The 133,123-nt window shown below is 53.0% G+C and overlaps 45 protein-coding genes and 1 non-coding gene across 46 annotated transcripts; 21 read left to right on the forward strand and 25 right to left on the reverse strand.

Moving 5' to 3' along the window:
- Nucleotides 1-3,800: 3,800 nt before the first annotated feature.
- Z517_10502 (uncharacterized protein) lies at nt 3,801-5,057 on the reverse strand (the record flags this gene model as incomplete). Its single annotated transcript, XM_013424113.1, has 3 exons — nt 3,801-4,025; nt 4,090-4,653; nt 4,761-5,057. 3 exons carry the CDS (start codon nt 5,055-5,057, stop codon nt 3,801-3,803), a joined length of 1,086 nt encoding a protein of 361 aa, XP_013279567.1.
- Nucleotides 5,058-7,484: 2,427 nt separating this feature from the next.
- Z517_10503 (uncharacterized protein) lies at nt 7,485-8,190 on the forward strand (the record flags this gene model as incomplete). The annotated part of the gene is made up of 3 exons (XM_013424114.1): nt 7,485-7,671; nt 7,725-7,825; nt 7,942-8,190. 3 exons carry the CDS (start codon nt 7,485-7,487, stop codon nt 8,188-8,190), a joined length of 537 nt encoding a protein of 178 aa, XP_013279568.1.
- An 842-nt stretch (nt 8,191-9,032) lies between these two features.
- On the forward strand, nt 9,033-10,532 carry Z517_10504 (uncharacterized protein; the record flags this gene model as incomplete). Its single annotated transcript, XM_013424115.1, has 3 exons — nt 9,033-9,378; nt 9,529-9,801; nt 9,937-10,532. 3 exons carry the CDS (start codon nt 9,033-9,035, stop codon nt 10,530-10,532), a joined length of 1,215 nt encoding a protein of 404 aa, XP_013279569.1.
- Nucleotides 10,533-10,876: 344 nt separating this feature from the next.
- On the reverse strand, nt 10,877-11,473 carry Z517_10505 (uncharacterized protein; the record flags this gene model as incomplete). Its single annotated transcript, XM_013424116.1, has 2 exons — nt 10,877-10,927; nt 11,036-11,473. 2 exons carry the CDS (start codon nt 11,471-11,473, stop codon nt 10,877-10,879), a joined length of 489 nt encoding a protein of 162 aa, XP_013279570.1.
- A 975-nt stretch (nt 11,474-12,448) lies between these two features.
- On the forward strand, nt 12,449-13,677 carry Z517_10506 (uncharacterized protein; the record flags this gene model as incomplete). Its single annotated transcript, XM_013424117.1, has 4 exons — nt 12,449-12,839; nt 12,893-13,258; nt 13,311-13,444; nt 13,495-13,677. 4 exons carry the CDS (start codon nt 12,449-12,451, stop codon nt 13,675-13,677), a joined length of 1,074 nt encoding a protein of 357 aa, XP_013279571.1.
- An 823-nt stretch (nt 13,678-14,500) lies between these two features.
- On the forward strand, nt 14,501-16,432 carry Z517_10507 (uncharacterized protein; the record flags this gene model as incomplete). Its single annotated transcript, XM_013424118.1, has 3 exons — nt 14,501-14,539; nt 14,659-15,595; nt 15,792-16,432. The coding sequence occupies 3 exons, from the start codon at nt 14,501-14,503 to the stop codon at nt 16,430-16,432; spliced, it is 1,617 nt and encodes a 538-aa protein (XP_013279572.1).
- Nucleotides 16,433-16,789: 357 nt separating this feature from the next.
- On the reverse strand, nt 16,790-18,349 carry Z517_10508 (precorrin 3B synthase CobZ; the record flags this gene model as incomplete). The annotated part of the gene is made up of 1 exon (XM_013424119.1): nt 16,790-18,349. The coding sequence occupies one exon, from the start codon at nt 18,347-18,349 to the stop codon at nt 16,790-16,792; it is 1,560 nt and encodes a 519-aa protein (XP_013279573.1).
- Nucleotides 18,350-19,100: 751 nt separating this feature from the next.
- Z517_10509 (uncharacterized protein) lies at nt 19,101-19,934 on the forward strand (the record flags this gene model as incomplete). Its single annotated transcript, XM_013424120.1, has 2 exons — nt 19,101-19,601; nt 19,665-19,934. The coding sequence occupies 2 exons, from the start codon at nt 19,101-19,103 to the stop codon at nt 19,932-19,934; spliced, it is 771 nt and encodes a 256-aa protein (XP_013279574.1).
- A 2,101-nt stretch (nt 19,935-22,035) lies between these two features.
- Z517_10510 (uncharacterized protein) lies at nt 22,036-23,324 on the forward strand (the record flags this gene model as incomplete). The annotated part of the gene is made up of 2 exons (XM_013424121.1): nt 22,036-22,083; nt 22,146-23,324. The coding sequence occupies 2 exons, from the start codon at nt 22,036-22,038 to the stop codon at nt 23,322-23,324; spliced, it is 1,227 nt and encodes a 408-aa protein (XP_013279575.1).
- Nucleotides 23,325-23,638: 314 nt separating this feature from the next.
- On the reverse strand, nt 23,639-24,770 carry Z517_10511 (uncharacterized protein; the record flags this gene model as incomplete). The annotated part of the gene is made up of 3 exons (XM_013424122.1): nt 23,639-23,739; nt 23,816-24,482; nt 24,555-24,770. 3 exons carry the CDS (start codon nt 24,768-24,770, stop codon nt 23,639-23,641), a joined length of 984 nt encoding a protein of 327 aa, XP_013279576.1.
- Nucleotides 24,771-25,630: 860 nt separating this feature from the next.
- Nucleotides 25,631-28,343, forward strand: Z517_10512 (uncharacterized protein; the record flags this gene model as incomplete). Its single annotated transcript, XM_013424123.1, has 5 exons — nt 25,631-25,702; nt 25,782-26,530; nt 26,625-26,735; nt 26,781-27,278; nt 27,332-28,343. The coding sequence occupies 5 exons, from the start codon at nt 25,631-25,633 to the stop codon at nt 28,341-28,343; spliced, it is 2,442 nt and encodes an 813-aa protein (XP_013279577.1).
- A 1,530-nt stretch (nt 28,344-29,873) lies between these two features.
- Z517_10513 (uncharacterized protein) lies at nt 29,874-31,163 on the forward strand (the record flags this gene model as incomplete). Its single annotated transcript, XM_013424124.1, has 2 exons — nt 29,874-30,080; nt 30,141-31,163. 2 exons carry the CDS (start codon nt 29,874-29,876, stop codon nt 31,161-31,163), a joined length of 1,230 nt encoding a protein of 409 aa, XP_013279578.1.
- A 347-nt stretch (nt 31,164-31,510) lies between these two features.
- On the forward strand, nt 31,511-32,897 carry Z517_10514 (uncharacterized protein; the record flags this gene model as incomplete). The annotated part of the gene is made up of 2 exons (XM_013424125.1): nt 31,511-31,847; nt 31,900-32,897. 2 exons carry the CDS (start codon nt 31,511-31,513, stop codon nt 32,895-32,897), a joined length of 1,335 nt encoding a protein of 444 aa, XP_013279579.1.
- Nucleotides 32,898-33,412: 515 nt separating this feature from the next.
- Z517_10515 (uncharacterized protein) lies at nt 33,413-34,189 on the reverse strand (the record flags this gene model as incomplete). Its single annotated transcript, XM_013424126.1, has 1 exon — nt 33,413-34,189. One exon carries the CDS (start codon nt 34,187-34,189, stop codon nt 33,413-33,415), a length of 777 nt encoding a protein of 258 aa, XP_013279580.1.
- Nucleotides 34,190-36,154: 1,965 nt separating this feature from the next.
- Nucleotides 36,155-38,878, forward strand: Z517_10516 (uncharacterized protein; the record flags this gene model as incomplete). Its single annotated transcript, XM_013424127.1, has 3 exons — nt 36,155-36,323; nt 36,379-37,848; nt 37,914-38,878. 3 exons carry the CDS (start codon nt 36,155-36,157, stop codon nt 38,876-38,878), a joined length of 2,604 nt encoding a protein of 867 aa, XP_013279581.1.
- A 277-nt stretch (nt 38,879-39,155) lies between these two features.
- On the reverse strand, nt 39,156-44,744 carry Z517_10517 (uncharacterized protein; the record flags this gene model as incomplete). The annotated part of the gene is made up of 9 exons (XM_013424128.1): nt 39,156-40,096; nt 40,171-40,270; nt 40,328-40,480; nt 40,540-40,670; nt 40,782-41,010; nt 41,082-41,308; nt 41,375-41,690; nt 41,868-42,023; nt 42,162-44,744. 9 exons carry the CDS (start codon nt 44,742-44,744, stop codon nt 39,156-39,158), a joined length of 4,836 nt encoding a protein of 1,611 aa, XP_013279582.1.
- Nucleotides 44,745-46,378: 1,634 nt separating this feature from the next.
- Z517_10518 (uncharacterized protein) lies at nt 46,379-47,002 on the reverse strand (the record flags this gene model as incomplete). The annotated part of the gene is made up of 1 exon (XM_013424129.1): nt 46,379-47,002. One exon carries the CDS (start codon nt 47,000-47,002, stop codon nt 46,379-46,381), a length of 624 nt encoding a protein of 207 aa, XP_013279583.1.
- A 402-nt stretch (nt 47,003-47,404) lies between these two features.
- Nucleotides 47,405-47,851, reverse strand: Z517_10519 (uncharacterized protein; the record flags this gene model as incomplete). Its single annotated transcript, XM_013424130.1, has 2 exons — nt 47,405-47,580; nt 47,635-47,851. The coding sequence occupies 2 exons, from the start codon at nt 47,849-47,851 to the stop codon at nt 47,405-47,407; spliced, it is 393 nt and encodes a 130-aa protein (XP_013279584.1).
- A 553-nt stretch (nt 47,852-48,404) lies between these two features.
- Z517_10520 (uncharacterized protein) lies at nt 48,405-50,355 on the forward strand (the record flags this gene model as incomplete). Its single annotated transcript, XM_013424131.1, has 6 exons — nt 48,405-48,561; nt 48,640-48,849; nt 48,902-48,973; nt 49,029-49,351; nt 49,446-49,551; nt 49,601-50,355. 6 exons carry the CDS (start codon nt 48,405-48,407, stop codon nt 50,353-50,355), a joined length of 1,623 nt encoding a protein of 540 aa, XP_013279585.1.
- Nucleotides 50,356-50,975: 620 nt separating this feature from the next.
- Nucleotides 50,976-52,310, reverse strand: Z517_10521 (uncharacterized protein; the record flags this gene model as incomplete). The annotated part of the gene is made up of 2 exons (XM_013424132.1): nt 50,976-51,760; nt 51,890-52,310. 2 exons carry the CDS (start codon nt 52,308-52,310, stop codon nt 50,976-50,978), a joined length of 1,206 nt encoding a protein of 401 aa, XP_013279586.1.
- Nucleotides 52,311-52,683: 373 nt separating this feature from the next.
- Nucleotides 52,684-53,778, forward strand: Z517_10522 (uncharacterized protein; the record flags this gene model as incomplete). Its single annotated transcript, XM_013424133.1, has 2 exons — nt 52,684-52,745; nt 52,860-53,778. 2 exons carry the CDS (start codon nt 52,684-52,686, stop codon nt 53,776-53,778), a joined length of 981 nt encoding a protein of 326 aa, XP_013279587.1.
- Nucleotides 53,779-54,098: 320 nt separating this feature from the next.
- On the reverse strand, nt 54,099-56,072 carry Z517_10523 (uncharacterized protein; the record flags this gene model as incomplete). The annotated part of the gene is made up of 1 exon (XM_013424134.1): nt 54,099-56,072. One exon carries the CDS (start codon nt 56,070-56,072, stop codon nt 54,099-54,101), a length of 1,974 nt encoding a protein of 657 aa, XP_013279588.1.
- Nucleotides 56,073-56,614: 542 nt separating this feature from the next.
- Nucleotides 56,615-57,659, reverse strand: Z517_10524 (uncharacterized protein; the record flags this gene model as incomplete). Its single annotated transcript, XM_013424135.1, has 2 exons — nt 56,615-56,830; nt 56,928-57,659. 2 exons carry the CDS (start codon nt 57,657-57,659, stop codon nt 56,615-56,617), a joined length of 948 nt encoding a protein of 315 aa, XP_013279589.1.
- A 1,710-nt stretch (nt 57,660-59,369) lies between these two features.
- Nucleotides 59,370-61,905, forward strand: Z517_10525 (uncharacterized protein; the record flags this gene model as incomplete). The annotated part of the gene is made up of 4 exons (XM_013424136.1): nt 59,370-59,532; nt 59,595-59,618; nt 59,675-60,786; nt 60,853-61,905. The coding sequence occupies 4 exons, from the start codon at nt 59,370-59,372 to the stop codon at nt 61,903-61,905; spliced, it is 2,352 nt and encodes a 783-aa protein (XP_013279590.1).
- A 1,498-nt stretch (nt 61,906-63,403) lies between these two features.
- Z517_10526 (uncharacterized protein) lies at nt 63,404-64,000 on the forward strand (the record flags this gene model as incomplete). The annotated part of the gene is made up of 1 exon (XM_013424137.1): nt 63,404-64,000. The coding sequence occupies one exon, from the start codon at nt 63,404-63,406 to the stop codon at nt 63,998-64,000; it is 597 nt and encodes a 198-aa protein (XP_013279591.1).
- A 1,285-nt stretch (nt 64,001-65,285) lies between these two features.
- Z517_10527 (uncharacterized protein) lies at nt 65,286-66,878 on the forward strand (the record flags this gene model as incomplete). The annotated part of the gene is made up of 1 exon (XM_013424138.1): nt 65,286-66,878. One exon carries the CDS (start codon nt 65,286-65,288, stop codon nt 66,876-66,878), a length of 1,593 nt encoding a protein of 530 aa, XP_013279592.1.
- Nucleotides 66,879-68,742: 1,864 nt separating this feature from the next.
- Nucleotides 68,743-71,018, reverse strand: Z517_10528 (uncharacterized protein; the record flags this gene model as incomplete). The annotated part of the gene is made up of 2 exons (XM_013424139.1): nt 68,743-70,463; nt 70,520-71,018. 2 exons carry the CDS (start codon nt 71,016-71,018, stop codon nt 68,743-68,745), a joined length of 2,220 nt encoding a protein of 739 aa, XP_013279593.1.
- A 6,690-nt stretch (nt 71,019-77,708) lies between these two features.
- On the reverse strand, nt 77,709-79,281 carry Z517_10529 (uncharacterized protein; the record flags this gene model as incomplete). The annotated part of the gene is made up of 3 exons (XM_013424140.1): nt 77,709-78,029; nt 78,141-78,983; nt 79,039-79,281. 3 exons carry the CDS (start codon nt 79,279-79,281, stop codon nt 77,709-77,711), a joined length of 1,407 nt encoding a protein of 468 aa, XP_013279594.1.
- A 466-nt stretch (nt 79,282-79,747) lies between these two features.
- Nucleotides 79,748-80,802, forward strand: Z517_10530 (uncharacterized protein; the record flags this gene model as incomplete). The annotated part of the gene is made up of 2 exons (XM_013424141.1): nt 79,748-79,799; nt 79,871-80,802. The coding sequence occupies 2 exons, from the start codon at nt 79,748-79,750 to the stop codon at nt 80,800-80,802; spliced, it is 984 nt and encodes a 327-aa protein (XP_013279595.1).
- A 510-nt stretch (nt 80,803-81,312) lies between these two features.
- Z517_10531 (uncharacterized protein) lies at nt 81,313-82,970 on the forward strand (the record flags this gene model as incomplete). The annotated part of the gene is made up of 2 exons (XM_013424142.1): nt 81,313-81,365; nt 81,416-82,970. The coding sequence occupies 2 exons, from the start codon at nt 81,313-81,315 to the stop codon at nt 82,968-82,970; spliced, it is 1,608 nt and encodes a 535-aa protein (XP_013279596.1).
- Nucleotides 82,971-84,621: 1,651 nt separating this feature from the next.
- On the reverse strand, nt 84,622-85,510 carry Z517_10532 (uncharacterized protein; the record flags this gene model as incomplete). The annotated part of the gene is made up of 2 exons (XM_013424143.1): nt 84,622-85,290; nt 85,346-85,510. 2 exons carry the CDS (start codon nt 85,508-85,510, stop codon nt 84,622-84,624), a joined length of 834 nt encoding a protein of 277 aa, XP_013279597.1.
- Nucleotides 85,511-86,047: 537 nt separating this feature from the next.
- Z517_10533 (uncharacterized protein) lies at nt 86,048-88,451 on the reverse strand (the record flags this gene model as incomplete). Its single annotated transcript, XM_013424144.1, has 2 exons — nt 86,048-87,218; nt 87,289-88,451. The coding sequence occupies 2 exons, from the start codon at nt 88,449-88,451 to the stop codon at nt 86,048-86,050; spliced, it is 2,334 nt and encodes a 777-aa protein (XP_013279598.1).
- A 652-nt stretch (nt 88,452-89,103) lies between these two features.
- Nucleotides 89,104-90,844, forward strand: Z517_10534 (uncharacterized protein; the record flags this gene model as incomplete). Its single annotated transcript, XM_013424145.1, has 5 exons — nt 89,104-89,187; nt 89,400-89,443; nt 89,513-90,443; nt 90,504-90,581; nt 90,638-90,844. The coding sequence occupies 5 exons, from the start codon at nt 89,104-89,106 to the stop codon at nt 90,842-90,844; spliced, it is 1,344 nt and encodes a 447-aa protein (XP_013279599.1).
- Nucleotides 90,845-90,865: 21 nt separating this feature from the next.
- Nucleotides 90,866-93,472, reverse strand: Z517_10535 (uncharacterized protein; the record flags this gene model as incomplete). Its single annotated transcript, XM_013424146.1, has 1 exon — nt 90,866-93,472. One exon carries the CDS (start codon nt 93,470-93,472, stop codon nt 90,866-90,868), a length of 2,607 nt encoding a protein of 868 aa, XP_013279600.1.
- Nucleotides 93,473-93,938: 466 nt separating this feature from the next.
- Nucleotides 93,939-94,009, reverse strand: Z517_10536. The gene has a single exon. It is a non-coding gene; the product is annotated as a tRNA-Gly (tRNA).
- Nucleotides 94,010-94,393: 384 nt separating this feature from the next.
- Nucleotides 94,394-95,850, reverse strand: Z517_10537 (saccharopine dehydrogenase [NADP(+), L-glutamate-forming]; the record flags this gene model as incomplete). Its single annotated transcript, XM_013424147.1, has 2 exons — nt 94,394-95,658; nt 95,718-95,850. 2 exons carry the CDS (start codon nt 95,848-95,850, stop codon nt 94,394-94,396), a joined length of 1,398 nt encoding a protein of 465 aa, XP_013279601.1.
- Nucleotides 95,851-96,531: 681 nt separating this feature from the next.
- Nucleotides 96,532-97,320, forward strand: Z517_10538 (uncharacterized protein; the record flags this gene model as incomplete). The annotated part of the gene is made up of 1 exon (XM_013424148.1): nt 96,532-97,320. One exon carries the CDS (start codon nt 96,532-96,534, stop codon nt 97,318-97,320), a length of 789 nt encoding a protein of 262 aa, XP_013279602.1.
- A 532-nt stretch (nt 97,321-97,852) lies between these two features.
- Z517_10539 (uncharacterized protein) lies at nt 97,853-98,914 on the reverse strand (the record flags this gene model as incomplete). The annotated part of the gene is made up of 2 exons (XM_013424149.1): nt 97,853-98,768; nt 98,853-98,914. The coding sequence occupies 2 exons, from the start codon at nt 98,912-98,914 to the stop codon at nt 97,853-97,855; spliced, it is 978 nt and encodes a 325-aa protein (XP_013279603.1).
- Nucleotides 98,915-99,815: 901 nt separating this feature from the next.
- Nucleotides 99,816-101,659, reverse strand: Z517_10540 (uncharacterized protein; the record flags this gene model as incomplete). Its single annotated transcript, XM_013424150.1, has 4 exons — nt 99,816-100,156; nt 100,349-101,353; nt 101,404-101,522; nt 101,586-101,659. 4 exons carry the CDS (start codon nt 101,657-101,659, stop codon nt 99,816-99,818), a joined length of 1,539 nt encoding a protein of 512 aa, XP_013279604.1.
- Nucleotides 101,660-102,913: 1,254 nt separating this feature from the next.
- Nucleotides 102,914-104,067, forward strand: Z517_10541 (uncharacterized protein; the record flags this gene model as incomplete). The annotated part of the gene is made up of 3 exons (XM_013424151.1): nt 102,914-103,057; nt 103,161-103,370; nt 103,423-104,067. The coding sequence occupies 3 exons, from the start codon at nt 102,914-102,916 to the stop codon at nt 104,065-104,067; spliced, it is 999 nt and encodes a 332-aa protein (XP_013279605.1).
- An 802-nt stretch (nt 104,068-104,869) lies between these two features.
- Nucleotides 104,870-105,712, forward strand: Z517_10542 (uncharacterized protein; the record flags this gene model as incomplete). The annotated part of the gene is made up of 1 exon (XM_013424152.1): nt 104,870-105,712. The coding sequence occupies one exon, from the start codon at nt 104,870-104,872 to the stop codon at nt 105,710-105,712; it is 843 nt and encodes a 280-aa protein (XP_013279606.1).
- Nucleotides 105,713-106,517: 805 nt separating this feature from the next.
- Z517_10543 (uncharacterized protein) lies at nt 106,518-107,495 on the reverse strand (the record flags this gene model as incomplete). The annotated part of the gene is made up of 1 exon (XM_013424153.1): nt 106,518-107,495. One exon carries the CDS (start codon nt 107,493-107,495, stop codon nt 106,518-106,520), a length of 978 nt encoding a protein of 325 aa, XP_013279607.1.
- A 2,102-nt stretch (nt 107,496-109,597) lies between these two features.
- On the reverse strand, nt 109,598-111,054 carry Z517_10544 (uncharacterized protein; the record flags this gene model as incomplete). The annotated part of the gene is made up of 4 exons (XM_013424154.1): nt 109,598-109,737; nt 109,793-110,482; nt 110,530-110,871; nt 110,925-111,054. 4 exons carry the CDS (start codon nt 111,052-111,054, stop codon nt 109,598-109,600), a joined length of 1,302 nt encoding a protein of 433 aa, XP_013279608.1.
- A 9,214-nt stretch (nt 111,055-120,268) lies between these two features.
- Z517_10545 (uncharacterized protein) lies at nt 120,269-123,766 on the reverse strand (the record flags this gene model as incomplete). Its single annotated transcript, XM_013424155.1, has 3 exons — nt 120,269-123,153; nt 123,209-123,449; nt 123,548-123,766. 3 exons carry the CDS (start codon nt 123,764-123,766, stop codon nt 120,269-120,271), a joined length of 3,345 nt encoding a protein of 1,114 aa, XP_013279609.1.
- An 864-nt stretch (nt 123,767-124,630) lies between these two features.
- Z517_10546 (uncharacterized protein) lies at nt 124,631-126,460 on the reverse strand (the record flags this gene model as incomplete). The annotated part of the gene is made up of 1 exon (XM_013424156.1): nt 124,631-126,460. One exon carries the CDS (start codon nt 126,458-126,460, stop codon nt 124,631-124,633), a length of 1,830 nt encoding a protein of 609 aa, XP_013279610.1.
- A 2,393-nt stretch (nt 126,461-128,853) lies between these two features.
- On the reverse strand, nt 128,854-131,717 carry Z517_10547 (uncharacterized protein; the record flags this gene model as incomplete). The annotated part of the gene is made up of 2 exons (XM_013424157.1): nt 128,854-131,351; nt 131,411-131,717. The coding sequence occupies 2 exons, from the start codon at nt 131,715-131,717 to the stop codon at nt 128,854-128,856; spliced, it is 2,805 nt and encodes a 934-aa protein (XP_013279611.1).
- Between the last annotated feature and the right edge of the window lie 1,406 nt (nt 131,718-133,123).

Here is a 133,123-nt window from a genome sequence, read left to right on the forward strand (position 1 = left end):
GCATTTTCCTTGTCAACTCGCATTAACTCGCATGCGCCATCTGCTGGATACCAGTCTCCACACAAAGGGGGCAGCTCGCTGGACCCATTGCGAAGTAATTTCATGCTTACATATGCAGGAAAACTTTTCGAGGGATTGCTGAGCTAACAGACCCCACCTAGACCTCAGACAGGGATCCTTCGAAGGACAAGACGACTGCTGGCCGGTAGATCGTTTCCAGCCCTCGCGGGCACCGTCTTTCCACAGACCAACCCGTGGCGTTAGATACCAATCTAGCGCTGAGAGGAGTGCCCAAGCGTAAAATCCGAGTCCATGTTTCATTGTCTTCTTTGCTGGATCAAGTCGCTCTCCCGTCGAGGCTGTGCAGAATCCTCCCGAAAGGTCTTGATGCTATCGTCTCGACCGAAGTTGCCAATCTCCCATGCTCTTCCCCGAGAGCAGGTGTATGACAAGGCGCACATTGAGGTGAGCAACAGTAAGGTATAGTGCCTGGATTTGTTGGTTTGAATCATCACTTGGGGGGATTTTTTTTGCGACCTGATTGCAGATCAGCGCCTTTGCCCCAGTCCTTTTGACGGTCGAAAAATCGCCACTAGTTTTCTCCTTGAGCAACTGGGAACGAAAGTCTCCCGGTTGCAAGACCGAACCCGCACTTACTACGGCGTTGAGTCCCTCCAGACATTTACCCTTGCCCTTGCCGACCCCTGGCCCCACGAACTTCCGTGGCTTGATTACAGTGCGGCTGCCGGAGACCTATCACGGTTGTCTTTACGGCTTGAAAATACTCCTGGAGCCGTCTATCCGCATCATCCCACAGACTGATTCATGTGTGGGTCACCAAACAGGCGTTTTAGCTTGACTTTGATCCAGCTCTTTGAGTCACCACCGCACAGACCCTCCCTGGAGATCTGCCCCTGGCATTGAGCAAGACTTTATGACCACTAACAAGAATGCTGACTTTGCTTGTTGCTGCCAAACGCAACCCACAGAGGATGCTCCCGAGGAACATGAAGGGCCTTGGTCCGACCCGTGAAGGGATCGAAACTCTCTCTCTCGCGAGCTGAACGCTTCTAGGCTAGACTATTTGCAACTTCCCGATAGCATCAATAGGTTAAAGCCTTTATCATCGAAGAGGTCAATTCCCAGCTAGTCGATGTGTCAAGATCGGTACCGTCAACAAAGTCATCTCACCAAGCGACCTATGATCTTCTTGACACCCCTGCAACTTCCTGCGAGGTGGCTGACCCATCTTTCATGTCGAGCAGCTGACATCAATCGCAGTCACAACATCTGCGTCATGTTCAGTTCATGTCGACTGGACCGGTGAACGGCGTTTGCAAGAAACCCGGAGCGCATTATGGCCTCGATTCTTCGGTCTCGATGAGTGTTGACAGTATTCCTGAGTCAGCAGCACTCCCCACTGGCGGTGTCTCATGTCCGGTCTGGATCCCTGTCACATTCAAAACTGGGTTCTTTGAATGTTGGAAATGCTTGGGTGTTCCCATGGCAATATCTGATCGTCGTTGGCCACCGATAACCAATGCAAACCGACGGCTATTTTTCGAGGGCTAAGACGCAACAGCATTGTCCTCGAGTAGTGGCATAGTGCATTTCCTGGCTAAAGATCGGCAACACACGACGCTCGCCAGACAACCTAGGAGATCGTCAACCTCGTGGGACCTTGGCTATTGTGTGTTGTTGGGCTTCCCTTGCTACCCATGCGTCGAAAGCGGAGTCAGCCGGGTCGATTGTCCCACTATCTTCCCTTTGGTGTCCGCGAGTCGGAGCGTCTCCTGCCGTGTTTGGTGCGCTTCCGGAGATAGTCATGCCAGTGCCAGCCTTGATGTCTCTTGTTAGCCGGCAGAGATCCGGGACGTTCCTCTGCCGCAATTGGCTCTCTGTGCTCAGATCAGATGCTTGGTCGTCATTTTTTGGGTGGTTGATTGACAAGTTTGTTGTTGCTTTTGACGAACGTCGGACTTTCATACTTCCATGATGGATCGCCAGTGTTCGCCACGTTGGTGATCCTTGACCTCATCGTTCACCGAAGACTCGGGGAAGATCAGTCACACAGAGGGTAGGTGTGAATCCCCTTTTAGGGAGAAGGCGACTGTTCTGTGGGGGGTTCGGTGTCGTCACTGTTCTGGCATTTGATTGGACTTTCAGCACAGCCTTATGACTGGAGTCGGGGATCCCTCGAAGGAATGTCTACTTCTTTGGCTGTCTTGCTGTCTGACAACACCTTGCGTGTTCAGTGGAGCAAAGGGTCAAACAGGGGGGTGAACAGGTGAGTTGATCCTCTTAATTTGTCAACTTTCCATGGAAAAAGCCAGGTGCCGGTCAGCGGGAGTCCATGCAGCAGGAAACCCATTATGGATATGAAAATGCACACCTAATGAAACATACCACAGCGACTCGGGCGTGTCTTGTTCCAACGGCGATCCCAGTTACTTTGTGGCAACTTGGATCTTTCAGCACCGACACCAGGACCAGTACCAGGACCGGCACCAGCGGCAGAGGCAGAGTATCGGACGTGGCGTGTCTGCGGTATTGTCATGGAGGATAGTCTACAGATACTCTACGACAACGAGATATGGGAGTAGTACTGTGGGAAGTGTTGAAATGGAGTCGACTGACGTTTAACGCTTGTGAGGGCTGGTTGCCGTTCTGCATTTTTAGATTGTGTGTTTCCTGCTCTTCTCTCTCTCTCTCTCTCTCCGTTTTGCGGGAGCAGGAACAGATATCAAAGGATGTGTATACTAGATCTATAGATATAGACATGAAGATGGATATGAAGATGGACATACAGATATAGATGCCGGTAGTATAGACACAGACATCATCTTCATGTACACTATACTATACTATGCTCATCAGCCGTGTAGCTACATACATGGATGTAGGTACACAAAGAAGAAGTAAGTACGCCATGGGAGTTGAATAGAGCCCGGTTGTCCGTCCGTCTAGACTCCATCTTTCCCTGCACTTTGCGTTTCTGCTTCCATCTCTACCCTTCCAAAGTGTCAGATGGCAGACAGTCGTCGTATACAAGTTACAAGCCCTGCCTACCTCTCTCTTCCTTGGCACCTTCTTTCCTTTGTTCTTCTCTTCCACCACCACGACCACCACCAGCAGGACCAGATATCAATGTCACAATCTTGGTGAACGGGGATCGGGTATTCGAGAATGGAAGAGGACCTGGCAGCAGCAGAAGGACATCGAGTGCGCGCTCTCTCCACACACACACGTCCACTCTCATTCGGCCTTGCAGCGTGCGACGTGCGGCGTGCGAACATTTGTAGATTTAGATGCAAGGCGTACTAGGTAGGTAGATTGATACATCATACCGTCGAGACCAAGGTCGTGCTGCCATGTCGTTGGTTCACTTGTTGCCCGTGCGAACAGCTCGTCTGTGGGTAAATGATGTCAAGGAAGATGTCGTGTCGGTTGGCGATTAACCCACTCAGCCAAGGAGATAAAGGAGTATCAAAGAGCCTGAGAAAGGGGGAAGAGGGCCGTGATTCCACTAGGGTCATCGGGTCACACCGGCCACACGCCTTCACAGCCTTGGCCGTGGTAGTGATACTGCTGCCGCCAGTCTGGACTCGGGTTGATGAGACAGAGGGAGGAAGTCGACCCGGCTCTATAGTATATCGTGGATCGTAGTTTATCAGTTAGGGGGACCAGTCTCTCGGATTCAGCGACGCGGCTTAGACAAGCTCTTCTGTCTAGTCATTTCGGAGTGCACCAAAACTGCGTGATTTTTTTCGAGGTTTGGTCGTCATTGCACATTGTCCTCTCTATGCTCTCGGACCGGCCAGTCTGCTGGCCACCGTCTTGACAGCGGCCTCTTCACGGCTGAGAATCCACATGAACAGCATCTGGATCACAAACGCATACAGCGCCAAGAAGTATGTGCGACGGTTCTTCTGTGCGCGGGCCACGGTGTATGAGCTTCCACCTCGCATGGCCGTCGGATCTCCAGAGGAGGCATCCGGTAAGAGGACGTATTTTAGTGACCGTAGCTATATGAGATAGAGAGATCAGATTTCTGGTTTGGTGGGGATGTGGTTACATATTATCACTTACCAGAAAGAAGGCATTCGCGTACCAAGTGTACAGAAACAATGTCCAGCCCACCCAGTTGTTTGTGCCGCTCCCACCAGTCAGAAGCTCGCTGAGAAACAGTGTCACAATCACCCCCACAAATTTGTATCCTGAATAAGCCACCAAATCCAGGAGTTGCGAGTCGTTGCTGATGCTCAGCATGTACATGGCGATCTTCAGGACGATGATCTCGAAGATGATGACGAAAATGGCCGTGCTGGTTATGCTGCCCAGCAGTTCAGGGTGGAATGAACCCCTCACACCGGCGAGCACAGTCGACAGGAGGATATATGTGATCAAGGCCATGATTGGGATGTACATGTCTGGCGAATTGAGGTCGTCGCGAGGCGGCAGGTAGTTGAATGAATAGGACTGTTGGGTCATTGTGCCGTCGGCAGCGGTCGAGGAGGTGGTCATTCGAGCTTGCTGTCGCGTCCACGGCTTATGCCGCCAGGGAAACAGAACAAGCAGTAGCTTCCGCACCACGTACGAGTTGGAGACATTGAAATAGTGTTTCAGCGCAGAGACGGAAATGTAGCGGTTCAACTGGCAGGAAAGAGACGTGTCAGCATTTGTCATTTTCCACCTGGATACTCCACGAGCGCCAGACTCTCGTCCACGGTGTGTGGCCTGAAATCGGATCGTACACATACATTCTGCTCCATATATTCTTGTCCAGCCTTCATGGCATGCTGCCCTACTTGAAATCCCATCTGGGCTGTTGGGTCGGTCATGAAGCCGAAGTTGGGGCCAAAGCCTCCCCCTCCACCACCTCCCCCGGCCGGCGGCGACTGATATGGATTCCCATAGCTATTAACTGGGGGCTGTGACGAGTTCTGCGAGGCTGGAGGTGGAGGGGAGCGCATCATAGGGACTTGTGAGATGTGCTGAGGACGAGGATGGAATAACTCGGGGGATTTTTGAGGCGGAGAGAAAGGCTGGCGCTGCATTCTGGCCGAGGACGGTCGTGAAGTGTCTTGTGATGTGTGCCTAGTGCTGTTGCGAGTCTCGGTGTCGTCTCAACAGTTTGGTGAATGGAGTGACAGGCTGTCCTGAATAAATCATGGATGTTGTTGTTGCGGTGCGCCGCACAACTACTGGGAAATCTGTCCCCGATGCAGCCCCACGCCGCTTTAACACTGTTTCTCCGCACTCAAGATTGTTTGGTGGGCTATATATCCCGCCGCTATTGTGCTATGTTCTATGACGCTCCAGCGAGCTCGTGCATTCTGTGCACCTCGTATACCTCGATCTGATTCTATTCAACTGTCGCTCGATTGGCCTCTCGTCATTCCGACAGACTACACGCGACTAGAACAGGGTATATCAACGACCAGACCAAACCAAACCAAAGATATGAGTAAGTCGTCTTGCATGTGCCTCTCAAGGGAGAACTGGATCCAAGATGTTCCCAGCTGTCATGGCTACGGACCGAAAACATTCAGGACTATGTCTTGGGCCGATGCGTTATAGACTTCTCCGTGATCTATCTTCAAGAGCGATTGTTCCTCTCGTTTGTTCCTCCGACTTCATCTCGAACCAGTTGGATTCGAGTGCGTGGTAGGCATCGGAACGATAAAGCCAGCCTAGCCCAAGGAATTTCTACCACCTACTCCGTTGTTGTGGGCAGTCCTTCCTGCGACCATCTATATACCCGCTAGGTAAACGGAACCTGTAATGCCCGACATCTCTAGCCTTCACAGAGAGACACTCTCACCAAGAATGTCGGTGTGCAGTGTGACATGATTCTTCTCCCAAGAATGTGGGATAATGCATTTGCACGCCAACAGATTACAGATCCATGGTTGTGGATGACCAGGGAATTCTGTACCTATCAAGATTCCGATGGCACCTCTTATCCAAGCACCCGGACCAGTTCTGTGTGGAACAGTCATTGAGTTGACTTTTACAAATGTCCCACAGGACCAAACGGGCGAACCTTATGCCAGGTCCAAAATACTCCGACTCCAAGACGGTTGAAAAGTAAAAGGTTTTGCATGGATCCGTTTTCATCCAGCTTTCTGGGCATTAGAGAGGAGACGCGTTGAGGGCGTTGCCCCTCTGTGACCGACCCGCCGCACAGCGCTTGAAACGAATCTGCAGAGCTTTGTAGACAGCAAAAGTTGAGCAGAGAAGACCGAGTGAGGTCTCGAAAAGAGCAGCGAGACACACACACGAGCACTATCAAAGCGTCCCCCATTCTAGGTAGAGGGTAACTCTGTGCATCTTCTCCAAAACACTCGACCTGGACCTCATTGCGGCTGAAATCAGTCGAAGTGGACTGTCCCAAAGTTCCAAAGGTCCAAGACCCAAGGCCGTGATTGACCACATGCTGCAAATTGCCTTGCGGAGAATAGGCGAGGACCCTCCCAAACCTTTCGCTTCTCCAGGTTTAGCGAGACACTAACGGGAGATCTGCAGGGCTTAGAACGACACGGCCAGTGGGTAGTCAGGTACCAAGATACGAGGTCGGAACCTTGCAGCCCCTGAAAAAGGGGGTCAACTGCAAGAATGCTGCGAAGGAGACAACAGGCGACGAGATCCGTTCGGGTGGTTTGGGGGGAGTTGTCCTGGGTTCCATGCAGGGGTTTGTTCGGTCAATGTCCTGGACTCAACTCGGTCAGAGTGGCTTGAACATCATCATCCTCCGGAACTCGTATTCGGATTGAACAAACTACCACCGACTGCAAAGCTTGTTGAATGGCAGATTCAGAGTCCCCTAAAACTTTCCGGAGCGGTCCCGCGCCACCGTTGTTTCGACCTCGCTCTCTCTCCGGCTTTCCAGTAGTCAACCTTGGCCGTGACAAAACCTTTTTTCTCGTGTTTCAACGCCTCCAATTTCAAGAGCGCGTTGAACAAGATGAGTCAATGTGGACAAGCTCAGGGACCACTTGGACCGATGCATGGGGTCAAAAAGCCATCTTCGCCCCACGACCTCTCGGCATCCTTGCTTCCACGCTCTTCTTCTCGCCTAAATAGTCTTCGGGTCGTGCATGTCACAAGGCTGGGCAACGGATATGAAGAGATTTGCAGACGGCTTGTACCCCTCGCGGCGCCGGCTTGTAGCCAACGAAGGAGCCCGTCGCGACACACGTTTCCAGCCTCACCGAGCGACCAGAACGTTTCCGGCTTGACTTGTGATTAAGGAGGGCCTTACGATCGAGTCAAAATGGTTTAGACTCATCAACGACGGCCCTAGCAAGCATGGAGAAAGGGCTCAAGGGTGGTGAAGTCCCGATGCTTAAAGGGTCATATACTGCAGGGCATGATCACGGAGCCGTGTTTTCTTCCTCCAGCATTCTGTCTTCGTCTATTCTTTTGCTTGTTACTGACCCAAGTCATTCCTTCCGGAAACAACCCACACACTCGTTTATAAAATGGCCTCAAATGGAGCAGCACCTGCTGGAGCCCAGGGCGGCGTGGTCGACCAGAAGGATGTGCAAGACTGGATGAACCGCTTCAACGAGGCCCTGGCCGACTCGACGACGATCACTGCACCAGCTGCACCAGATGCCCGTCCCTGGCACTCATCCTTCTTCGGCTGCTTTGCCCCCATTGACACGTGTATGTTGAGGCTTGACACCCCGAAGATACAAAGACTGACATTATTTCTGCAGGCTTCATCACTTGTTGCGTGCCGTGTGTCACCTTTGGCAAAACCCATCACCGCAGCCGCAAGCATGGCAACATGGAGGGATACAACTTTGTCAACGCTTCTGTGAGTTTTACTGTTTCCCTCGTCGCTCTTCTTAGGACTTTGCTACAACGTGACACTTTCCGCTCTCGGGCTAGCGATGAAGCATCTGAGAAAATCTTTTACTGATTGTCAAACAGTGCCTCATGTTCACCGGCTTCTCCTGCTTCGGCCTGCACTTTATCCCCATGATGTTCCAGCGCGCGGACATCCGCAAGAAATACAACCTGCAGGGCGACTGCATTGGCGACCTGTTCACCTCGTGCTGCTGCGCCTGCTGTTCGCTCATCCAGCAGGACAAGGAGGCCGAGCTGCGAGAGAAAGAGCTGGCCGACAAGGTCAATGGCACCGGGTACATGAAGCCCCAAGACATGGCGTATCCTGCCTAAGCGAGGGCGAGGCAATGCGAAGGCGAAGGCAAAGGCGTATTGTGATGTGCTATCATATGTTTGGTTGCTCAATGATCTGATCTGTCTGAAGCTTTCCCCCATGTGAATAATCCTCTGTATTTTCGATACTCGATACTCCCACCCGGCTGGCTGTCTGCTTATAAATGGTCATTCTTTGGAAGACGGTCTTGAGATTTCTTGATTTCTTGTACCAAGTCCTCGGTAGAGTCTCTCCATCCCTGTCTTGATTCTGACCCACACACCCACCCTAGAGTCCGTAAGGCTGAAGCCCCTTTTTCCGGGCCATCTCCAGCGCCTTCTTCCACCCCCTGTTCATCTTCCCTACTCGTGTGTCTCGATAATCTCCTCCATAAAGTGTAAATTTACCTTGGTGTTTTGTCGTATTTATCATATCATATCAGACATCAGATATCAGAACCCGCCTTTCTCATGAGGGGGACAGTGATCCTCCCACGGCTTGAGTCTGAGTCTGAGCCTAATCTGGAATGTGGGAATGCGGGGTGTGGGAGAAATCCATCCAAGTAACCTCGTACATAGGTCATTTACACGAGTTGACGGGATGCATCAATCATAACCACGAATTGTCCTGTTCTCCAACAACAACAATCCTCCGCCATCCGGCAAGCGACCGTACCGCTAAAGAAGAGATAAAGTGTTTTATGTGACAACAACAACAACATATACATCTATACCTGGTCTTTGGTATCCATCATTACCATCACCACCACAAGGCCATAAAATCTACCAGCTCTACCTCTACCACATAAATCTCATTCCTTCCCCTTGCTCTGCTACGCTCTAGTTAGAGGACTCATTGAGAAATGGCCACCCCGAGCATAACCTTCCCCCCCTCCAACACGGCCGTGCGCGTCCGCCTCGTCGACACCACCGCCGTCATGACCGTGCGGGCCGAGTCGTTCGTCAAGCCCGCGCAGCCGGGCCACGAACTGCTGAATTTGACGTGCGCGGCGTTTCTGATCGAGCACCCTTCGTCCTCTCCCGGTTCCGGGCCAGACAGGATCATGTTCGACCTCGGCGTGCGCACCGACTACTGGAACTACGCGGCCGTGTTGCAGGCGCGTATCGGGTCGGTTATTCCCAGTCTGCGCGTCGACAAGGGCGTGCCGGAGATTCTGGTCGACAGGGGCGTCGGGCTTGATTCTATCTGTGAGTTGTCAATACAGTGACTGGCGGGTGAGATAAGGGAAGGGGTGGTTTTATCGCGTCATTCATACCTCCTCATCTTCTTCCCCATTCTCCTCCGGATATTTTGACTCCCAACTTCTAACCATCCCTTTTTGTATGGGCCAAACACAGCTTCGGTCATCTGGTCCCACTTCCACTGGGACCACATCGGCGACATGTCCCTCTTCCCGCCCTCCACCGAGGTGGTCGTCGGCCCGGGCTTCAAGTCCTCGCCCCTCCTGTTGCCCGGATACCCGGACCACCCGGGCTCGCCGGTGCTGGCGTCCGACTTTGCCGGCCGCGAGCTCAGGGAGATCGACTTTGCGAGCGCGAGTGGCTCGACCCTCCAGATCGGAAACTACAGAGCGTTTGATTTCTTTGGCGACGGCTCGTTTTATTTGCTCGGTGCGTTTTAAAACCCCCCAGCTTTTCGACGAGCACGTATATGTAGTAGATATGTGGATATCGGTCAGGTTTTTTTACTGTGCGGTGCTGCGTCAATTACAGCTGACGATCCATGTCCGACGCTGCGGCAAACAGACACCCCCGGCCACTGTCTAGGACACATGTGCGGACTGGCCCGCACGACGGCGGGCGACGACGACAGTACATTCCTATTGCTGGGCGGCGACATCTGCCACTTTGTCGGGGACCTCCGACCGAATCCGACGCATCCCATCCCCGACCCCGTGCCGGGCGACGTCCTCGACAACGACCCCAGCTACTTCCCCACGCCGTGCCCGTGCAGCCTCTTCACCGAGCACCACCCGGCCATCTCACAAGGTGACCATGGTGACCCGACCCAAACGCCGTTCTACAAAGTCTCGACACACCCCATGTCCGCATACGTCGACCCGCCGACCGCCCAGGCCTCGGTCGACAAGCTCCTCCACTTCGAGCAGTCTCCCGCCGTCATGGTGTGCCTGGCCCACGACGCCGCGCTACTCAGGTATCTCCCCACATTCAACAAAGAGCCCGAGGCGGACCTCAACGGGTGGAAGGCCAAAGGGTGGAAGGAACGGTGTCGCTGGGACTGGCTCAATGAGATGCCGCGCCACGGTAGGCCGGGCAGGAAGCCGATCGTCCAGGGGTTCTGGCGGGATGGTAAGCCGTGGGATAGAAAGGTAGATTCATAGAGATATATCGGGGAGGAATCAGTAGTAGGATCAACAGGGATCCAATATGCTGGAGCGAGAGGATGGAGGCGGAATGGAGATAAAAAGAAATAAAACAAACAGAAGAAAGGAAAAGTCTCACGCCTTTGAGGACAAGAGGTAGGTAGTAGATAGACGCCGTCATCACCACGGGCATTTTTTGTGAAACATCTTTAGATTCTTGAGGAAGTGCTCGCTTCTGCTGTCTTTTCCCCCACAACGCGCGAGACCAAGTTGAGGTTCATTTGTACCTGCGTGAAACTAAGAAAAAGGAAATATCTGTTCCGTTCTCCCTTCCCTCCAAGATCGGAAAAGAAATGTCTTCTTCAAGACCCGATCTTGCGCCACTTGAATTCTCCTCGAGCCTGTTGTCCATCCTGCACACGCTCAATATCAGCACGAGAAATTTTTCCTTGTGAAAATAAATGTTCTCGCCCCCTTTTTCTGAGGATGGAAGAGAGGTAGGGCGGCAGGATAGAACATACCTTCAGAGTGTACCACTTGACAGGGTTGAGGGTCATGTACTCAGCTCCGCCGTCACTAGAGAACCGAGCCACCCTCGTCTGCGGCTTGCCGATCCAGTTCGGGTTGCTGGCCACCTCGACCTGGGTGTGCCACAGCAGCGAGCCGTCATCTTGCTCCGACAGTGTCATGAAGCCACCGTACGAGGACAGGCTGCGGCCGATGCGCACCAACTCGGCGTCCGTGGGCTCGGCCGACTCCAGGGGCTCCAGACCCGGCGGTTGGACCAGCGTCGCGAGCAGGAAGCCCGATGCCGAGATGACCACTCTGCCCAGCGGGTTGTCGCCAAATGGTCTGCCTAGGAGTTTCCTGTCGGGCCCTTCCGAGTCGTACATGTCAGCTGAGAGCAGCGTCCACACCCCGGACAGTTTGTCCTTGTGCTTGTCAAAGACGTTTGTCATTTTTTGTGTCGTCACCAGTTCGAGACGCTGGGCGGTGGGTGGTATGTATGTGGGAGTGAGGGTTGCAGATCCTGGGAAGGGGATATGAGGTGGGCACGCACTAATAGCAAACTTGCTAAGCTTCGTCAATCTCTGCTGGAAATGATCTTGTCAAGTTATACACTGGCAGAGGCTAGAGGTCGGCATATCACGGTCCTCTTTTCAAGCCAGGTTGGGTCAAGGGGGTTTTATGTATCCGAGGTTCTCTGACTTGTCCCAATCACAGATGGTCTAGGAATTGGAGAAGCATTCGAGCACATGCAGACATGGTCGTGATCACCGCGGCCTATTTGGGGTGTCGTGACACGCTGACACTTGTGGTATACTTGATATGTTTCTTTTCCAGACGACAGTTGTGCACAAGGATTGGATCCGCTCCACATCCGCTCCAGATGCTTTGTTCGCTTGAAACGCAGAGAGTCGATGGGTACAGAGGACGTTCGGCACAGGTTACATGCTGGTATTTCAGTGCCTGAACATAAAGCATCAGGGCCATCGCAACAACAATAAGACCTTGTTCAGGAGGAGGGCAAGAGGACGATGGACTCAGGGGTATCTCGGGGTCAGGTAATGCTGCCTCTGGTCTGGTGGCGTGGTGGTCGTAATGTACCATCTTCTTTCGTCCAGACAATGAACAGCGTACTGGAACCATACTGAGGATCAAAGAAAAGGTCACAGCAACTAGAGCAGGGTTCAACAGACAATTACAACAGGTTGGCCGAGCTAATGTCTCTCTAATGGTCCACGGTGTCTCCACGTTCAACTGCGACTTGGCGCGACCGTGTGAGGTGGTTGTCTTGTTGCTGTCTGCGTTTTTCATCATCTGCTTCACCCACCCCGAACTGAGCCTGAGCCCTTTTCATCTCACTTGTCACATTTTCCATCCGCTTCCGCTCCGCCTATTGCCCTCCAGTGCAGTGTCCGCGCTACCTCAATATGCCTTGTGAAGATTTCATCGACGTCAGTGTGCACGTCGACGGCGCGCCGTTGGCAGAATATGCTGACCCCGAAGCCGCCGACTCCAAGAACGCCACCAAGTTCGCAACGACGCGCTATGTGGAAGTCAAAGCAGGTCAAAAGTTTGCGGTTCATGTCAAGTTGCTTGCTGGGTTCAAATTCCACTCTGCCACGCACCTTCGCGCGGCCCTTTACATCGACCAGGAGTCGCGAGCCACGACCAAGACAATCAAACTCCCGCCAAACTGTCCTGTTCATGCAAATGTCCTGCGGATGTCGAGAGAGTGTCAGATTGAGAGCCGCCTGATGCTGGACGAGAAAACTGGAACTTGGTCTACCTACGACCTGCAGTTTGGAGATCTGGCTGTCAGTAAGTCAAGACTTCCCTCCTAAAGTTCGACGACACCACTAACAGTAGATAAGAAGATGATTGGTTCTTGTCGGATGATGAAATAGAGTCGGGCGACGTCTCATCTCTGGGAAGCCTTCATGTCAAAGTTTTCAGAGCCACCAAGGTCTTGCGACACCAGCCTTTCACATACACGGCCAAGTTGAAGAAGCCTTTGGACGAGGTCTCGGAGACAGCCTTAAAGGGAAGAGATGTCAGCAACAACGTCAAGTACCTCACCCCTGATTGCAAAAAGCAAACTAAACAAGTCGCTCACTGCCGTCTTAGATACGTCGTCAAGACAACCGCTCCACCTCCACGACCGGGTCTCTGGAATTATTATCCCCTCGACGACTGGCGCGGTTCCCCGTACGAGTTCGTCTTTCACTACCGAAACAGACGTGAGTAGCAAAGTGATACGCCCTCAGATCCGTGCACTGACTTGCTCCTCAGGCGTTCTGCAGACCCTCGGATGTATCGCCAGGACCCCGTCGCCCCCTCCGAACCTTGCTGTTAAGCTCGAACGCACGGAAGAGAAGCCGAAGGTGAAGAAAGAGAATTCCCAGAAGCAAATCTCCGAGTCGCAGGTATGTCGGTTGATATCATGCAGGTCATACATGACTGCTAATGATGGCAGGTGAGGTTCGCTTCGGGTGAATGTGGCAATTGTGGAAATGGGAATGTTGGCACAAATGTCGTTCCGGCAAAGCGCACCTGGGACGAGACCAAACTTGAGGATGACAATGACCAGGAAGAGAACGGAAAGCTGGCCCTTGTCCCGATCCATAAACAGGTTGTTATCGACCTTACCAATGATTGATGATTGACGTAGCGCCCGGCTTGAACAACAAATATCAACAACCAACACCACATGTTCAAGGTACGCGTGTGAAGCTTGTCAGCAGGATGTGCTGGCATCATGGCCTAGCAAAGCTCATTCAGATCATTGGAAGAACAGAACAGATGTGTGGTTGGTCCAAGACAGTACAACAGAATGGAAGATGGGAGTGAAGAGCTAGTGAAAGATATTTGTCGGACAAGGCTGGATTTTCGGGGAGCACATCGCACGTTGGCATGCACATTGAGATTCAGCCAAGCTTGTTTGGCTTGCTCAGGACCCCTGCCCTTGGTGCTCCATCCATCATGTATGTATCGAGCCGAAATCGGACGGCACTTGGGTGTCTCTCTCCGCAGCGAGTTGGAGTAACTGAGGCAAAATAGTCAGTTTAGAGAAAATGAAACCCAACCTTAGCATGGCGTGCATGCGGAGGTTCAATCATTGCTTTCCATTTCCATCCCTTACCCAAGGTATGAGGGATTATTACAGCCCATGGGCATTTTCTCCTCGCGGCGATTGTGCGGGCATGGAGCATGTCTCTCTCCCCATGGCTGATCAGGATCCATCGAGAAATCAATCAATGCTTCCCCGCTCTGGGGATGGTGCATGTCAATATCATTCATACGCAGATGGGGTTTGGTGCTTTCGTTCTGTGTAGTCTCGACATTGACAACTAGACACCATTGATAGAGTACTTTGTCATCTAGTCGCGCAGTGCATTCAGTGAACATCATTTCGTCTGAGCTAACAAGACTATCCGCCCTTGTCCTCCTCCATCAGCATCGTCACCACCACCACCACCATCATGGCCGATAAAATACTCTGTAAGAAGATCCCTTACACGGTATGTCGCTTCGCTTTGTCTCGCCGCTTGGCCCCTCTCCCCTCCCCGTTTTGTTTTGTAAGGACAAGATCTTAACATTGATGGGGGGCGAACATGCTCCCCGCGGGGAAGGGATATAGTTCCAAGATCCGACACTGTTGGACACGAGGTCCTTTATAGGGGGAAAATGGGTCGATGCAGTCAACGGTGACAAGTTTGCTGTTCTCGGTAAGGATACCATTCCCTCCTGCGAGATACAGGCCGTCCGATCATCCACCTGGGACATTGAGAGGAGGATGACTACGAGGGAAGGAGAGATTGGCTCACTCTCGACAGACCCGACCGACAACGAAAAGATCTGCGACGTGGCGGACGCGGGTCGCGAGGAGACGCGCCAGGCCCTCGAAGCCGCGCAGGCGGCGTTCAAGACGTACAAGAAGACGACGGCGCGGGAGCGACGGTGGCTGATGCGGCGGTGGGCGGACCAGATCCGGCTGGCCAAGGACGACCTGGCGGCCATCTGCACGCTCGAGCTGGGCAAGCCGTACACCGAGTCGCACGTCACGGTCAAGTACGGGACCGACTTCCTCGACTGGTTCGAGGGCGCCATCGAGCGGCAGTACGGCGAGACGGTGCCGGCCGCGAGGGGTGAGAACCGCATCATGACCATCCGCCAGCCCCAGGGGGTCGTCGCGGCCATCACGCCCTGGAACTCGCCCATCGCCATGGTGACGAGGAAGGTCGGCGCCGCCATCGCCGCGGGCAACACCGTCGTCTGCAAGCCCGCCCCCGAGACGCCCCTGTGCGCCATCGCCGTGGCCAAGCTCTTCGAGAGGGCCGGCGGTCCCCCGGGCGTCTTCAACGTCGTCACCTCCAGCGCGGCAAAGTCGGCCCAGGTCGGCGAGGAGTTCACCCAGAACCCCATCGTGCGCCACCTGAGCTTCACGGGGTCCACGGCCGTCGGGCGCCACCTGCACGCCGAGTGTGCAAAGACGTTTAAGAAGACCAGTCTGGAGTTGGGAGGGAATGCGCCCTTTATCATCTTTGAGGATGCGAAGCTGGACAAGGCTGCCGAGGGTGAGTCAAGACACGTGCATGGCACTGTTACCCCTTTCTTGTTACTCCCTGCCCTAGGTGCAACTATTCTCTCTCTCTCTCTCTCTCTCTCTCTCTCTCTCTCTCTCTCTCGTGTACTGAGTATTTGACATCTATTTCATCTTGTATCTAACCCAAGACCCACCCTCCCTTTCTTGGGAGGAGGGGGGATATACAGGTCTCATCACATCCAAATTCCGCTCGTCAGGCCAGACGTGCGTGTGCGCGAACCGGATCCTCGTGCACCGGTCCATCATCGACCAATTCGCCACCGTGCTGGCCGACAAGCTCCGCAAAACCTTCCGCTACGGCTCCGTCTGGGACAAGCAGGTCAACTTCGGCCCGCTGTACGCGCCCAAGGCGTTTGAGAAGATCGACGCGCAGATCCGGGACGCGGTGAGCAAGGGGGCCAAGGTTTTTGCGAGGGGCGACGACGAAGAACGAGCGAAAGAGGTGTACGGACCAAACTTCTACCCACCCACCATCGTCACGCACGCGACCAAGGACATGCTCTTCATGGCGCAAGAGACGTTCGGCCCGCTCGCGTTCCTCGTCCCCTTCGACACGGAAGACGAGGCCGTCGCGCTGGCCAACGACACGAGCGCGGGGCTCGCCTCGTATTTCTACACCGAGGACATTTCGCGGCTGTGGCGCGTCGCGGAGGCCCTCGAGTCCGGCATGGTCGGCGTGCGCGTCGGGCTGATCAGTGCGTGCGAGCAGCCGTTCGGGGGTATCAAGGACAGCGGTGTCGGGAGGGAGGGCGGCCGCGATGCCCTCGACGAGTACACGGAGGTCAAGAGCATTACTGTTGGTCTCTGACTGTAGCAGTTTTACCAGGTTACTGATTGCTTGATTGAGGGAGTGAGAGACACACACATATGGGGATAGATGGTCAGATGGTTGGCCGAGTATGGCTAGAAAGTAGAACGACCACGTATCGATCAATGGTCTGATGGCTTTTGGGTTCAGGTTGGATTTGCTCAGAGTGCTCAATCCTCTCTGCGTATACATCTGTTTTCTAGAAAACAAAATACCATGGGCATTATCTGATACTGGCCCTCTCCCTCTCCCTGTGCCTCCTTTTCTCTGGTCAAGCCAATCGTCACTCTCAGCACCTGATTTCGCTCATGATTTGTTCGATCCATGGCATCTCTTTCTTCCCTCGCAAGCATCTCCTCAGCTCCCACCCACGGCCTTCGCTGCCGCCGTGCCGGCTCTCCGCCCAAAGACCGCCCCAGACGTCAAGCCGCTGCCGCCAGGGTAATTCTCGTAGAACAAGCCGCCCATCATCTCGCCGACGGCGTACAGCCCGGGGACACCCTTGCCTGTGGTGGAACTGACCACCTGCGCCGTGTCGGGGATGACCTTCAAGCCGCCAAACGTAAAGGTGATGCCGCACGTCACGGCCACGGCCAAGAACGGCGCCTTGTCGACGGGGAGGGCCCAGTTGGTTTTGCCCAGCGGGAGCCGCTTCGCGCTAGACTGGGTCGACATGCCGTCGCGCACGGCCGGATCCCACTTCTTGTCCGGGTGTTCTTGTTGGAAAGCGTAGACGGCCTCGTTGTACTCGTGCAGGTTCCGCACAAAGACCTCGCGGTTCTCCAGACCCAGTGGCGCTAGCTTGTCGGCCAGCTCCTCAATCGTGTCCGCGGTGATGCGCTCGACCCTCTCCGGCCGATACTCCTCGGATCGCAGCCACGGGGTGGTCCGCGAGTCCCAGATCTGGAAGGCGATGTGGCTCGGCTGGGCGAGGATGGCCCGGCCGAATTTAGCGTACGTGTAGTTACGCAGGTCGACGCCCTCGTCGACGAACCGCTCACCCAGGACATTGAACATCAGACCCAGCGGGTAGCCGGACTTTGTGAACTCGTTGGACGCTTCACGGTCGCCCGTGTCGCTAGGAGCATTGGCATCCCAAGCCACCGAGTGACACCCAGACCAGTTTCCAGCCTGGCCCGCCGAGACGTCGCGGATGGCCGTCTCGAGGCAATCTCCCATGTTGTGAGGGGTGCCTCTGACCTTGGCCAGATCCCAGCCAGGACCCAGATATTGAGACCGCAGACGCGGATTGCTCTCGAAACCTCCAGCGGCCAGAATGACGGCGCCTGTTTGAATCAGGGCATCCTCGCCGTTGGTCTGCACGGCCACTGAGGTGACAGCACCCGTCTTGGGGTCGGTTATCAGCCGTTTCAGCGCGGTCGAGTAGAGGACCTCGACACCATGCTTGCGAGCCGCGGCCTTGTGATCCTCAATCAAGCCCTTGCCGCCGTCCTGCGTTTTGAGGGATAACCCGCCCCAGAACTTCAGGCGTCCGTCGACTTCGTACGCTTGCCTGTTGAACGACAGCTGGAACCGGATGCCATTGCTCTTCAGCCATTTGACCGTGGCATTGGAGTCCCCGATGAGGATCTGGGCGAGCTGTGGATCCGACCGGCCACTGCATATCCTTTTCATGTCGTTGGCGAAGCTGTCCACCGTGTACGGCTCCAGATCGATCCTCTTGGCCGTCTCCTCGTCCACGTTATTCACCAAGGGCAGCAGGTCCTCCGTGCCATGGTGAACAGTCCGATACGCACCCGCCGTGAAATATGAATTCCCGCCTGCCCATTCCTCGGGGCACTTGTCGATGAGAAGAACATGCTTTGCCCCAGCCTGCTTGGCCGCCACGGCAGCCGAAAAGCCAGCATTACCGCTCCCTGCGACGAGGACATCGCAGCGGGTCGGAAGGGGAGCCATTTTCTAATTTCGACGGCACTGAAGACGAAGAGCAAGAAGGGCTAACTCACATTGGAAAGTCAACCAGCAAACAAGAGACGCAACGTTGATGATGGAGTTTATTCTCCAGACTGGTGTGTTCTGGTTTTCTCCTCGGTGTTTCGTTTCCAGGTCACAACACCATGGTACAACCCTTGTTCTGACCTGCAATAAGGAAAAATCAGTCTTTCGGCTTTTGGATTTGGATCGGCAATTCGATGACTATTGCAGATGTCAGGAGATGCGTGGCCCCTGCAGAGGCCGCTATCGGCGTAATATGGGGGGTGATGGCCAGTTGCGTAGCAGTGTCTCTACCGAGTTTACCCCCTCTCGCCCCTTAACCCCGTGCCCCCCAATTTTTACGGGGGTCCTGAGTTGGAGAAGGACGCCCTGGGCTCGACACCCGCACCTGGCCCTGGGCATGACAGGGGCCGCCGATGCCTGTAACTAACCCAAAGTGCCCAACTGGACAGACATCTTATAGGCGACGGCACCCACGCCGGGCATTTGACTGGTGCCCCCCCTGTGTGCCCTCGGCAATCATCGGGGGCATCTCCGCACAGAGCGGCTTGCTGTCCCCTTGCCCCCCTCATCCTCTCCCGCTCTATCCAGGCTCACAGCCTTGTCAGCACCCCAAAATATCAGCGCTCAACAAACACCAAGGTAAGTACGAGGTAGTGAAATCAATCTTCTTGCAGCCCCAAGAAACGAACACTCTTCCAAGAACTCGGCCATGGGACGTCTAGACGGCAAAGTGGCTCTCGTCACTGGAGCCGGCAGCGGGTTCGGCGAGGCCATTGCACACGCATATGCAGCAGAAGGGGCCAAAGTGCTGATTGCAGACATTGCCGTCGCCAACGGAGAGAAGGTGGCCTCTGAGATTACCGCCAAAAGTTACACAGGGGAAGCCATCTTCGTCGAACTCAACGTCACCAAGCGTGAGGATTGGGAAAAAGGCCTCACTCTGGCCAAGGACAAATTTGGGAAGCTGGACATCGTGGTCAACAATGCCGGCACCACCTACAAGAAGCAACCAAGTATGGGCGTCTCCGAGGCAGACTTCGACAGGGTCGTAGCCGTCAATATCAAGAGCATTTATTTGTGTGTGTCAGTCCTGATGCCGTACTTTGTCGAGAGGAAAAGCGGCGTCTTCTTGAGCACTTCGTCCATTTCAGGCATGCGGACTCGACCAGGGCAGGTCTTTTATGGAGGTACCAAGGGATTCGTCAACACGGTAACTTGGAATACTCCCCCCCAAGCTTATTGCTTAGCCTTTGCTGATTTTGGATGTATTTAGATCACCCAAGGGCTGGCTGCCGAGTATGGCCCAGATGGAATCCGCGTGAACTCGATCTGTCCGCTGCGGGGTGCCACAGGCTTGTTGGAACTATTTAGTGGTGTCCCAGATACTCCTGAAGAAAGGGAGAGATTTGCCCAGACGGTCCCGTTACGCCGCATGTCGGAACCAAACGACATCGCCATGGCGGCAGTTTACCTTGCCAGTGACGAGGCGGCATTCGTCACAGGTGTCAATCTGCCGGTGGATGGAGGGCGACTGGCTCTGTGACCACTGTTGAGGAGTGTCTTTAGGATGCTTCCTTCCTGTCGAGGAAAGAGTGGTATAGCTGCATTCGTCCAAGTTCTCTTTTGAGATCGACAAAGCCAGCTATGCAGTTCGAAATCCACTTGATGGTGGAGGCGTGGGTTGTCTAGTTTAGACCAAAGGCACATTAGGGAGACCTACCTGCCGAATCTGAAGCATTTGTTGCTTGTACCGATCACAGGTCGGCTTGAAATCAGCAGACTCGTTGTAGTTCAACTCCCTGCATTTGTGGAGAGCATCTAGTCACGTAGAACTGGTGGGAGGCAAGAGAAAAGCAAAACCGACCACGCGTCCCCGAAACGAGACGAATCGACTGGACGAGAGCTGACCATCAAAGGCAAAGAAATGACCAGAAAATCCTTCGTGCCCCAATATCAAGTTTGAGGGAAGCATTGACAACCTCTTTAGACAGTAGGAGGGTGTCAGTTGTCAGGACTTCGCCCACGGCCTTGTCCCGGCAGGGCGACCTGGCTCGATTTCTGACTGACCATCTCTTTTCAGACCCAATGGCCAGATCCGACTACTCGAATCTAAAAATACTTCGGCTGTTTGTGGGGAACGAGTAGCAGCAAGACGGGAATTTATCGGTGGGTTTGGCATCGTCGTCGTTATCGATGGGGCACAGCCTCCTTCGTCCCTCATACAAAACCCCTTCGTAAGCTTTAACACTTTGGGCGATGTTCTTCTCAGACTTCTCGGATTCCAGTCCTTCCGCGTGAATATTTCCCAGCCTCTTCGGGTGGCTTTGTTGGGCAAGTTGCGTAATCACAAAGATCCCCCCCGCGTTCAGTGTCACTCGTGGCAAGTCAGCTCGGATGATTTTGCTAAGGCCGTTGGGATGATCTGAGCTCGGCAAAGGATGGGATGGTAGAGGAGGCTGCATGTATGACCTGCCTGCAGGTTTGCTATTCGCCTGCGCGTGTGGCTGGGGTTCGTTCGCCGAAGTTGGGATCTAAGCTGCCAAGGAGCTGCTGATGATGAGGGTGTCTGTTGGGGGTTGGTGTTTCTCTCTTTCACATGTTCAGAGAGGATAGACGTACCGAGCGAGTATCTTATCATCATCCTCGCCCATCATCCTTGTACCCAATCTTCATCCAATGGACAACGTCATCAAGGTGGAAACAGGAGTGGTAGAGAGGGAACTCGAGATGGGTCAAGGGGTGGCGCAAACAGAAGGTGTTTCATCACCATCTCTTTTTCGTTCCTTTTCTCTCGCATATGCAGTTTCCAGCATCTCCTGGTTCGCCGATTGTCAGAGAATCACGTCGAGACTCTGACATCATTGGTTCAACCCTCTCGATTCCCAAACGTCCTATTTTTGAAACACGAGCACAGGAGAGTCCAAATGCTTCAAACTGGTCATTCTCATTCCTCATTATTCCACTTTCCACTTCCCCTTCCGCCTCTCCCTTTCCCTTTCCCATTTCCATCCCATCCCCATCTCCACTTTTCCTCTGACCGTCCTGCAACGCAAAATTCCTCCCCAGCGTCGCCACACGTATTATCGCGCGTAAACTACACCCGCTTTGGAACACGCCTCGCGTTGGTGCAAGTCAACTACTACAGCGGCAAAGCAGCGGGGCCACGTAACGGCCGCCTCGAGACGAGAGAGAGCGCTTTTGCTGCTCCCCCCTGATACCGACCGAGCTTGATTAGAGGTCAAGGGGGGAAAAACCATGCACAAGATCAAGAGATCCGTGAAACGTGTAGGCTATAGTCATAGTAATAATGGAACCGATTCAGGCAGCGATGGCAGTCCTGAGGCCGATGCAGACGATGATACCAACGGTTCAAAGTATGTAAGCTTCATGCTCCCCCGTCCTCTTGTTCCTCTTGGTCCTCTTCTCCTTCCAACCAAATAACTTCACCCAACCATTATTATTCCTTGCATACTCGGTACAAGGGTCTGCTTCCTTTTCCATTGCTTTCCTATTTGTGATACCCCATACAGTTTTCTTCTTATTATTCTACCCCTCAGCCCTCATCCTCATCGACATCCTCGTCCTAAGCATTTTATACACCCTCCCAAAGCACCACATACCATTGACCACTCTAACAAACAACAATGGTCGCCAGGCTGGGTCACCTCAGTGCCCTAAAGGATTTCATATCTGTAAGTGATAATCCACCTCCCTTCTTCTGGAGCTGCCTTGCTCACACCATGTCAAAAAACAGTTCCTTGCCACGGTCAGTGGTGACATCTCACACATTACCGCTCCGCCCTTCATCCTAGCACCATCTTCTCTCACAGAGTTCCCTGCATACTGGGCAGAACGACCGACATTATTCACCGCTCCCGCCCATGAAGCTTTGGCAGAGAGACGCATGCTCTTGGTCTTGAAACTGTACCTCGCTTCTCTCCAAAGGCAGTACTATGTCGGCCGCACCGTCAAGGAAGGACTAAAGAAGCCTCTCAACCCCTTTCTTGGCGAGCTGTTCTTTTGCGAGTTCAGCGACCATGACTTGACCCAAGAGAAAGCCTCGCCATCGACAGTCAGAGTCGTCAGCGAACAGGTATCCCATCATCCACCCACGACAGCCGCCTATATTTCAGCCGATGACCACGGCGTCCACGCCGAAGCGTATTCAACCCAGCACACCACGCTATCTGGCACTTCAGTCATGATTCGTCAATCTGGTCACGCTCTCTTAAAGGTTGACAAGTATAACGAGACTTATCTTCTACCCTTGCCTGATGTCTGTGCTCGAAGCGTGCTCACTGGCGTTCCCTGGCCTGAACTCAACGACACCTATCGCATCATCAGTTCCAGTGGGTACACGGCCGAGATGCGGTTCGTGGGAAAGAAGATGTGGGGTGGGCAGCGCAACTGTTTCGAAGCTTCCATATACCGGACTGTTGACTCTCAGAAGAAACCCATCTTCACCGTATCGGGCAGCTGGAGTTCCAAATTCTCGATCTACAACTCGGAAGGAAAGGAGATCGACGTCTTTGACCTTGCAGACCCGCAAAATCAACCTGCCCCCATGGTAATGAAGCCGCTGGAGGAGCAGTCACCTTGGGAATCGAGACGCGCATGGGGTCCAACGTTTGAAGCCATTAGACGGACGGATCATCATGCTGTCGTGACGGAGAAGTCGAAGCTGGAGAATGCCCAACGCCACCTGAGGAAGCTCGAGCAGAAACAGGGCAAGAGATGGGAGACCATGTTTTTCAACCGTTGTGATGGTGCATCTGATGATGATGACGTGGTGGAAGACCTCTTCAGTCAACTCGACGACGTCGAGGCGGATCGTTTGCGAGGAACAAACGGCTGTTGGAGATTTGACAAGGAGAAGGAGCAGAGGTGGCGCCAGGGACAGGGTAGTTGGAGACCAGAGACGCCGTTTGGTTGAAATATGCAGGGGTCGGAAGATAAATCCCAAGCATTATTATCCAAATGTCGGAAGCGTTCTTGGTTGCCATGGAAGCCGTGTAGTGGCTCGCTCGACGGAGTACGTGGTTTGGACATTTACCGATGGCCGTGGATAACTGCCGGAAAGGAACATACGACTGAGGGGTGCCTGTCTTGTTCGCAGCGGCCTCTGTGCCTCTGTGCCAGGGCTCCTATAACTCCGTCTCTGGCTTTCGGTCTCTGGGGCTCGGCTGGCTTTGGCCATTTGTTTGGCTTTGAACTTGCATACCCTGAACAGCAGTCATGGGCCAAGTTCTAGCTTCGCTGGTTCCTTTCAGTCACATAGACTATGTCTCCAGTCCGCAGAATGGCACCCGAGGGACCTGCAAAGGCATATTGACCGAAGACGGGCTTATCTGTGCCTGAGAGTCAGAATAACCACCCTATAGAGATGGATTATGATTAAGAACAGAAATGCGCACATGTACTTACGAGGAAACTTGTCGTTGACCCTCCTGTCGCTGGCCAATAGACCATAGAGCTGCCGGTCCCGGTGAATCATTTCCCCGGTTTCAGGGTCTGCGTTCAGGCTGAGGCAGCGGACTGTCCTGAAGATGCACTTGATGGTGACTTCCTGGGCCTCGTCCGACTGCGATCGAACCAAGAGCGAAGACCAGTTGTCCTCGTCATAGGGTGGCAGTTGATCCTTGACATCGATATGGATATTAGGTCGGAAACGGAGTATCACATCCTCGTATTGATACTCGGGAGGGAGGCGGGAGCGCGCGTCTTGCTCCGAAGCTGTAGAGGTAATGAGTAACGGGGCAGCATCGGCAAATCGGATGCGCTGTGGTTGTAAGCCCTCCTGGAGAGCTAGAGACAGCGCACTCCGTTGGCTGGGGATATATGCTGCCCCAGGAATTTCGCGACGCCCAGTACCTCCTATGGAAAGCAGACGGACGTCCTGATCGAGGTGTTTGGAGAAGAAGGCCGCCGGCTCGTCCCCTAGATCAATGCCTATCGCGGTTGTGCCAAAGATGCTGACTTCAAACGTCTTGTTCGCCAGTAGAGATAGAGGCGATGGTGTCAGCGGAACGGTGATTGAAGATGGTGGAGTGGCGCGGGTGTGATGGATTGTCAGTTTGGTCCAGCTGTCATCCTGCGAAGAGCAGGGGGTTGCAGTCAGCTCATGTGCGTCCTGCACAGCAGGCGACTGGAACGCAACACGTACTATTGTAGGCTTGAAGAGTGCAAGTTTGAAATGCTTCTTGATCGTGAGGAACTTTGCCAGCTTCGAGCCGTCCTTTGGAGGAGTCACCAGGACGAAACACCGGTCAAAGCGCAGCCCCTCGTTGGTGAGCTCCACAGAAGACACTTGAACAGGCGGAAGCGACTTGACAGGATAGATGAACAGCTGCTGGATCGTCAACGGGGTATTCAAGGGCATGGTTAGACGGATCTCGCCAGTGAGGCGGCGAAGGGAGCTTGATTACCGACCCTTTGCACCGTGAGAGACGACATTGGCGACATTGCGAAGCGCCCAAGGTTAGAGGGGACGATACGGGCCCGTGATTTAGCCTGATTGGGGATACATGGGCGACGCCGCAGAGGAAGGAACAGAAGGAGGAAAAAACCAGAAGAGGGAGGTGAGGGCGAGTTCGAGGGCGAGTCAGGCCACTTTTATCACTTTGGTGCCCCTCTTTACCCAAGACACAATAGCTACCGGCAACGGAAGACGGAGCGACGCTTATTATCAGCCTGAGAAGGAGCCGCACTACGCGCTGATGAGCTGCCAACTGACAGCGGTACCAGCGTCAACGGCAGAAACTTTAGGATGACGGTCACGTGAGGTTGACTGGGGGTTCCGGCGCTTAGCCTGGTGAGAGATAAGCTAGTCTGGTAAAAGTAATAGACAGCGAGAACTCGCACGTCAACAGCCAATCAGACATTACCCAGACGCCATTAGTCAGGGCTTGGCCATCGTCGCTGAATATTTCCCTTCTCAGCCTCCCCGGTCTTCTCCCGCCGAGCAATCCATCTCGCCCTCTCTTTCTCTTCTACAACACCCCAAACTCCTCCGGCTGAGCCTTGATCCTCAATTTTATCGACCCTACCAACCTCAATTCGAGGGGTCTCGCGCGACCTGTCTCTGGATGTCGTAGGGTTGTGGTCTGGCGTCGCTATCGAGGTGGATCGTCCCAACCCACGCCCGCCGACGCCACCTAATTCCAACTTCATCCCGACCAAAAAAATCAATCTCAGGCAATCTGACAGCGAAGTGCGCTCCAAGAAGGGCCGTTTCTCTGCATGGATACCGCCACGCCAGGTGTCGAGTATGCCGACCGTGCCTGCAACTCGTGCAGACAGCGTCGGGTCAAGGTACGCAGCTCCTTGGTTGAATCCGCGTTTCTCCATTCGTTCCGCTTTCCGCCGCTTGGCTTGCTCACAAGAGATATAGTGTGACAAGAGACTTCCTGCCTGCTTGCGCTGTGAGAAATTAGGAAGACCATGCACTGGCTACGATCTGGAACGAAAATTCCTGGACGAGGGCATTAAGGTCCGAAGGAAATATGATGGAAACTTTCAATCTCTAGATTTCTCGCGGGTTGTGGTCTCGAATTCCCCCAGAGCCCCGGCGGCGACGGCGGCGGCAGTGCCTGATCGTCGAATCAATCTTCCACCGATACACAATATCCCAAGCATCTCTCAAGTAAAATCACCCCCCATCTCTTCCGCCCCCAACCTGCCAAGCATACAAGGAGTGTCGGATCGAGCCTCGATTCCCAATATACAGTTTCCAGCCTTTGGACTCCTCAATCAGCAGAGTCCCGATTTCAATATTTTCCCCAATACTCCTCCCCAGCCTGCCATCAGCGCCCCTCCTCCGTCGTCTACTTCGTCAACTTTTCAATATACAGCGACACCCCCTCAATTTCCTGACTATGGGCAGTACTCTCACCAGGAACATCCCACCGCCAAATTACTCCATGGCAAGCCGCAGTATGCACCCTCAGATTTGGACTCTTCAGTGAGCGAGGACTATTTCGACCTTGACATAGAAACATACTACGCGAAGGGGAACAATGCCTGTGGTTTTATTCCCGGTCTACCAGTGATCTTGACTGATAACAACGTCCCTGAATCGGACGATGATTTCTTGACGAGTGATTTTGCTTCGATTAGTGGCCGGTCATCAGTTTATGATGGGTATGTTATTCTCAAGTCCGGTAACGCAGAGTTCATTCCGGCTATCTCTTGCGTCTCTTTGCCTTTGTTGGAGCTGACAATTACATGACTATAGCTCGGAAGGAACTCGCAGCAGCCGCCCAGAGTACAGTCAAAAATACCTGCATGAAAGGACAACCGAGTTGGCTTGTCTGACGCGACACTTTGTGCAATCAGTTTCACCATCGTAAGTCAGAGTGGCGGTCTCTAATCCAGCTCTAACAACTAGCAGGATGGATCTCTTCGACCTCGACACCTATTTTAGCAGAATAGTGCCTCTAAAAGCGGTCCAGAACGTAATGCTCAGGTCTGCAATGGCTGCAGTTGCAGCCAACCAGATCGGGCAGATGATGGCAAATCACTCGCCATTGGAAGATTTGCAGCATTTATTACCATTCATCGGGGAAGACGGCGCTTTGCAGCACACGGACTGGTTCTACAAGGCCGCCAACTACTATGATCGGGGAATTTCATACCTGCGGATTTTTCTGCAGCGTTGGCTGAGCGACACGAACAAGGAAGGGCTCACGGGACATGCCTCGAGGTACAACGACCCACGGACTCTATCAGAGCCGAGCAATAACACTGCACTCGGCGTTTCTCCCAACAAACGACGACGCATCAGCAGAACACAATCATCGGATGGAGCAGACATGGAGGCTTTGGTGGCTGCAATATCTGTCTTCTCGCTTTATGAATCGCTCGACAATTTTACCGACGACTGGTCACAGTAAGTCCTTTTGAGAACTGGTTTGAAAAGAACCCCTGTTCTAACGTCCCCAGGCACCTTGATGGCTTTAAAGCGCTCCTGGAAAGCAAAATACTCCCGCATGCCGCTCTTTCTGTCCCTCGCCCACGCGCGAGTCCCTTTATATCGATGAAAGCCGGCCGGGCGGCTTTCTGGAACTTCGCTCGAGCAGATTATCTCGCCGCGTACGTGAACCACTCCAAGACGCGGCTGGATCCGGACAACTTGACCATGTGGAAAGCAGCGGGCTTGCCCGTAATGGACGACGGAACGCTCAACTACAATGATCCATCGACTCCGATCAACGCGGTCGTGACATATCAGCCTGGCGATCGAGAAGACTTGGTGTCTTGCACTTTGATCTGGATAGTGTTGAGGACCATGAATTTTATTGCACCGCAAGAAGACGCTGCACCGAGTTTGAGTGGCACTCCCCGAGTGTTTGACAGTCCTGGAACGAATTCTAAAGCTGCTTCTGAACCGGGTACACCAGGGGGTACGCAGCCACGGATTGCGCGGTGGAAGCAACTGCGGCGACAACTCGAAGACTGGTACGACAACCTGCCATTCACCTTTCAACCATATGCGATTGCGGCTGCAGGTGCCCAGCAACCTTCGGACCTCTTGCCCGATGGCAGACCACGCTTCGCCAGACTCTTTTTCAGTGTGCCCATGTGTGCTGCTGCTCTTCAACTATATCACTTTGCACAAATCCTTCTCCTGTTGAACCAACCCGTCGACGACCAAGACGCGAGACACCCGGCAAACAGGCTCCGAATGTTTCGCCAGGTAGCCGAAGAATCGGAGCATCATAGCCGACAGATCTGCGGGATTGCGCTGGGGAAGCCTCCGCCGGCAGTCAGCAGGCAAATGGTGCACTCGCTCTACCTGGCCGGATCATGCTTTGAGGAGAAAGAGGACCGGACTGTTGTCTTGGAATTACTGGACAATATTGCCAAGGAGACTGGTTGTCCGACGGCTCACCGGATTAAAGAGTTGAAAGAGCAATGGGGATGGCAGGACGACACTGTAAGGGAAATTGCATAATGGCGGATGACAATAACAGGGAGACACGCGTGCTCCTTAATGAGGCTTCTGTCAGGCGGTTCCGGGAAAATGTATTTGCGACACAAAATGACCCTGTGCACCACGTGTGACGGCGTTGATGGCCGATTATCTGGAGGGTTTGAAAAAGTTTAAGCGCATTAATGGTTGAATCTACTCTTCCGCGTCTGAAGCGTCGTTATCATTACTTGGAATTGGCTACGAGGGTATGATTTCTGGGATCTCTAGAAGCCATACTGAAACTTTCCTCATTTCTCACGCATGTACAAGTATTACAAAAAAAGGGACATCTAGACTCAACAGACCCGGGGACCTCGGCGGTCGGACATCTCTCATCTGCTATGGAGGTTTTATTTCATACTTGTATTTCATATTTCTATTAGCCTAGTCCATAACTAGTACTGACAGTGCTGGTGTGCTGACTTGTGCTGCTAATTGCAAGTTCTGTTCGGCGTCATTGGGCCAAATCAGCGCCGAGAAAGCCGCATCCCACCTCCCGATACTTGGAGACATGTTCTTCGTTGGATTTTGTACCTGTATCCCCGTCGCTGTCGCTGTCGCTGCTCTTCGGGCGTGCGTGGTCGACCGCGATTCTTCCGTTGCAGCGGGTTTTGCGCCTCTGCTGACTTACTGATCTCGGCCTTCAATGTTTGCGTTGAGGGAACGCGGGAGATGCATCGGCTATGTGCCAAGAGATCTTAGTCACGTGACCCTCATCATTGAGCACTTCCTACCTGTGCCGGTGTTGACATGGAAGATTAGCACAATGAAGAAAGAAAGGACCAAGGACGAATCAGATTCAATAGATGCGCGGGCTCTCAGCGCTGTGAAAAAACAGCAAGTCGGGATCCAAATCTGAATGCTCATGCATGATTTGATGTGATTGCCGTCTGCTTAATTCGGACGTAGGGAGCGAGTGCGCAGGATCTTACCGCTTTTGGCAGTTTAAATCCAGAATGCCTCTGTGTCCAAGCCCGCTTGCCGCTCTAAACACCCAGCTTCGGCGTCTCGCCATCGCTTACTCTACAAGGTAATTTCCCGCCGAATAGCCTCATTCCTCGTTTCTCGCCGAACGGCAACAAACCCTTGAACTCCACGCCAGAAACATCAGCCGCCCACCCAGTCAGAAACCCCTAGCGTGCCCGCCCCGTCGATTTGACATTGTCCCCGAAAGAATTCCAGTTATTATTATTCTTCTCACGTAGCAAAAGAACAATGGGGACATGAGGCGTCATTTTCACCAGGGATCGGCCATGTTGCCTTGGGGCGCCAGTCAGTTCGGGCGAGTCAATATAAAGTGAGGCAATCAAGCACGGTAAGTTTGGGGCTTTGGGCATCAACAGACGCCTTTTCCAAAACCCCCTTTCCATCTGAAACAAACCCTTTGGACCCTGTTTCTGTGAAACCCCCCTTGTGCGTGCCCGATCCGTCACAGATACATAAACAGTGCCAGCCTTCTTCCTATACATTTTTCAGCATTTTAACAATAAATCCATTGATTTCTTGACAAAAATGTCGACGCCGACGATAAGAGTTTTGGGGGTGTCTGCCGCAGAGGGGCCAGGGATGATGGTTGACGATAAAGCCAATGCTCCGTCTCGACTGAGGCTCCATGGCCGTATCAACATCTTCAACCAGGATGGCTCATTTGATACTGTTCGTATCCGATTGCAAGGTGCCATCTACACCAAAATTGGTTCACAGGCAGCCGTTGAAAAGGTTGGTTCCGGCATCCATCCCGGGAAGAAAGAATACACAGGCTGACTTTGACCTATCAAGATCCCTTCAACGTCCGTTGTCAAATCCAACCTGGACTTCAAACCGGCCTATTCCGCATCTAGAGAACGAAGCGAAGAACAGTATCTCGACTTCGTCTGCCCGATTCCATCCTCCAAACGCGGTCTCTCCGCCGACTTCGTACCGTCGATGACACTGTCTGGCACCACATATCTCACGAAAGTGACTGCTCTGACCAACAGGGAACTGTTGGAAGGTTCTTGTCAAGTGGTCTACACGCTCGAAGCAGAGTTCTTGCGGTCGCAGACGAATCAGGTGGTGCGGAGGATCAGTTGCCCTGTCGATGTGTCTTCGGGTCTGACACCTCTGGACGTGGAGGTGATCTCAGAGGGCCACTCAGATCACGTTGAGCAGATTGCAAAGCCCCAGCTACGACTGAATAGATTGCTCGGATCCCAGTCGCAGCCCGAGGTCGCTGTGCACATGCCAAAGTTGGTCGGCTGTGCGGTCAGCGACTTCTCCACAGCTTCCACTGGTTGTCGGCGACTCACAGTACCAGTCTCAGTCAATGTCGCCCTACCCTCACACGCCCGTCGACAAGCACAAGCATTACTAGAGAAAGACTCACTTAGTTGTTCGGTTACGGCTCGCTGGTTTACCAAGAGGACATTCACCACCGGTTCTTCGGCCGTGGAATCAACGATTCACAGCGATCGAGCATCGACTCAGAAGTTTGCCATGACATTACCACCTCTCTACAAATCAAGTACCGAAACATCAAAATACACCACGTCAATGGAGCTGGAGCTTCTGCTCCCGGAATCGATCTCGACCCCTTCAATCTCTACCGATCTGTTGAAAATCAGTTACACACTGGATGTCTCCATGAGGTTTGAAGTGATCGGAAATGACTCTCTGAAAGGCCCGCACACAGCGAATTTCAACCTTCCAGTGGCTCTGCGCACTGCTCAACCACAATCCTTGATCAGCCATCGCACTTTTGATCCACTTCTAGGACTCGTTGAGGAGCAATCAATCTATGCTCCTCCTCCATATGTGTGCTAGAATAAGCCGGCAACCCACTTTTGTACGAAATAGACCTAGCGATCATGATTTGACGAGTGGCGGGAGGCGGAGTACTTGATATGACTAGACTAGCAGGGATTTAAATAGACGATTGTAATAATATATGCGCCTTGGATAGACTGAGTACGAGTCCCTGGCCTTTTGCACCTCGGAGAAATTATACCCCGGAATGCCGTGACCCCCAATTGTGCAGCCACGCAGCTTTGGGACATCTGACAACTTCGCCAGTCCCGAGGTCTGTATCCAACGAAACACTCTTTTCATGTCAGCCAAGTGACTTCCACGTCTCTGTACTGGCCGCTGTGGCCGTGGAGAGGTTGTTCAAGATGTTGAGCGGAATCCTCCTCTTCAATCAAAAAGGCGAGAACCTCATCTTCAGAGCGTTCCGTCCCGACTGCCGCCCTCGCCTCGCAGACATCTTCCGCATTCAAGTCATTTCTAATGCCCAAGTGCGGTCGCCCATTCTCACCCTGGGATCAACCACTTTCAGCCACGTCAAGCATGAAAACATATACCTTGTGGCAGTCACAAAGAGCAATGCCAATGCCGCCGTTGTTTTCGAGTTTGTCTACAAATTTATCGCGCTGGGGAAGCAATACTTTGGCAAATTCGATGAAGAAGCGGTCAAGAACAATTTTGTCCTCATATACGAGCTTCTTGATGGTGAGAAGAAGGCCTAGCACCTCGAGAAGTTGTGGCTGACGTCTGTCGTTAGAAATCCTAGACTTTGGTTACCCTCAAAACACTGATATAGATGTCCTCAAAATGTACATTACGCCAGACAACATCTCTTCTGCCATTCGATCGGTCTCGGCACCTCCGAGCGACACGTCCAAGATCACGATGCAGGCCACCGGCGCTCAGTCATGGAGGAGAGGAGACATTAAATACCGCAAGAATGAAGCCTTTGTGGATGTCATCGAGGACGTGAACCTGCTGATGAGTGCCACGGGAACCGTCCTTCGGGCGGATGTCTCTGGACAAATTATTATGAGAGCATACCTCAGTGGGACACCGGAGTGCAAATTCGGGCTGAACGATCAGTTGATGGTGGGTCAGGTTGCGCATGGAATAGACGGTCCCATCGGGAACCAAGAAGGAAGACGAAAGGCTACACGGGCCGCTGCTGGCTCTGTCACGTTGGAAGACTGCCAATTCCACCAATGTGTCCAACTCGGCAAGTTCGAGACGGACCGGACCATATCCTTTGTACCGCCAGATGGAGAGTTCGAGCTGATGCGCTACCGAGCTGTCGAGAACGTCAATCTGCCGTTCAAGGTCCACGCAATTGTCCGCGAGGTTGGCACCACAAAGGTTGAATACAGCATTGCTGTCAAGGCCAACTATGGCAGCAAACTGTTCGCCACCAATGTGATAGTCAGGATACCTACTCCACTCAACACTGCCAACATCACAGAACGGACCACGCAAGGAAAAGCCAAGTACGAACCAGAAAACAACTGCATTGTGTGGAAGATTGCCCGATTTGTCGGCGGCAGCGAATTCGTGCTCAGTGCCGAAGCCCACCTCACCAGCATGACGAACCAAAAGGCATGGTCGCGCCCTCCCCTGAGCATGACCTTTTCCTTACTCATGTTTACGAGCTCGGGATTGCTGGTGCGTTACCTGAAGGTCTTTGAGAAGAACAACTACAGCAGCGTGAAATGGGTTCGCTACATGACGAAAGCCGGCAGCTATGAAATTCGATTTTGATAAGTGTGGAGTTTGTTTCCAGGCATCCCTATCGAAAGCGACTACCACAATTCCCAGGATTGCTCCGAACGAGAACAAGCATGCCGTCAGCAAAGTTTAGACAACCAAAGCAATTGTTCTGCACGACCGGCAGCAACTTGTCCGGCGCAATTGAAGGGAATGGCGGGGAGATGGAAAACACCACCATCAGTCTATATCCATTGAACAGTCTGCCCGGACAGGATGTCGACCGACGCCTTCGAACCCTCCCCCCCCCCCCCCCCCCGGGGGGGGGATGTCACACTTTGCAAGTTCGCGAGATCTCTAGTAAGCTGCACTGTGGGACTTTTGGAGAGGCATTGAAAGTGCCGGATACGAAAAGTAAGAGAAATGCTTAAGGGAGTCTATGACCTGAGGCAATGTATCTCAGTTGGAGACCTATCTAATGCCAGTTCGCTGGAGCTGGAAAAGGGATATTTATACAAAGCAAGAAGCGTTTGGCCACAGCAAATGCCAATCAATGCAAGCAGGAGCCGTCACCAACTCGAAATGTCCAAATTTGTCCTCGAGACTCTACCACCTCTCCTCAAGCCGACATTGCCCTCCCCCACTAGCAAGCTCCACCTTCTCCCAAGGCTGTCTCTGTCCTTGCCCAGTTTCCTTGCGCAGTCATTCCAATCGCGTTTTGACAGTTTGAGCTTTTCGAGCACTGTCTCTACCAGCATTCGGTCGTCGTCTTCGGTCCAGTCTGCGTCGTCCACTGATGGAGATGACCCGTAGGCCGAATCTTGGTCTGAGGGTACGTGGTTGTGAGGGCTGATTGTGGGCATGTCGAGCTCTACCTCGTCCTCGGGTGTCTCCAGCGCCCTAAAGTCATCCGCTGAAAGACCCATGGGCATGGACAGGGGGACCTTTCGTCGCCTTTTAGGAGTTCGAATTGGTTGCGGTGTCCGTTGACAATCTTGCATGATCACATCTGTAGATGGAGCGGGGATCATGTCCTCTTCAAAATCACTGCGCCGTCGCTTATTCGCGCGTCTGGGAGGCGGTATTTGTGCTTCTTTGGGCGCGGTCTCTTCAATGGGCGCGAAGGGATTCCCCAACTCCAGCGGCTGAGTCGGTCGTGCGTGCTGGATTGCGCTAGGCGCTCCGAGAATGGCCTGGAGGGCGCGACAACTCGAAGACAGTGGGCTCGGGCGCGCATTTGTAGAACTCTGGGGTTCATATGCGCCGAAGGATGGTAGCTTCGGTCTTTGAAGTCTTGACTGAGACTGCATGCCGCCATCGCACGAGAATGCGGATGGGAGCAGCATGGTCAATGCGCAGTGTGCGCAGCGAGGTAAAGTGGAATGCGCAAAGAGAGGTCGAGGAAATGCGCCAGGACTTCCAGCGACGTGCAGGCAAGCGATCAAGACGGAAAAAGTGGGCGCATGTACTCGCAGATATGGTCTGAAGCTTGAGAGGAGGAGGTTGTACTGAGAATGGACAGGGCAGGGATGTATAGAGGGATTGTTGCTGATGTGCGTGTGAGACGGAGACCGGAGGTCTGTGCGAACAGCAGGTAGAGGATGCAGGATGCAGGTCTGGGAGGGGATTGGAAGAGGGAGGACGAGGATCTGCGAGAGGCGCCGGGAAGAAAAGGCCCGTCGCAGGCCGCAGGATGCATGGGCAGCAAGCCACCAGAACCCTTGAAGCCATGCACCAGTCGAAGCTGTGGACACCCAAGACACACAATTTTTTTTTAATTAAGCACCTGGACTCTCCCTAGACGCCTAGCTCAGTGACTAGCTTAGTGCCTAGCTCGGTGTCTACCTGAAGAACCAGCGAGAACCAAGACACGCCGCCGCCGTTGAAAACGAGTAGAGCAGCAGAGCAGCTCCGACAGAGACAACCAACTCAAAGTCAAAGAATTGGCACACCCCTTCCCTACTCGTACAAGTAGAGTCCCAGCATCAGGCTATTTCCCTCTTTTGGTAGTGGTAGTGTTATTAGTGGTAGTGGTCCTGCTAGCCAAAACGCGTCATCTCGCCTACGAGTACAAGGGCCAGAGTGATGGGGATGTGATGGATGTGAATGCGAGCAACTCGAATGTCTACTGTACCTCGTCCTTTTACGTACTCGGTACTCGTAGTTCTGCCCATCGCATCTATTACCTGCAATCTCACAGCTGAATCACGGTGAGTGAGTGAGTGACTACCTAGGTACTTCTCCCCCGATCATCACCGACTTTTTGGCCCATATCCTGCATGCATCGTACGACGAGGTAGGTTCTCAACGGTCCTGCAGCAGTAGTTCCCGGCGAACATGCACTGACCTACCAGCCTACCTACTTGGTAAGCTACTGATAAAATTATCGATTGGCGTCGGAGAATTTGTTATCGAGAAAGCTGGTCAAAAGCGTGGCAGTGTGTGGCCAGTAAAGTGATAGAAGCCCCTCATAAATGCCTCAAGCTTTGCCCGTTACAAGCACGAGCGTCTACATTAATTCGAGCCTAGAAGGGTCCTCAATTTCAGGGATGAGCTTCCAGGGAAATTGGCTGATCCGGGCTGATGTGAACGGGCGATCTAGAGCAGCCACAGCAGTCACAAGCAGTCCGACGCGTGGTGACTACGCGTCGATAACGCGCTAGATGTAAAAGGGGAAAGCGTAGCCTTATTTTTCTCACGTGACTGTCTGTGCTCTACCATGGCCATGAGGCTGTACATTCCTCGACTTCATCTAGACTCACCATCCCCTTCTGAAATTATTCTTCCATCATCTCTTTCCCTTCTGTTTTCGTCAAGCACGAACCAACACATCTTCTCAATAAATCTAGCATGCTTCTCCACAAGCTTACGCACACCAGTGCCAACCAACTCTCTTTGCAAGTCATTTCCTTGACAATGCCGGTCACACGGTCCAGATCTCGTGCAGCAAACAAAGCCTTTCTCGGACCTCATTGTCCATCGTGCAGTTTTACTACCACGTGCGTACCGCTGCATGCAAATTCTCTCCCTCGCGTCTTTGTTTTTGTCCCTCGGATCACTGCATGTGATCCATCCGTGATCCCCCCATAGGCTATCTCCATGATTCCCTCATTTTCATCAAACCAATTGGTGTGCTTGAAGCTTGCCCATTGCGGCAGGAGGTACAGCTCAAAGCAGTCAGAAAGCTTCTTTGCGTCCTTTGCCCATGAATCGTAGGGACAAAACGATGCTCTTCGCCCCCGTCGTTTCCTCCGACCCTTTCAGACTGGCCCCTCTCCTTGCTGCGTAAGGTTCTCTCGTATGCGATCAAGATGAGGAACATTCAAGGCGCCCTTTTTGCCATCGTGCTCAGCTTGACCTTTGGCCATGTCTCTGCCTTTTGGCGAATGGTCTGCGGCACGGTTCAGGTAGGCAGAGTCGACCCCATCGTCAACCCCGGCGGGATTTCCGGGCACTGTCATACCATTGCTGGACCAAACAGTGAGTATTGGCTTGTGAAGGCCCGTGGGAATGCACCTCAACTGACTGCGAGTAGATATCAATACGACGTCGACATTTGACAGTCTTCAAGCCGCTTACTGCACGTCTTGCAGCGTTCAGAAAGACAAGAGCGCCTATTGGACACCGAATCTGTACTTCAGACACCGCAACGGTTCATTCGAGGAAGTCCCACATGACGGGACAGTCGTGTACTATTTGGACCGTGGCGTGGATGTAGCCAACATGGTTCCCTTCCCACCTGGCTTCCGCATGCTTTCTGGCGATGCTGCAGCTCGATCGTTCGACCCCGTCACCCTGACCTATGGAAACAGGACCTACGGCGGGACTCCGGTTTCCAACCGTATCAGCTATGCTTGTCTGGATAGCAGTGGACCGCAGCCAGAGACTCCAGGCTTCAAATCCACTCGATGTTCCTCAGGTCTTCGCGCCCAGGTGCACTTCCAAAGCTGCTGGGATGGCGTCAATCTGTACAAGACTGATCAAAGCCATGTGGCATATCTCTCTGGAATGGACAACGGCATCTGCCCGCCTACTCACCCAAAGCTACTCCCTCACTTGTTCTTCGAGGTCATCTATTCCGTGAACAGCGTCGACCAATCTAAAGGTGGGATGTTTGTCTTCTCCCAGGGTGACACGACGGGCTATGGCTTCCACGCCGATTTTTTGAACGGCTGGGACGTCGACGTTTTGGACTCGGCCATCGACCAGTGCATGGGTCCCAACGCCGTCAATAACGGCCAGATCGGTCTGTGTCCACCACTGCAAGCGTCCGTCGACCCCTATTTCAGTCAGAATTGTCCTGAACAGGCTCCCTTTGTCAATGAGACAGTTCACGGCCTCTTGAAGGTCCTTCCAGGTTGCAACCCCCCCACAGGCGGTCCATTACGTGCCACTCAAAATATCTGCCCTGTCCAACCGGCGCTGAATTACATCCCCAACCAAGACTGGAGGACTCGATCCGTCGCCATTCCGGGTCAAAAGGTGGGAAGCTGGCAGTACATGGGGTGTGCTCTCGACACAAGTGCACCTCGGCCGCTCGCCGGTTTGAGCTACAGCAGTCAAACCAATATGTCCATCGAGAGCTGCACGACTTTCTGCAAGCAAAACGGCTACTTTATGGCCGGAATGGAGTACTCGTCTCAGTGCTATTGCGCTAGCTCGTTGACGCAGCCTCTACAGAGCCCACTCAACTGTTCACAGCAGAATTACATGGTTTGCACTGGCAATCAGTTCGAGTATTGCGGTGGACAGAGTTTGATGCAGATATGGAACGACACCACGTACTCGGGACCTGCAATCAAGCCTGTCCCTGTTCCCGGGTCGACCGTGATGTCTGTCCCTGGCGGTGGAAATGCGACGTACCAAGGCTGTTACATGGAGGGGGTCGGAGGTCGAGCCTTGACGGGGTCGTCTTTCTCGAATAGCACCGGTATGACCCTGGAGCTTTGTGCCGCGTTCTGCTCAAAGACCAACTCTGCTTTTTTTGGCACCGAGTACAGTCAAGGTAAGCTCAACATTCTCCTTTCATCCCGGCTTACAGTCCCATTTGGCTGACTTGAGCTTGTGTAGAATGCTACTGCGGCGGCAGCATCAGCACCGCTATAGCCCCACAGACGGCCTGCTCCTCCTTCTGCTCAGGCGACAAGACTGAGTTTTGTGGTGGAAGCTCTCGCCTCTCTGTTTGGGCGTTAGGAAACTATCAACCGCCTGCTGCAAGCGGAAGCGGCACAGCTACCGGCACGGGCGGAAATACCACACCCTCATCGACTGCGAGCCCCGTCCCCGCCGCCACAGGCATTACTTCGATGGGCTGCTACAGCGAGACGACTCCAACACGGGCCTTGACGGCGCTCTTCACGGCGGGCGCCTCGATGACGATCGATCTCTGCGCCCAGAAAGCCCAACAGCTCAACCTGCAGTACTTTGGCGTGGAATTCGCGTCGCAGTGTCTGGCGGGCAGCGCGCTGAACCCTGCTTCCACGCCCCTGGTGTCGACAAAATGCAGCATGAAGTGCGCCGGCAACAGCACCCAGGTGTGTGGCGGGTCCAACGCCATCTCGCTGTACCAGAACACGCTGTACGTCAAGCCGACCAACCCGAACCCGGTCAACGTGCCGAACCAGCCCGGTTCCCAGTACGGGTACGTGGGGTGCTACAACGAAGGCAACGGCGCCCGCGCGCTGGGCAGCACCGACCGAACGGGCTCCGCGGCCACGACGTCCGCGACGCTGACGGTCGAGGCCTGCGCGGCCTTTTGCTTCGCAAAGGGCTACGCCTGGATGGGCGTCGAGAACGGCAACCAGTGCTTCTGCAACGCCGCCGGCGTCATCAACGGCGCCGTCCTCTCTCCCGGGGGTGACGCCGACTGCACCGTCACCTGCACCGGCAACGCCACCGAGAACTGCGGCGGTAGCGCCAAGTTGAACGTCTACCAGCTGAGCAGCGGGAGTGCGAGTGCGCGGTTCGCCACGACGGGGAAGTCGGGCAAGAGGGACATCAGGGGCGTGAAAGGTATGAGGTTCCGGACTTGGTGAAACGTTTTAGCAAACGTTTGGTTTCTTGGGGGTTTTTTTTTTCTTTCTCTCTCATCTGAGTGTATGTCGGTTCGTATGTCGGTTCGTATGTCGGCATGGCCCTCGTATGTATGTATGTACATACGTCTGTATGCATCATGTGTTCAATCGTGCAAATGGCGCTCAATCGTGGTCAATGAGAGAATAATCTACCATCTATCTGGCTGCCGGTTGGTTGGTGGTCGGTTGGTTCGTTCGTTCGTTGAATATACCCACTACCTAGCACGCAGCGCTCGCTTTAAACGGTGACATGTACCTCATCCTCGTGTGTCGCTCCCTGACCGGCAGATCCCAGCTGACCACGTGCCACTGCCCGAGTCGGCGAACTCCCACGGCCAGAATACATCAGACGTCGAACCACGCGCTGGATGGGACTGTCGTCAAACAGGAGCGTGACGACGACGTAGACGACGGTAAAGACCGACGCTACAAGCACCAACGCCACAGTCCACAGGGGGACGAGACACAGACGAAGAAAGCTGACGACGGCTCTAGCGAGGGTCTGGGGCCCTCTCCGCATCCGCCAACTACTCTTCTTGTTCTTCGTCTGCCCCTTGTCCGAACCCTCGTCCTCATCCGAATTCTGGGATGACTCTTCTTCTACTCCGACAGAGGCGCTCTTGACCCCTACACCTACCGCCGCGGCCGCCGCCGCCGCTGCAGACCATCCTCCTTTTCCGACCTGCCCCTCTTGACCACCAGGACCCTGCCCGACACAGCCTAGCAGCCGCAGCGCAAAATGCACCTCCCCCAAAGGGAGCACAAAGATGACATACCACAGCACGTCCATCAGCGTGTGAGGCGACCTGTCGGCCGCCATAGGGGAAGTGAGGCCATCGTCGACAGACCCGTCTCTGGTGCCGCCGCCTGGTTTGGAGTCAGTGACGACGCTCTGTTCGGAGCGCTTCTCGAGCTTGGGATGCGGTAGCTTTCCCTTGACGAAACTATTGCTGTTGACGTTGACTGCTACCCCTGCAGCTGAATCTGGAGCTATTTGGACTGGCGCTTTGTTTGGAGCAAGAGGGTGAGGAGAAGCCCAGCGACTGTGCTGCAGCGTGGATACAAGGTAGTTGCTATGACGGCGCGCCAATTTGCCAAAGGAACCAAAGGCAGCGGCGACTTCGTTGACGTTGAAGGCGATGAGGATGAGGGGAATGATGATGGCGGCGGAGATGGAGACTGGGCACCAGGTTGTCATCAGCGGCGCGAGAGAGGTGAAAGGTCAAGAGCTCAAAATGGGTGGGCTCACTCACACATATACTTGGAGACATAGCCGAGATGGAGGCCGTCGGGGTCTTTGGGGAACTCGACGATGTTGATGGCGAAGAATGCCGCGATAAAGGATAGGGGGAGCTGGGATATTGCGTCAGTTATTGTGGTCTCAAGCATATGATTGCTAATGGTACGCACGAAAACTATAGTGACAATGGTGAAGACCATAATCGTATTACCCTGCCTGGCTGTTTCTTCGGCCTGTCTCCGTGTCTGCACGGCTTCATCGCGGGCCCAGCGCGCCTCGAGGAGGCTTGCATGCTTCTGTTTGAGGTCGACCAGATGGTTGAGCTGTAAAGAGACAGTTAGGGACTTGCACAAGCGGACGGGAAATGAGAGTAGAGGTGTACCGCGTCTAGTGTTCTTGCAGCCTGATCGTCCATTCTCTTGATATCAGCAATGTTCCAGTCCACGATCTGGCATGGTATGGCGAATCTGGGGGTGCCAGAGTCTGCTTGCGTCTCTCGGTCATCTGTGTTGACTTCAGGCTGACTGTCGTTGCCGTTGCCATTATGCGCCTCGACACCACCAGTCGCTTGCGGAGGTCTAGGCTTGTTGCCTTTTCGAGAAGCATCATTTGGAATTTTGACACCCTTGGCGAGTCTCTTCAGATCCTGGAGGACCTTTTGCTGATCTTGGAAGATTATCAAAAGGGTGTGGAGTTCGTCGCGGATATCCTTGACCTCTTTCAACAGTTCAACCTCTTTGCGGATATCAAGAAAGTCTCGACTATTCTTGTCCAGGTCATGGCCCGTGTCCTGGTTCTTCGAGTTCTCTACCATGGAGGAGAATTTCTCGAATTGTTGAGCTTCTTTGTTGGTCTATCAAATCAGGGTGAGTCAGTATTTTGCAGTCTGATATGGCGGGATGCTGCTTGGACGGTAAAACCAACCACTGCCCCTATCGACATCTCATAGTGCTCAAAGAAGTGGACTGTCTTATCGCCACCCTTACTCGGGTCGAGGCATGTTCTCAGGCACTCGCCAATAATGAGTTCGGCAAATTCATATGTTGACCGGATTGGAGAAGAATTCGTCTCGATGTTGCGGGCAATATCAGTGCGCTCGTGAGGTTCACCTTGGTAGCTCCATCTCTGAGGGAAGCTGGTGAATACCATATCTATACTTTGTCAGTATTCTCACGCCCAAGAGTATAAAAGAATATGTCTCTGTGAGCAAAGCCTACCTCCAACAACCCACAGCCACAACTGGTCGACCATCATAAGGACCTTGTCGCCAACGAGATCACCACGATCGAACAGGCGACCTGTCACTTGATCACCATCTCTGTCGCTGGTGTCGTCCAGGGAGAAGTAGTAATACTGGTCGAGCGTACGGCGAAGGTGAATAGGGTTGCTACCGTCTTTGGGATTCAAATATGCCCAAATGAGCTTCTTGTGCTTGTCCGCTTCATGCATCTCGCCACGATCCTGCATGATGCTCTTTACATAGTCTCTCATGTCGACAAACGTCTCCCACTTCTCCCAGTGGATGTACGGCATCTGATTATCAGTTAGTTACAGACCGAACCTTTACTCCAAGGGAGGAGCTTACAGTGAATACAAAGTCTCCGTGGCTGTCACGCTTGTCTACATGTGTACCATGGGAATATCTCATTAGCATGGGAGCACAAACAAAAGCGGGAGACCAGCCAAGGGGGATGGAGAACAGAATCAAACGAGACTGAGCATACTTATAGACTCGCAGAAGGGAGTCAAGAAGCAAGCATGGGGTCTGTGAGGCGAGGCTTTGTGTAGTCGTTCAATCCAAAGATCAGGACGCAGGACAACAGCCCGCGAGACTTTTCCTACACTCTCGTATTGCTGCATCATGAGCTGGGACTGAAGTATTAGAGATATGGATTGAAGTTGTGGTCTCGACAGTGGTCATACCTCGATCCATCTCATCTATGACACGGTTAGCCACCAGTGATATCGTGAGCTTTAAAGCAGAGGATGGGATGCGGAACTCACGTTATTTGCTGGAAGATGTAGCCATCTAAGGCGCTGCACTTCAGCCGGTAAGTTTCTGTAAATGTCGGCCTTCCCGTTGACAATATCTCTGAGCTTGGGCTTGTCTGCCTCTTTGAGAGGACGTGCGACACCATCGGAGAACTTGATGTCAACAACATTCGCGCTGAACAGGCTGTCCACATCGTCGGTCCGTCCGATAGGTTCGTTAGAAAGTTTTGGAGCATCCCCTTTTGCCTCGAGGACTTGGAACACCAGATTGTGTGTGGTTCGTTGGCTGCGTGTGACATTTTCAACCTTTTCTGTGGCGATGATCCTTCTTTGTAGGTCTATCGAAGTCAAGGGTTGGGACACTGTGGACTCAACATTAGGCGCCCCATCACCGACAGTCGCCGACTCATCGACCGTGGGGGGAGCATGCAAGTCGACTTGGTCGCTAGATGCGGTTTCCCCAAGAGGTTTCTGGTGATCCTCCTCTAGAAAATACTCAACGGCAAAATCTCTAGCTGTTCTGCCAGCATGGTCCTTTAGGTCTGGATCCGCCCCGTAGGCAAGGAGCAGGCGCACTATGGCCTCCTGGTCGTTTGAAGCAGCATAATGCAGAGCTGTACGTCCCGTGTCGTCCCGGTCGTCGATTGAGCTTTCCCAGTCTAGTAGGATGCTGAGGACTTCCTCGTGGCCTTGCATGGCGGCAAGATGTAGGGGAGTGCAGCCATTTGCATCCGGTATCGAGAGGTTGAAACGGTGTTCTACCATAAGTCTGAGTATATTTTCCTTGCCCCTGAAAGCGGCGTGGTGTATCGCCGTCCTGCCTTGGCCATCGCCAAAGTAAGGATTGCCTCCCCACTCCAAAAGGAGGTTGAGAGTCGCCCCATGGCCATTGTGTGCGGCGCATATCAAGGCAGTCCATCCGTGATCGCCGGGAATGTCGATACTAGCGCGTTCAAGGACATCGAGCTCGTGGGCAACGACTTGCTCGAGACCTAGGAACGACGCAACCATCATGTTGGAGAATTCTCGAGGACAGGGAAAGGGGACTTCGTCGATTGTACTCCAGAAAACCCGAAACCAGGTTCTGAACCGGCCTGAATTGGTGTCACAGAGGGCGATTGCCATTGGCAAGAGCAGTTCACCTCCATTGGTGATGAGGCTAAGGTGGGATGCCCAGGATTCAGCCGCGTACTCCAGAAACGGATGCTGCTTGAGATACTCCTTGATCCAACCATCGGACTCGGGGGTTCCATCTTGTATGGATTCTGGCAGGGGATCAGTGGCGAACTCGTCGAGCAAAAGGTCGGCGATGCAGCTGGTTGCAAGCAGAAGCTGGGGGTTGCCAGGATTCACCATGCCATCACCACCAGGCCCTTGGAGTAGGAATTGGCGAAGCGACCAATGCAGAGAGTGTACCTTCTCCTCTGTGATATGGAGGAGATCCACGCTCGCTGTCACGATACGCTGGCTGTAGGATGATTCGTCCGACGATTGAAGGTACTTGACCCCCTTGTCTCCGAGCTTGATCGTGAGGGCCAAATGCAGTTCCGCCCAGGTCAGCGGTCGCGTCGCGGCACAGGCTATGGAGAGAATTTTCATGGCATAATCTCGGTCTTCGCTCCGCTCAATCATTGTATGATAAACCTGTGAGATAACTGTAGGCAATTTCGTGGATAGAAGTGCTTCCAGCGATCTTTGCGTGTAGATGTTGGAATTCTCCAGCATACGAATCGTTCCATTGGCCCAGAGATACGTGCTTCCCGCCCTTTCAAGCATTGTCTCCTCGACACGACGCAATGCAGATGCTCGGAGGCCTCTGCGGGTGGCCAGTTCGTGAACGGCATACTGAATATATCGCTTGATATCGTCGTCAACTTCCCTCTTCAGGCTCCAGTTGTCCAAGTTCAACCATCGCCATTCAGTTCTACCTTGGGCCAGACGACACCAATGGTCATATATCTTAGGGCGCGGACGAGATGTGAGTATGAGCTTCAATTGGTATCGCCGCTTGCTCGTACACAGATCCCGAATGACTTGAAGCAATTCCGCCTGCTCACTGCACTCGTTCAACGCATCAAGTATGCAGACCAAGTTCCCGCATTCAGGATCGTTGATGACGTCGAACAGAATCGACCGTAAACCGGCTGGGGTTTGAGCGCGACCCCCGAAGTTTTCATTATATAAGGGACGAGCATGACGGATGAGAGCTGGTTTCCGGGTAAATAGCTGATGCAGCATAGCACGGAGAGCCGATGTCAATTTTTGAAACTCCTGACCACGATCATTAAAAAAGAAGTAGCAAATCGTGGCGTCAGGACCCCATCTGTCACGATCGATGAGGTGCTTAGCCAGCACTGTCTTCCCACAGGCCATCCGACCCATGAGCATGAGAACGGTTACCTCGAGGTCCTGGAGCCAGTCTCGAAAGTCGGCAACACAGTCTATCCACTCACATGTTCCAGGGGCTGCTTTCTGCACTCTGTCCTTGAAATCTTTGTAGGGAGTTGTGGCAAGACCCTTCACAAAATTTTTGTCCTTTTGGTCGTCGAAGTTCCTTTCGTGTATATCGCCACGGATACCACCAACGAATTCCATGGTGTCAATATGTCGACAGAGAACAGGGTCGAGTCCGCGTCTCACAGCCTTAGTGACCGGCACCACCAAATTGATCGCTGATGGGGTTTGGAAACAATGTCGGAACTGAATCCAGTGAGCAGCATACGCCAGAACAGCTGATCTGGTGGATCGTAACGCGAGAAGCTCCGAGAAAATTGACAGAACATTCACTGGAGCGTACTAGGGATACGGCCTCGCAATCTTCACATTCACATAAAAGGCAACTGGCGAGGCCTTGTCGGCTGAACCTCAACCAGGCTGATGAGCCAAAGCTGTTTTTGATGTGCAGCAACCACGTCAATAATACATGCATGGGTAGCTGCTGGTTAAGCGAGGCCGAACTGGTAGGTAGTTGGTGATGCCGTATCCCTGCCCAATAAGTGAGTACAGCCCCCACACATTGAGAGATGCTGGCGAATGAAAAATGGTTGAGGTGTCATGGGTGGCAGTTCAGCCAGTGACGGCTTCGCGGCGCAAGCGATAAGCAGCCGTAGATGGCAAGCTCTTGATGCGTACAATACGAACTGCCCGTGAAATCTTGTAATGATTGGATGAGCTAATCAGCAAAAATACCGACCAGGACAGCGGTCAGCTGCAAATCCCCCAATCCTTTCTCAGCCTGCCGCATATACGAGTATTTGGCCATCAACGGGCCGCTCCAGAAGTGGCCACTTGCCACTTTGGTTGGACTCGTTTAATATCAACCGGCCCTGGAGCGGATGAGCGGCTCAATCACGCAAATTGTCCTATTACGGCTGCCAATACAAAGTTGCTCTACCAGCGCCATCTCGTTGCCTCTAACCCGGATGTAGGGGACCACAAGAGGGATTCAGCTGCGGGGTTGCCCGCTTGCAAGGCAGATAGCGCTGGCACTCACCGCGAGGGTAATGTGGCCACGCAAGCACGTGCTACTGTCGACATGGTCGGGCGGTGCGTGTGTCGAGCCTTGGTAGCTAATGGGGTCCCAACTAGGGAATGACACTGTTGACTTTGCAGATAGATGTTTCATACTTGTCAAGCGCGTCACGGCTCTCCTCTGCTTCTGTATAGCGAAAAGCAATCGTCCCACACTGGTGTGTTGCAGGATCGTGGAGAGAATCTGGAGAGAATTATGGTTGTCGAGCCAGAACTACATATGCAGAGCAGGCAGAGGAGGTTGAAATATGCACCGGGAAAGAAACCCCAAAAGAAGTCTCTTGGGACGCTAAAAGGCTTGGCCCGCTACCACCAAAGAAGGTCCCACGCTGTTGAGCCACGGCAGTCACAACCCAAACTTACCTACCCATGTACCTAGGCAAGCATGCAAACTAGGTAGGTACCACCTATTATACTGCCCGACCTGCCCAGTATACGCCCCTTACTTATGTATCTCGATGCACACCTACTAGTCTCATAGCCGAGGGTGGTATAAACAACATCACAAAAACTGGTGATAGAGCTAGCCAACACTTTGTGTTGCTTGCGTTTAGGTAGCTCATAAAATGCCGGCAGTGAATCCTTCAAAGACTAGAGATCATCGTCTCAAATGCACATGAGACACTATAGTAACGCGGGAAAATACCCCCAAAACATGGAGGAGTGCCTCCGACCGTGACAACCGCCACCCAGCCCGTTTAAAAGTTGGCCGATCTGATCCTGGCTCGCTGTCCTCTCCTGCCCGTCTCTGACAATCTCTGCTCGCGCATCCGTCTCAGCGTTGATCTGTCCGTTTCCCAACTTTCGGTGGGATGGGCAAAACCCCAGTGCAGAAGGTCGAACGGTTTCCAACTTTTGCTAAGCGTGGGCCATAGCTCGCAGCTGGAAGGATATACAACATCAGCCCATGCGAGAACGTATTGAATGTTGTGTTTGAAAAAAGAGTCCAGGCAAGGATCTAGTGTGGGCGTCCATCGCATAGCAATCTTCAGATTTCCATAGAGCACACTGCTCCCTTCTCTCCATATTTTCTTGCATACACGGAGAAACTGCGTCGAAAGACCTGAGCTGGTGACGAAATATCGCTCGTCGAACAGATGGGTCCAGTCCAACACGCCGATGTGCAAGCCTGGAGGCCAATCAACAGCGTGTTTCAGAACAATCGCCTGAAAGGCGGGATCTGTGGAGCAGAGGAAGCAGAGAATCTGGCGTTTATCAACCAAGACCATGCGATAGATCTGGTTCAGTATTTCCGCGGGATAGTTCAAGTAGCCCATTGAATCAATTGGAGTGCGACGGGGAAGAATGGGGAGGTCGTCCATTTCGGGGCTGTATAGTCTTTGTTCAAAGAGCGTGCGCTGGGAAAAAAGCCAAATCCACAAGGCCAAGCAACGAGATGGCGGCGGGCAAATGGGCGCTTCCTAGTCTTCCGATGCTGAAAGATAGACCGTAAGATTCTGTTTCCTAACGATGAGTCTCAAGCCGAACGATGGGTGGCTGATGTCGATGTGTATCCTGAACCGATCTGACCGATTTGCGGAGAGTCTGAGGTAGTTGACCGCAGGTAGAACAACTGGACTGCTTACTGAATGGCAGGCGCGGCGGTCCAGCCAGGAGTCGGAGGGGAAAGCACAGAGCAGCTCTATGCCGGTACAGCACCGAGGGTTTGGCCAGCCATCGCTTCTCCGCGGTGGGGAAACCGCAATCCGACTCTCTTCTCGTCTTCATCGTTTGGTCTTCTTCCTGGCCATCTTGTTCTTCCTCGCGATTTCCGAGGCGAAAACGACAGAGTTTTTGGATTTCCTCTTGGAGACTTTGTGGGTCTTGCGATTGGCTTGACTCCGAGACGGAGACGACTTTGCCGGCTTGGTGACAGCTCCTGGTCCATCGACGTCCATTACTGCGGGATCCGGTCAGTGGTGGTTTGTGTTTGTGGAAGATTGAATGAACATACCCTCAGACTGGGCGTTGCGAGACTCATCTCCCGTAGTCTGTTCGGCGTTGTCATCCACGTCCATGGCCTTTTCAGACTCTGGTTTGGGTTTTGCTGCCAACTCTTGGAGTTTTGCAGACAATCTAGCAGTACGAGCATCTGACGCAGGACCATACACCTTTGCGCGAAGATTGCGGTGATTCTTCTTGACCACGGAGGCCCGGGCGGATTTGGCCATAGCGTGCGTTGGAAGGGAAAATATAGCAAGTCGAGAAGACAGACACACGGTGGAAACGAGTGTTGATTGTGTGCGGGCACGGTGGGTAAGAGGCTGAGAGGCAAGCAGGACAAAGAGAAATTCAGTGGGACATTTTTCCGCAGGTCCAAAATCTGCCGGGGTTGCGCCGATTCGCGATCCATTCATCGGAAATCCAACCAGTGACTGCGGCGTCTTAACGACTCGGCGACGGCAGCAACCTCACACCTTTGTAGACTTCTTTGTTGGAGGGGGGAAATGTAGCCCAACCTTCACCATCTGTCCTTGTTGATCACTCTATTCTCGCTTCCCTTCCGCTGGGCCACTCGCTGGCAGCCTTAGACCCCTGTCCACGAAAGAGGTTGCGACTGCGCGCGCAAGTTCGCCCTCGCCCTCGGTTCCGACCATGTTGTTTCGACGTCGTTGCCACCGATAGCCTCACCCGATTTCCATCCTTGCTGTCTGTTCGATCATCTTGTAAAGGAGAAGAACAAAAAAAAGAAGAGAAGGACGCCGCCAAACCATGGCAGGCACCATGGCGGGTTACATGCCTGCCCAAGCACAGGATAATGTGCAAGCGTTGATTGCCCAAGTAAAAACCCTTACTGTTGAGAAGTTGAAGAATGTACTGCGCAGCGAAGGCCTGCCCTTGTCTGGAGTCAAAAGTGAACTCCAAATCAGAACAATAGCCTGTATGCCAACTTGCCCTCTCCCCCACCGCGCTCCCACTGCTCTTCCTCTACTGTATCCTGACCTCCATATCTACACAGATATCGAGAAAATGCGCAATGCAGCTGACATGGTCGCGCTGAATCGAATACGCAACACGATCAGGGGCGTTCCTCATTCGTATCAAAACGGCAACTCATACAATCCGCATTACTCGAACGACTCTCCCGCCTCTTCAGCCTCCCCTCAGTTTTCCTCACCGAGTGCTCACAACAACTACTACATGCCTTCTACCGCAACGTTAGGTCAAGGTACAGGAGGCGACTCTATCCGAGAAAAAGGACGCGCGCTGACGGAAATCAGCCCAATTCATCTGGAGAAGTTCACCTTTCTACAAGGTTCACAGACAGATCACCCGACTGTGGGAGTGCAAAGGTAGCTCATGACACTCTCTCCGCTCGGTGCGCCGCACCCGCTGACGAGAACTTAGCCCGAGAGTCGACCAGAGATACAGCCAAGCTCATAGTGATGGTGTCCCAAGATACTCTCGATACGCTGCATAAGGATCCATCATATCGCATCATGGTCTTTTGCACTTCTGAGAATACCGGGCCTGTTCAGAGAGCAACTTGTGATATTGAGTTTCCTCACAACGTGGAGCTCAAATGTAACGGTACTGATATCAAGGCCAATCTGAAAGGATTGAAAAACCGACCTGGAACGACCAGACCTGTGGATATTACGAGCTTCATCAAGAAAAAGCCCGCCAATTATCCCAATTCGGTCGACATGATCTACGCTTTGACCATAAAGGTGCGCCCACTGATTCGTAATCCCCTCTGCTTCATTTGTGTCCGATCTCACATCAAGAACTATCCATACTAAACAGGACAAATCACCCCCACAGAAATTCTACCTCGTGGTCAATCTGGTCGTGCAAAAGTCGATTGACACAATGGTCGCCGATATCAGGCGAGGCCGCGTGATCACCAAAGATCAAGTGATTCGGGAGAGTGAGTTCACTTTGGCATCACATTGGTTTGGGAGCTTACGGGAATCTAGTGCGCCGGAAAGCCGAAGACCCCGATGAAATCGTGGCTACGTCGATGGTTCTTTCGTTGAAAGACCCTGTCGGTTACACACGCATCACGACGCCATGTCGTGGCATCGGCTGTAATCATGTCCAATGCTTCGATGCAGCCCTGTATCTCCAACTCCAGGAACAAGCACCCACGTGGACATGCCCTATCTGCAACAAGGCTGTGCCATGGGAACAACTGGCTCTGGATCAGTATGTAAACGACATTCTGAACCTAACGCCTAGGAGTGTAGAGGCCGTCAACGTCGATCCGGACGGGAGATGGCATATCCAGAACGAAAACGAAACTTCTTCTCGCAGATCTAACCCCACCCCATCGGAGGATGATGATGGTGACGATGACAACAACGATGGCGACGACGACGGCGATTTAGTGGAGCTCAGAGTCGGACCCAGCTTTCGACCCTCGAACATTGAAACACTGACACCGCATAGCGTCAAGACCCCGCCATTATCGTCTCGCGAAGTATCAACGGCTCCTTCAGGGTCTAAACCGTCAGCACAGACGAAGAAAAGACCCCGCGAAGTCATTGATCTGACTTTGAGCGATGATGACGAGGACGAGCCCCCTCCCAAGGTCTCGAGGGCATCCAATTCTTCATCCGTGGATCTTTCTCAGAAGGGCCCCCGGCAACGCGAAGATCGGATGTTCTATGCCCCGGGGCAAATTGTCATTGATTGGGCTCGGCGCCCTTCATTTCGTGGCCCTTCGCAATAAGCTTGTCTTACAGATATGGTATTTCGATTCACGTGGCGCTTGGGGGAAAATCAGGAATCTGTGATGACAAAATGAATTTTGGGTGGGCGAAATTCAGGGGCGGAGGTACTCAGCAGCAGCAGCTTTCCAATAACTGTCTAAGAGGGATATGCGGGCTCCGAGGGCAAGTCGGCCGTACAGGGGATTTTCCGCAGATCAAAGGTGTCGTGACCACCAACTTCTGATTCGAGAAGGGTTGTGCGATATGGCACGGGGGCATAGACGACGGATCATGATTTTCTTTCCTCTGCAAACAACAGGCATGAGCTACTGCAGCACGCAAAGATATGTTGCTAGGGAGAATGGGTCATCAACACGGCACAGAGGAGGTGCAGATGACTGCGGGACTGGCACTTGCAATGCATGAAATAATTAGCGGGTGTAGATGTATGGCGAAGACAAACAGAAGCTTCCTCCTCGTTACGATTTCCGTGGAACTGCAAGGGTTTCTGGACGCATCAAGCGCCCGAGTCCCACCATCTGGCCCGTGAGCTTGTACAAAACCTGGTCTGTCCAGGAAGAGCACCAAACCTGTTCTTTGACCCAAGGCTTCTATGGCCAGCCGTACGAGTGTCATGCTCTCATCTTCTCACCAGCACGGCCACGACACACCACCGCTTGGCCTGATCTTTATTCTCGCCTGGCCTGAGAGGTTCCCAGGGTCTGCGGAGGCCGTTGACGTCGATCTCGAAGATTTCTGCGGCGCGGAGACGGCCCTGAACCTCTTTGGCCACCTCGGCTTCTCCGTCGCCGTCTTGGTCGTTCTTGTCCTTGTCCTCGCCGCGGGTGTCATTCTCTCTCGCGTCCTCCTCTTCCTCTGGGAGTCGATAGTCCCCGGTGGCCACCTCGAAGAAATGCCGCACAATCTCGCGACCGGTGTGGAAGCCGGCGACAACCAAGGCGCAACTCTCGATGGGGGGGCCCTGGGGCGCTGGACCCGACGCCTGCTGCTCTTGCCGGTGCAGATAGCGCAGGATCGTCTTGACGAGGTTGACGTGCTGGGACGGCATCCACAGGCAGTCGGCGATGATGATGCGGTCGAAATCTCCGGGTTGTGGATCGGCAGGCTTGCCGTATTGCGTCGGCGTGTACATCGTCGCCGTGCCCCACGTGTAACCGAAGATGTCGATTGCTGTGGAACTCGGGGTTTGTGTAACTGTTGCCGTGGACGGGTGCGATGGCGACGGTGAAGGGGAGGGTTCGGCGTCCGCATCCGCCGTTTCTGGCGGGTTGACTCGTTCGACAAGGTTCCTACGGACGTTTTGCTCGATGGCGCCGGTGGTCAGAGCGGGCGACGACGGGTGGTCGGTGATGGTCGCTGAGCGTGCGCCAGAGAGCGCAGCAACGATGGATGGCAACGCCGTCCCTGACTTTCGCATGTGAGCCGGCGTCCTATATACTTTTTTTTGCTTGCTTCCCCAGCATCTTCTAATGATTGACGTACGTCAAGTCAAAAATGATTTGTGTTCTCTTTCTGTGTCTCTCTCTCACGTACCAGCGCCCAACTCGAGAACCTTGGTCCCCCTCACATCCCAATATCTCTTCTGCCATTCCTCCGACTTTTGCTCTTCGTCACTTCCGTCCTGCTGCTGCTGGTGGTGCGGCGGCGGTGGTGGTGCCTGATCTGTTTCACCCTTTGTGCCGGAAGAACTGGCCCTCTCCAGCCCCTCGGCCATGATCACGCCCGCATTCCACAGGTAGTGCGCGAAGAGCGTGCGGCCTTCCTCGGCGGCCGGGTGCTGGGGTATCCGCAGGTCGATCTTCCCGAACCTGGGCGAGTGGTAGCTCACATGGCCGCCGGGGACGCCGTGGCTGGTCTGCGTGTCGTCGGTGAAGAGGGTCGCGAGGGCCGACGAGAAGATGTCTTCGTACTGTGGATTGGCGGGGATGGGCGTGGTGATGCGGGATGTGAACATGGTGTTGGTAAGGAGGTAGAGAATGCTATCTTTGACCACAGCATAGACACGAGCACCCAAAACAAAATAAAAGTCGCTGGGTTACACAAACTATTCGGAACCGACTTGATTGTCAAAAAAGTTGACATGCAAGGCTGAGACGCGGGGCATTTTTAGATCCGCCCCATTGGGCGAGTGGGTTAGGGCGGATTTGGGGAAAAAAAAAAGGCAGTGGCAGACTGGACTGTGTAAATCTTTCTTTGGTTCCATATACAAGTTTCACGAGGTACAGATTCTCAAGTTATTGCCCGTCGTACAACACAATTTTCTGGATCCCACTTTTGTGTCTTTGGAACAACCCCTCATATCCTAGGCACACCCTGTGCTCCAAACAATGTCTGCAGAAAAATCCCATCCCGCTCACCTGGAACCAAGCGAACTAGGCACAAAGGAGTAGTGAGTGCGTCTCTCTCGCCCTGCCAAACAACCCTTCACCCAGAACCAGGGAGGAGAGATCCCGTTCTGTTGCACAGTACCGTGGACTAACACGGGGCATGTCGCCGATAACAGCTGGGACGAATACTACCGGAACGATCTGGAAAACGGTGCTCGATCTGAAGACGACGAAGAGGAGGATGGCGATGGCAGTGATTCTGATGACGGGGCCGAGCAACCCCCCGATCCGGTCGAGCTGGAGTCATGGTTCGACGACGTCGACGCTCCGGCCAAGACACTGGCGTTTCTAACCTCGACAACGTTCCCGCTGTCGCCGAACTATACGGGATCATTGGTCGATCAAGATTCAAGCGATCGGGGTAGTGGCAGTATTAGGGATGGTCCGTCGGTGCTGGACCTGGGCACAGGCAACGGCAGCGCCCTGTTCGCGCTGCGCCTCCACGGACACTACACGGGCCGCATGGTCGGCGTCGACTACTCGAGCCAGAGCGTCGAGCTGGCGCGGAAGCTGCGCGCACAGTACGCTTCGACAACGATGACGACAATTCCCTCCGACATGGCCGATCTGGACTTCCACGTCTTCGACATCATCCACGACTCGGCTACCACGCAGCCCTGGTGGCCCGCGCGCGACGCGGGCTTCGACCTCGTCCTCGATAAGGGCACCTTTGACGCCATCTCGCTCTCCTCGGCCACCGTCTCGGACCCGGACCCGGACCCGAACGCGCGCCAAAGACGCATCTGCGAACTCTACCCCTCCAGGGTCCTGGCCCTGGTCAGACCAGGAGGCTACCTGCTCGTCACGAGCTGCAATTGGACCGAGGCGGAGGTTGTGGCGTGGTTCACGGGCTCGTCCTCAGGAGGAAGAGCAGGAAACACCGACTCCACCGCTGCAGATACAGAGAGCAGCGAGAGGGCCGTGTTCGAGGTGTACGACACGATAAAGTACCCCGTGTTCGAGTTTGGAGGGCAAAAGGGCCAGGGCGTCGCCAGTGTGTGTTTCCGAAAACGACAGAAAAGCAAGACGGACTAGAGATGAAGAAATGTCTTTTTTTCCGCAGATTTTTCTGTTTTGATCTGACTTGATCTGCGGGATTTTTAGGAGAGGCACCATATCTCCTATCCCGGGGCTCTCTATCCATGACCACCTCCGCAATATCCCCTGAGAAAGGCTGATGAGGCCAGGGATTCTTACCTCGAATCCAAACCCAGAGGCCCTCTCACATAGCCATCCGATATTGCAACACCGCCAGACTCGTGCCTCGTATTTTCAGAAACTTGCACTGCGATATTCCGGGCCGCGGGCCGGACAATGGCCGCTTTGATCATCACTCATCTCGCTCTTTGTCAAATCTAGTTCATCAGCATATTCACCGCCCATGGGACTGACAACTGGCGCAAATCCCCGTAATGCTGACCCACGCCAATAAACTGAACTGGCACCGAAGTCGCATGCACAAGGCTGATCATTGTCCCGATCCCAGATCCAACCGTGTCAACCTTGGAGACGATGAACCCATCGAGCTTGCGGTTCTTACCTAGCGCCCGGGTGAAATTCTGCGCCTGGCCTACCGAGTCATTGCCGACCAATGCCTCCGCAACTTGGAGGATCAAGTCAGGTTTCGCAAAGTCCACCAGTTTCTCCAGCGCCGCCATGAGTTGTGTGTTGGTATGGGCTCGCCCGGCGGTGTCGATAAGCACGACTTGGTAGTCGTTTTCTTTGGCGAAAGTTACCGCATCTCTGGCCACATTTGCCGCATCTTTGCCATAGCCTCGTTCATAGATGCTGACTGCGCCGAGTCCTTCGCGGGCGGTGAGCTCCCTCAAATTGCGCACATGGACGTTCAGCTGTTCCACGGCACCGGACCTAAATGTGTCACCTGCGGCAATCAAGACGCGATAGTTGTTTTGCAGGAGAAAGTAGCAGAGTTTGGACAGATTGGTGGATTTCCCAACGCCATTCACCCCCAGGATGGTGATGACGAATGGACGGGGTTGAGCCTTTACCCCCGTGGGATTCGCGACCGACTCGATCTGTTGGAGCAGGTCCAATGACGATCGTGGCGTGAGGATCTTCCTGAGTGAGTTTTCCAACGCGGGTCGTAACGCAGCATCGATTGACTCGAATGCTCCCGTCTTCTTCCCTACCATTTCAGCCTCCACCCCTTGACACAATCGAATAGCTGCGTCGCGAGCGACGTTCTTGTTGATCAGGTGTTCTTCCATCGACCTCAGAGGTTTCTCAAGATCTTCTTTAGTCAATGTCTTCCCGCCCACGATATTCCTGAAATATCCCGAAATTGCTCCAAAGGTCGATTTTCCAGACCCGTTGATCTCGCTCTTGTTGGCGTCTGCCAATTTGAGGATATTGTTCACTTCATCCCCCAGATCTTTAAGCACAAATTGGCCTTGTTTATTCTTCGTGCCCCAACTCTCTTGTGAAATGGTTTCAGGTAGCGGAGACCTCATCCCTGCGTTGCCATTGGTGCCAGCATCAGCAGCCGAGTAGTCGAGCTTCACATCATCTTCCACATCGGCAATCCCGTCAGGACCCCAAACTCGACCCTTCTTCGCGCTGGTTTTGGTGGGTTTGGATTTTCGAGCTTCGTCTCCACTCGAAACATTTGCAGAAGCAGTAACGTGCGCGGCCTTCCTTGCTCTACGAGAGCCTCGACTCTGCGGTCTGCCGTTTTCCGTCAAGAGGTGTGGCGCAATGCCGGGAAGAGGAGTGGTTGGACGGGATGTATCGGGAGAGTGGACGGGAGTGTTCTGGAGAGAGTCTGCGTTGGTCACTGGCACAGCTTTGCGCTGTGCCTGGGCAGACGACGGTGTTTCTGGCGGTGGTGGTCCTCCAGTGTCCCCCCCTTCAGCACTTGTTTTCTTTCCTTCCAGCGGCAATTCAACGTGGCTTGGCTCCCTGGTGATAGCCCCGCCCATGCTTTCATCCAACCGACGCATCTCTTCGTCAAAATACGGATCGAAGGGATATTTCAGAGCAGCATAATCGAGCTCCTCTAGCTGGCCCCTATAGACTTCGACAAAGATGGTCTGAATGTCGTCGAGTAATTTGTCCACCCAGGTAAGATGAAGGAGGGACTGGTAGACGGCCACAAAGATCAAACCCAGGTCCTTGACCAGTGTGTATTTTAAGGTGTACTTGTCGTGTCTGTACGTGGGATTGTTGGAGCTGGTGGCGGTCGGGCGGACTTTCTCTTCGATGAAGACATCGTTGATCAAACTGTTGACCGCGGCTGCGCCAATTTTCGAGGAGGATCTCGACCATAAGACAACACCAGAGGTCGTCAGGATCTCAAAGGCGTCCAACATATTGCGAGACAAGGCTGGCTTCCACCGGGGACGGAGGCTACAGGCGAGCAAGGAGGGGGGACAAGAGGCGCACGCGAGAGCGACAGAAAAAAGCTACAGAACTGCGACGGGGAGTTGAAATGTGCCAAAATGACGTTGAATTTCCCGCCACGTGTTGATACGGAAAAGTGAATCACGTGGAGATAGCAACGGACAAGCATTTTGTACATTTAGCGCAGTCGTGGCACGTAATCACGTGAATCAATTCTTCATCCTCCCTGGTCCTCGCTGTCTCGCACCTGTCTACAATAGTTGCTACTCACTCAATCCATCCCGTCGGTGGATGCCTGGCTCTTCTTAATTCCCTGTTATCACCCAACTACCAATTGCGTTCGACTTAGGAAAGAGGCATCAGCTGAGGTGGGTGGTGCAACTAACAAGCAACCCTGTGCAGGGGAAGTTAAACCATGCGGCTGTATGCTACGGACTCCGCCTTTGTTTCAGCATACTGTCCTATTGATGGCTGCAGAGACTGGCAGTCACCAGTCTAACGCCGGTCGGAATCAACCACTCTGTGTCCGCGAAGATACCCAGTCCCCAAATTCGTCCTGGTTCCGGGTCTGGATGTAAATCCTACCAGGCCCTGTAAATCGACAAACAAGACCCTCGCCGGTCGTCACGCTGTGAATACCTCCTTTGCCGGCCTTTTCAATGGCATATCGACAGTTCCATGCGACAAGATGACCGTTATCAACAATGTGTTGTTCGTTGGCTTGAAGCTGTTGCATTCGTTAGACGAGTGTTGTAAAAGAGGATCACCGAAGGACACAGGCCCAGATGGGACGAATATCAAGAGTATGGATCGGATCCACTTACATCTCGGGTGACAATAGCACCAAAGGACGTGACCCAGAGTGTCCCCTGGCCAGAGATGCGGTAGATGAACAAGTCTTCCCCACTGAAGAAAGCCTTTCCGAGACCCTGGCTCTTGGTGTCCTTCACAACTCCACTCGTGCAGGCCAGAAAAGCATCCTTGCCGAGATTCCAGCCCTCATCTCCGCGAACAGGAATGGCCGTGATATCACCAAACAAGGTAGGTGCCAGAGATACCTCTCCAGGGCCAGTGAAGGTGGATTCATTCATTTCCCCGCCCGTGAACATCTTCTTCATGCTGAACTTGACTTTTCCCTGGAGCACGACGGTAGGAGACATTTGGATCATGGCCCCGGGCTTGGACTTGATGACGGCACCTTGGGGTAGGCGCACGTTCAACATGGCATTCGTGTCACGGTTAGTGATGGAATATGAGATCCCATCCGCTGTGGGATGCCAGCTTTGATCAAAAGACCCTGCTGCTGTTGTTGGCGCTCCCTGGGGGCCATGATGTGGTGGTTGTTGCTGTTGTTGCTGGTGGTGCTGAGGTGGATATTGCTGTGCCTGCTGGTATTGATTCTGGTATTGATTTTGGTATTGGCCCTGGTCTTGATACGGAGCTTTCACGATCAGCTGTGTTGAAGGGGAAGAAGTCAGACTCATTTTCTCCTTACTATTTGCGCCATATTGTTGTTGGGGGTAGTATTGCCCCCCTGGATTCTGGTTGTACGCCATCCTTCCCTGGGTGCGTGGATATGCGGAAAGTGTTTCGGAGACGGAAACGAATCAAACGAGCAATTTACCGACTGCACAACTCGAGGTCACTGGAATGAGAAGCACCCGACGATGAGATGACGGTACCTGAAGCCACCTGATTGTTGGAGGATTTATGCTTATATTATACTGAGAGCTTCTCACAGTGAAGGAAGAGAGGCCTGTGTGGCCTGAAGGATAAGACGTCTCTTGCATCAGTCGACTGGATTCTGGCCCCCAAACCATTGTTTTCGCCTTCAGCTGGGACGGTTTTTGTCTCGGCCCCCAACCGTTGCTGGACTTTTTATTCGACGGAGGGGCGCATGACCTGACGAAAGAGCAAATCCTTCTGTGATCCTGAACCAAGACTATCACTTACCAGTTTGTTGGTACATTACATGCTCGGTATCACAGTGTGGCTACCGAGTATTGGGACTTGGTTCATTGGCCTCCAGAGCGTTGACGCCCACCAGAGCAATATTAATGGCCTCCCCTCTGAAATTTCCTGTGGACGATCGAAACCACAACTAGTCCCAGACAGGTTATCACATTGCCCCGATCCGTCAGCAAAGGTCTGTTTCTACTCGGCACCCACTCGGTACTAGGAAGAAGGATTCCACCTAGAACAGGGGTCCGCAGCGCGGGACCTTTGGTTGGTGACTCAGCAGATCTAATCCACAAGCTTGAACGGGACACAGATTTCGCAAGGAATATTCGTACACGTTATTGTTGTTGGATCTAGCGAACGGAGCGTTTGCGCTCAGCGCTTGGTGTGACAGACCTCGTATGATAGTCGACAAACAGACAAGAGGACACGAGACTATCCACGTTGGCGTGCTACAGGTACGCATCTCTGGAGCCTGCATGCGATGGAAACCAACCACATCTTCAACCATGAGACTCTCATAACGCCATTCGCATCAGTGCTTATGCCTCGTCATAACATATGCAGAGTCCCGCTTGACCAAACTCCATAAGAGTACTTACATTTGCCACGTTGTATAGCGACCCCATCGGAGGATCTGAGAGGCGGTGGTCCTCTCAGGGCGTGTCTTTGGAAATTGCCCGCCCAAGGTGGATCCCCTAGGTGGTGAATGGTCAAGAAGTTGTGTTCGGTATAGCCATATGTCCGGCCTGTGGCTGGTGAGGAGGCTCAGCGCCTCATCCTCGTCCTCGTCCGTCCATCCTGCGCGAAACGACCGTGTCTCCTCTGTGGCTAAGAGGGCCAATTTAGGTATTTGCGGCTTTCCGGACTGGACCGTGGGTATAGTCGGGGGTCAGAACATATCCCTTGTCAGTCAAGGTGCCGCAACGGAGTCAAACGGCCCTCGTTTCAATTCGTCGACCAAATCTTGCGGCTGAACCAGCGTTTGCCGTCGTTATGGCTCTAACTCTGTTCACATACTAGGCAAAGGACCAAAGGATCGAGGCTGTGGATCTGGTCAGCATCGACAGACCGTTCAGCCTTTGACATGGCGTACACTAGATGGTGAAGCGGAAGAGATCGCTGGCGCGTCAACGACAGGAGGCGTGATTGATTGCGTGGTATCAGGACCCTTTTGTGGTTCTCGATTCGCGGCGGAGACTGTAGGTGAGATGTGCCCCCAGCATATCGACCAGCATATAAAGAAGGGGCTACGACATGGGATACCGTCTTGAGCATCCTGACTGCACTCGCTCCCAGGTCTTACCATGCTTTCGACGTCTGCTCTCCACGCCTTGTGCGTGCTTGCACTCACGGTGGCAGTGGAGTCTCAGTCCGGCACACCATCATCTACCGCCACGGCAACCCTTGACGAGCCATGTGCTCAAGTGAGCGCACTTTCAAGCCAGTATATGGCGGCGCATCCCACAGGTAAAGCCCTCCATCTTCAGAACGCGACACATGGCTTTGGCAATTACTGACAGCATTGAAAGCGGTTTCTTTCCCCATGCCTCCAGGTTTGTTGAGACGTCCCACCTGGCTATTCCTACTCGTGTCTGATGGCTGGGAATAGATGTGGCCTACGCGTGTTCACAATCCGTTCCGTTGGTGAAAGAGGATACACTTGCTGTCCTCACGGGCCTGAAGGCTTTGGTACAGTGGCAAAGTACGCTGGGCTGGCTCAAGGATCCACCAGCAGACTGGCCCTTCCCTCCTGTCGACCTGGTGGCAGGACTGGAGGATCTCACCAACAAGGTGCAAGATGGAACCATCACGCGAGAAATCGATTTCGAAACCCAACTAGTCGATTTGATCACTTCGGTGCGCGATGGGCACTTGACCTACGTGCCAGATGCCTACTCGGTCTTCCAGTATGGCGTCCAGGACCTACCCCTCTATTCCATGTCGACCGATGGCAAACAGCTGCCAGAAATCTACGCGGCCGCGGACGTGATAGCCCAATCCCTGGGCGGAGCAGGAGGATGGACGCCTTCTCCCATTGTCAAGATCAACGGGACTGAGGTGGTTTCCTGGCTAAGTGAACAGGCTTTCAACGGCACCTTGACGCATCAGGACTTGGACGCTTTGTACAACCGTCTCTTCGTCACCATCTTCGCCCCAGGAACCTCGAATGGTGAGTTCAGTGCCCCATCGCTCAGTCGATATTCAGGCTCGTCGATTGCGGTCGAGTTCAAGAATGGGACCCAAGCAACCTTCGCCATCGTCGCAGCTAGTAACCAGGACTTTACCAACGTGGTCGACGGCAAGAGTTTCTACCAGGCTTTCTGTGATCCCACCGTCAAGGCCAAGGCATCAGCGAGCTCGTCTTCGGCCTCTCCCGCCGAGCCTACCGAGACGACGGTTCCCGATCCTTCTTCCCTGTACCCGTTGTACCCTTCAGCCGTGGCCATCAATGACGACGGCACGCTCTCCGGCTACTTTTTGGATCATGAACCAGGCGTGGCTGTTTTGGCCATCCACGAAATATCCGAGGCCGCCCAGGTGTCGACGCAGCAGACTCTGGCCAATTTCTTACAACAATGCCGGGATGCCAACAAGACCCATCTCATCATTGATGTCAGCCAGAACCCTGGAGGCACTATTCTCGTGGCCTATGACATCTTCAAGCAACTCTTCCCAACTATTCAGCCTTATTTGGGCGCTCAAATGCGGGCGCACGATCAGGTATGCCATGAAATATTCCACCGTGGTGAAGTGGCCGTGTCTTCTAACTTTCCGCGTAACTTGCAGGCCAACGTCCTCGGAGAATACTATACTCCTCTAGTTGAACAGGCCGAAGAGCAGGATGCCATTGCCAACATCACCGACCCGGTAGTCCTTGCAGGTATATTCTCTCCGTTCGATGCCACGTCGGTGCTCAACGATAGTGGTCAAGCCTTTGCGTCCTGGGACGAATATTTCGGACCGGTCCAGGTGCACGGTGACAAGTTCACGCAGCAGTCCCAGATGAACATTTCCAATGCCGACTTCGATGAAAGCAGTGCCGGCATTGTCGTATCTGGCTACGCCAACAACTCGCATGTTGCGCCTCAGCCTTTCCTCTCGGAGAACATGGTCGTCTTCACGGACGGGTTTTGCGCCTCGTCGTGCACGATCCTGCTGCACCTGCTGAAGTATCAAGCCAAGGTCAAGTCAATTGTGGCCGGGGGTCGCCCACAGACCGGGCCGATGCAGGCGATCGGCGGCGTCAAGGGGTGCCAAGTTCTACCGCTGGACGACCTCGTCCCAGCAATCCAGTCGTTTTACGAGAGTGCCTCGCCGGACGAGATCAAAGCGGCCAACCAGACGGCGCTCAAAGACCTGGCCGACCAGGCCGCCACGCTGTCGCTCCGGCAGTTTCCCGGGGGCGCGGTCCAGTTCAACCTCCTCAACGCCATCGCGCAGTACGACGAGTCGCAGACGCCGCTGCAGTTTGTCTACGAAGCCGCTGACTGCCGACTGTTTTACCAGGCCGCGCACGTGACCAACGTCACGGCCATGTGGAACACGGTGGCCGAGCAGGCCTTTGGCCTGAACGGGCAGGAAAAGTACTCGCTGTGCGTGGCGGGCAGCACGAATCACCCGACCAGCCTGAGCGGCAACCAGACCTTGTACCAGGGCGGCGAGATTGCCAATGTCACGGGGTACAACCCGAGCGAGGACGCCGCGCAGGGCAGCGGCAGCGGCGACGGCTCGTCGGATAATGGTTCCGGGTCGCTGAGGTTTGCCTCGACGGGCATGACCAGCTTGATCTTGGGGGTTGGGTTGGCCGTGCTGGCCTCGTCGACCGATTTGATCTTTTAGCCAGGAGGTGACGTTAGTTGCGGACGAGTCTGAAGCCGAGGGTTCATCGTTTGTCATTTTGTGTTTTGCATTGAGCATCGAGAGTTGAAAGGGGGGATATGTTTTTTTTTTTTCAGTTGTCGCAAATGTCTTAACACATATGATGTGCATATTCAAGTATCTATAACTATACATATATCTACTTTGTGTCTATAGACTAGGTTTTGACGAGACGAGACGAGACGAGACAAGATGATTTTACCACGGCAGTACTGGGTAGCCTTTTATGAGATTGAGATTCTACAGATTCAAGTTCACGTCGTATGTACCTGCCTACTGTTACTGCTACATACCTACATACATACCTACCTTCCTGCCTACATGGCTGGGTACCCAGGTGCCAATGGATATCATCACTTGTAATGGCGTACAAGGCACAAACAAGGTACAAGGACAGGACACCTGGGCAGCAGGCCCGTTAGGTATGCGAGGGCAGGACAAGACAGGATACGCCGGTCCTATACGTGGTGTCCATGTACATATGATGTACGTGTAATATAGGCTTTGTCATCGCCCATCAGACCACCTACACATACTGACAAAGTATGTACCTACATCCACATAATATACCTGTGGGTGCCTGGCAGATGTACGCTTACATAATACCTCGTGCATTACATAGATTCTCACCAAGGTTGGTTGGGATAGCCTCGCGCGAGACAACCGAGACAACCCGAACCAAAGGCTTGCCTTTCGCGCGAGAGGCAAGCTTACACACCACTCCATCTTCCGACTCAACTTCTATAGTATAGTATAATTGATAATTATACTTGAGCATGGCTTTCAGCCTCTCACATTACCTCCACACCTCCATACAAACCAAGTACACATGGGCTCGATCTCGACGGTAACTTGTCTCAAAATCCATTCACCAAAGCTTGGCTTTGCCTTGCCTTGCCTTGCATCGAAAAACACTCCCGTCATATAGATAAAGCAAGGGATACAAACCCCCAATGGCATCGTCGCCGACCACAACAGACACCAGCAGACGCTCCAGCTTGGCTTGTCATCAATGCCGCCTCAAAAGACAAAAGGTGGACATGTCTCCCCCCCCCCCCTTTCCGCCTTTCCCTGTGGATTCCTCCCCATGTCGTTGTCGGTGTTTTGGAATGTCTGTTTGACTGACTCTTGTCTTCTACCAGTGTGACGGCAACAGGTAAGGACACCCACAATCCAAGAATAGATCACAAGACACCTATTCGGAGGGGTCTCTTGATGGTGCCCCTTTTGAGCCTGTCCCAGAAATCACTAACAAGCAAACCTGAAAAGGTCGGGATGTTCGCAATGTGCTGCCCTCCGAATCTTTTGCACCTTTCCCTACGCAAAGAAAAGGTATGTCAGTTCATGAGGCACGTCTCTTTCAATCACGGATTCCTTCACGGGTCATCAGCCGAGCAGGTGTCGTTTTTCCTCGGTCTGGAGAGTATTGATAGAATGCCAGTGCCACCAAAGTCTTCACATGCTGACAACCTTCTTCTGCAGAGGTCCGGTAAAGGGATACATCGACGTCCTAGAAGGCCGCCTGTACGAGCTCGAGTCGGCCCTGCTCCAGGCTCTGCCCTTGGTATCCGACGACCAGCTCAACCAAGTCACGGCCTCGATCCCGCCCATTCCCAATCGCCAGCATTTCAGAAATCGGTTTAGCCAACAGAGTAGCAGCGACTTCACCACGCCGCCTCCTTTCGAGGTTGTGTTCCACCAACCTCAACAAGAAAGCCACCCTCGACATCACCAGCAGCCTTCATCGCGGATCATCTTGCCCGCAGGCAGTGACCTGTCTTCGAGTCCCGTCTGGAGTAACTCGGAATACCTGAGACAGGTCATGTGCGATTCGCCACATCACCGGCAGCAACACCATCAGCACCACCCACCTCCTCTGGAATTGGCACCTTTCCATCAAGATCCGTGGCTATCACTGCCGGCGCTGAATCTCGCTGGAGACCCGATCGCGCACCACCAGGACCAGTCTCCCGTCATCTCCGCACAGAGTCAAGGGTTTGACGGTGAAGGAGGGCGAGGAGGAAACGCGCAGTTCGACCTTTTGCCCGACTTCTGACCTGAAATAGCAGCGCGAAAGAGGGACAGTCAAACCCTCCATCCCATAAGGGGTCTCATGATCAGAAAGTAAAGAGAATGATGATGGGTACAGAGGGCTGGAACCACCGATCCTTCTCTCTGTTGTTCTTTCTTTCGGTTAGGCAATGAACCGGAAACACTAGCCTCACCGACTCAGGCCACGCTACTCGGCCCGAAAGTGCAGACACAAAAATCCCCCCTGTCTTGTATGTTGCAGAGCAATGACAATATGGCCATGATTGTTCCGAACTCGGAGCCAACTTGATCCTTGTCCATGCATCAAAGCCAACTAGCGAGAAATTCGAGAGCGAGTCTATATGGTGGGCTGGATTGTTTGAAGAATGAGTTTGCTCACATGGACCTCGCGAGGCTCAAACATATCGCAAAACAGGGGCTTAACTAGGTACAAAAGAGGAACAGGACTGGCAACAAGCAAGGGGGGTCCATAGGAAAACTTGACTCACTCCACCTATTCTTGCACTCACTTCGGTCTGCTCAATTAGCAGTGTACAAGAAGATAGACGCCGTTCAAGGGCAAGTGGCCGACCTCCAGGATCCCGATCCCTGAATGGGTGGATGAACGTCGTGCTGGCTGGCTGGTTTGATAATGCACGCGGGTCCCCACGCGGCTGTGTCAGGACAACGTCTCCTGGATTCCCTCGGTCCTTTGGCCCATTGGATGAATCATGGCTTGGGCTTCTTCATATTTCACACAAGTCAATGCCACACTTCACGAAGCTTTCTTTCGATAGTGTTTGGTCTTAGCGAGCTTGTCCGTGTTCACACCTTTCGTCTGCTCTCTTTATGCTGTTCTTCTTTAGGATATCAGCATGAACTCATCCATTTCCCGCACAAGGGACGAGCGCTAGTCCAAGGGAGCAACCCAATCGCAACTTGGGAATAGTTTCCGTAAAGATGGTGAGCAGTTGGGACCGCCTGAAATATCCCAACTCGGTTATGGGCTTCCTCCTTTATATTATTGGGAAGGTCAAATCGATGCCCTCGCAAGCGCGCCCACGGATTTCTTGGTCCGGGGTCACCATGCGAGGGTCCCAGCACCAGCCCGAACCAATGGTGCAATAGACCTCAATAGCTCTTACTCTGACTCAGCAATCGGCGGATCAAATGATGCCACAGTGCGTGTAGCGGGCCAATCCGCTTTTCGCCAGATCCCGAACATCGTCTGGAGCGGAGAAGGCGAACTTCACCCTGGACTTCCTCCATTCCTCAATCTTGTGCAATAGGATATTCATCGGACTTGAAGAATGGACATGACATCTCCTGGGAGTGAGTCGACAGACGAGAACAAAACCCTCGGGTCGGATTTCCTGTGGGTTGGTTCAGGCAGTGGCACCAGCGACCCAGCCAGCCATATTTACGAGAGAACGGTACGGAGCCATGTCCAACGTTGGCCGAAGATGCGCACTGGTCCAACAACGCTGCGTAGCGGTCCTCCAATCAACAGAAAACGAAAAGTCGCTCCAAGGGTTCAGACGATCCAGTCTCTATCGCTGAAGCCGAGGGCCAAAACCCACGGTTCGCCACCAAGTGCACGTTGCTTCTCTCAATTTACCGCGGCGCCCATAACGCCAACGTCTAGTCTGGAAAGTCCATTCGAGTCAAAGGATCTAGAATTTGCGGAGATGAAGAACGCGAGCGCGACCGAAGTTGATTCCCCGGCTGCGGGAGAGTCCGGGGATCACTGTCCACTCGAATGCGATGCACCTGTCCCGGAAAAGGGAGATTCGGACGAAGTTGAAAGTGCCATTGTCCCAATCTCATGGAGGGACACCCAACGAGGGGGCCAGACCTTTCAATCTCGCATTCAGCAGACTATGCGGCTTTGGCAGTCAATATCACCTGCTTTGTCCGCCACCCTCGACTCGGATAGACTGGAGAAAATGGTTCGAAGTCACCACATGACCTTCTCCGCCGTCTGCTCAGTCAAGAAAGCTCTCACCACCCGAGAGTCTCAGGAGGAAGCACTGATGTTCGAGCGACTGATGAGGAAAGGTTGCAGAGCTTTGGAGGCGAAGAGAGTGAAGGAAGCTTTCTTGCTGTTTGACAAGGCCTTGTCATATCTCAAGCCGGTTCTGATCATGCAGAATCTTCGAGGAGAGCCGATGTTGCTGCGTCTCATTGCTCAATTCTCTGGACCGCTCTTTGTGCCCCTTTGGCTTCGGGTCTACCAATACATTATCGGGCTCGCAGAAGTGTTGATCAGTCCAGACAACCCCTTCGGACAGAGTGCGCGTTCGTTTATCCGGTCTCCGGTGCCGATGATCGAGGCGTCAGAAATCGTTCTCCGCTGCATCCTCGACGTAGTGCAGACGCAGCTTGGACCAATGCATCCAGACGCCCTGGATTGCCTTGAATACCTTGCCTGGTCTCTGTTCGACAGAGGCCTCGGACAAGAAGCTCTGGCCCGCTTCACCGAGCTGCTGCAAAACCAGGAAGCCGCTAGAGGAGCCACGTCTCCAGAGGTATGCCATGCCGTCCGCGGGCTTGCCGAGACGCATTTGCTACTTGGTGACCTCGATGTGGCCGAGCGTCTGTTTGACGAGGTCCTGGGTTGGCGATGCATGGGGCCAGAGAGGGAGAGCCTGCAGATGACCGCCATCAGGGCCAGGTGCTTGCTTTCTCTGTCTCTCCTAGCGCAGCGACGGCAGAGGCCATTTCGCGCACGGTGGCTGTTGCAGCAGGCGGCGGATACAGCGTCTTGGGCACACGGTGAAGGTGGCCAGAACACTGCAAATGTTTGCTTCGACGAGAACCTCCCGGACCTCGATCCACTGGAAGAAGTCAAAGAAGAGATCCAGAGGGTGCTGGACGCAGTGGAGTCGTGCTCGATTGATTGATCGAGTGATTGACTTCTTTCTGTATGGGTCGAGGTCAACTCCTAGATGAACGGACAAGCTGAATGTCTCGGGCCCGCCAACATGGAACATGGGGCCTCGCATAAGAGAGAGCCATCTGTCGCCTTTCCCAGCGTCTTTCATTTGTCCCAGTCCATGCAGAACCTTTTCTTCGGAGTCATTTGCCGGACCCGACTTGCGGGACGTCAACTGGCCAAGGGCGAGGGGGAGGATCGAGAGACAGGCTGTAGTGGCGTGAATCTAAAAGTTGACAGCTCCACGCATCACCAGAGAACAGGGGTACCCAGTATGTCGGAGCAGGACATTGTGAAAAGGATGCATCAGAATAACAGTCTGTGCTGATGTATCTTTGCCATATGGTTGGCTTTGTCGTGCGGTGCCAGAGTGCGCACCTCGCAACACCACAAAGTCTCCGACGCAGGTTGGCCAGGTACCGAAGATGCAGGCCAGGGTGCGGAAAGCAGGGTGAGAAGTTAAAGTTGCAGGCTGCATTATTGGGCAGATGGGGGGTCTGTCTGTTGGCGAGACAGCCACGAGTCCACAGGCACGAGTCCACCACGGGTTGACCGCTCAACGCTCAACGGCTTAACGGGAGGGGAGACAACGGGGACTTCCAGGGGCAACACAGGCATTTGACACGCCCCAGGCACCGCCTGACAAGGCATGTTAAGGTCCAACCGGACTCAACCTTGAGAGGACGCGGTGCGTCATAACAGCAACTCTCTCGACTCTCTCTCGACTTTGTCCTTCATCTGGACCAGCAAGACTCCACGCCATCACTAAGACATACTCTATCACCCTCTCCTTTGTACAGAGTCCATCTCCGTCACCCCCTCGCTGCCGCTCATCACTGCCTACCCTAGACGCCACCGCAATCAACATAGTTTCCTCGTTCGCCTATCTTTTCCCAGCACAACTAGTCCCAGACTGTAGGGCGATGGCCTGGGACCACATGGATAACGGCTCCCCTCCCCTTTTCTTTCACTGTGACTGATCCCCGAGATCCACAACGAAATGCTCGCGAGCTTTGACCCTCGTATGGCCCCGTGTCGCATGTCCCCCACGCTGAAGAACTCAGTTGATGTGATCAGCACAAAGAAGAAAATGCAGGATACCCTGTGGAAAGCGCCTTGAACCACTCATCAGAAGTTTAAGGACCACATGTCTGGTGCCAGCTCCTTTTACGTACGTCAAGCTGACGGTCTGAAAAAAGAGTCCGTACATCAGAAAGAAAACCTGAGAACAAGATATCAAGCTAGACTAGCTTCTTTACAAGGGATATCTGAGGTACAGAGTAATCTAGTAAGCTGTTCCCATATCTTCCTGCAGTTTGCACAAGTGCTCATTGCAGGGATAGGGAGATCCTTCTGCACATGCCGTAGAGTCCTGCATGGTATCGAGGACACGTTCACCGACAAAAGCACAACACTCATGGCCCCTCCAACCATATCGTCTGCCTCTTGGCTATCCCGTCTCAAAAGACTGGAAGAAAATCTTGTACAAATTGAATTTTGTTTAACCCCCCAGAAAAGTTTTGGTGTCCAATGTCTTGCGACCCACCGCCTGTCTCATTGTTCTCTCGCGCCGAAATTTCTTCTTTTTTGTATCCTGATGCCCCATTCCCAACCATGTCCGGCCTTGGAATTGACCGACCTCAAAAGTAAATTCGTCCTTCAGAAATATTCGTCTCGAATCATAATCGTTCATGGTGTTGTGTGAAGCCACCCAATCATTAAATCGTAATATAAAGTCTGGCAGAAATGAAAACAACAAAAGTTCAAAATAGTCTTAGCTGAGCCAGACATACACCAAGTATACATGATGGCTGGCTGTTGACAAGCAGCCATCAGGTGGTGGCATTGGTGGGGAATAGAGAATAGGAAACGCGAGTGTTGCGTCGGGGTCGAGAGGTTGCTGTGGTGGCACGTTTGCGGCCAACTTGGGCCTTTGACAGTTCGACTCCTGGCATCGACGACGTTCTCTCAGGGACGGGGATCTGAGACGCAGAGACGCCCCGGTCATGCTTGATTGTTGGAGATGTAGTGAACGGTCCAACACATTCAAGGATTTGGGAATCCGCCGTCCTACTGCCCTGCGATCCCTCTCGTATCGTGTCCTGGCTCCCTTCTCTGAAGTGCTTCTCGAAGGAGGCGCCGAATTCTCCGAGATCAAGATTGAGGCTTTCAACCGAGTTTGCGAAACTAGCTAGATGGGCAATATCGGACAGAGTTGTGCTAGAATTTGATGACCGGTGCGTGCCAAAAATCGAGGCAATAATGCTTTCCTGAGAGCTCGACTTGCTCATCGTCGAGACGGGACTTCGCATGGGCCGGGTGCGAAAAGCGTCAGTCGAGGCAAAAGTATCCTGTGGTCGATGAAGATTGCTGGCAGCTGCTTCATCCAAGGAGACGATGGGCACTGGCTTCGGAGACTCTATTCCAAGCCCAAGGAGTGGAGATGATGGTTCCTGCTCCTGGTGGCGGCTAGGGCCACTCTCGTCGCGAGAGGGATAGTTTGGCATTTGCATTGTCAAAGGAGTCGAAGCTGAGGAAGATGCTTCATCGAGAGTTGGCTGCTCCACCAACAAATAATTCTCCCGGGGTATGCTCAGAGCACTGGGTCGACTGGGGATTGTGGTTGAAGCGTTGTTCACACCATCCTCTTGGAACTCTGCATGTTCCCACGAGTAATCAATGGCGTCCTCCCAATCCTCGATATCGATAGGCTTCATACCAACAGAGAATCGATTCTGGGTCTTGGGACTGGCGTCTACCCCTGCGTCTTCAGAGTCAGTCATTTCTAGATTCGAGGTCCTACACGGCGAGGTGTAGCAAATGGCGTCAAAATGTATTTCACCAGATGATTGACTTCGCCGCTTGCGCTGTTTCGTGGAAGGCGAGCCGAGGACGTCCACGACTGCTGGTTGGGGGAAGGGGTCAACTGGTTCTGAAGTAGCCTTCTCTTCGGTATTTTCTTCTTCGACCACCTCCATCAATGGTCTTGGAGGCGACGGCAATGGAGCAGTGCGAAGGGGGAGTGCAATGTCGTCCCTAGTTGAGACAGCGTGGACAACTTGGTCGTGTGGCAAGTGTGGGAGCGGCTTAGCCAAGGCTCTCGCGTGACTGACAGGGCTCATGGCGGACAACCTCTTGGTTGTCTCCGAGGAGGGAGAGATATCAACAGCAGCAACGGACAGTCTCGTTGGCCGAGAGAAATTCTCCATCGAGCGAGACAGCCGGAAGTCCGAGGGACTATATGGCGGCATGAAGTTGTCCTTTGGTGGTGGGCTTGGGCGCGTTGGGGTTGTTGGTAGATACGGAATAGCATTGGTAGTTGGCGAAGTTGGTTCGTCAAATCCAACATGAATCTTGGATTCCTCACCAGTCACGGGAAGGTCTGTGACAGGGATCCCTCGGATCTGGCTGATGGGCTGCTGGTCCGCCTGTACAGCATTGAATTCTGAGGTGAGGTCTGTTTTACTGACTGAGTCCAGGCTCTGGAATTGGGCTTGGTCTCCGTGAGTCAGATGTTGGAAAGCAAAGGGGCCCGAAATGCTCCGTTTTAACCCTAGATACTTGTTAGAGATTGGCATCAGATAACGGGGCCAGGCAATGGATTCTCACGTCTGGAGATCAGTGTGGGCTGACGTTGAATGCCCTTTATGGGAGCCATCTCGGCAGCCCTTTCTTCGGGGATGGTGCTTGATCTATCTTCCATCTGGGAAGGCAAAAGGTTCAGCTTACTCCCTTGCCGTTTCAACATGCGAGTGCCCTTGTTCAGCAAGCTCTTCGCAGTACTTTCTTGACGCTCCATCAGTGGCAGTCCACCGTCGATGTGACTCTGTCGGGAGGAAGGCCTCGAGGCAATTTCATTGGAAGAATCTGACATAGACCGAGTGTAGGCAGAAAACGATGAGGTGATTGTGTTCGTCCGCGACCTCACTCGAGGTTTAGGTGATAGGTCAGGATTCCCAGATTCGGCACTCGAGTACTCTTTGATTAACTCGGTCAAGGCATGGCCGGAAGACTCATTATTGTCCACTGAGGCCCAGTCGCTGGTAGCGACGTGCAGCTTGTCGCTGCTTTGCTTGGAATGTCCCTGACTCCATGGGAAGCGACCCATTTAGATCTCGCGTCGTTAGGAGGTTGACAATATCCTACGATCAACAACACACAAGGCTTCCGTTGTCTCATTCACAAGTGGACCGGAGCAGATTTGTTCACACCCGGCCTTGCGTATATGTGAAAGGTCGTCGTACGGCGTTTGCTCGAGTGGAGAGCCGTGTTGAGATTCCGGGGAAAGGGAGGATCGTTCAATATGACGCGGGCTCTATATGGCACACGGGCTGCCTCGAACTGATGTTTCAGTTAGTCGACATTTCCATCACGTGAAACATCTCCTGTATTCCTTCAGCTCTCTTACCGACAATCAACATCTGAAGGCGGAGGGGTTTCAAGGTACTGCCCCACCAAAGTGTCTCTTCAGATAAATTCGACACACCGATCTAACTGAAGAGCCCAGGAAGTACTCGGGGATCCTGCTCGTCGAGAGGTTTTGACCGTCCTGCTTTGTCTAAGGGCAATAACAGACCCAAAAAGCTGTGTTGTGACAGGGAGGAACGCGTCAAGATAGTGATTAAACAACTTGCTGTTGTATCAAAACAAATCTCAATATGTCACAGTCAATATCACTGAGGTGACTTCTTAGAACAACAGTGGCAGCGACACAACCTGGACGATATACAAAAGCTGAGAATGAAAGACAAATGTGAATCACGAGCGGGAGACCAGATATTTGGGCCTGATCTTACCAATTGGCAGAGCCCCGACCAGACAAAGAGTGGAGTGAGTAGCACGACCCTCGTCGTTCATGGGTCGAAGGCGTAGACATGCAGAGGATACTCGTAGGTAGAACCCGAAAGCAGGGGCAGCGAGTGGTCCAAACTGCCCGCGAGGCTTGATGGCGGGATAACGGGGGTCAAAAGAATAATCTAAACCGCGGAAGGCAAGGCTCCAGAGCGTAATACTTTCGACAGACGCGACTGAGACTGCCGGCTCGAAAAACACCCCCATCTTCGCAAAGCAGAAAGCAGGGGACTTGGGGGAACGTTGCGTTATGGTGGAGGTGTGAAGGAGCAGGCGAGGAGATTTGATGGGGCCGTCTTCTCGTCAGGAACAGGTGGATTCTGCAGTGACTTTTCGGTGGGTCGTATTCGTTGCGTGGGCGGAAGCCACAAGCCGGGACCTTCTACTCGGAACCAGGGGGTTTCGTACCTAGTTGCTAAACCAGGATGCTGGTAGTGCATATGGTGGTTCTTCTTGCGCATCGGCGTCATCCTCCGGCGCCGAGATGGGCTAGCCCACTTATCGTGTCATTTGTGGAACTCTTTTTCTTCCTGCCCACCCCTGGCTTTTTTCTAATACCCGTTGGACGAAGCGCGCGTCCGCTGGCAAGTGCCGCGGTCGGGCAGGGAGAGGAGGGATACGGAAGTAGTGCTATTTTCATGCGTCAGGGCGCAGACAGAGAATCTCCAGCATCCTATGTATGTTGAGCATGTGGTATGACGAATTGCGGGAGATGAGGGTCAAGGGTCAATTCAATGAGTCCCGACTCGCAGGTGCGAGAGAGTGTTCCCACTCAGCGAGAGAAGCCTTGTCCAATGTTGACAAGTCGCTGGAGAATTTCAGGCAATCGCTCGAGAGGCCTGACGGGAACCTCTGGCGGTAACAATGAGTGTATGTTTTGATCGACATTCGACCGAGTCAGACTGGGCGATTTCTGCAGCTGTCAGCAGTGGCTTGACAGTAATTGCTCTGTATTGGACTGGAGACTTGATGAAACGGGTCTTGGACGCGCTAAGCGATGAGGCAGACTGGGCAGAAGACCTCCTTTTTCCGAGAGGGGGTCAAAATGGGGAACAATGGCAGATTTCGGCGAGAAGGTGGGTAGAAGCTTCTGTGTGCAAGAGAAGAGAAAAGTTAGCGAGGTGAGGATTCCGGGAGACACGGAATTCATCTGCACACAAACCATGAAAAGACGATCCAAGGGACCATCACAGACCTGGATAGAGATCTGCCCAACTGCCCTTTCCTTGTATGGCTAGTAGCTCTGCTAGTGCCAGATAGTATCGCGCTAGTGAACCTAGCGCGACGCGGGCTGCATCTCCTCTTCATGCATCACAAGCGCTAAACTAAATTGGGAAGATATCGCAACATGTCAACGACTCTACGGGCTCCCACGCTATGATGGCCTTCAGGTACCTTGTCCACGTCCTACCTAGTAGTAGTGACTTAAATCCATCGTTGATACATGGAGCAACCGACTACGTTTTGCAGGAGGAGACTCTCTTCACCCAATTGGCATTCCTCTCGCCGACTCTGCTGGGAAGAAGATGGCGAGATCAGTCCAGGTACCCCGAATAAGAAAATACAGATTGTTTCCCGTCACGGCGGCAGCAATCTCATAGGACTTGGAACTGCTTGACGGACATGGAAAAGTCAGATATCGGAATCCTGCGTGTCCACGCCCAAGTCATCAGGACTGACTTCGCCGTCCTCGACGGAGGATTCCTTCCGATGATCGACATGTCCTCCGTGTTGGTTTTGATGCAGTGCCAACTCGTCCTCTGAAATGTTGTACAAAGATATACAAGCTCTTCCGTGTTGTCTGCGGAGTAGCTTCTTCAAGGCACCCCGTGGTCGACCGGAAGAAGGTTTTGCCCATCAATATAGGGCTTAACTGATCGACCGTGAGAGAAGCTGCTCGCAAAGCCCCTCCTATAGTCCTTTCGGTACCGGAATCTGCAGAGTCCATGCCAGGGATGGTACCTCGGAAGTTGATCAGACCATTATGGAAATATCCAGCTTGTGGACTGAAAAACAATAATTGTTGGAGGGCCAGGAGATGAGAACAGAGGCAGAGTTTGCATTTTGGCTCTGCGGGTGACGATCCCCCTGTTGTGCACCACACCATCCCAAGTCCTCGGTACCCCCAAATATTTGCTCGTCCCAACTTTTGATATGATTAGAGTGTATATGATTTCCGAGTCAAAATCAACAGATCATGTGGTGCTCGAAATGTAGTTGTGGACGACGCGTCTTTCTTCCTCTGAGAGACAGAGCCGCGTCGTCCACGAGTATCAAACTAACCAGCACCACCACCAACATTTCGAGGTAGTACTAATTTCGGGCTTCAGAGTCACCATCACCCGGTCACTCGCTCCCACACGTCTTGTGGTTGACGACCTCGACTATCAATTGTAGGTGTGTTCGGTACTCGGTACAGAGAACAACTTGCAGGATTTGTGTGACTTCTGTGACCACCTTATCTTGAAGTTGAAGCGAGAGGGTGAGAAAAAGTGACCGCGCAGAAAACTGGCCTTGGCGTCGTCGATAGTTGTGATGGCTTCAAGCCTTTTCTTTTCTTTTGGCTGAAAGGAGGCTATTGGGCACTGACCGTTTGCATTCACCTTATCAGTCACACCAAACAGGTGTTGAACCCCCGCGTGCCGATACCATTGACAGTAATGGCTTTGTTGACAATGTGACGCCTGCACTGCAGATGTTCAGTGCCTGAGGGGCACAAGAGCCATCAACAAGTCAGGCACATTTTTCATTGACAGAGCACTCATCTTCCAGCCAACCGGAAAATATCGTCTCCTCATCCCCCTGTTTGGACTGCTGCTGAGTGCTAATTATTACAACAGATCACCCCTCAGAATTGGAAAAAGTAACCGGCTCGCTCTGGGTGTCCCGTGTGCCCCTGTGCCCCTCCCTCCTTCCGACCTCGCTTATCGTTCTCGCTTCCTCTCGCAAACAGTTGCCACCAGTTCGATAAGCTGCCTTACAAGACTCAAAGAGCTAGGAACTGAAGAAGAGGAGGAAATGTCCAGCCAGCTACAAGTTGCACGGACTAGCCACATCTGCTATGAAAGGCCTAAGAGCGGTGAGGACAGATTCAGGTTTTGGTGAGAGTGATTGTGTGCACCACACCAAATCCCACGCGTCTACAGGACATCGACACCACCAACAATCTCCTCAGCAATTATTGGTGGCGTCAGAGAAAAGCATGCATCGGGTCGGCTGCACATCCACCCACGATAAGTCACCAAGGAACACCAGCCATCGAGGACTTGTTGCTCTTGTTCGTCAATAGCACAGACATGCTTTCTCGGCTGTCTCAGGGTCTTCTCCAGGGAAAGATACCAAATATTGGGGGGCATGAGGGGCTCGTATCCGCCAACCTAAAGTCACATCAATAACACAATTATTGGCTCACTCCAAGGACAGGTGAGAGATATCGTGAACTCGACGGAATGACAACCTTTTGGGAAACATATCTACGGCTTTCAACTGAGTCTGAACAGGAGCTTTGTATTGGCCTGAGAGCGGCATCGCAACTCAAGGCTGCATGAGAATAACCTGCGTCGGTCTCATTGAGTTTCGAGCGCAGCATTTATCACAACCAGAGCACACGAGAGTCTCTCGTCGTTAAGCACTCGTACAACATCGGGCATCTGCGAGCGAGCCAACAAGAGCCTTCTCTATCTTCCGCAGCAACTCCCCACGAGGCGGAAGTCCTGCTAGCTCCCCCTTCGTAGCTTGCATGGCCAGGGGTACTGCGCATGTTGTAGCGCAAGAAGCTGCAGTTTTCCACATGGCAGCGCCCTCTGGAGTAATCCTCAAACCTTGTCCAGCTGGTCCTGGGCTGGGTGCAGGAATGCGGCAGCTTTCCCCTGACAGCCGCTTCAGGCACCCAGGCACTTTTGCATTTAGCCTGCAAATATCCAATCCGTTGGTCGCATGCTCTCCACGCTCGAAGTCCGGACAAATCACGATAGCAGGAGAGAGTGGGAAGTGTACTCCTTCCGACGAGTATGCGGTGAGTACTCGTACCGAGTACATTGAGCCATGCTCTTTCTTAGTGCATTTGTCAAAGAGAGCTGTCTGCTGCCTCAACGACAGCATGTCTACCGCACAAAACCTAGGCAATTTTGTGTGTCTTGGTGACTTCAGCCACATCTGTAAAGATACTCCAGGCGAGGCCAGCAACCCTGCAAACTCAGCTACAAACTTTGTCGACGAGGAGAGTCTGATCACCACGAAGCGCGACATGGCGTTTTTCTCTCCAGGGAGGCTAATCCCGTCTGCTCCAAGCGTAACGCTGATTGCCGTGGCCTTCTCCAGAATTGCTCGTCCACGGTTGCGGAGCCTCCATGCCGTGTGCGCTCAATAGTTCCAGTCGCGTTCAACAATCTTGGTCCATTTGTATCAGGTACTCTACGGCACGCGTGAGTACAAGGATCAAGGACTATTCCCGCGCCCTGCAAGGGAGAATGTGCATTCAGTGCCTTGTCTTTGCGACATCCACCAGATGCCCACAATCGCGGTGTCTGACCTTTCGCCTGCGAGTACCCCGGTAGACGGTTTCAGCTGTCTGCTCGTGCAATCAGTCCACACCTGTCTAGCTGGCGAAGCAAAGCAGGGGAGTTACTGGCACCTCATCAGCCCTATGGCGCCTCTTGCAGATGCAGGGAGAAACAGCCCTCGGGAATTTTTGCATCGACCAGGTTTTGTGCATGTATTGTACGTACAGTACTCGTCTACCAAGTACTCCCTTACCGAGGCATCAGCGGACACTGTTCGTCTTCGAGGACCAAGCGAAACAGCTCCACCATGCCACAATTGGTATCCTTGATCCTGAGTCTATGTACAAGCATGTATGTCCTCGGCACATTGATTGTCAGGCACAGCATCGCCAGCCAGTCTCCACAGCTTCAATACTCGCAAACGATTTCAAGCAGGGCACTCGGAGCTATGATTATTAGGTGCTTACGCCCTCTGAGACCTTGCTAAGGGAGAGTATACGGAGTAGAGGGAGGTACTTGTACCCGGTACGTCTTACCTACGCTACAGCTAGTTGGTCTGCGCAGAACGAAACTCGATTCAGCTGCAACAGTACCCCGTACATGTACCTGGTACTGTACAGTGGGTGCTCCTCATGCCCGTGGACACTTGGACATCAATGCCGACACGCAGGACCGATTAATCCCCGTTGTGCCCACAATCATGCAGTCTTTTGTTTGTTACACTGCGGTCCATGTCAAGGCACAGAAAGGACATTATTTGACAGCTGTCACCCGCAAATCACGATTTCGGTATCACTCTCTGAAGACTGGGTCCGTTCCCCCCCAGTCACGTCTGGCGAACCCAGGATATCGCTGCAAAAATGCAGGCCCCCATAGCAAGTCCAAGGTACATATTCATCCCCTTTTTTTCCCTACGACGGATTTTTTTTTTTCCTCTGCTGATCCTTTCCCTGCATAATGATGTCTGGCTGTCCACATTTCCCTTTTCTCTCATACGCGGCTTAAAGGGAACTGCCCCAGCCATCGGGGACCTCGCCAGTGCCCCATAGTCCCAAGTGTAGGTTGCCTTACCAGGTGTCTCACTTCGCAGCCAACCCACAATAATAATAATAATACTGGGAATACCAGACTCGGTTGGAAGGAAATTTCTGCCCTCGCACACAAAAGATCCTCCTACTCGGAATGGCAGTGGAACATCCATCCCCTGACATACCAGCGGGGCTCATAACGCGCCCTTCCCCATCGCAGCTGGGTATTCATGCAGGCACAGTTCAATACTATTGCTTGCCCAAGGTCCCGGAGAACAGAAATTCCCACTGCGAAATATTCTTTTCTCAAGGAGATAAATCGGTTATACAGAGCCGGAAGAAAGTGCGTGCCCACTACACGCTTGCCAGGTTAAAGGGCAATGCCCCCTTTTGCTGGGTGTTTTGGAAGTGGGACGGTCAACCAAACAGCGTCCTGTTGCCAGCTTCAATCGCCTTCCACTCTCCTTCACTCATGTCCGGGGAGAAATCCCACATCATTTTTCCAAATCCCATGGCGCGCTTCCCTGCATCATTGACTTGATCCCAGGATACAGCTCCAAGAAAGCCAACCTCGCCATCACCACCGGCTCCGGGGAAGTCTGGCGGCGGACTGTATGCCAGTGCACTCATCCGTTGTCTCTTCAAGAACTCGACATTGGGCCTGGTGATTGCACATGCAGGAATATACATGACGCTACTGTCACCTTTGCCACGGTGCTCCTTGTCTACCGCGTGGATCTGGGGATTGCTGTCAGCTTCTTCATGGCATTGACCAAATGGGGGCCATTCACTATGACGCTGACTTGACCGAAAACAGACAACATCTTTCAAACAGGATAGGGGACTCACCATGTCACAATGCCAAGCAACATAATCACCCGGTTCAACTTTGGGCATGCTCACCATAGTGGTGTCAAGCTCGAGGCCAGGGTGAGAGACAGGGTCATATTCCTGACATGCAGCTGGTACGGAGTTTGGAAACGTGGCGTCCAGGTTCAGCTTGCCTGTCTGGAGATCGATAAATGGTCTCAGTATCAGGTAAGATGTGGCATGCCGAATCAAGGGACAGACTCTCAGGGTGCCTTCACCAGGTCCCGTTGAGGACATGGACAGCCAGCCCTGAAACAAGCGAAACATGCTGCAAGCACCGGCTCCATTGTACAAGTCCATCCTGGCATCGATGCGGTGGCGTGCGTCGAAAGGGTCATACTCTTCCCAGCGACCTTTGAGGATGGGCTGATATACGCGAGCATACTCGGGATCTTCCCAGCGCTCGAGACTTCCCCCATCAGTGTGCGGGCCCAGTGAGAACTTTGCGTCGCCCGGTTGCCGGATGCGAAAGCGGTCAGCGTAAGTCAGAGGGTAGGTTGTAGATATCTCTGACGATGGGTCGGAGGAGTGCCAGAAGGACGCAAGGAAAGACTGAGCTTTCAGCATGTTCGGATGAGCTCTTGCTTGAACTTGGGAAGGAGTCCAATACAACTCGTACACGGCAGGATTATCTGCCGGGAAGGCTCTGACTTTGGATCTGTTCGCGTTGATATATTCCTTGGCTTGCCGTTTGAGATCCAGCGCCTGCTCTCGAGGGAGAACATTACGAATGACCGCAGTCCCTCGATGGCGGAGCGCGTCGAGCTTCGGGCGGGGCACAGTCCCAGCAACGATATCTCGAAATTCAATGCTAGGAATAACCTGGAACGCAACAATCAGCCATTTGCATATCTCTGACGGAAGGGATGGAGCGTACATTACTGCCTTGTGATCTAATCTCGGCAATCTCCCGCTCCAGACTCTCCGACAGTCGCTGCCAGGACGCTGTTATGGCGTCTTCATTGCCCTTGATCAATTTCTTCTTCAACGCACTGAACCGTGGTGGCAGAGGATCAGGTTTCTTGCCAGATAGAGAGGGAAAGACGGAGCTGATGTCACCAGCCTCTTTGGTCAAGGTGGAAGCGGCACGTCGCAAAGCTGTGTTGAGGTGATTCTTCATGGTCTCTGCGCGCCGGGGGGAACGAGCTGAATATGCGACGGTGTCAGACTCTCCCTCACTACTCTCTATCTTCTGTTTTCTGTTCTCTGTTCAGTTCCAATGTCTGAATTTATCCTCGATCATACCGCGAGAGCCACCGGATACGCTTCCGAACCAGGCGTAGCGCGAACCGCCATGTGGTTTGGTTGTATTTTGCGGAGGCAAAAATGGCCCGATTCGAGTCAACCACGCTATACCTGAAGGTTGTAACCTCGGTCTCCTTGGTTAGAGCTTCGTGAGGGGAGGGGGGTCTTTCGACATGGGCCATCCACAACACGGGGGATCCTTCGATAAAATACAATACTGCTGCCTCGGGATCCCGAGGTAGGAGGTTGTATATGAAGCCACAAGGTGAACTCTTCTCCAGATTGAATTCGACTTTGTCATCTTAAACCCCCCCTTCTGTCCCCCACAAGGAATCTGCACAATGGCTCAGCAAGTACAAGGAAAGACAGCGATTGTCACGGGCGCTGGCTCCGGTAGATCTTTCTCTCCGATGCAACCTCAGCCCAACGAGGCAAAAAAACTGACTTAAGGCGACCACCAACAGGGATTAATCTCGAGTTTGCCCGTCTCCTTCTGGAACATGGCGCCAACGTCGTGTTTGCCGACCTTAGTCTCCGACCAGAAGCCGAGAAAGTGGTCCAGAAGTATCAATCGACTGCCAACAAAGCTGTCTTCCAGAAGACCGACGTGACCTCGTGGCCGGACCTCGATGCCATGTTTGCCGCAGCTCAGCAACAATTCGGATCAATCGATATTGTGTGCCCAGGAGCAGGAGTATTTGAGCCGGATTGGAGCAGCTTCTGGCACCCACCGGGGACGGAGAAATCCAAGGACGACCCAGCCGGAGGGAGGTACCGGCTGTTGGACATCAACATAACGCATCCCGTGCGCGTAACGCAGTTGGCCATTTCTCACTTTTTGGCCGCAAACCCGCCATCCAGTGTCGAGAATCCCAAGACGATTGTCCATATCGCGAGTATCGCAGGTGAGACCACCAGCCTCACATTCCCCCTGTATCATGTGAGCAAGCATGGCGTCCAAGCGTTGGTGCGCAGCCTGGCGGATCTGGAAAAGCTGCAGGGGATACGTGTGAGCTGCGTGATGCCGGGACTGGTCAAAACGCCGCTGTGGACCGACCACCCGGAGAAGTTGAAGGTCATTTCGCAAGACGATGTCTGGGTGACGCCAGAGGAGGTCGCCGAGGTAATGCTCGCATTGGTCAAGGACAAGGAGATTTCCACTGTCATTGGGAGCAGGAGCTCGAGGACAAATGGCGCCACTGGACAGGCGACGGACGTGATTCAGATCAAGGGAGGCAGCTGTTTGGAGGTGCTTGCAGGCGCTGTCAGGGATGTGCCTCTCTTCAATAATGTCGGGCCGTATGTGGGAGGACAGCCAGGGGCAACAGCGAGCGATGCTGTGAAGATATACAACGAGGTTGTTGACTCGTTGAAGCCAGGATGGGGGAAGGCCTGAATGCGGCTGTGCGTTAACAATACGAGCTTTGGTGGGGGGGGGGAACACGAAAGACAGTTCAACCACCAGTATCGAGTACAAGTAGACCTATACAGGTACCGAGTACAGGGTAGAACAATGAGCATCCAGATGGATTCGCATATCAGTTGGAAAGGGGGCCAAATGGAAAGTTTCGGGGCGACGATGGGGGATCAAGTCTCCCCCGATGTGTGGCTTGGGAGGCTTGGACACTTGTTTGACGCCATCCGCAGCCGCAATTGTCATATCCGTCTCTCTTCGCTAAATTAATTCCTCTCGGGCCTCAATTTGGGAACCGACATTTCCAATCCATTCGTTTTTCCCCTCTTTCTTGACTGCTAAATGTGATGATCTAGCCATCTACCGCGCCTTTATCTGCTCCGGTATCTTTTGTGTCTTTGTTCGTTGCTCTCGCGAGGGGAGCAGAGATGAACACTTCCGATCCCACGAGATAAAACCCCGAGGTCCTTTGTCCTATCTTCGGACCTGATCATGTCACTACCTGCGCCCGCTTCCTCGAGCAGGACGCAGTCTCGAGCTCGTCGGTAAGCCGTCTCGCGATCTATGCTGTTACTGTGTGCTAACTGCTCTTCAGACGCCCCGGCACCCCGACCCTTAGCAAACGCGATCTCACAGGAACTGTCGGTCAAGCATCATGGATCAGCAGCGTAGTCAATCTCCTCAACACAATCGTGGGCGCTGGAGTCCTCGCCATGCCCGGCGCCTTGTCACATATGGGGATCTTGCTGGGAACAATTGTGATACTGTGGGCTGGTGTCACTGCTGGGTTTGGCCTCTACCTGCAGACTCGCTGCGCCGCGTACCTGGATCGAGGATCCTCGAGTTTTTTCGCCCTGTCTCAAATCACATACCCCAACGCCGCGGTCATCTTTGATGCTGCCATCGCCGTCAAATGCTTTGGGGTGGGAGTCAGCTATCTCATCATCATTGGCGACCTCATGCCCGGGGTGGTGCGAGGGTTTGCTCGTGAAGAGGACCTGGGGAAATTCATGTTCGATCGTCACTTTTGGGTGACGGCTTTCATGCTGGTTGTCATTCCATTCTCCTTCCTACGTCGACTCGACTCGTTGAAATACACTTCGGTCATCGCCCTGATATCGATTGGCTACCTGGTCATCTTGGTCGTCTACCACTTTCTCGCACACGACACGTTGCCCGATGGGCACTATAAGACTCCGCTGCGGGTAATCACCTGGGCTGGTGCTGTACCGGCTCTTTCTTCTTTCCCCGTCATTGTGTTCGCCTATACCTGTCATCAAAACATGTTCAGCATCCTCAATGAGATCAACGACAATTCTCATTTCCGCACCAGCGCTGTGGTATTTGCGTCCAACGGCACGGCGGCCGCCATCTATGTTTTAGTTGCGATTACCGGTTACTTGTCATTTGGGAACGAAATCGGAGGGAATATTGTGGCACAGTACGCGCCCTCGGTGTCGACAACGATCGGTCAAGCCATGATTGTGGTTCTTGTCATGTTTTCCTATCCTCTGCAAGTTCACCCTTGCCGTGCCAGTGTCGACGCCGTTCTCAAATGGCGTCCATCCGACAAACTCAAGGCGAGACTCCGTTCCACCCCTGCGACGCCCAGCTCGCTTGATTCCAGCCCTGCGCGTGACGTGCCTCTGTTGCAACCTGGCAGGAGACGAAACGCGGAGATGGGAGAGGCTCGATTCGCCGCTATCACCACTGCGATCATCATCCTCAGCTACATCGTTGCCATGACGGTTTCCAGCCTCGAGACTGTCCTGGCGTACGTCGGATCCACAGGAAGCACGTCCATTTCCTTCATCTTGCCAGGCTTGTTCTACTATAAGATATCGTCGCCTGATTCACCTCTGCATCAAAAACTCGTGAAGGAAGAAGACGATTACGACTGGCCAGGGGACGAGGGTGAAAGCGTCAAATCTGACGACGACGCCGTCAATGATGAACACCCGAGCCACGAAGGGCAGAACTTGCTGAGTAATTCGGGGTTTCTGAGCCTAAGTGGCGTGAGCTTGCTGAAACGGACGAGAAATTTCCGCCGGAAACTGCTTCGCAAGCTGAGCCTCGCATTGGCCATCTACGGTGTATGTGTCATGGTGGTTTGTTTGATCACAAACACCTTTTTTATTGTCGGGCACTAAGGGGTGTTGAAGAGGAGGCGACAAGTGCGTGTGCCAATGCTCTAGACATCAGCCACAAGGAGGTGTCACACCACATGGGTTGGGCTATTAGATTCGGCCGCCGGATATAGTGTTGGACGTGACCTGATTGTTGGATTTCGAAGAGGGATAGAAGACGCCAGCCGATGACTACGACTACAGCTGATTAGGTCGGCATTCCGAGTGGCGAGGACCTCAAGTCAAGGTACCAGAGAAGCGATAATACGGTGCACCCCGACAAGATCTCCTGGGAGGGAACGTCCCGCTGGGCAGATCGGCAAGTATCGGTATACGTCGGTATATTCCTCATGCGACTTGGACAGCAAAGTCTCATGGAAGAGTTGGAAGTGAGCCCAGGAGAGTTCCAGAACCATACCCAGCAAGACTTACGGTACATATACGCGCTCCAGACCCCTACAACAACCAAAGACATCTGTTGACGAAGGACTCGACTTGTCGATCATGGCGTTAAGAATTTTGGTTTTGGTGTTGGGACATGGAATGGGACTGTGGCAGAGAGCAAAAGTGTCTTTTTGCGATTTGGACGAGTAAAGAAATCATCGTTACTATACCTTTTTAGAGAGGGAGAGGGAGAGAGCGACGGCGTTCCAGGCACGACAGGGCTTTGGATTTAATGTTTATATATATTTCGTATATATTTCCGCCACCATCTCTTTTGAACGATACTATATATATATATACCTCGATTGAGGTATTATGCCGAGATCGGGTCTCGCTGGGTGCCGCCCTGGCGATGTAGGAGATACCCCCTGGATACGGGGTATTGAACGTAGGATCCCTTGACACTCGACTCTTGTGAGAGGGTCTCGCTTTGTTATCTCTACCGGGAAAAAAAAAAGGCCCAAAAAGCCCGGGAGACTGAGAGGACGGATGGAAAACTCGCGGTAGGGCCCGGTGGTAAAGGCAGTAATGGTGCGAAGAGTGGATCAGCACCGCGAGGAGGAGCGACATCAGCAGCAGCGGCAGCGACAGGAGCAGCAGAAGCGGAAAAGAAGAAGAGAAACAGACGGAATAAGAACAGGAACGGGAATAGAAACAGGAACAAGAACAAGAGCAACAGCAACAAAGACGTGACGACCACGACCTAGCAGGATAGTCACTGACGAAGATATACCGAAGAATTTGATACAACTAGCATGTATAGGTTCGCAGATGTACAGGGACAAACAGACATGTGTGGCTCTCAATGTTGTCTTGTTCCCTGTCGCTCGCTGTCTCCATCGCATAACATCGCCATACTTTGGCTACAAATGCAATCATTATTATTTTACTCTTCAAACTGCCTGTGGAATCAATCTATTTGATGCATATGAATCCATGGCCTGTTGGCCATCCGCAATATCAGCCCAAGTCGAAGAAAAGACGTTTGGATCCAGCGCTTGTCCGTACACCCCTTAGACATGATCGACTGAAAGGGACGAGTCCCAGCACCCAATAATAATGCAGCGACCTTTTCCCCAATTGTTGCGAACAGTGTTCGCGTGTAAAATGTTCCCCGAGGAATTGCACAACCAGAACTACGATCGATCCGCAGAACGAATCCCGACCTGGACTTGCCCCATCCAGCACATCTGACCCAGACGTTTTATCGACCCTTGCACCTCCGAGGAACTCAGTTATTGTTCTGAGTCGCATTCAAGATCCTCAGGATAGAGAGGAACAAGTTGAGAACGTCGAGGTACAGGCTGATCGAAGCCGCAATCTCCTCCTCCACGTGATAGTGTCTCATGACGAGCTGGGTGTCCACGAGGATATAGCCACTGAAGATCAAGGATGCAATCGCGCCATAGACCAGCTCCACCGTCGATCCGTGCGGGAAAAAGGCGGCCATGAATCCGAAAATGATCAATATCCACAGACCACCAAAGAGGTAGGGCATCCAGCTGGTGAAGTCGTACTTGCTCTGGCACGCAAAGAGCGTCAAGAAGACAAAGATGGCCAACGTGATGACAAGAGCTTCGATGACGATGCGGCTTTCGAAGAAGGACGTGACGACGCTGATGCTGTAGGCCTCCAACGCAGTAAAGCCAGCCAGAAAGACCATGTTTGTTGGATATGACTTGCGCTTCCAGAATGTAAGGAGCATGAATCCGATGGCCCCGAACAACGACACCCACATCATCCACGAGTTGGACTGGATCCAGTTTCTGTAACCCTTGGAAAAGAACGAAAGCGTAGACAGAGCCGCGGTCAGGAGGAGCTGGACGGTCAGGATGGTATAGACTTTGCGAATAAAGGACATTCGGATGTCAAGGGTCGCTTCGATGACGACGCCGCCAAACTGTGCATCGTCGTTAGTGCGCGGTCGACAACACTGCTAGAGAATTGGAGCTTACCTTGAAGTCGTCCGGAACATTGTCGTCTTCTGTTCTGGGAGCGCCAAAGATGCCGTGGTCAGCGCTGGGTCCTGTAGCCTGATAGTTTGGAGGGGCTTGAGTGTAGTTTTGCTCCTCGAACGAGTCGCGCTGAGGAGCGGGCTGATATCTGGTGGAGGAAGCCATCTTGCGTTGTCGACGAAAGTTGCTGAGAGATGAGCGCAGGGCAGAAAAGTGTGTGCAGGAGAGGAAAGAAAACTGGGGAGGGATGGTATACAAGTACAAGTAAGTGAAGAGGAGTGGCGTGTTTGAGTTGTGACGCCTTCGTTGCTCCTTCCTCCTGCGCCTGTGTCTGCGCCTACGGCCCCGGCGAATGTTCCAGTCACAAGAGCCAATGATGCCTGGCAGGACTGAAGCTACGGGCACGTGGGGAAGGAAGTTCCACCCTTGTGCGGGCACTTCCTCAATAGGCACCGCCAGTGCCGAAAAGGAGCTTGTTACTCGTTAACCCGCCGCTTTACTCGGACGTCATGTGACCTAGATCAACTTTGGCTCAGCCTGCGCAGGCGGGTCACTCACCCTCCTCGTCCCTCTGACAGCATTGGCTACATACGCTATACTTGGTAGGGAATTACCTCTCTTTGAAGTTATGGAACAACCACTTTCAACTCGATTCAGCTCATGACCGTCGCTACCAGTCTCCCAAGAACTGTTTTTTCATGGTCAACCGAGGATGATTTCTTTCCAGATCGGTCCGTCCCCAAGCCCCTCGTTCAAGTCCGTCTTTCCCACAGACCCAATGGCCACTCTTTCAGCATACATGCTAGGCTTGCCATTTGAAGTGATGGATCCCAATGCCGTTTTGTTACCGTCCTTGTCCGTCCATTCAATCAACATGGCCATGTATCTCCAACCCTCCTCGTCGTCGATCATGCCGTTCTCCGCCCGCTTGTCTCTCCCCTCGCAAACGAGGATGAATTCTCTCTCCTGAGGACCGGAATACCAGGGAGGTTGCACCTCGATCAGACCGAGTTCGTGTCCGCTGCGGCCAAAGATCCCGAGCCGTTTGCGTTGATGCGATGGTCCTCTGGCATTGTCGGGAGACGTCGGCTCGTCGATCTTCAGGATGAGTGATACCGTCCAGAACTGAAGGAATCCCGAACCGCCGCGACTGCTGAGAATGTCTTGGACGTGGTGTGGAGGGTTGATTTCCGCCAACACCAGCTTCGTGGGCTCGGTCCGCGAGCAGTCGATGCCGTCAAAACGAGGCTGAAACCGGGAGCCGTAAAAGTTTCGACTGGCTCGGAAGCTAGAACTCACAGCATCGTTCACTTCGTTGTGTCTCACAAGTCGCATGTAGTTTGTCGACTCGTGGTTCTCTCGCTCGTACCAAATGATCCACGTCCGCTTCCGGATCGCTCTTCTGATGCACTTAATGCTCCGGTTGTACCAGTCCCACATCCTCGGCCACGAACAGCCCTCCCAACCAGACCAGGACCAGCTCGGGCCAACAGGCAAACCAGTTTTGGGCCAAAGGCGGCGTTGCTGCTCCGAAAGTGGGCCCCAGAGCAAAAACCAGTCAAAGTAGACGGTCGGGGTTCCGTGACAGAGGTCGGTGTCGAGCCGGCATCTCAGTTCTTGGGCCACCCCAGCAAAAGCATTGTACACGTCGTCTGGGTAGGACAGCAGGCGCTCCGAATAGAATTGGATGAGGGCTTCGTATTTGCCAATATCGTCGCCTTCGTACGCGCCGCCGTGATTACCTCCTTCTCCCCTGAGTTCGTCTGGACGTTCAAATACATGCTCCTCCCATGCGTCGTTGCCCGGGCAGCGGAAGGCGATTGTATCGTCAATGAATATGAGAGAACGGAGGGCGAAATGAGTCTCTTGGTATCTGTAGACAAGCCAATTAGTTTTTTTTTATTGTCAAAACTCTTCCGGGTAGAATGCAAGTGGCAACTTACGTCCAGCCGCGCGCGTTGTACGGCGTCACTTGCATACTATCGGCATACCTAGACCTGAATGCCAGTCGAAACCCTGGGGCGATTTGTTCGACCGGTGGTCCCCAGTCTCGAGAGTTGGGACGAACGCCCGCGATGCCGGAATACGCATCTGGGCTACCCGCAGCGACTATCACCAGGTCTGCCGCACCGTAGATCAAGTCCATCGTCTTGATCGTCGGGATTTTGATCTCGGCATCATTCTGGACAATGCAGAGGTTGTCGACCCACAAGTATTTCATACCAATCTTCCTCACAGCCTCGATGGCGTCCTTGATGGTCGGCGGGATCTGGTCCAGATACTGGGGATCTTTCAGTGCCCCGGGCACTTCCAGTGCGTGGACGTTGGTGTCGAGGGTTGCAAAGAACTTTTTGGAGCCCCAGACGTAGCTCAACGCGACATAACGGGATCCAACCGGCAGGAGGACCAGACAGTCGTTTTCGACATCAATGCATCGGAACTGGGGCACCTCTTTGGCTGGATGGGATCGGCGCAACTCTTTGAGAATCGGATTCGACCGGCAGGCCTGGCCGTGGCGCGTCCGACATACATCTAGCCATCCTCGCACACGGGCGAAATCGATCATGTCCCTACGGACAGGGCGGATGAAGTAGGTGACGGACTCGGTCGGTGAGTCGTTGGCCAAGAGGGTGATTTCAGGGAACAGGTTGGGATGGGGTACAAAGCCTCCATTCTGCGTGCGTGCGTATGGCCTCAGCATACGAACTTCAGCTCGACGATTCCACGGACCCAAGGACGGGCCGTCGGTGCTCCAGCTCAAGTCCACCACGACCGGGTCGTCGTTGTGATGCGTTGGGACTTTGTCTCCACCTAGAGCTGCGAGGACCAGACGGCACAGCGGGCAGTTTGTCTTGTTCCTCATATCTTCCACCTTACCGAGGTGCATGGATAACTGGTCGGGCTTCCTTGTTTGGCCATGTTCCTCGTCGCCCGGGAGAACAACAAATCGTCTCGGGGTCAGCTTGAGTTCTTTGCAGATGCCACAAAGCTCGTCGCCAGGACGAGACATATCGTCGGGGACGGGGAGGAGGGAATCTTTTCCAGAACGGATTGGGAGTAATTCGTCATCCAAGATGTCTTCCCAGCTGTCCGAGTCGGATGCCATGGTTGATTTCGTCTTTGTCAAACCGACTGGTGTTAGGAAGCAGGAGGCTCGTGGGTTTCGGGTTTCTCTCTCCCAGGACTGAAGCCTTTCTGAAGGTGTTCTTTTTTCGGGGCGGCGCAGGTGATCGTCGGACCTTTCAAAGCTGCCAGCAACCCTCCCGAGTGATACCAGCAGCTCCTCTGGGTGATATAGTCGGGGGGAGGGGAAATCCAAATCCACAAAAGATAGATGTGCTGGTCAAGCACCAGCACAAGCACAAGTCGCAACCAGCCCTTCTGCCTCTTGCGCCACGTGGCAGACGACAAGTCGTGCCTCCATAAGCCATGTTCCCGCAACCCGAGATATGTACCAGCTGGGCTGCTGCTGCAAAGCGAACCGTTTTCTTGGGTGCGAAAAGCTGCAGAACCCGACGGTGGGATTGGCCTCCAATTTACGAGTAGTGGCGGTGGCTTGCTGCAGTCGTCCCAGCACAGATCGATCAGACCGAGAGCTGAAAGCAGGGGGGCGGGCCACTTGGTAAGGCATGGGTGTCATGTTTCCGGTCTCTATTTGGAGCTGTACATACGAGTCCCCGAGTAGAGGTTCTCGTCTCTGGACGTTTAGTGATCCGCAGCAACATTGTCGCCTAGACGGTATATGGTAGACGGTATACATGGCCGACAGAACGCCTCCTTCAACTCAAGGCTATGACCGGGTTGAATTCTACAGCTGCGAAACGAGTGTCGCGAGGATCGAGGTAAGAAGAAATCTTGGTCCATGTCATTGGATCGCGGCTTAATAGCTGAAAACAAAAAATACAGAGAACCGGCTGGGACATGTCACGGTCCATCAACTGGACACCTAAGGACCTGAATGGCGCCACCAATTTCATCACACAGCCGTCTCAGGCAAGTAGCAGGCATACTGAAAAAAAAACATGAGGAAGTGATTGCTAACGGTATTTTGAAGAGGGACAGAAGGGATCTGCTTACCAGTAATCGGTTCAGAATCCTGTGAGTCCATGATGGCCATCTTGTCCCGTCGTGTTGTTGTTTTGGGACTGAAAAATCCATCGTGTAAAGAATCGTCAAATGTCCTCAGCCTTCAGATGGGCCATCCTTGATCGAATCGTCCTCATCGTCCGACTCCTCGTCTCCGGCCAAGTCAGCGCTGACCAAATCAAAGCCATCCGACGATCACGAACTGGAAGACGATCCTCTGTACAACCAAGACCAAATCCTTCAAGTGGCGCGCAACAACGGCTGGATCGACGAGCACTTCGACTCGTACATCAAGAACAACACGGCCAGTTCGGCGGTTTTCGATAGTCCCGAGAGCATCAGGCTGATTGCACAGTCCCCGAAGGACGATGGCTTTCCGTTCTTCTCGCTGGCCTTCACACAGCGCTTTTCCGAAACTCGCCAGTACGATTCTGACTGGGAATGCCTCGTCTTCTTTCGACCCGCCGGCCTCTGGGACAATCAGGTTGGACCCTTGCTCACCCGCAACCCTTTCCCACACGACTACCCGGAACCTCTCCAGCCTGATTTCATGGTGCTGCCGGTGACGCTACTGCGGTGGCAGGTGGACGACATCATCAACGAGCTGAACAAGACCAAGAAATCCCTCATGAACCACGACCGGGGTTTTGGTTCGAAACCGGTCCCGGAGCTCAAGAACATCAAGAAAGTCCTGTTTGAACTGCGACAGAAGAACTTCTTCCTGCGTCACCGACGGGACTTTGCGAGAGAGTTTGCAGAAACTCTGCTAGAGACCTTTCGGGCCATCGAGAGGCGGCATTCGAGCCCGGACGAGACGCCCGTGTATTCCCCATCAATGATTGCACGTGTGGCAAGCCAACAGGCCATGTTGAAGAGTGTGGAACGCGATTTGGAGACGACAGCTTCCAGGATTGAGTCTCAACTGGATTTTGTAAGCCTCAAAGACGCCAGCATTGTTTCGCATTTACGTACTTACTTCAAACGACAGGCCGACGGACAAATGAGAGAAGCTGTACGTCAATCAAACCCCCTGGTGAAAAACACAGAGTGATACTGACCATTTTCCCGGTAGTTTGCGCGACGAGACAGCACCTCGATGAAGGTTATAGCTGTTGTGACAGTGATTTTCCTTCCTGCCACCTTCATAGCCGTACGTCTCACTCCGATACTCCAAGGAAAATGAGGTGCTAATAAATCTAATCCAAGACCATCTTTAGCATGGGCATTTTCGACTGGCATGCTGGACAGCCGGACGATGATACCACAATTGTATCAAGTTGGCTTTGGCTGTACTTTGTCTTATCAATTGTCTTGACGGCAATCATCGTCGTCGTTTGGAAATTGGCGTCGAAACGCATCGAGAGGAAATTGGCAAAGGAATCCGAGGAAAAATGGGAAGGAAAATGGCCATGAATCCGGGATTTGAGAAGCTCTCTACTGTGTCTTCGTATTCCTGGGTCCGAACTCGTATATCTTGTACTCCCTCGGTAGAATACCAGGGTAGCTCGCAACCATAACACAGTCAATCTCACGCACGTGCGGCTCCAAGTCACTCCAAGGTTTGAGGAAGGGATTCTTCCGTTCTTCAACGTCGCGCTCTTTTCCCAATCCCCATCGATTCTGTAATCGCTCGGCATTCCATCGGTCATGTTCAATCTCTCCCAGCCGATCGATTTGCGCCTGCGAGAAGTTTAAAATGGCTTTGCGACCTTCTTGCTTTTCCGAAAGGAAACATTTGATCTCGCGAAGTTTCCACGGGATCGAGTCGGCATGTGCTCGAGATGATTCTCTCAGTTCCTCGCGGAGCTCGCCCCAGGACTCAGCGACTTTCCCTGGTGTCCTCGCCATGTGGTCGCGATAGACATTGTGGAGCTTTTCGGCAAGCTCTTCACGAAGTTGTTCTGGTAGAGGCATGCCATTGAGATAGTTCCTGAACATCTTGTAGTCCACATGCAAGTCTAACTGGACCGGAGGCGGAAGCGAGGATCTTGCAAAGTTGTACCGACCGTTGAGCATGCTCATGTCGATGATGGACTTGAGGGATCGAATGCCTTGACGATACATTGGTACGAGCAACAGCGCGTTGAGAACGCTGTCGTCAATGTGGATTTCATTTTGTGAGACAAGATTTGGTTCTCTCCGTTCAAGTAGAGTGCGAAGGATGGCTGCTCGGCGGACTGAGTATAGCCGATCGATTCCATTTCCACGCTGAGCTTTATTGGGACCTAATAGGTTTCCGAAGCCGTGTAGACAGGCAAGGAATTCTTGTGCTTGGTTTGTGGCGACTCTATCCCACCCTGTGTTGGGCCCGGTATTCGGACCTCCGTTCGAACCCCCTCCTGCTCGCCTTCGGAACTCCTCGTAAGTCCTGGTAGACGTGGCGCCAAAGAAGAATACGGCAGCGCCAACAGGCCTGCTGACTCCGTTGTCAGAAAAGAATCCACTGAACATAACAGGGAGTAGATGAGGTAGCCAGCCAAGGGGAGAACCAGCGAAGCTATGGTCAAATCCGCTGAGGTAAACCAATGGCATGAAGCCGCTGAGGGACAAATCACGGACGGAGTGGAATGCGGTCAGTAAATCGCTGGCACTGTTGAACTGGGAGAGGTCAATCTGAAGAGTGCGCACTTTGTGCCCTTTGGATGCCGCCTCAGCAACCTGTAAAGCAGCAAAGGCCTTGCCTGATCCCCTCGGTCCAAACAAGGCAATACAGAGAGGTCTAGGCATTGGGGACCGCAAGTACTCTCTTAGAAAGTTGGATATCGTCCGGAAGGATTCGATCTCATGGCGGTCGAACAAGAAGAGCTGATTGAATTGAGCCAGCGGAACCTGGCTTCCTGGAGAGAAAGGACCTTCCCTGAGGATCTTGCGAGCGACTTCGGCAGGATCACCGATGGTGTCGTCAAGGAGAGACCAATCTTGACTGGTACCACTAACAATGTCGGTTGATGGAATCGTGCAGCTGGCCAATTCATTCTTCTCCTTCTCTTCAATAGCCCGCATGACAAGTTGAGCCCTGTACACTATTGCCAATGAAGGGGCATCTTTGTTTGGCTCGGCCAACCCAGCTGCGGCAAGTCGTCTTGCAGCGTGTAGCCCAAATTCGATCCCTTCTGCTATAATCTGATCTTGCGATTGAACCAAGCCTTTGGTGAAACCAGCGACAAATGCGTCTGCGATACCAGGAATGTGTTCTAGGTTCTTTCGAAGGAACTCGCCTTCCACGGAGAGAGGATCGAAGAAGAGTTGCGGGCTTGACACTGCCGCACCTCGGTGGTATATGGCACCAGCGCAGCCGAACAGGACGACAAGATGTGCGCAAGTGGCCAAGGAGACAAGTTTCCCTACCGATCCGAGCCGCTCAACAAAGTCTTCGCATGTCTTTTCCCAGGACAATCCGTAGGACAGCTCTATGCCCTCGGCTCGTAAGTCCTCGGCCTCTACCACAACGATGAGACGTTCCGGATCTGGGCCGTCTGGATGGCTGAGAGGGCCGCGCTTTACATGCTCCCAAACACGGCCCCTGCAAAGATAGCGAGCCATATGGTAAATAACAAAAATGGGTCGACATTGTTTGAAAAGAGAAATTGCACGCTCAGCACTTTCGTCCGGGATTGACTTCTCGGTTTTTGTCTCTTGGAGAAGGAGGAACGACCGGTTGGACGGGTCAAATGCCGAGGGAGACGGGGATGGGAAATGCCATTGTCTTTCCATGTCAACCTGCTGGATACGTCGTAGTTTGAAGGATCGAGCATTGTTTAGCGGTCTAGGAAGAGCATCCAACTCCATGATGGAATGAACAGTGTCCTGCTTCAGGCTTCCTGGATCAGGCTTGTGGATGTGGACGCGAGGTTGGACATTTTTGAATCCTTCATCGAGATATTCGGCCAAAAGCTCGGAGCCGACACGAAACCAATGCGCCTTTGGCCTTGAAATATAGGAATCCGAGTTTGATGTGGCGTCGGACGGGTAGAGGAACAGTCGCTGAGGCGCGTCCCCAGCGATGATGATGTGCCTTTCTGAGTCCTGACTCTGCGCCATCTTGGCTGGAGCCTCAGGGTTGCCCTGGAACCTTGGTCAGAAGAAAGAGAGAATAGGATCGAATCCAAGAGCTCCAGCCCGGGGGATGACCTGTCAAGCCTGCATCGCTTCTCACCACGTGACCGTCACTCCCGAGTGTGTCGGTGGTAAATGTGTCTCTTCATTGGATTGGCTCAATGGCTGGCTCAATGGAAGGATGCCACGAGGCAGAAGCGCCGGAAAATCATCCTCAGGCCGAATGGTGGGTTGCTCTGGTCTCGAAATGAAACGGGAATGCATCTTGCAGAGGCCAAGATTCGCCGCTGAGTATAGTGGTATTCGACACGTCAGCACGAAGTATTCCTCGTGTTAGTTGAAAAAAAAAAAAAAAAAAAAAAAAAGAAACAAGGAAATCGAAAAGAGAGCGTTCAAGATTCAAAGAAAAAGAATCAATGTCTAAATAGCAAAAACAATAACTGGTTTGAGCTGCGTGAACCGCGACTCGAACGCGGGCCTCGAGCATGGGAAGCTCGAATTCTACCCTTAAACTATTCACGCGAACATGGGTGATATCACAGGTAAATTTCAGGAGTTTAATATATGTCACTGTTTTTTTAGTGGGTCTAGCTGGGGCTGCACTTGGCGCTAATTGGTGCGTGCCCTGCCTAATTCTCGGCACTTACGGGCCGATGGGTGCCATCCAGGTATATTCACAATTCAATCAGCCCACAGACACAAAGTCTGCTGTCTGCTACTTTGGCCACGGTCATACCGGCTACGTGAGAGTTACTACAACAAAACCTGACAAAGACATGCTTTTCCTGTTTTCCTATGTCTATCTCGTTTGAATCTTGGTTCAAGTTCTCGTAAAGCGTCCCCCAACTGAAACCACCCTTTGCAATCAACACTCGCGCCAGGTTAAAGAACAAAAATACCTCTGCCCTATTCGAGCGTCTTCTCCGTCAAGAAGATCCCATACTTCTCCTTCAACTCCGTCAGAATGGGACCCGCCAACTCCCACTTCAGCGGCGCGAGGATGCCCCTTTCCTTGATTCTTCCATCCAACACCATCAAACAGGCCAGTCCGCACGGGACACCAACCAATTTCGCCATAGAGCTGTATCCATTCGGATCACCATAATCACAAAGAGTGCTCGTCCTGGTCTCTCGGGATCCGTCTTTGTGCTCGATCTCGAATTTATGCTGCAGCATGACCATGTCTCTCTCGCCCTTTTCGTACTGCATCTTCTCTTCGAGTGTGGCACAGAGTGTATCAAGTGGGTTGCCTCGCGGTGTGATGGGTGTCTCTGAAAACAGGCCAAGCCATTTGATTCCTGAGATGATACGTTGTTTCTCGGGTGTATCCTTGAAAGTCGTCTTAGAGCTGATTGCCCACGAAAGATCCGACTCCTTGCTGCTGGTCGCGCCAATGATTTTCTGCGTCGCCTCCGCCCAGGTTATTGGCTTCTTGTCAGCAGACGGCTTAAGGAAAGGCTGCTCTTCTTCCGACAGAAAGCCGATATCGACCAACACCTTGACGAATTCCGGGAAGCCTTGGTACCGCAGCGTACCACGGATTACAGTCTGGGCTTCTGGGATGCTGTATTTTTCTCGGTAGGGGGTCGAGTCTCTGTTGGGATATGCCACGAACGCGAAGCCCGGGTAGATGAAGTAAGGCTTTGCACTGCTCATGAGCTCCGGTCCAGCGATTTCTTTGACGGCGCCATCTTCGTAGAACTTGGCCGAGTTACGGAGGGCTAGCAAGACCCCTCGACTTGACCAGGAGAATTTGTAACCCAGAGGGTTGTCGCTGGCCTCTGGAGCCGGCAGTCCACCGCAGTATGAGAGGAAAGACTTGATCTTGCCACCGGCCTTGTGAACCTCTTCAATGGTCTTCACGGCATAGAGATGGTCGATGCCCGGATCCAGACCAATCTCGTTCATGACCGTAATGCCCGCTTCCTTGACCCGATCCTCCAACTCCAACATGGCGGGAGAAACGTAGCTGGTGGTGACGACATTCTTCTTCTTCCGGATGGCGGATTTGATGATTGTCGCGTGGAAGGTGTAAGGGATGAGACTGATGGCAAGGTCGGTTTTGGCCATCTCGGCATCGAGTGCCTCTTCACTGGTGACATCGAGGGATATTGGCCGCGTGTTCTTGATACCTTCGCATAGTTTCTTTGCACTTTCGAGCGTGCGGCATGCTACAACGATATTAGTCAAGACGCCTCTGATTAGTTCTAGAGACTCAAAAGTCACTGACCGACAGTAACCTCAACACCAGCATTTGCGAGGATCTCGACGGTGGGCTTTGTGACGAATCCTGCGCCGAGAAGAAGGGCTTTTTGAGAAGAATAGCCCAATTTGGACTGGATAGTGGTGATGAGCGATGCCATACTGAAATAGCAAAAGGTGTCGACTTCTCGCCTGATTGTGTGTGTGTGAAGTGGTCTTGCTGAAGGAGGAAATGAGTCAACCGACAGTCCCCAGAGATTTCTTTCAATTCGACCCAGAAAATTGCAACAACCCGCGCCCGCCGATTGCGGAGTTGAGCGAGAACCCCCCCAGAAGCCCCTCCATTATCGCCACGTGAAGATAGACTAAATAGATATTACACCTCGGGTACCTTGTGCCTATGCCGTATCAGATCGCCCTATCTCCCATTCTGCTTGGAGATCTAGCAAAAACTGGTGAGATTCTCCGTCGCTTGGGCCAAGAGCAAGGGATTGAGGCAGCATCCCTGACATCTAACATCATATCACAGACTACTGCCTGACAAACTGGTGAGATCTACCTGTGCTTTGCATAGGTATAGACATAGTAGGCAAAATGTTCGTCTACACATACGACTGACGAACGCAGGTTGCAAAGGATGTTGTCCCACGATTAATGAATGGTAAAACTCCGACTTCATTGCTGCCCACATGGCCTCGCTTCTCCGCGCCCTACTCTCATGTCTCCACACTATTTCCCAAGGTTCGAAATGATATTGACCCAGCATCTCCCCCTCCCCTGCTCAATTCCTCTCCCGCTCGATCCTTGTCGAACACCACCAGTCTGTCCCCCCCTTTCAAGAGATGGCTGTCTCTCTGCTCGTGAGGCTGCAGTCCTACTTTGATCCTCTTGTCCTTCTCAGCATCTCTATTGCCTACCTTCCCCTAACGCTACTCTCTCACCCACTGCTGTTCGTGACATCTCCTTCGTCCTTCCGCTCAAAATGGTTCGAGAACTTCTGGCGCGTCATTGGCCCGAAGATGGCTGCCACGGAAACCCAGATCAACCACATTGAAGAAGTGCTCTCCCGCGCGAGCGGAAAGGTCCTCGAGCTGGGTCCTGGCGGAGGCGACCAAATGTTCCACTACAAGCCTGGGCAGATCGAGGTGCTGTACTGCGCCGAACCGAACGTCTTCTTGCATGGGAAACTCCGTGAAGCCGCCGAGAAGCATGGACTCGGGAAAAAGCTGGTCGCCCTCGAAGCGGGAGCCCAACCGGGCAGTCTCCTGCCTGCGCTCAAGAAGGCCGGGGTCATCCCCAGCACGGCCTCGTCTCTCCCTGAGAACGGCGTATTCGACACCATCGTCGCCATCAAGAGTCTCTGCTCGGCGCCCCAGAAACAGCTGGCTGCTACGGTCGCGGTCGTCCAGGCCTTGCTCAAACCCGGCGGCGAGTTCCTGTTCTTCGAGCACGTCGAGAACAACGCCGACTACATCACCAAGTCCTACGCGTGGCTGATTGACTGGATCTGGCCCGTGTTTATGGGTGGGTGTCGCGTGGATGGGAAGATTGATAGAGTTGTGCTGGGAATGGGCGGCTGGGATGAACGGAGGGTCGTCACCACAGGTGAATTCCAGGGTTACGAGGTATGAAAATGCTTTCCAGAGACCATCAAGCCCTTGCCTCTTGTCCCTGGGTTTTGACAATCGAGCCCGATTTCACGTTATCAATACTAACATTCGAACGCCCTATAGGTCTTCAGATACGTCAAGGGAATCTGTCGCAAAGCTTGACGAGGTTGGCCGCCAATCCTTTTGCCAGCAGAACTTCACGCGGAAGGCACCCGCGAAGCGTGTCAGACACGGGTTTCAGTACAATATGGAGGTAAGGTTAGTGCAGGTTGAGCTCAGGTAGGGGGATCCATAGACCCCCCAGAGCTGTGGACGCGATGTCTTGGAAGCAGAAAGCTGGCATCTATGATGGGCTCAGTCCGTGTTAATGTGCTTTCTGTACGACGCTTGTGCGGCTGAAAAAAATGTCATTAGTTACAACATCAAGATCTAGTCTCGTCCGTTGCACATGTTGGATTTTGTCCTTTTGCCCTTGAGGTCAAGGGATCATGAATGCTCAAACTCCATGGCCATGCGATGTATAAAACTCCATTCAGTTGGCGCAAAGGCAACCCTAGGCCAACACCGTCTCCTTCAATGGCAGCTCGGTTTCGTATTCAATCTCTACCCGGCCGCGAGGCTTCTTCTGTGGCTTTGGCGGTTGCTTTGTGTGGCGCTTCCTCTTCTTGCCAGACGCATCGTCTCCGGCCTCGTCCTCGTCGCTGTCTTCGCTCTCGTCTTCGTCCTCTCCGGACTCTTCAGTGAACTCTCCGTCTTCTTCATCAGGGCTCTCTCCTCCGAGCCAGTCGTCAAAGTCCTCCATCTCCCGCTCCAATTCGTCCTCGCTCTCGTCCAAATCGGAAACGTACTCCACCTCTGCCTCGATTTCTTCGTTCTCGTCCTCTTCCAACTCTTCATCCAGCAGCTCTTCACCTTTTTCCTTCCTCTCCAGACCTCTCAGTACCTTTCTCCACAGGCCTTCTTCAATATTAAGCGGCCGGTCACCGTACGCGCCGCTCGTCAGCCGTTCCATAAGTTCCCGTTCGATCTCCCTCTCCACCTTCGCCGCACTCTCTGCTTTCCGTTCCCGGGTCTCCTCCCTCCTCCGGACCTTTGGCGCCAGTCTACTGACGTTCTTTTCGCCCAGTCTCACATCTTCCTTCTCGATTTTTCTTTCGCGGATCTTTACTTGCGTCAATCTCGTGAGCCTCTGTTTGCATTTGTGGATGTAGAATTTGGGCCAGTATTGCAATTTCTCGTCGAGGGCCAAGAGCGCCTTTTCGTAGTTGTTGGGCAGACGGATCTTTTCCCACCACTTTGAAGGCAGGTGGTTGCGTTCGGGGGTCTTGATGAAGAGGCAGAGGGCACCGCTCTGAGGGTCCGGTCGGACGGTGGCATAGCGGGAATTGGCGAGTGGGCAGGACTGCCGGTTGCAGAACCCGGTCAGGTTGTACTCATTGCGACAAAACGTCTGATCTTTGCTGCTCAGTCTGTTTTTTTTCTTCCGGTTAGCAACAATCCCAAAGCGCTTTCAATTCGTTCATATCTGCGAGAGAAAAAAGAGCCAGGCTTACTTTAACTTGAACGAGCAGAATTGCTGGTTGATCACCTGCCATACAATCTCGTCTGAAGACATTTGTTGCGAAGTGGCGAGAGGAGGAGAGGAAGAGCAGCAGAGACCGAAAAAGTGAAGCGGCGGTGGCTGTTCTGGCAAGCGCCCAAAAGATTGAAGAGCCCAAAAATTTCGAGTTGGACAGAAGGCAAACCTGCCAAGAATGTTTCTTATCGCTTATCAGAGTTGGGCATGTTTGATAGATTTGTTTCTAATTCCTCCCACTCAATAGGTAGACGTTCGTGCCCTTCGGGTCATGCTTTGTTAGAATTGTGCTTCGCTGGAGTGGAAATGCTTTCATATTCGCCCCCGGTCTTCGTTGATGTCTGTTTATCGGAACTATCGGCATCTATTCTTGATAACATTCCTGCCAATGAAGTATTATGAACACAAGGAATGTGGGGAAACCAGAGGGACAGACATATCCTGTGTCGGATACTTTTGTCCTTCTATACGACTTAGAATGCAGTCCTGTAAATGTTCTAAGGCCTACAAGTCGGTTCATATTTGGCAAATAAGCCCGTGTAGGCCAAGTGTCTGCACGAGCAGCATGAATATTGCTTATAGAGTTAGCCGAAACGCTCACCTCAGGAACGAGCAAGCAGCTTCACGATGCATGTAAAGGATCCGTGAATCATTGTAGGCAAGCAAAGGGTAAGAGGAATCCCATGGTGGCCATCAGTACTCAGAGTCTCTCCATGCATTGGAGAGCTCTCACAGAATCCTGATTGTTTACCACTTATCACTCTTTGCTTCTTGTCAGGAACAAGATCGGGACGGTGGTCATAACCTTGAACGTTAGAGCAGTGTCGAAAGGCTCAATATGGTTCAATGGCTATTTGGGTGGTTGTGTCAGCAACATCTGCAGCAGCGGCCAGAACAATGCGGAAAGTTCCAGCTAGTCGTCAGCAGGAAGTATACTGTGTTAATCTTCGACTTCTGTGTCCCGTTCTTCGAACCTCAGAAATGTGCTGGCCGTAGCAGCCTCTGGCCCCAGGATTTTCTGCCAAGCGTCATTGACTGCATGAAGTATACCATCATCAAAGGCAAGCTCTTGCGGCCTGGGTGGAAACACGATGACCCCTGGTTGCTCCCCGGACAGAGGGGTATCCAAAGTTGAATCTATAGCTGGGCCCAGAGCTCGATACGAGAGCGACCACAACAGCGAATCTTTTGCGCCGACAGTGTCAAGGAATGCCTTCACAGCAGTTTCAAGCCGACTTCTGGAGGTCGAATCTTCAGAAACAACTGACGCGTAGATGACACCTGGTCAAGAGCAAGTTAGCAATTTCTCTATTGCGCTAAGAGTTCGAAGCAGAAAGTGTTGAGAGGGTTTCCAGATCAGGTTGTCAGAGGGTAGTTATCAGCAAAGCACATGATGCTCAGGCAATGTAGATAAGTATTCGATGTTGGATCATCACGGAAGCAGATAAGGCAGCGAGAAGTATAAGAACTTACATTGGCCAGCAGGACATTCTCCTGTGTCCTCTGAGTGAATCTGCAGATAAACAGGATCCTTGTCATGCTCGGGAGCACCATCATCGGCCAGAACAACCGTCACTGCGGGGACAGGGCCATTGTCAGATGTTGGTGGAAACATTGATTTTAACGGGTGCCCAATGATGTTGATAGACCTCCAGGTAGTGCAGAACGAGGCCACTTCTTCCACGGCGTCTTTCGAAGTGGGAACATCATCGTTGGTGCCAGCGACATACCGAGTCCGGATCCGGGTGCCGTCGGAAAGTATGCATTCAATGGTAGACGTATCTCCGCCATCTGCACTGTCGAGATCAGATATATTACCCGGACCACTCAGAGCTTGTAGGGCATGTCCCAGGAGATACACGCCTCCGCCCACTGCGTTGGCACGACAGGCAACTTGTGAGATTTCTGCGGTACCGCCATACTTTGCAACGACCCCGCCAAAACCTTGACCGAAATGTCCCATAGACCTCAGATGTCTCCTGATCCTGGCGAGGGCCTTGTCGAAAGGAATTGAGTCCGCAGCAACAGGAGACAGCGCGAGTGCCACCAACGGAGTCTGCAGGGAATCGGGAATTCTGAACTTTGTCGACAAAGCAGTCCCTAGCGATATCGTAGCATTGTCTTCGTCTGAGGGGGTTGTCGATTCCTCCTCCTGTTGCATAACATATCTCAAGAACTTCATCAGTCCACGTTTGTCCTTCATTGAAAGTGATTCATCATTGAACACATCCTCGCGGGTGCTGGGAATCTTCTGCAATATACCATTACCCAGTACCCATAAGGATCCAACGGCAAGGAACTCCAGTTGGGTGTGAATCTGTGACGAGACCAGGCAGGGAAGAAACTCGGATTTGGCATAGATGATTTGAGGGTTCAAGCTGAGGGTATACGAGCGTGAAGGTCCAAGTGCAGAGGCTGACTCAGATCCGCCGTCGACATAGCTCGTTATGGAGGCATCTTTGAATACTGTGCTTTTAACTGCGAGATCATCAGTGCTGATGCCAACCTCAGAGTGCAGTTGTGCGCACACTGCCGCAAGTCTTCGACCCAGCCCTGGGCGTCGTCGAGACTCAAACCGGCGTCATCACCTCCATAATAAGAATGGCGATCGACGTGCAAGATCTTCTTGTCTGAGCGGGAAAGGGCCCTAGAGACGAACGCCTTGTCAGTCAGTTAAGGCCGCAGTTGAGGCAGGGTGAGAGAAACATACAACGCCAGAAGCGACTGGGGGATGCTAGTCCCAGCTATGACAACATCCCAGTCTTCGTCACTCAAGCTCTCCATGCTAGCTGTCGAGGGATCGCAGAAAGAGACTGAAGAATGTACAGGTAGTAATAACACAGAGGTGAGAAATTTCAGAGGAAGTTCGTCCAGAGATCAGATAGTGTTTGAGGAGAAATATTTGGGCAACTTTGCCGAGACTCCCAACACGACTCAATTGCACCTAGCCAAATAGAGCATGCAGTACCCCGTACACATTGCCCCGTATATCTCAGTCGAGCCCCTAAAACTGCGTTGTCTATACCTGTGTGTACAGGATTGAGGGGCACGAGGGTCACAATCGTGACCTTCCGCGACCTTACCAGAAAAGATGTATCTCACCCACATTGTTGAAAGGCTTTCTCCACGCAGTCCGTCCAGCTCCCCAGCTCCTCTACATGCCTCCAGTGGATCTTAGCCCTCTCTTCGGCGCCGACGAATATTCTCGACATCACCTGAGCAGCGATCTACATGACATCCGACTCTAAGTCCTCCTCGGACTCATCGTGGAGGCCATATCTCCAACTGGGCCAAGACTCTGGAGGACGCAGTCTCTGTAAGTTCGGATGTGGCGGCATCAACCAGCCTCTACCACCTACACGCCGAGGGGCGACGAGACATTCTGAGAAGTCATGGAACAGACGATGAAGTGGCTTTGTCTTGAAGGCCCTAGGCATGTTGGCGGCAGAGAAGACGGGGCGGAGGGCAGGTCTTGCTGATATATGGGGTATGGAGCGGACTTTGTCTCGAGACTCCCTCCTGTCCAACAACGGCGGATGCTAACTTGGTTCAACTACTGCTTCTCACCTCCCACCCTCGCTCACCTTCTTGCGTCCACCCCAGATCTCCAACTACTCACCCGCAGAAACCCCAATTTAGTCCTCAGGCAGCCCCGCGAGTACGACCCGTCAAGGCGGTTTGCTGACTCGGGTTGATCTGACGGGTGGTATATGCTTATAGTTTGACATTTACGCTCTAATACTTGCCGACGCAACTCTATTGAGGCGCCCTACCCCGACCGGTACCCTCCACATTCTGCCCCACGATCTCGGAAGCCCCATCTTTACCTAAGCACGAAAGACGAATTTCGACCATCGTTGCGGAGGATGACTCCTAGAACCGGCGCAGAGGGAGATATCTATACCCAGCAATCACCAAGCGAAGTGTGTCTCCCAAAACTCAGTCTACCCCCCGTTGAGCAGAACAGACACTTCCTTACCATCAAAACGACCACGGCACCCTCACAAGCCCCTACTAAGAAGCAACAATACATACGAAATGGGTAGCTACGCTGAGGAGCCAGAATTCAACACCATCACCATCCACAAACTTCATCCTACATTCGCGGCCGAGGTTGAAGGCGTTAATTTCCAGAATTTATCCGATGAACAATTCAACGAGATTCTCGCCGCAATGGCCAAGGTACCAACACTCCTGTTTCTTCAAGCCTTGTTTGTCCCACCTCGCCTGATTGGAGCCATACTTCGTCGTAGTTTGGAGCTGACTTGACGCCTTTATACATTAGTATGGTGTTTGCGTCTTCCGCAATACTGGCCTGGATGATTTGAGCCACATTGAGTTCTCCAGACGTATCGGCGATCTTGACACCATGAAACGGTATATGGTGGAAGGCCGCAAGCCCAGATATAACTACTACGAGTTATTCGATGCTGGGAATATCGATGATCAAGGCGGCGTTCTGGATCCCAATAGTCCGAGAGCACATTATGGCAAGGTGAGCACACCCAAAACATCCTTTGGACCTGGAAGCTTACTTTGTACCACAGGGGAATGCTCTGTTCCATGTGGACTCCTCGTTTAACCCCAGACGCGCCAGTTTCTCTCTACTACGCGCAGTGGAAATTCCACCACCAGGGAATGGTGGAAACACTGACTTCGCTGACTCGCGCACCGCCTGGGACGAGCTTGACCCCGAGTTTCAAAGAGAACTCCTCGAGAAAGATTATATTGTTCAACACTCAATCGCCCAGTCTCGCAAATTGGGATCGCCCGAGTTCTTTAAAGACCTCGATCCGACCAACGGAGGTGTCATGGCCCGGCATCGACTCATTCAGATCCACGAACCAAGTGGTCGCAGGAATATCTATATCGCGGCACACTCGCACCACATAGAAGGCATTCCCAAGGAGGAATCCGATGCACTGATCAAGAAACTCCTAGACCATGTCACCCAGAAGAAGTACACCATTAGCGTTGAGTGGAAGAACCCTTCGGACATGATCATCTGGGACAACCGATGCACCCTGCACAGAGCCAATGGTGGGGCGTTTGAAGGCAGGTACAAGCGAGATCTGAGGAGAACGACGGTGCACGACGACAGCAGCACAGCCTGGGGATTGAACGAGGTCAAGGAGACGGACGACTGGGTTGTGAACCACGATGCCACCAGGGCAGCTGGGCAGACAAAGTAGATGGCAGCGTAGCAGGGTGACCGTGCTGTCATTCACCCTGGCCAATTCAGCAGATTTTGTGTGAATTTAGTAGATTTTGTCCTACTGAAGGTTGTTTGTTGAATTTGTCCATGCACTGCGCTTGAAACAAGAAGTAACTTTGCAATGTATCAACGAACAAACCGTTATTGTCAGACGTGTTACTCCACTCCTGGTACCTCGTACGTGCATGTATGTATTCACAAGGCTGGGCGTCACTGGTAGGCAGTTCAGTTGGCAGGACAATCCCACTCCCAAAGCCACTTCAAGAAAAAAAAAGGGGGTGAAGCCTTGAGGACGGTGTGACTCCCGAATAAGTGGGTATTGGGCAGCGGAACAATAATAATCCGCGGTGACAAGCTCCAAACGGGCTCTGTCTTTACTTCTGTCTTGGTCTCGTCACCACCTCCTCCCGTCACCATCTGTACATGTTATATATATATTTGCCCAATAACGTGCGAGTTCTGCACTTTCTTTCCCTGTGTGAGTCACGCTCTAGCGGCTAGGCTGCTGATGGGATTATGAGTATATATATATCAGTTTTTCTGCTCCTGATCCTTTTCCACTCTATCGTCTTTGGCAATACTCTCGTCAAGATTCATCAGATCTTGCTGGAGCTTACGAGCAACAACCGAAGAGGAGTCTTGAAGCTGGGTGGGTCTCTCCATCAGACAGAAGAAGCAACAGCGATCTTCTCATCAGATCTCTGCATTTGCCTCTGGCATAGAAACCCCTGGGCGAGAAACCAGCCTCAAGGTCCCGTGAACAGAAGCCAGCCTCCAGCATGACGAGCTACGCAGGCATTTTCGACTTGCCAGTGGACATGTTTGACGACCTGATGTCTGGCCTGGACTACGAGTCTCTCCTTAGCTTCCGCCAGACATGTCGCTCGGCAGCGACACTCGTGCCCCTGGCCCGGATGGTAGAGATTCGACAGGCTCTCCGAGTCAGACTCGTTGCCGAAGAACACGCCGAATACCAACGTCGGCAATTGGCGTATACGAACCAACGTCGGTGGGCGAGCGTGTTTCCCCAGACCGTCCAGGCAGCTCCGCCTCCGCAAAGCCCGGGCATCGCCGGCACCAACGCGCCGATGAACTCGCTCAACAACATTCACCGCAACCGCATAATGAGAGCGGAGCGGTTGAACTGCTACGCCTGCCTAAAGTGTCTGCCACGAGAGTGCTTCGTGAAGGGACAGGTCACGGGGAGGAGGAGTCTCGGGCACGGCGAAGCCGGTCGACGGTTCTGCAAGGCGTGTGGCGTCAAGAAGGGGATCTGGGACAAAGGCAGCGTGATCAAGGACGGGAGACGTACCTGGGTCGTCTGCAGGTGGTGCAACTCCCTGAGGAGAGTCGAGGCTGGATCAAAGGAGGCCGGGATTTGTTCGGCGTGCCTATCCATGGACCAAGAGCGCTCGCTCGACACTGAGCAGCAGGCCGCCGCCAGCGCCGACCACCAGCCAAGCTCGTCACAGCTTCCGGTGCAGCATCCTGCATTCACACTGCCCGGCAGCCGAGCCACTCGGTGTCTGCGCTGCTGGGCCATCAACCACACCGAGGTGCCTGTCCAGTCGACGGGTTCTCATCTCTGCCAGTCGTGCAAGGCTGCTGTCGGCTCGTCATAGGCTCCGCCGAACATAGGGCGTTATCATTCTTATGGCGTGGCAGTGTTTACATTGTACCGAGACATCAGAGGAACCATGACGGAACCGGGATTTGGGACGGATATTTTGTATTGTTTGTTTTCTGCATCGCACTGTGATACCCTGGCAGGGAGTCTTGGGGGAGTACGGGCTTAGGGCTGGCTAACATTGGCAAAAGTCTCATCCGGCCTTGGATAGAGACGGGAATGTAAACACTTTGAATCTTTTGACTTCCTCTCTCTCTCTCTCTCCACATCTCCACCTCTTCATCACCTTTGTGTGTGTCTGGTATTCTCTACCACGGCTGCCTTCTAAATGTGGCACCTCGTTAAAAATAGAAGGGCAGACGAGACTTTTACCAAAGAGAGGGAGGGGATCATCCGCACGGGTTGAAATATGCAAGGAACAAAGATCTGTGGTATATATTCACGAGCAGGAGGATATAGAACCATAGAGGAGGAATATACCTGGTACAAGTATATCAAGCCACCCACATAGGAACAAGAGGGAGAGAACTAAAATTTAATGATGGAAAATGAATGACATTGGATATCACTCTGACTTGAAATGAGAGTAGTAAATGATGTGGAAACCCTGAGAGGAAGTACCTGCCATGCCATGCCATGCCATGACAGGCACTCGTACTCGTACTCGTCTTCATCTCCATGTGCTCCTTTTCGAGACCTACCTTTCGCACCAAGGTTCTGTGAACCAGAAAGCTGGGGTGTCGTGTGTGCAACTCTAAGCTCTAGTGTTTTGTGCGACTTTCCCTGTCAGGACATCGTTATCACGGCTCTGTTGATTCTGGAACAGAGAGGTCTGGAGCATCTTGTCCCAGCGAGAGCTCACGAAGTCGGAGGTTGGCCGCTCTGACAGAGAGTTGAGCGAGGACGATCTCTCTGCAGCTGGGCAGAGGTCGATGATTCGGGCTGTTCAAGGCGGCTACAAACTCGGCCGGCACAGGGCACTCGGGAAATCCTCTCCACCACAACGACTCCATGTCCACGCTCTTCTCGTAGGCTTCCATTCTGGCTAGGCAGTCCTGTAGTAAGCTCTTGTACTCGAACCAGTCCTGATGGACCTCCCCAAAGCACTGTTGGCAGAATCCAGAGAAACGGAGCCTGAACGACAGGTCGTGGGGAGCCGGCTTGATTGTGAGACACCGGTGACATTTGATAATTGAACTCGTTCCGTTGCGGAGACCAAGACTATGGTATGCGCGAGGTTGTTCCGCTGCGGTGCAAGCTCCACAAGTCATAGATTCTAGAATCATCTTGTTATCTTGTTGGGTCATCAAAGGATTTGCGCGCGGTCTGAAAGGAAATGTTTGACGCAGGCTGTCGCTTGGGAAATCCGTCCAAGGTTTCATGGTATGGCACTTGGAACAAGAGAAGTGGTAGAGACTGGGACGCACAAGCCATCGGACTAACGTGTTAGAGAAGCCACGTTCCATGGCGTACTCCTCCACTTTTTGTACAGTGGATGCAAGATTGACATCAAGTCCCAACAACGACATATTCGTATCCACGGAGAAATAGCAGTCCTGAAATTTGCGTTCGATCTCCGCCCAAGCCTTTGACATCTCGTCAATCAATCGAATCGAAGGGTCAGCGAAGCAGTGTCTCAAGGCCTGTGATGCTCGCCGAACACGAACGAGATCAGAGTAGTTGAGATGCTCTGCGATCTGGAGCTGGAGCTCACCAGGAAGAGATGATAGTCGGTCCTGCGTTGATTTATACCGCATTGATTCCGACAGTTGTGCCATTGTGGCGGTGGCCTCACCTTGATGCTGCTGTCGGGACGAGATCGAGCAATGGACGAGGAAGTACGGCCCTTTGTGGGGAGTGAGACGGGAGGAACGGTTCCTTTCCTATTTGAACGTATGTGGTTAATGGAAAGAATTTTTCTCTCAAAAAAAAAAAAAAAACACCGAAGTGTAGACTCGACTGTTGGCAGTTGAGATAAAGGTCCCATAGAGCTCAAGCCTCAATATCACTGCCTCTGCCTAAACAATGAATTACGAATGAAAGGACCACCAACAGGCAGCTCTGGTGTGGAGCACAGGAATCAGACGATTCACCGCATCTGGAGCTGCTTGCCTTTGTAAATCAGTGACTTCCAATCGCCACAATGGTCCATTGTCTCTGGTCCATGGCCGACTCCTGGTGGCCCTCGATCAAGCCTGTCAGGTTGTGTCAAGCATTCCTCGGCATGGCCATGGGCTACCAGTTTTTGGCTGAGCATAGCGTGAAAACAGTCCTTTTGTTCTCCCTCCAAGCTCATTGTCTGATATCCACTGGCCCAGTCTTTTTCCTGTTGAGGTGCCCTTAGAAATTGCCCCAATAGTCGTTCGGTCCTGGGACGATAATCCGTGGCAGGTTCTTTGGAAGTCTCGATAGGTTGAGAGGAAGCTGTTTTGAGTGGTATTGTTGGATTCATGCAAAGATTCGAGCACGAAGTACTTGAATGAAAGTGTCGGTGTGTTGATGAACTGAGAGGACAAAGGACGAACACGACGGAACCTGAAGGGGATTGGGTGGCACGTGACCGACATTTTCCATTTGTTTTTCTTTTCCCTTTTCCGCACGAGGCAAACCCGTCTGCGCTGCCTACAAGCAACACAACGAATCCGACTCTCTTCAAATTTCTTTTCTGTGTCAAGACCATCAAGCCACCTGGCTGGCGCAGCCCCTCCCAGTCCTCTCTTAATCTTCAAATGGACACAGGGCCGCCTCCTGACTATGAAGTTGCCTGCGTAACCACAAAATCCACTTTTGTTTTCAAGTCAGTTCGTTCCGCGGTTGCTCAGGAAATCCCCCCTTAAGGAGGCAGTCCATCTGCACTGTACCTGCAAACCATGAGCCGCATCCGCACCCGCATGCACCATGCATGGTAGTCAAGGCCGTGCCCCGAGTGAAGGTTTGACCGTGGTGATGGTGCCGGTGGCTCAACTTCCAGGCGAAGGGGAATTCGATCTTGTCCCAAGACATTTTTAGACCGGGACAGCATATCTTTGGCATATCAATCTTTCGACGGCTGGTGCAATGACCCGTTGTGCTCCAGGGTGACACTCCAAGCAGTGACGGCGGTCACATTAACACTTCTTGCCGGTTTGCGGTACTTCATCCAGGGCGAAGTGCTGTGCCATGAAGACCGACTTGCACGATACCAGTCATTTCAGGATGGTTCCAACAGATTGATGGGATATTCTAAACTTACCAGCCCCCATCTGGCACCAAACTTGCTCGGTGAGATCGGCAGATGGAATAGACTGACATCCCTCCGTGCAACCCGTGAGACATGTCCTGCTGATAACTGACAGAAATCTCACACCGGGGTCTTCCAGAACTTGAAAGGCATTCGTTTCGGTCGCACGGCTCGGCAATCTGCGTTTGACCTTATTTGGGAGACTTGCGTATTAAGCGTCGATTGTGGTGGAAGAGAAGGTCAAGCAGTTCCGACATGTTGTCAAGGATGGCAGCCAAGAATGAGATTTCGAGAGTCGACTGCTATAGTTTTGAGGATCGAGACTGACGACAGCGAAGGCAAGCAAAGCGCCCGGTATCGAGACCTCCCCAGACAGCCTGCCGCCAGTCTTAGATCTCAGGATGGTCTGTCCGACCCCTTCAAGTCTCTGATGCCTGCCAGACTGCAATGGAGCATCACGCACCTTTACCCTCTAGCTATTCTGGGGTTTCCGGACCACGAGATACCTAGTGGAATCTGAAAGGCTGAAGCCGCTTCGTTGCAAAGGTTGCCCGAGTTGAACGCTTCAGAAACTTTGTGCATGAACCATTCCCATTTTTTAAATTGGTGTTCGGACGGGCCCAAACACCCTCTCGGAAACATGATTCACACCTCTGGCCGCTACGGCCGTCCACATCCAGAGGAGACGTCAACTCTAAATCTTCTCAAATCCAACTGGTCTGAGTCGAGCTTACCAATGGCATTAGAGCTCGGACTCAGTCTGCTGTCGGCGATGGGGGTTTGAAAGAGCTTTGTCGCAACTGAACGAAAAGGTAAATTTGGTTGATGTATTTAGTCGGCTTCAGCCAGGCTTACGCTGACCTTCTTGCGCACTGTGGTTCTGCGACGGTAGTATACGAGCTTGTTCCTCCTCTTGATGTATGTTTGCCACCCCTGGATGAGGTTGATACCAGCCTTGGGAGTGAAAGCCGTCGGAAGATCCGGGCAATTGTTGCATTGCACCAACATTTCCCCCCATCCAAACCGACTGCATATTGGTTTGCATGGGCTGGTATGATGTGTGGTCCTGAAAATTCGGAGTCGTCGAAGTGTGCCGACTCTCTATGCCCATTGGCACCATGCTCGAACTGGTCGGAGGTAGATGCTGCATCTGGCCCGTCATTCCTCTGTCGAAGGACGGATATGTGTTTGTTCGGTATGGGGTGGGGAAACCAGATGACAATTCGTCGGTTTGGTCAGAAGACATCGATCTCGCGGGAGGGTTTGTCCATCCATAGCCACCATTGGAGACAGACGTCTGGTACGCACGAGTCTGTTCCTGAGACATTGTTGTCATCACGGAAGGTAAGGAACCCGGAGCAAACGTTGACGAATATGGCGTGCCAACTGGATGTCCATATGAGTGCTGTTGCTGCTGCTGCTGATAGAACGAAGGGTTCATCGAATCCACATCAAAGTTCCCCTGTGCATACGGAGACGGGACGAGGACTTGCTGATGTTGACGCTGGTGTTGACTAGGGTCGTACCCATGCCCAAAATCAAAGCCTGAAATGCGTCAGCCCTCGAAGACAAAGACACGATCAAACTCCTACCATGGACAGATACGGATCTGGAGGCCGGCTGAAAAGTTGGGAACCCAGGACTTTCATTGGACATTGGAGGAGTGTCCAAGGATCCCCTCCCATAACTTATTTGTTCCATGGAGCTGCTTCTTAGGATGCCACCTGGAGAGGATGACGAGACTGAAGCTTCACCCTCGTTCACGAAGCCATCCGCTGTCTTTTGCCCCGAGCGAGGTCGTTTCGCTGTGGGCGGATTTTGCGGGTCGATCGGCAAGAAAACGCACTCCTTTTTGAGGCGAATGCAATTCTGGCATCGGCCTGTTGGGTCATTGTAATCAGGCATACAGCGAATCTTGCGCCGTCGGCAATGGACTGGTACTTGGTCAGAAATGTCGCGCACAAGGAAGCCAGGTACAGAGACTGACCACATGCGACGGCAGTGCGATGGTACCCCAGTTTGTTTCTCTTTTTATCGGCAGGAGATGAGGGTGGCCCTTCTACCGCCATGTCGCGAACAGTGGGCGACGAGTTACCGGATTGAATCAAACCAGGCATGTTGAACTGCTCGACCTCAGGACCGAACTGGTCTTGCGCAGGACCACTTCCTTCTGCATAGACTCCAAAATTATTTCCTCCCTCTTGCATCTCTTCGCTGACAGACGTCCACTACCTCCGCGAGACCAAGACTAGGTAGTGATTCCTGCTGGTTTTTTGTCTTCCACCACTGTACTCGTCGAGATGTTGAGCGAGGCAGACGGGCAACATCACTGGCACCGTGGATCTTGTGTCGACATCACAGAATTGATTTGTCGCAACCAACTGATGGGTTTCCAGGCCGATTCTGGCTGCGGCCCGGTCAGATCAGCCAAAGGGGAGCAGCCCCAATTGCGCGTCACAGAGCTCTATGAAAGCTTCGTGGGATTTTGGATCACTTGGGTCGCACAAATATGGCTGGCAGTACTATCTACCACACATCGGAGAATAGAGGTGTGGAATAATCTTCCCACGTCGCACCGAATGCTAACGCAAACGGAATACTGTTTGAGGAGCTGACTTCGGGGCAATCCTCGAGACTCTGTGATGAGGATCAACAGAAAGCAATCACATCAAGTGACCAAAGTTGAAGACAATCGGTTGAATCGAGTAGGGAGTGGAGAGGATTGTCAGCCGTTCCTTCGTCCGGAGCAGAAGTTGGAGAGGAAATGAAAAGAACAATCAGAATTTCAACAAAAGGATCTTGATGGGGATAGACCGGGATGTCCCCTAGAAGTCGAGAACACAGACTGACCAGTGGTAGGAATTGGGAACTGCAGTTCACGAGGACTGGGTTCCCTCTTCGTGGATCGTAAAATATGGTCAGAAGAAAAGGCCCGCCACCGCGAAAAGACTTGGATATCCGCAACAGGCGAATCAAACCAGGAAACAAGCGCCCTCAACATGCATGACAGTGTGGTATATGACACTTCTATGCATGCGGAAAAGGTATGGTTTGGAATCTGGTATTCGACGAGTTTGGACCCCAGCGCCTCCGTACTAGCGATTAAAGCCACGAGAGGAGTCAAATAATCCACCTGCGGAGGACAGATACGAGTCCAATCGCTCGCGCCATTGACTTTCTTAGGCGTTGACGAGGTTCTTGCACAGGGAAGTTGGATGGCTGATCGCACAAGATGCTCCCCAATGAGCCAAGGGGGAGACGGGGCTCGCCCCGGTGAGATGCGAGAACAGGACCCCCAAACAATCATGCCTGACCTTGGATTGCCCGTTTGGAGACTATGGCTGGATGGCCAGCAGCTACTACAAGATCCACTTCGGAGAAAAGCCACAGTTCAACTATATCTGCATTCCAAAAGTCCAGAACACCTGTAAAACGAGGTACTGAAGATCTGGAGATTTACGAAGTGGTCCCAGGTGGTGCGGCTGACCATCTTTGAGTTGCTCGGATCGACTTTGAAAAGGTAAAAAAAAAAGGCAGGCTGTCTGATCCAAGCTGGTGGGTGATGCTGCCCGTCATTTAGCCTCCACGACTTGTACCTCCCTGCCTGGTGTGCCGAGACAAGCTACAAGGAAGTTCGGTGTCCAAGGAACGATCTGCACCAACTTGTCTCCACCAATGAAGAATTGGGAACGTCTCCCCGACAGAAGATTCTAAGAAAACGACGAATACGAGGCGCAGGCGCCGCAATCCCAACCGACTGGTTCGAAGGACCAATCTTGATGAGGAGGGGTTGTTGACCACGGGCCTCAGCGACCAGACTCCTGGTCCATACCTGCTGTTCAATGACGGTGATATCATTCTGAAGTGGAAAGATCAGCTGCTGTTTGCCTCGCGGAAAGCCATCAAAAGGGGGATCACGACAAGGCCCGACAATGTGCACGAGTACCCAGTCAATGGGGTAGACCTTAGCAGCTAGGCCCTCTTACATTTTCACAGCACGAAAACCGGCTCTGACGGATGAATACATGCATTGATCTTCACAAATGTCGCTTCGGTCTCGAGCGAGAGCGCCTTGGGAGACTCTCCAGTGGAGCCCATTGAACTGGGGTTAACAGTCCTTAGCCCCGACAGCACTGGAGTTGATCCTCAGAGCTAGCGCCACTGAACGCCGGCTGTGTGGCTTCGATGGGGGTTGAAGTTGGACTCTTCCTGGTAAGGTGCGGATGGCTCGGTTGAGGAGAGACGCATCCTCCACTCAAAGTTCATGGATCTGAAGAGCGGCTATCCATGCGTTGGATGGTAACTGTGGAGGCTGAGGGACTCTTGACCGAAGTCTAGTCAACATCTGCCCACCCCCGACTCGATCCAGAGAAGGGCCCCATTGGGCGCGTGCCAGGTGGCACCCCTGCCTGGTGAGTTAGGCCCAAAGCCGACAATCATGTGCTGAGGCTCAGTCTAACAGGGACAAGATAGGTTACAACCTGCTCCCAACGTCTCTTCGGTCTTTGGCGAAGGATTTTGCGAAGCTACGCGGGGGGTGGGCGGCTAAAAGATGCAGGACAGCCTGGGACAATTGTGCCACGTTTTGCATGTACCCGGTTTGTTGTCCTCGGTGCCTGTCAGGCGCTTCAAGATCCGCCCACTGCGAATGCCACACACGTCACCACCAAGGCCATGGATGCATTTTGTCAGCACGTCTTAACCGAGAAAGTGGCGTGGGTGCGATTGCGTGGAGTTGACCCTAGACCCACTCGAAGTATCCAACTCGGTCAAAGCCTCGTGCTGCTCCGAGATAGACGCAACGAGGTTAGTGAGAGAGGGACGACGGCAGCGTCTAAAGGAGCCTCGTAAGTGGTTTTAGGTGCAGAGCAGAGGTGGCGAGTCTCCTTCCTTGCACTGACTTACTCGCTTAGCCCCTACGACTATCATTGCCCATAGCGGCATAATTTCAGTTTAGCTCGGCCTCCATGTGAATGCGGAGGGGTACGGAACAAAAGGCCAACCTCTGTGCTCGTATCCAGCAAGCGATCTTTACTGAGGGGCTACCGACGAGGATACAGCAGCGAGCGAGCGTGGGAAAAAGAATCCAGACAGACGAATACAAATCCATCATGTGGCTGTGTCTGATGGATGCGGCTCTCCTCCAGATCCTCCTTTGGAAAGAGATCTTCTCAGGGACCTTGTCCAGGGATTCTAGACTTAACGGAAACATGGTCCGGGTCGACTCCCAGTTGATGGCATGGCTAGGTAGCGTCGAAGCTACTGCGTCTCACAGTCCACATTGGAGATCCCTGTACATTCTGCAACCAGAAGGCTAGCGGCACACTTTTCTCAACCAAAAGTCTATCGCCCGTTCCTCCCGTATTATTCTACAATACTTGTCTAGGTGGCGACCATCTCTCCACGTGGACCGAGCACCTGGTGGTCCCTAGCTCTCGGGTGAAACAGCGTTCTAGGGGTAAAAATCAGCATCCGACCCCCCCCCCCTCCATCGGAGCTACAGGTATGATGACTCCACGGGCGCCAGAAGAGCGAGTTCAAAGTCAGTCGAAAGAGCAGAGCTCTCAGGGGAAAACAGCCTGGAACGCATCAAGTCAAGGGTATCGTCAATGGATACCTTTGCCTCCTCTCTGATCATGCCTAAGTGGGAGTTTGGAGTACGTAGCAGGAAGAAATCTGAAAAAGTTGGATGCCTGAGAGAAGCATACAGACTTTGTCCAGCCTCCGAGAGGACAGAGTAAGATTTTCGGGGCTTCATGCTGGTCCAAAACGCAATGCACCAATCGAAGGCAACTTCAAGCGTGGTTCTTCCGATCCAGATGAAGCACGAGCGAGTGTCTCTCAAAGAGCCGTTGGGAATTTTGATTTCCTCGGAGCAAAGAACGAATGGGTTTGCGCGCTGTTTGCCAGCTTGCCATGTGGTTTTCCAAGCCTATGGCGGCTCCAAAGAAGAGGTCACCGCCAGCTGGCACCATAAAGTTCCGCAAAGCCGTTCTCCCCTTCACCCGGTGGTCGCCATGGTGGTTGATTTCGCATGGGTCACATCATGGCAATTGCAGACCTCTAGTCATGCCAAAGTGAAAACATTTGGCATCAATGGCAGCTCCCGCGGGAGTGCAAGTGGGTTTTGGACAGCAGGTCGATAGACTTTTCTACCGACGATCAAATACTCAGGCCCAGCGTGGGAAGTCGACCCCCTTACGACCGCGTACACAGTCAGTCCTGGTACTAGACACACCTTCTGCAGGCCTCGGAGTTCGGCAGAGTGGCCAAGCCAGGGGTTACGAGTATGAATGCCAGCTCCTTGTCGATCTTTGCAGTCAGGACCGCCTCATTCTGCAGAGACACTAGCCAATGTGAAGTGAAGAAAGCTGGCAGCTCAGCAGTCGCAATCGCTGGGTGCCAATCCATCCCCAACTTGGGGCTTCACACCAAAAGCTGAGAAGAGGAGAAAGACAGATCGACCATTGACTTGTGGGCGGAAGAGGCCAAGGTCTAACCCCGAACGACGCTTTGTCGCATTCTCTCCCTCTGACTACTCGCTTGGGAAATTCAAAAGATGGGTTGGAGAAAGCAGATAAAGATGACTTGACCATTCCTCTCCTGGTATCAGAGTTCTTGGGTTTCCCATGGAGCCCTGACAGTCTGGAGAATAATGGACAGGTGCGACGACAAACTGTGGCTCTCTGTCTCTCCCTAGGGGACTGTCGATCTGTTGGCCTGGTGGGTCAAGGAACAAGGGCCTCTGAATCTTCGCCGTCTATTTTTAAAAAGAGAGTTTAGTGGGTTGGACGGTGGCAGCACCAGGCATCAGACCACCATGCCCACTAAAGATTTTCAATGGCCTCCTGCATCCGTCTCTGCCTTGCCTACGAGTGCGACTGGGGGGGGGGAGAGATGAAGAAGCGAAAACGACTGCCCTTGATGCCCGACTTTGGGTTGCAGCAAGCCCTGGCACAAGGAGACTGGGGGCCATTGAAGTCTACTCTGCATTTCGCCCCAACAAACTTGACCCAGCTTGCGAATGGTACCGAGTACAACGCCCAATGCTGTGCCTGACCTGCTGGTGTTTACCTATGAGCAATGCCTGAGACTCGAGATGGGGTTTGGACAGCAAAGCGATCATTCCGATCGGTATACTAGGACAACACAGCATTGAAAAACTTGGTATTGTTACAAGCCACGCAGAGCCATGCAGCTAGGGTATGTGGGCTTTTCTTTACCTCGAGGCCTTGTACACGTCCTTGGATACTTTAGCGCGTGCTCCTCTTTCCTTTTCACGTCAAAGGGTTTCTTCTTCGGTTTTGGGGGGGGGGGGGGGGGGGGGGGGGGGGGTTGGCTGAAAGGGCATCTAAGGCAGTGCCCAAGACGGTTTGTCTCCGGGGGACAATGCCCGCGCAGGACGGGCGAACCGGTGAGACGTTATCTGTTTTTGACAATAGCACCTCGACGCCGCCATTTCGAAGCTCCCGTAGGATTTGTCCCGGCACTTGAACGCAGCCGAGCTTTGTCATCGAGATAGGACTCCCAGCAGACAGATGACTTGAGAGGACCTTTTCTATCTGGACTTATCGGCTAACAATACCGAATGGTCGTCTCGAGGTATGGAGCTCATCACCTGTACGAGGTACTTTGCCTATTTGCCGAGAGCCAGCGCTATTGATGTCCACTTGGAGGTGGGTGAGGGCGATCAAAGGAGTCGATCACCATCGCGACTTACCAAAGACGTGGACTGCTAAGGGAGCGACGTATGATTTGAGAGGAGAGACACCATTGAACCGTCAGCCAATCGAGTACTTCGCCATTGGACGTCAGGAGCGGATTCCCAAACATCCGCCCAGTGGCAATGATTGTGGACGGGGAACTGGGAGGACTCGATCTGGTCATCACAACGCGGATGCTCACTGGGTTTGTCAAGCATGCAGAGGGCTCATTGTGAAACACCCATGATCGGTTGGGGTCTGCCTTTGAGAAGGGAGAGGGGGGAGTGTTGAAGCAGAAGGACAAGCCTCGTACTGTGCTAACCATGGCGAGGATGGCGAGGATGATCTACATACAAGTAACAACGACGCTCTGCACTAATGGTCGGAATGTGTACCGAATAATATTTAAAATACTCTGATTGAACAAGGGGGGGGCCATGATCGGCCTCATTGAAGCACTTGGCTGCCTGCGTACTCGGGTGACCAACACACAAATTTATGCGAAATACTCAAGAGGCCGCAGTCAATGATCTCACCACAACCACAACCACAACCATCATCTTGCTTTCAACGTTATGATCATCGCCATCCTCATCATCATCATCACATCACAAAAATGTTCTCCTCTCCTCTGGATTCATCTCCTCCCTCTCGCTGCATACACACACTGCTCCAACGCCAATAATAGGCCACCTCGAAAAAAAAAAAGTCAAGTTCTAGCCCACTCCTTTTCTCTCCCTCTTCCCCTCTTCAGACGCACCGCTAGCACAGAACGAAGCCGCCAGGAAAGCTAAGCTGTTTACTCTCTAGATACCTCGTACACCCTCCCTACCGCGCACCGAACCCCGCCTCTCACGAATCCACCCACCCTAACGATCGTGGCGAACGCCCGTTGAACTCACCAACCATCAGGGACAGGTTGATGCTGTCACAACACCTCTGACGCGATCCCACTCAGAGCCTGTAGTTTCCAAGACTGCCATCGAGCCTACAAGTATTTCGCGCGATCGAGAAACTTGGATCATCTTCCTGGTCTAGAACATCAATTTATGCAACTTGTGTCCATTCACCGTTACTGTTTTTCTCGCAAGGTTGGGCCTCCGCACCCAGCCGACTTCTGGAACAATAATGTCAATCTAAGTTTCTTCGTCTACCTTGCTTACCCCGGAGGATGCGCCAAGGGATATAATTCCGATAAGCTGCCTGTCAAAAGTGAAACATGAGAACTAGGTGTTGAAAATTGTCCAGGATCGTACAATCTACGAGGTACCGAGTACAAGTCTTCCGAGACTTGGAATGTGACCGACACACCTTAGCCTTTGAGGACAGCCTAAAATAAACTCTTGCAAGAGGAAGCGTTTTTTGGTGACATTAGCGCTGGTCCCTTCCGTGAAGGCGAAGGGGTGATCTTTGGGCCTGTTTGAATCACTTTGTCGACAGAGAGTCTAGACCTCAATTTCGGCTTTCCTCTCATGAGACATCCTTTTCAGTCGGGGTTGCACACAACGTCGCAAGCCACAAATCAAAGACAGACACCTGAACCTGACTCGGACAAGGTCTTTGCATTGACTTCACAAACATCCTTTCAGTGTTGCGGTGAAACTTTTGACTCCAGGGTTTCCATGAACCAGGCAGCTGGGTCGGCGTCGCCGGTCACCGTCTTTGGATCCATCAATCCCTCCAACCTCCACTGCTCCCAGTCGTGCTCTCTCGGGCGCTCAGCTCTCTTCTTCATGCTTTCGTGGATTGCTGTGGGCAAGGATGTTACTGACGTCAACATCCACTGGCGGAACACCAGGGAGCGTTCGTGGACTGAATTTGCGGTGCACATGATAAGAGAAGGTCAGGTCGGATTGGAGGAACTAAGGACGTCTATCATCATTGAGGTCGTAACTATGAGCGGTGCGATCTGCTGTCCTTCTGCGCCATCAGGCAACACCCAAGCAGAGCACTCGCCACAAACTTCAGGAAGCCCACACATCCCCTTTCCCATTGGATTCCAAGGGACGGTGTTGATGCGCTTTGGCGATGTACGTGGCGGATGCAATCTCGCAGCCCACCCCGCCAGGTCTCATGAACCCTTGATGTCGGGGTGCTGATGCGCGACCACCGAGAGCCCCTGTTCACATGCATTCTGGGAGACTCTGGCCTGTTGCCGAAATACCATGGGAGCTTTTGGTGGCACATGTTCATTTCTGCGTAACTTTTGCCCCCGCCCCTGCAGAAAGTGTTGGGGGTTGTTTGACTCGGACTCGGCCTTTGAAGAGGACAAACAGAAGAAGATGAATCAACGTGGTATTGCTCTCGAGGGCTTCTCGACAATGCCTCGCCCACTTGGGTGTTGGCAATCTTGAGTAGTAGGGCCTCTCGTGCCAACCAGACATTGTCATTCCCGGTTGGTCTCCTGCTATCATGCAAAACGCTTTCCACTGAGAGCCCCGCGTCCTTCAGGGAGGGAGGAAGGGAGTGAGCGACAGAAGACCGCATGCGTGCAACACACTTCCTATCTCTGTTCTCCCATGATCTATTCTCCCCGTTGTCTCTTCTTCTTGCCTGCGCGAACAGAGTGACGATCGATGTGAAATGAACAGGCTACAGGATACAGGCTACAGGCTACAGTAGGTACTCTCCCTCTCTCTCCCTCTCTCACACACACTCTCTCTCGCATGACGATGAATACGTTAGACACATCATGTCGATATCATTTGGCAAACCCGTCCTTGTACCCTCGTTCTATCGCGCCGCGAGAAATGGTGACGAACAAAGGCATAGAGAGATTGAGAGATTGAGAGATAGATAGCTAGCTAGCTAGCTAGCTCACTATATAGATGGACGGAGAGATGGATCCATACATAGTCCATGATATATGAACCATGACTCACTACCAAGAGACCTCTCGTGCTTCGTGCAGAATGTCTATCTCTATCTCTGTCCTTGCTTGTAGATTTTCGAGCGTTCATCTCAATCATACAATCACTCAATCTCTCTCTCTCTCTCTCACACACACACACACACACACACTCAGAGTCATATGCTTGACACATCTCACATATCTCATCCCATCCCATCCCATATGTCCATTCCTTTCATAGCTTCCATATGTCACTTCCTTTCATCTTGTCCAAGGCGTGCCAGGTCGTCCCAGGTCATCCCAGCATCTCAAGCTCGTCTCGTGATATGATGTGCAGTTGGTCGATTAAATAGTCCCGCAAATTCCCCCCGGGTGCGTCACGCGTCCTCCCATCTCGCCGTCAACATCGTGATCATGATTTAAACACCCTCGCTAACTCTCCCGGTCTCATTTCCATCGCCATGCTTGAAGACTCACTCAGACCCTGCCTTCCCTGGGAATGTGCCTTGCGGGATGAGAATGAAGGGCTTCGCTCCATCTGTGAGTCCCGTGACCGATTTGATCTGATGGCATTGGTGAAATGAGGTTCCCTCCCTTGCCCATACCCATTGCGTGCCCGAACATCCATGTTCCTGGAACTGTGTTCGACTGCCCAAACCCGCCGGATGGCATATCCAAATGCTGCGAGCTGAATGACAAGACCAGCGGCCAGCGAGGACAACCCCCCTCTGTTGACCGGCCACTTCGTTGACCTCCGTGCCAAACTCCGCTTGAAAATCACTCCTTGATTCCGACCCTGATAATGACCGAGATCTCGAGCGCCTTGGCCTCGCGGATCGCACAGGATAGGCATGTGCGTCCGACTCGGGCCACGATGGCGTTGCGACCCTTTTCGGCACACCACGCCCGTATGAGGATGTCCTTTTTCCACAGTTGCGGGTCGGTGCTTCCGTGGAGATAGCGCTGGAGATAGTCAAGGTGCACTTTGGGACTTGTGACGCCATGGGTTGCTCCCTCAGCTGCGGCTGGCGTCGGCGTTGAAGACGGTGTAGGTGTCTCGCCATGTAGGGAGGTCTGTGAACTGTGTGGCGACTGGCCGTGACTTCGCGCATCGATGATCCAGACGCCTTCATCGCCCATCCTCGTTGGATTCGGGGGATCCAGCTCTGGATTCTGCACAATCTCGGCCAGTGTTTTGGTCACGTAGGCATATGTCTTGTGCAGTGGATGCGCAGGGATGTGTTCCGCCACGCCTCTTATGTGTTTGGGGTGTTGTTGTTCGTAATGCGCATCCAGTGAGCCGGGCTTGAATGTGGCATGGCCGTGAGGCAGGCGGCATGGGTGGGAGGTCACAAAGTACACAGCGCGATCGAGGCCGTAGCGAATCTGGAGCCGAGCCGTCTCGCTAGTGAGCGTCTCTCCCGATGATAGATGGGATGGAGTCGGGGTTGTAGGTGGTGCGAGGATAAGTTCGAACTGAGCCCATGCGGACAGTGGGTGTTCCGCAGATGCGAGGGTCAGGTCCGAGCTGGATAAATGCACCTTGATGTCCTTGACTGTGACTTCGGGCATGCTTCCGTCGTCCAAGACGTGGTCAGTTACCATACTGAACTCGGTGCCCATGATGCCTCCTTTCCCCTTACCCAGCGGAGTCGAATCCTCGGCCAATCTGTCACCGTCGAATATTCTCGGCCGGTCGCGAGTTGTGGGCACAGGAAAGGTCTTGATCTTCACCCAGCGGTTGCCCACCGGCTCGCGGGTGTTTTCGAACAAGGGCACGAACTTGGGCGTGTGAATCCAACCCATCGACTCCATACCCCCTTTTGTCGGTGCCATGACCCGCCCCACGATACAGGATTTGGACCACCAGGAAGATCCGTCAAGGATGAACCCCGACGCTCGCAGCGGTAGGCGGGCAGAGCCAAGATGCTGGAGAGTCCGTGGGTCAGGGTCGTTCTCGAGGAGCGTGGACATCAGGATGTCACAGATCGAGGTGCCCGGGAGGATGAGACCTGAGAGCCAGCTGTGTGAGAGCCAGCCGCCGATGGTGGTGGGTGTAGCGGGATGTAGATCGACATTGAACCTCTGGAGCGGAGGCGTCAAGCTGACCGGGCTAGTCGTGGCGGTGTTGTCATCAGGGCAGACGATCGCATCCATCAGCATCTTCTCCCTCTCTTCCACCGACGCCGTACACAGCTTCTGCTTCAGGGATTCGTGCAGCTGCTCACTTCGCGGCCATCCAATGTTGGTGGCGAAGCGGAAGAGGCCGTCCACCATTACCGTCGGTTGTCGAGCCATTATGGCCACGTCGCAGACATCAAGCACAACGTGTGGTTCGGCATCCGATTTGTCCAACCCCATCTTGTGTCTGAGATCGCCAAACAGTGAATGGCGGTGGTCGCCCGAAGACTTCTGCCTGAGAGTCGAAGGTCGCTCCAATGAATGGACCGGCGTTACGGGAGCTGAGTCTCTCTTTTCAATTTTCTTGACATAGGATAGAAACAGAAACCGCCGGGCGGCCACAAGGTCCCAATCAACCTTGAGGTTACGTAGCTTATTGAAATGGTGAATTTCTTCGCTGCTGATCTCGAAGTTTTCCGCATGGAGTGCCACGCCTAGTCTCAGGGCCGCATCGAGGCGGATGACCAGTTCGACAGACAGGAGGAGCTGGATGAGCAGCCACTTCCGCTCCGGGTCAATGACCAGAAGACCTGTATCGTGGTCGTGTCGAGTCGTCCGACTATGTAGGATTTTCCCGAACCTCAACCGCGACTCCGGGATGCTCAGATCGAGCCAGGCGCCAGGCGTGGTCAGAACCTTGACCAGTGCTTCAATCTGGATCTTCAGGGATGTCTTCCCGTTTTTGGCATCCGACGGCACTCGGTGAGGTGGGTAGAGTAGCTCGTTGAAGAGATGGGAATAGAGAGACGGGGCGTCAATGTGGTTTAGGACGGTGGTCCGCCAGCCGGCATTGAGAACATGGTCGCGCAAGTCGCCCACTCGGTGCATCCTCTCGGCCAGGACTTCCATGCTGATATCCCGGACACCTACGGCTTTCCAGGCGCGAGGACCTTCGTTGATCAATCTGGTTCGTTCCTGAGCGGGCGCATGCTTGCCGATTTTGGCATTCAGCTCCTCATTGTCTTTTCCTAGAGCGAGCATCTTGAAAGCCTCGAGCGCCGGGGCATTTGCGATTGCCAGGTCAATCTCGACGTCCTTGCCATGCTCCTTGATCCTTTCGTCCGTCATGCCATCCGCAACGGGTCTTTCGAGGAAATATCGCATGCCTACTGAGCCCGGCTCTCGACCTTCGATGCCTAGCATGTTCGGCCGCTCAAAGATTCCGAGTTCAAACATTGGTCGCTTCCCCAGTTCAAGCCCCTGCTTCTTTGTTGGGGCTGCCATTCCCGGTCTCCAATTGACTTCGTCGGGAATAGGCAAGTGGGCGTGTAGCGTTGCGAGCGCGAAGCTTTCGTGCTTGATATATCGCCGGTCTTGTAGATCGGATATCTCTAGGTCATTATTCCATGGGAAAAATGATTGGGGAAAATAGCGGCCTCTCCGACCCTTCTCGAGGATAAATTGGGGAGCCCCAGAGAAGAGATGCTCGACGTCTTCTTTAGTCAAGCCTCCCGGACGGCGCTTGGTCTTGGGCTGATCGTCTATAGCATCAAAATTAGGCTGATGCCGGCATTGCTCAAGGCACGAGGAACTCACCTGCTTCAGTACCTGTTTGCAGCCTCTCGGCATTGCTTCTGGGTAGTGAGGGAGCCTTCTCCTTCGTGGCTGGGTCAATAGACTGGAGGGCCTCAGTGTTCTCTGAGTGGGGTGAAGAGTCCACGTGAACAGAATGCTTCCCTTTAGTGTCGTGAGCAAGCTCTGGATGGACTTCGGCCACTTTAGGAGAAACGATTTTATTATGCGCGTTCGCAGTCGCTGCCTCTCGCTCATGGCTCGCCTGCAAGCGCCCCCGGAGTCAGTATCAACGCGCATGTGTGCAGCGAGGTATACTGCCAGACGAAGAGAAGTAGTTGCAATGTGTCAAATCATACTCACCTCGCTCGGATGCGGGGTTGACGTGGTCTCATTCTGACTACTGTGCGTCTCCCGTTCTCTGGACCGGCTGCTCTTCCTGCTCAGGCGGTGGAAGAAGGACGGCTTGCTGTCGTCTGCAATGCGCTCCGCTGCGCTAGCATCCTGGCCCGTCGAGCCTCTACCTCTGTTCTCCTTCTCCGAGAGCGACTTGCTCGAAGTTTTGCGCGTGAGTAAATTCATGATGGATGATTAACATTAAAAAAAAAATTGGATCGGCCACCTGTGAACCGGATTGGCCGGAGGGGGGTTTAATGTCTTCGACCTAGATTGCGGGAGAGGAGGGGGGCTGCCTCTTTCTGATATGATTGCTGGAAGAGACAACAAACAACGGGGATGGATCCTCTGATCGAATGTGGTTCAACTGAAGAACCCGTGCCGACACGATCAAGGCAGTGGATGAATCGAGGGTTGGCAACAAAGGAAGCACGGCATTCAATGACGCTGTTGACCGGACGAAGCTTCTAAGCTGCAGAAAACGGTAAAGGGTCGCATGAGAAAGGCTTGGGCGAATTGAGCGACGGCATCTGCTCAGGTAACGAGGTACTTGGATATATGAAGAGCCAAAGCGGGATGGACGTGGATAAGTTTCGTCAGCTGGTTGCATGCGCTTGGATGCGATGGTTCGATGGTTCGATGGTTCGATGATGGATGCGTGGGTTGCGCGGGTGCGGCGCATGTGATTGACGAGTGACGACTTACCAAGCCGGGACACGTGATTTGCGTCATATCTGAAGCTCTACAAGCAACTCGTAGCAACTGATGTGGTGGCACCAACACACGACAATCTTGTAGCCCCAGGCACCTTGTGCTTGTTCGGCGACGTGCGGAACCCCAGGGCCAGGCTCGAGGCAAAAAAAAAAAGAACCCACGGCACTCTATTGGAATCCCGAGATATCTCCCGGCCATACGCTTAGAAACGCCGCACTTCTTTACCAAAAGGCACTCAAGATCTTGAACCAGATACCAATACATTCAATATGATGTGGACGTCATCGACAATCAGATCGCCTCAATCCTAGAAGACCGCCCATTTCATTATCCATCTCAATTTCCGAATCCTCGTGGAACGGTCGGCCACTGAGGAGACACAGCCTCAAAGTTCCCATTCATGTCCTGCCCCATATTCCAATACTGCGGCACCATATCAGGATCCCCTAGCCAAGCTTCAACCTCTGCAGCATGCGGAATCTGCGCCACAGGTATGTTGGTCGTCGTCGTGACTGATGACAGGCCGCCGATGTGGTGAGATGAGTGAGCATGGACAGGTACATGTGCCGATTCCATCTGCGGCTCAGTGGCTTGTTGCTTGCTCGTTTCCCCAACAGGTGCTTTCTGAAGCATCCGCCGGGACGCATGTCCTGCAAACCAGCCTGGTTGCATAGGTGCTGGTGCGGCTGGGATCAGGGGTCGATCTAATGGCGCCTCATACATCGGTATCGCGCCTACCAGTTCACTTGCATCTGCAAAGAAATCCCTTCTCATTGTCCACACACGGAGATCCCATTCGCGGCGTTTGAATTCCGGCATGACTGTATATAGCTGGGTGACAGGATCTCTCTCATAAACATCCGATACTTTGTAAGGCCATAGAAATTTTAGCGATCGTCTGAAAGAATCCGAGAACTTGTTGTTGATATACCTCCTCTTATTATTGCACAGACCAACTCGTAGACCGGGCCAAACAAAATGTTCGATGATGGGCGTCTTCTCCAAGATATCCGGGTCTTCGGTCGACCCTCTCTGGAAGAATGGCGGCAGCGGAGCCAGAAACTGCGGATACATGTTGCTCTGATGGAGCAGCTTCAGTCGCATCATGTGGAGAATGGCGATTCTCTCTACAACGCCACATTCGTGGAAGATGAATTGGTCAATGCTCTTGAGTGCCTGCCAGCCTCTGTCCAGAAGATACAGGTCCTGCACATCACGCCAACCATGTAATACTGCCCGGACGGCGATATCTTCGTCAAGATTCTGGTTCGCGAAGGACTGGTGACCGCCTCCCAAGACCCGATTGATTTCCCGTTCCGAGAGGAAGAACAATTCACCTTCGACTCTGTCCTTCAGAATGTCGAAGGGCTCTGAAGTCGGCCCTTCCAGTATGGTGCCAGGAGGAACTAACCTTCCAAGACTGTCAGGTCGATCTGCGTGGTGCGGAGGGATGGCTCGAAGACCTGCTACCTTGGCGGTGTAGTTGGGCACAGGTGCCTCGGCAAATTTCGGGTGATCAAAAGGCTGGTACCCTAGTTCAACCACTGGCGAGGATGAATCCGAACTATGTGAGTAAACGGAGGCGCTGTTCTCGAGGTGATCATGGACCACACCTTGAAGGGGCGTCGCCATGAATGTGGGTTGTTGGCCGTCGGAAGCCTTAGCACCGGTGAGTTGCTGTGCGACCAGGCCCTCGCCTGGATTCAGAGCCGTTGCCACCAGCTTCTGGACCCCATTGACCATCTCCCTTAGTCGTCTAACCTCGTCCTCGCTCTGCCTCAACTGAGACAATAGCGATCTGAGTCTTTCCTGCCCTTCCTCGGGTTTGCCCTGTCCAAGGGGCTGCTCACCGCTCTCGCCGTGGCTTGCCGACGACGCCCCATTCTCCATAATTCGGACCAAGTTCTCGAGATGGGCAATATAATTTTTGGTTTTCAAGCGGATGCTTCGTTGCGCCTCGCGGTCGATGGCTCTTTTCCTCTCTCGTTGAGAGGCAGTCAGCTTGAGTGTCCGCTTAGGCCTTTTTGGAGCCGGTTCATCTGCTGGGGGTCCGGCGTGGTCCGGCGATGGTGGTGGTGGAATCTGAGCATTTTCGGAAGGCTTCTGGACCTGTCCAGGAGTCCTCCGAGAACTGGTGTTAGACGCTGTGGCTGTAGAAGTAGGCATACCGGGGAGTTGAGTGATCGAATGAGTCGTTGGATCAACCAAGGGTAGACTATTAGTAGCTGGAGGGTTGGGATGCCGTTTGTGCAATAGATAGACCTTGCAGATGTATTCCTTTGCGGGATGAACCGATTTGGATTCGTAGTATCCAGGTGCTTCACCACTACATGAGCTTGTGATCGAGTTCACAAGGAAGGGGTTTTGAAGAGGACCTGGTAGTTGATAATGGTACTAGATGCGTAGTCCAACACAAGACACGATCAGCCTCGGGCCGCATGCACGGATCTGCGTCGCGAAACACGACCAGGGTAGAGCGACAAGAGTCGACAAGACAACAACGTCCAATCTACCGAGCCGTTAGACGATCACTGATGGAATCTAAAGGACGGCCCGATTCAGGGGTGAGATGATGGGACCTTGCGGAATCCGGGGCCGTCTTTGATTGAAGACGGGAGGAGTTGATGGATGAATACGGCGGACGAGGGTCTGTGGGCGCCAGGGCGCCAGGGCGTCAGGGCGTCAGGGCGTCAGGGCGTCAAGGTATGAATGAGGTAGCATCGGTGTCGTCCCAAGACTCGTTGTAAGCAGTCTGCCAAAGAGTCAAGCAGGGCGCAGAAACCATTCCTGGCGTCTTCGACAAGGTTGCAAAGTCGGGTTTCGATCCAATCTCTGTATGTCGGGGGCGGCAGTTGACAAATGCCTTGTGTCGGAAGAAGATATGGATCCTAGATGATCTCGACTGTCAAACTAGCGAGACGAAAAGGGAAAATGGTGAGCTTTGAGCAGGTGGTGCCTTTGATGAATGGAGAAGTTAGAACGAGTACGAGACAGTGGGATGGACGGCACGATGGCTGACGATGCTCATCCAAAGTTCCGTCGGTGAAGAGCGGCTGGTCCGCGAAGACTTTGGTAGAGGCTGCCCCATTATTATTTCACTACCTCGTACCATGAGGTACTACCTATGTACACCAAGTAACTGGGGGAAGCATTGGAAGGGTTACGGGGGAGCCTCGGGGTGTCCCACCAGTGGCTCCTTTGGTGGCTCCAGGTGGGCTTTTTGGTGGCTCATGGCATGCTTTAGGCAAGACTGGAGGGGTTGGCACGGGAGGCCAGAACACCTCTCCGGGGAGAAAAGGACAGACCGTTACTTGAGCCCCTCACCAAAATGGTACCCAGGTGAGTATAGCCTGGAGTGCCTAGGTAGGCTGGTGGCTCCTCCACCGCCTACGACTTCCAGTAGCAGCCCGCTTCTTGCGGGTGGTGAGGCTAGCGAGCGAGGCATTGCTTCCGGGGGTGTCCGTCGCCTATCCACTTAAGCCACTTCCTTGGTACCAGGGAAAAGGGTCGCGCCTTGGGCCGTTGCTTACTGACCACCAACGAATGGTACCGGTACAACAGCCTCCAAAACAGTCAAGGTGCCCGCCGAGCCCGCCGCGCCCGCCACGCTCGCTGATCCGGGGTCCCGTCTCTCCCAAACCCTCCAGAAACACAGGATGCACTACATGCGACTATCACCACAGGGGCTTGTCTGAAGGATGTCTCAAGCGCCACGACGACAGACCAGGCTGGAGTTCCTAGCCATTCTCCTTAAATGCCTCACTTCGCGGACAGTCATCCCTCTTTTTGGCAAGGCGGCATCTTCGACGCTCTTGTACTTGTATGCGACCGAGATGATGGTAAACACACTTCCTCGGGCTGCAGAAGTCTAACTGTCTCTCAGGGGGTTCGGGCACAGGAGAATGCCCATCTGATTCAAGTCGCAGGTATCCATCTCGTATTCTGGTCAGTCCGTTCTTCTTATCAGTCAAAGCCAATGCTACCGTGTCCTTGAAAGGATTGAGAGCACAGCAGCACGCAGACATATAGCGCATCTTCACGATCGACCCCCAATCCTGGACTGTTCCATCTCAAGTTTCAAGTTATTGGGGGTGGCAGGTGGGCTTCGTCAGCAGGAATATTGAATGCGTGGATGTGACATCAAGAAACATGCCTTGGGAAAAAAGGAGGAAGACACTAGATCTTGTCGCTTGCCAAACCACCTACTCACCAGCGGTAGCAGAATCGATCAAACACAGTATACTCATCAGACCCTTTGGCCACCTACAAACTCCTATTTTGCTCTCTATGTCCAGCAAAGCGATCCGGTAGTGACTTTGCCACAAAACTGTTCAAACGCCGTTCGCTGTGATGTGAGATGCTAACGCCTCGCCATTTTTGCTGTGTCCATACCTGGCCCCTCGATAATGATTCCAATACATGGAAATGAAGCCCCCTGTCTATGCTAGGTAATAAAAATAGCCCCCCTTCGTAAAATCAATATGTCGTGTCATAGCCCATCATTGGAGCAGCTTGACTCAGTCCAAAGCTCAATGAATTAATCATGTCCATAAATGTCGTCAACGTCTCGTCGCTTCGTGTGCAGCGTCGTTGTCCACTCCGGGACTATTGGTGGGTATTGTGTCTGGATCGGTCTCCTTTTCCTCGTCGACGGTCGTGTTTCTGCGCATTGACCCCAGTGGCGTCGACACGCTCCGTCGATGCCCCCGACGATAGGCCGGAACGTCTGAGCTGGCAGGCAGATCATTGACCTCCCCAATCGGTGTGCCGGCTCTCGAAACTCCCCGCAGACTTGCTGACCGATGCCTGCTGGGGACATCGCGGATGCTCTCTACACTCATGCGTGCATGTACTGGATTGGCAGCCGGGCCGGCCTGCTCAAGGCCCATTTCTTGAAAGTCTTTTGTGCTCCAGCTGACACGATGAGCCCTCGCTCCATAAGGCAGGTTCGATACACTAGTTCGAGACCGCATGGACTGTGATCGAGACACGCCTGCCTGATAACTGGCTTCCTTTTCGGGGTCCATCGAAGCCCGTGGTGACATGTACAACTCGGCCATTTGATTGTCTGGATCCTCGTCCTCGATTTTGGGCTGGCGTCGGACGCTTGACACCATAAAGTAAGGTTCCTTCGGCCCTTCGGGCTCTAGCGGTGGAGTTGGCGCAGGTGGCTTCGGTCGATCAGTTGCTTTACGATCGACATGGGCGAAATATCGTGTCCGAGGCTTCAGCCATGATTTGGGTTTGATAGTCTCTCGATAACGCGTGATGGACATGTAACTGGAGATCGCCCCAAGAACGATGGCAATCATCAGACAAATGGTCAAAATCCCTTGAATGACGATGATGACCACTCCAATCACCGTGGTCATGATTCGATCCAGCCCGAATCGAGCATCAAATGCAGATGACAGTGCCACAGTTGCCACTTTGCTGAAGCCTAGCAGGTAGACCATGATCAAATTCAGCCGGTTGCTCTCGAAGGGCCTCAACAGCACGATTGCTACCAGAGCAATAATCTCCCAAGCCAGCAGACCAAAGACCTGAGTCAAAGCATGACCTGCAGCTCCACCATAGAATGCGGCCCTCACAAGCTCATAGATCAACCAGACGAAGAAAAACCACCATCTACTGCGACGGAATCTTGACGCCAGCCAGCCAAATCTGATGATGTAGTTTTCGTCGTCGTGAACATGAACTCTGCCAGGGGTCGCACCTGGGAAATGTTTCTGGAACCATGTTCTTGGTCGACCTGTCTGGCCTTCGGCAACTTGGGCTTCGGGCACTTTCTTAAAGCTGATCTTGTACCAAGCGGACTTCCCGACATTCTCGTTGCCTCGAGAGTCATGACTCGCCTGCTCTTGCAACTCCGGCAATACCTCAGACTTGGTCCTGTACCAAAGGGCATACCCGGAAACGGCTAGGTTTCCGACCAGGAAAATGGTCAGGATGACCGCTGCGATGGCCTTGACGCCGTGGGCTCCCCCTAAAGTGAATTGGAACATGGTTAAGAACATCATCATGAAGAAGGCAATGTAGCATGTCCGCAAAACAGCTACAGCCATGAACCAGAGCCAGCGCTTCCTGAAATACCCAAGTCGGGTTGTCTTGACCAGTCGAACGACGACCAAACCTTCAATGCTCCATTTAAGGAAGAAAACAGCAGCCAAAAGGCAAGCTATCAGGATGAGGAACCACAAAAGTCCCGTGAGGAATGCATTGGACGCGGGTATATTGATCTCGGCCAAAGTTCCAGCAAAGCCGGAATAATTCCCTGGAAGTGGCAGTCCTGGGAGCACTGGTGTTCCATACCAGGAGAATTGAGCAGTGCCGTTTGTGGTGTTTGTGGCTTGTCGTTTTAGCAAATCTCCCATACCAAACGAGGTCGGAGCCGCTCGTTTGTAGATCTGTGTGATTTCATAGCCGCCTCCGAGGCCAACGGCATTTTGGCCATTGGGAGCAGCGCCAACCATGCTGATATTTCCATAGTTCTTACCAATGAACTGGTTGATCGAATTCTGCATCTTCTCGCTGTAGATGATCCCAGCTGACCATGCATAATTACTCCAGAATGAGACCAAGACACTCGGCCAATTCATAGAGAGTCCTCCAGTGAAGAAGATGTGCTGATAGACGGAGAACACCACGAAAATGGAGACCGAGTGGGCATAGTGCTTCCGAGTATCAGCAATATCATGTCCATACATGGCCACAGCCGCCGAAGAGATCAAGGCGACGACGACGAATGCGCCGAGGACAGAAGCCACGGCCGACGGATGCGCAAAAGAAGCTCCATTTGTCACCACCGCAGAGAAGCAAGCAATCTGAGATTCGGTCGAGTTGGCAAAAATTCGGAGAATTGCCTGTCCTTCGAAGTCGGGGATGGTCAGTGCAATAGAGGGAATATTGGCCACGTCCGATGGTGCCACAGGGATAATGCCATTCGCGTCTATGGGTATAGACGAGTTAAGAGGACAGAGGGAGTTGATATTGGCGTTGCACGGATTGAACGTCAGATTAAAACGGGACTCTCCGTAAGCAAAAACGCCAATATATACTGTGATGTTTCAGTCAGCTGGAATGTCAGCACTTTAATCAGGGGGAATAAAAACTCACGCATCAGACTCTCGTTTGTCAGGGCGGAATTTCCCTCCAGGTGAAAGAGAACGGTCATGTTGTCCTTGTAGTAGGCCGCATCGAACCGGGTAACATTGATAAGTGAGTCGCCCTGGCAATCCCCAAAATCCTGAGTATACAAAGAAGGGCGTCTATTGTCGTCGAGGTAGACGGTGCCGTCGTTGCCTGTATACTGTATCCATCTGGTATTGTCCGCTGCTACCCGTTGCACAGTCAATCCCAGGAACATCACCACAAGCGACCATGCCGTCAACCATGAGTACATGGTGCGCCCCAGCACCGACATCATGACTGCCAGAGGGCTGACGGCCGACTTCTCGGAATGAACAGTGTTCGATCAGGTCTCGTCAATTTCCAGTGAGTGGTGGTCTAAGCTTTGGGAACTCTTGACATAGCCAGAGGAAGTGTGGTGGGCTCAGTGGTGCGCAGCTTGAAGCAATCACCAGTCTGGCTGGGATTATTTCGTGAATAAATGTGGGGGATATTCTTTTATTCTATTTGAGAGCCCATTCTTTGAAGTTCTCAGGTCGCAGAGAGCTGGAGGTACAGTTCCGGTAAGGTCACAGCGAGGACATCCGGTCGACGGACTTTTGTGAGGTTTTGAGACGACTTCCGGGTTGGTCGGGAACGGCAGGGAGTGTCGAAGAGGGTGGGATTATGTGCAAAATTAAGGGTATTGGACCGCTGTTTAACGAAAGGTACAATGTTGGCGAAGGTGAGGAGGAAAAGGTCGAGCACTTCCAGAGTGATAAATGAAAGACAAAGGGTGGGACTCTTTTTTCATTAGCATGGGTGGAAAAATGGAAGGCGGGAATGGCGATGGGAATTGTCACTTGTCACTACTTGGGATGATACTACTACCACTGCGACAGTGACTAGAGAGCAACCGAACTACTCGTACCAACCCCACCAACATCTTGAATATTTGATGCCGATGCCGACAAGAGCTGGCGTGGAGACAAGAACCGAGACCTGCATCTGCGTGTCTGCATACGATACACCACATGCAGCGTGGCAGCTTTAAGCTCTCCAAGCTCCCAGCTCCCCAAGAAAGACGTGGGCTAGACAGACCAATGTGAAAAGACGCTAAACTCGCCAAAAGAGGGTTCATGAACTCTGTCTACTACTTAATTATGTAGTAGTGCCTCTAAAGCAGGTTTTACCCTTAGTTTCCAGTGTCACGGGTTCCTACGGAAGTCAGTGCCAATCAGTCTTTTACTTCGCTGTACTTGTTAGCTGCTTGATAGGAATGAAAAGGTGCAACGTGCTCTTTCAGTTTTGGATCTTTTGGGAAGTCAATGACGCGCGGCATCGGCGCAAATTATCCGGCAGGTGTAACCAGGTACTGGTGGGTGTGGGGGAACCAGGTGACGTAGGGACTTTGATCCAACTGCGGTGACTGCGCATATTCTCGGTAGAATGCCGTACTTTGTCATTTCTATATCATCAGATGGACTGATACTTCACCTACCTCATTCAGCTTGGATTATGTTCCATGCATGTACCTGATGGATGAGTACAGCATCAAACCCCGCTTCGGGTTGTGAGGTGACAAATTCCAACCTCATTCTGTACATTTGTGCATGGATCTCGTGTAACTCATCAAAGTGGAGTGGAGCTGCTCGTATTTTCTTTTCTGTGCCTTGTGGTTGTCCATGCTTGGAGGCTCCTGGTGAGCCACAGTGGCGCTCG

Source organism: Fonsecaea pedrosoi, assembly GCF_000835455.1.
Source record: "Fonsecaea pedrosoi CBS 271.37 unplaced genomic scaffold supercont1.7, whole genome shotgun sequence".
Lineage (NCBI taxonomy): Eukaryota > Fungi > Ascomycota > Eurotiomycetes > Chaetothyriales > Herpotrichiellaceae > Fonsecaea > Fonsecaea pedrosoi.